Raw genomic sequence first — 119,628 nt, forward strand, 5'->3', positions numbered from 1 at the left:
GCAATATTTGCTGAAAATACAGTTTTTCTTTTTCTTTGTGATAGGGGAGTATTGGGAGCAGTTACTAAACGGACTTGAATACAATATAATATCTATATTGAGATGGTAAAATATTGCTTTACGAAGATTTCTTTATGAATTAAACTCTGTATAATATCCAGATTTTTGTGGAGCTTTAGAAAAATTACAAAATGTGGATATTTAACAGAAATGCCTAACAGATTTCATTATGTATACAAGTATACAGTCTGTCCTGCAATGTGTCTCTTTTTCCTGACTGTCTGACTATCTGGCAGGTATCCTGGAGATCAGAACTGTTTCTGAGGGCAGCATTCTGACTATCAAAGGTTTGAAGAGCCAGTATTATATCTGTATGAAGAAGGCTGGACAGTTACAATCATATGCTTTTTTCAGCCACTCAGTAATCATGCAGTATGTATACAGTTTGTAGTAAATGCTTTAACATAAAGTTGTTATGGCAGAGAGACCTGACTCTGGGTGGGGGAATTTTTTTAAGAAGTTTTAGAAAGTTGTCTTGACACGAAAGCCGGAGGAACTTGACTATGGACAGACATTACAAAATTCCCATAAGACTCTTAAAACTGATGATAGATAATTTATGTTGTGCAAAACAGAATTTCTATTTATAGTCCTAGAAGGAAAGCGTTGAATTTTAAAAGATTATCTTGTCATATATACATCCATCCATGTTCTATACCCACTTAATCCAATTTAGGGTCGCTGGAGGGCTGTAGCCTATTCCAGCTGTCATTGGGTGAGAGGCTGGACAGGTCGCCACTCCATCACAGAGCCACACAGAGACAAATGAGACATTGTCAGGTACAATGGTGCAGGAAGGGAGGACCCAGATGCAGACTTAAAAAAATAACAAGATTTACTAACAAAAGGCACAAAGGCAGGAACAAAGAACGCGGCTGAGCCGCATAATCAAACATTTTAACTATGAAAAAAAACAAGACTATGGTATGAGTAACAAAACAAGGCTATGAATAACAAGACTATGGAACTGTGCCTATGAGGCAAACCCAGACTTAGCGTTCGTGGCATGCGCGTGGAAGGTAAAGTGAGGATTTTGCAATGAGTGAGACTGAACCTGGAAAGTAAATGCTGTGGGGAAGTGATTGGTGATGATGTGCAGCTGTGGAACAGAACACAGGTGACTTGAGTGATGCTAAGTGACAGGGGAAAAAACATAACCAGAAACATAACAAAGGACCTGAAAACATGAAGATCAAACATAAAACGTGACAGAACCTGAAACATAACAATAATCAAAACATAAACCGTGACAGACACACAACAATCCATGCTCCAAGGGACAATTTAGAGTCACCAATGAACCTTACATGCATAATTTTGGGTGGTGGGAGAGAGCCCACGCATACACGGGGAGAACATGCAAACTCCACATAGAAACCCCCAGCTGGGAATCAAACCTGGAACCCTCTTGCTATGAGGGGATGGTACTAACCACAGCACAACCCATATATATAAACATACATTTTAAAATAACCTGTAATGGGATACCATAAAAAATACACTCTGAATTGATCTATGAGGTACATGCTAACAATATGTTAGTATGTTAATACTGACAAAACTGGCATATGTCAATAACGTATTGTTACCAGAGATCCAGATGGTTACCAGATCCACAAGGTATCAAGAAGCTGTGAGCCAACTGTTCATTTGATGCAGGGAAAGATCAATAAAAAAAGGAATTAGTCAGCAGCTGCCTGAATGCACCTGAAAGAGCACAAATCACATCTGATTTCCATAATTTCACTTGTCAGACAGTATTTTAGAACTGTCGAAGACAATGAATACAGAGGGAAACAATGTTATCGCTGCGAGTATTCTTTTAATTTCATCAGGACTCCACTTGCAGTCAGACTGTTTGTTTTTTCTTAAACTAAAAAGAAAACCTGGTAAAACGATTGATAATACATGTGTGCAACAGAAAGAGCTTTTTTATGTATGCAAATTGATCTGAAGCATGACATTGTTGTGTCTAGCTATGTCACAGTTTAAAATTAATAATAATATTAAACATACAAAGCAATCTTGATAAGGGTTTTATGTTCAGAGAGAGGTAAAGTAAGACTAGTTTGAGAAATATGCCTAATACCCATAAACTGTGTTTCCACAACCTTCCATTCAACCTGGCACACTGTGCATATTTGGCAGATCCCTGATTGTTTAGAATCAAATATCACGTATTTTGGAAGGTCTCACTTGAAACACATCTGTTTGTCATGGAGGTCTGCATGCAATTGTCTGTTTCATAGAAAGTGTGACAGCTCAGGTATCTTTGAAATCTGGCATAAAACAATCTGTTTCACATCACACCAAGCACATCTGTTTTTGAATAAGACAAATCCATATTAATATTTCAGACAACTTAGTCGTGAAATAGTCTTTCAGCCAAACTTGAATTTTACAAATGCAAACTGACGTTGAAGAGCACAAAGGTCTTAAAATCTGATTCAGAAACATCCCAGAAAATTGCGTTGTTGTACACTGAAAACAAATAGATGTAATTATAGTTCATCATCATTTTAACATGACATTTATATATTCTACTCTATTGGACTGACTAAAAACCTGAAAAATTAAGTGGACGGCAACTCGCTCTGTATCCGGCTTACAGCCAGAACTGTACTAACAGAAAAGGATGCTACAAAAATTATTTTCAACACAGTAATTACAACTTCAACATGTTGTGGTACCACCACATGAAGTTGTAAATATCTAGTTTCCTGATTGTTGTAGGCTGTAAAATATCTAGTGACAGTCCAGGTTAATTAACTAGCTAGTTTTAACGCTATCATTATCATTATATAGCTGCAGGTACGAAGGTTAAAAAAAACAATACTTCACCATAGTTTAGTAAGGTGTATTGAGTATCTACTCTCCACCAGACTGCGCACGCTCGGTGCTTAGCAACGGATAACTGACGAGTACGACGAAGTATTTCCGGCGTAGAAGAAGATACGCGCCTGTGATTTAATTACTGGTACGCACGCTTTATGTATTTATCTATGGGCACGTTTGGGTCAGTGCTGTGTATGTTACGTTATGTGGGTTGGCTCGTAGACTCGGCAGAGCTACCAGCATCTGTTTTTCAATAGTCTTTGCTAATGTTGCTAGGTCTGGATCTGTATCGGCTTATGTTTTCAGCCTCAGCGAAAGATGTGAAGTAAATGCTGGCTAACAGGAGCTAGCTACACCAGGATGAATGAGGTAACGGTAGCTACAATGTGTAAAGCAGGGACAGATGTACAGTAGGATGGCAAATTAGCAATGGCATCCAGTCTAAATGGCTCACACATCACAGGACCAAGCTGAAGATAATGATTAATTAAGTGTTTTGCCGTTGAGCTCTTGTGTTGATCACTGAATTGTATGTTGCCAGTTACTTGTGTTTAGCTCACTTCATATTCAGTTGCAACTGTCTTACTTTAGCTCCGTCTGCTCTCAGGTTATGTCGGGGAACAGACAGTGCTTCCACAGTCTATGTCAAACAAGTGCCTCCCCTTGTGTGCTATTTCCTGGTTTCCACGTGGTTTAAAATATCACATCAGGATATGTGTTACTCACGGACTCATATTGTGACCATATTTTCAGCCTGAAACACCGACTTTTAACCTATATACACGGAATAGTTGATATAGCGTGAGAAAGGATCATTTCTTTCTGAGAAAGAAAGACTGGGGCAAAACACACCAACAGATCCAACTACTAAGAAAAAAGCAGAACAACACGCAGACCTTCTCAAATTCAACAACTAATCACAAAACAGAAACTACATAATTTGGACTGAATTGCAAAAAACTATTTGTTTATCTGTCCACCTGCATTGTGTTGCCCAGCACAAGAAAGACAATGATTATGTCTTTTATTTATATAAAGACACACTCAATACTAATCTGATATTTACACCAGGTCAGCACAGAAAAGCCAGTAAATGCATTAAAATAAAATCTAAAACATGGAGTTATAATTCAAAACAGAAAGATCTATCCAAGCATAATTCCGTTACAAATGTTCCACTCAAAACTTTCTACATATAAACAATATACAAACAGTTTGCCAGGGTCCAAGATGGCTCATATTGAATTATTAGACTTTGTTTTTAAGAGGTTATCGAATTAAAAATACTCCGTCAAGTATCAATTTACCAGCCCAAGTCAGAGTTGAGATGCCCCAACAGAAAGCCAGTGATATAACGCTAGACCTTGTGAATAGGACACACTCAAACTAGATCACTTAAACATAGCAACAAAATCCTCATCTTGCATCTCCATCACAGTATTAATGTTGTCTTAATATTGTCAATATAAGCCAATCCATATCAGCTCATTTGTTTAAAACAAAAGAACTTGTGTATGAACATTTAATAACAACTTATAACAAGTCCTCCTTGCTAGATGAATAACTTTTCCACATTACTCTGCTCCTCAATATTTGCAGTTATGTAAATATTGGACAATTTGTGTCTTCTAACATTTGCATCATTTGTTTTGTCATTTTTGTTTGTCTATGAATGCAGAGCCAACTTATTCCAAGATAAATCTGTCAACATTTAAAGACCAAGCATGAGCAGCCTGGATGAAGACCAGCAAGTTTCTCCTTGTTGCCGTGACAAAACAACAGTCTTTGGGAACTCATCAGACACCCTTGAGCTTGCCAAGCACCCTCTCCAAGGCCTAAAATTGGCATCACATGCAGTGCTGGAGAAAGCACAGCAGAATGGCAGGTTGAAGTGCTCTAAATGTGGAGGATCAAGGATGTTCTTCTGCTACACATGCTGCTCATTAGTGGGTGTCAACAATCAGGAAATTCCCTTAATCAAGGTCAGTAAGGGGTTAGGACTCACTGTGTTCTCCCATTTTTGTGTCTTCATGTGGTGGAATGTGTGAGATCCATGAAGTGTGCACATGGTGCGGTTGAACTTTCTATTTGACCTAATCGCATATTATTTGTTTTGGTCAGCTTCCTGTGAAGATAGACGTCATTAAGCATCCCAATGAAACCGATGGCAAGAGTACTGCCATCCATGCCAAGATTCTCGCACCCAGTGATGTCACAATATATACCTACCCCTGCATTCCCGAGTTTGAAAATGACAAGGTTAGGTGGCATTTTCTTTGTTATTATCAATGTGAAGTATTACTTTTTGTGGGTCATATGAACATTTATCTTCCCGGTCCAAAGCTGAAAAGGATCAAGGTATAGTGGAAACTACTAGTTACATTTTTCTAGAGGCTACAATCAGATGTTTTTTTTTCTTCCTCCAAACTATTCAGCGTCAAAGAGTCTCGGTTTACTTTCACACTGCCCTTATTATTCATAATATCAAAATACTAGTCAATCTTTTTTTCAGACAATTCATATTTTCAGCTCTAATGTTGTATGTACTGATCAGCCAGAACATTAAACACCACTTAGAGGTGGAAAACAAAGCACCCACTCTCCCTGAAGGCAGTGGCTTCCCCCAGTTGGACAGAGCACCCTGCCACAGCACCAAACCTGCTCAGAAGCAGGTTGATAACCACGATAAAGCTTAAAGGGTCGAGCTGAAGCTCATCTAATCTGTCATATTCAAGCCTCATCGTCACCTGGAAATCCGCCTCAGCAGAATATTTTTTAAAATGTCTCAATTCCCAAATTGCTCCAGGGGGAGAGAGGAGATTTGCCTGAACCCCCAAAACACAGTGTGAGAAGTGCCTGTTTCTTTGACTCTTATTTTCTTGTGTTTGTTCTGGACTCCTCCACTTTTTTTTCTTACGATTTTCCAGATTCTGAAATCATGGGAAACTGTTTCCAGTCTATTTTCCTCTCTCTGTTTTTGAAAGGATATATAAAAAAAATAAAAATTGTTAAACAGACACCGTGGGTGCAGGACAGATATGCTTTGTGTTTCAGTTAAGCTAACAGCAATATTGGTAAAACTGGTTGTTTTACTTCTATTTTGGATAAAGTTGTTTCTGCTTTTCAATGTTAATGACAAATTTGATGTGGTGGTTTGGTGGTGATTTATTAATATAAGATGCTGCACCTTGAACTAAAGTCTTGTTGCATATATATTGCAATGAAAGAGTGATGTTTGTACTTGGATATCAAAAATGGCCCTAAAAATGAACAGAGAATTCTAAGTCTGAATCGGTACACATCTTCTGGCAAAAATGAGAGAATCACCACACTTGGAGGATGTTCATGTGGTTCCAGGTTAAATAGAGAAACAATTATGGAATCACGAGAAACAAAATTACATAAATCACCTTGTAATTTGCATTTCTACAACGAATACCTGTAATAGTCTAAATATGCAAATGAGTTGGCAGTTAAAAGCGAGTGCTAAAAGAGATTAATGATGCTGCTTATTGGCAGAAAACATTTTCCCAACAAGAGAGCTGTCAGTGGAAACTGTTTTGGGAATTATACAACCCCTTTCAGAAGGTAAATCAATTTGGAGTGTAGGAAAAAATGTTCCATGTTCCCAGTCAGGTGTTTATAAGATTTGGAGCAAGCACACAAGAAATGAAAAACCGAGAAGGTTGTAAAAGGGAAACCTACAGGTGTCAGGGCAGAAAACTAAAAGCAGAAAAATGTACAAAAGAAATGGGCACAATTGGGAGTCAATATTTGTGACCAAACTTTAAGAAATCGGTTGAAGGAAATGGGTTTTCCATCCAGAAAATCCAAAAACTAACAACCTACTGCCTCTTTAAACAGAAGAAAACATGGTTATAGTGGACTGAAGAGAAGCAGTCGTGGACTGTGGACTATTGGATGAAAGTGATATTCAGTGATAGATCACCAGTTTCCACTGGACATGGAGTGCCGTCCTGTTGTTTTCTGCATGTCCTCTGTAAGGATGACGGCTTGAAGAAAACAAGCTCATTTCCACAATCATTGATGATATGGAGTTGATGTCGGGTAAAGGACCAGGGGAGATGGCAGTCGTCTCTACACTTTTGTTATTCCATTAATCAAAAGTATGTTTGGCGACACTGAGGTCATTTTTCAGGATGATCATGCATTTTTTAACGCATCTTCAGTAAAGACCTGTGAACTCACTGACATAGCCAGCAAACAGTTAGAATCTGAATCTGATTTAAAACGTATGGCGTCCATGACATGGCTCCATCCTACAAAGCTGATCTGTCATCTGCTTTACGAGAATCTGATGAATGAACCTGAATGATGAGAAATTTGCTTTTCATTTGTGAAGTTCATGCCTCAAAGAATTCGATGCGTCATAAAAGCCAGAGGAGCTGCAACAAAGTACTAACTGATATATTTTTTTTTCCTATTTGATTCATGATTCCATAATTGTTTCCTCTACTTCATCTGAAAAAAAAAAAAAAAAAAAACTGAGCTATTACAGAACAGACTGTTCATAACAATCCAGTTGAGCATCCACAGGAGGTGCTGATACACAGAGATCCCACTTTGCAACCCGCAGGACCCCAAAGATCAGCTGTCTTGCTCTGTCCTGTGTCCACGTGTCCTAACAAATGTAGTTGATTCCTGCTGCTCATTGACTTTGGAAGGTAACTCCATGCACCATATTTGCTGTATTTATTTGAAGTGCATTTACATTCTAAATGCAAACAGCTGCGTTTGAGTTATGTCATGAGTTATTGTCATGAGTAAGTGCTTATTTTTCAGCATTATGTACTCCTATTTGTTCAGCATAACTAATTCTCAACTTTGATTTATAATGTGACTGTTTCCAATAGTTCTCCCGCCTGCATTTTAGTTAGATGAGTGATCTCATGTTTTCAATTTTTCAGGTTCATATGACTCCTGTCAAAACTGTTTCTCTTTCACGGCTTCTCAAATTTAGCTGTGTATAAATCATGCCAGTAAAGAAACAACATGTGTTTGAAATTCTTTTTTTAAACCTAGACTTTGTGTGTACGATGGACCTCCAGTCAGCCTGTCTGCTCTCTCCAGGTGGTGTTGGTGTTCCCTGGCCCGGGGGCCGTCTCAGTTCAAGACATGATGCAGTGTTTACGTGACAGGAGGAACAACAGGTCGCGTGACTCCTCTGATGAACCCTGCGCAAAGAGGCTGAAAAGTGAGGAAGTTCAAGGTGCCACACACACTGCCAAGAACCCAGAGTCAGGAACTCCAGATGCAGCAAAGAGCTTGGAGTCGAAGTGTTATCCCCTACAGAGGGTGGTCTTCATCGACAGCACATGGAACCAGACCAACAAGATCAGCACAGACGAGAGGCTGCAAGGCAAGGACTCTGATCATTGATGATTAGTCAAGGCAACTTAATTTCACATGCAACTCTGCTTTTATGTGAGCTCACTCTGTTCTTGTCTGCTTTCTTCCCAATGCTTGTTCTCATCCAGGTTTGCTCCAAGTAGAACTCAAGACGAGAAAAACCTGTTTCTGGCGCCGTCAGAAGGGCAAACCAGACACTTACCTTGCAACTATTGAGGCTATTTATTATTTCCTCAGGGACTTCCACCAGGATTGCCTTACTCAGGAGTACAATGGGGAATATGATAACCTCCTCTTCTTCTACTCCTACTTGCACTCAGTTGTCAACAAAGCTAAGGCATCTGCTGGAAAATGCTGAGGAAAGTGGTGAGAAAAAACTGAAGTCAGATGCAAGAGACTGAACTGTGGCCAAGGAGCGGATCTATATCCAAGCTCTTATGGCTAAGAGGTTTTAGTTTTAGAAAGAATATCGTGACTTCAATTTGTATAAAGGTATGCAATAAAACAAAAAGCATGGCAACTGAAAACTGGGCAACGTTTTTCTTGAACACATCTGACCAAAAATAGCTCCATCTAAATCATTATTTACGATGTGTGTGGATTCCTTGGAATTTGAAATAATCACTGACACCTTCACAATATTTTCCAACTAGGCAATACCATATCAAAAAAAGTACTTTTCATGTTTTTATTGAACACAACTAATAACTGCTATCATCACAGCAGCTTTCACACGGCCGAGAGATGCATGAAGATAAAAAAGGCCACAAAAGCTTGAGACCAATGAGTTCAACCCACGGAAAGAAACTGCCTTTAAATGGAGGAAGTTCAAGATAGTTTCAACTCCCTTTAGATGTGTGCAAAGATCAACAAAGGACATAAAGTGCTCTTCTGAAAAATGTTAATATCAAAACCTGCAGAAAGAAAAAAGCACTCAGATTTTCCACTACTGGTAAAAATGTTGTGAGGAAAGATGAGTCAGATTTATGTAAAACCTCAATGAGATGTTGAAACATGAACTGAAGAGGACTTTCCATTTAGTACATCTTAGAAATACTGATGACCTGAATCAGCATAGTCAGAACAAATGGCCCCAAGTTCCTTCTCATCATTCTAGATGTCTCAAAAGCAGCTGAAGGAGGTTCATGAGTTGCTAACTGAAGTATGTACATTTAGCCTGGACTAAAAGTAACTATCAGTGTGTTCAATATGGACATGAAAAGTATGACTATGTAAGCAGAGTCGGATTGTGTTGGTCTTGAAGTTGAGATCATTTGATGACGTTTCACACACATTCTTGTATCTGTATGGCTACATTTCAGCAGGCATTTTGTCTTTGCTCTTGGAAGTTGAGTACATTTAAACTTGGAGTTACCTCTAATTCAATTAAATTATAATGTATAAAGAAATAGACTTGAAATACATTCAAATATTTTATTTACAAATCAAACATTTGCTCTTGAGTTACGCATGTCCCCAATTTTAAAAATAATTATAATTATTTTCACCATACAAATCTTGGGCTACCTTCACACTGAAACTCGGAACACTGAAAGTTGTTGCAGATCCATTTACTTGTTTCTCTGAAAATACAGAACTTTAAAGCTGGGTGTACAGTCTGATAACATGCTTTTTGTACAGAAACACAGTGAGGGGCATCTAGTAGAAGGTCTCTCTGATCTTGGCTTGCAGGTTGTCACATGTCTTCTTGGCATCTCCCAGCAGCATTGATGTATTGGGTTTGTAGAAAATGGGGTTATCTACAGCAGCGTAGCCCACGCCCAAGGTGCGCTTCATCACTATCACCTGCAGTAAAGTTAGGGGAAAAAAAAACATTGACGTGGTCATTCTCTGTACCAAGATACAATAAATACAGAAACAACTGGTTAATCAACACGTCAGAGGTGTATATAATAACGCTAGAGGAACCTGTTTGGACTTCCACACTTCCAGGACAGGCATGCCAGCTATTATAGAGTTGGGATCTTCTTGTGCTGCAGAATTCACTGTGTCGTTGGCTCCGATGACCATTGTCAGGTCTGTCTCTGTGAGTCACAAACATTTACAAATTTAAAAACAAAAGACAGAAACAATCAAGCACAAGCACCACACCCATCTTCCTCTGTCAAACAAAACCATGTGTCCTGGACGACATGCTGGTTGCTGAGAAAACAGCTGCTGTCCGTATTATATGGCATGTCAAAATATCCACACATGCTCATACACTTTTGCTCCAAGTGTAGATGAAATGTGGACGTGTTTAATACACAAAAATTTATCTAGTAATTCTATCCGACACTGTCATGCCAAAGTGATAACCATGTCACAATAAAAATAACAGTTCTCGCTAGAATTTATTTTAAAAGAGAGTTTGCCTGGGAAGTCGTCATTGATCTCATCCATCTCCAGGACGATATCGTAGGGAACACCAGCTTCAGCCAAAAGGACGTTCAATTGACCGGGCATACGACCAGCCACTGGGTGGATACCAAACCTGTTGGAGAAGATCAAAACCTCACTGTTTCGTGCTGTTCATGTTGTGGGAGTGGTAAAAATTCACTTGTCACTTTCTAAACATATTAATAGAAGAGGACAGAGAAGCAGAAGTAATTGTGTTCAAAATAAGGTACAGCATGAGTAAAGGAACTCACCTGATAGTCTTGCCTTGTTCCTTCAGCATCTTCACCATGTCTGCAATTGGGTACTGGGCTTTGGCTGCACACAGACCCCAACCTAAACACAAAAACACACAGCTTAAAGAGAGCACTCTTATCTTAAGATGTTTTTTTTTTTTAGCATTTTGAGATTTCCCCCTCAGATGTTTGGGTGTTATGCAACAGTATCTCATACACAGTATTTGTGTTTTTGACAACCAACTGAGTTATTGTCCATTGTTCGATAGAACTGTGATCCAACAGAAAAACAAAACGTATTATTCTCCCTTTTGTCCTGATCTACCACAAGCCCCCCACCTTATTAAAATAATTGTATTTCAATGTTCAGAGATACATTTTTCAAAGGAACTTAAGCATGCATTTGGTACATTTGGGACCCCTGCGTGCAAAGAACCATTTTGCTTGGCTGTATGACCCCCTTTAAACCCTGGTGGACAAGTACCTCACGGAGTTCAGCGTTATCCCTCCTAGAATTTCGTGACGGCAGTCACTCAGAACCCATATCTTCCAATTCCCCCGACAACCGGAGCTTTCTGTTACCTCGTTGCCGTGCTTTGTTGTTGACAACACGCGGAGAAGTCTTGAGTCTGGACTCAATAGTTCCTATGACTTTTCCCTGTTTCTCTAATTAAACCAGCATGTTGGAACACAGCTGTCTTCACGTTGGTCAGGGGCCATTGGAAAACTGCAATTCTTGTATCTAACATACTCAGAGTGGTTCCTCTTGCTTGAGCTGCTAAACAACTCCTCAGCTGGAAGACAGATCTGGCTTTCTCTTTGTAATTCTTTAAGATATTATCATTAACTTAACTTTCTTAATTTATCTTTTTTTTTTACTGTGCATTGACAGATGATTGTAGGATTATTTGTGTGCACAATACCCCCCTTGTGGTCCCCATGCTTCACAGATCATTTCCAAAGGATTTCAGTTTTTCCATCACTGCTATTTTGATCCATATTCTGGTAAAGCAGTCAACAACATGTTATTATTTCTTCATAATGCTACCAGAGTGCAATGCTAAAAAATTTTTTTAAAGTCCTTCGCAAAATGCATTAAAAAAAAAGTTAAAAAATAAGTTTTGGTTGATTTCTTTAAATTTTTGGTCACTAAATGTAAGTTGACATTCATTCTAAATACCCAGAAGACCCTGTCCATGTTTGTCGTGCTTCTGGCATTGTGTGTACCTGGTGTGATGATGATGCTGTTGGCTTCTTTGATTATGTCAACAGTCTGGTCAACATTGACCTCGGTGTGAGTGCCAACAATCTCCATTGGTTTACCGCCTGCTGTGGAGGTCGTACCGTAGCCACCCAGGATCACATTGGGCAGCGAGCGGTTCATAGCCTTGGAGGGGGAGAGGACATCAACTCAAGTAACTCCCATGAGTTAATCGTCTTAATTCATGCACATAGCGGGATATATGCATCTACTCACCACACACATGATGTATGAAAGGATGGCACCAGAAGAGCCAATCAGGGCTCCTACAATTGTCATGAGATTGTTGTCTAGTAAGAAGCCTTCAGCACAAAGAGCCCATCCTGAGTAGCTGTTCAACACAGTGATGACCACAGGCATGTCGGCACCCCCGATGGCTACTGTCAGTGTTACACCCTGTTGGACCGGGGGGGGGGGGGGGGGGGGGGGGGGGGGGGAGACCATTACAGCCACACAGTCCAGTAAAACAATCACCTCTTTCCAAAACTGAGTGCAACAATACTCAGTCGTTGCCAACATGGAGTTAGAATAAAACTTTTTGGCCGTTTTTTATCATGAAATAATAAATGTTACCCACTGAGTAAAAGTCAGTGACCAAAGTTGTTCCACATAAAAATAGGATTTATCTAAGGTTAATGGTTTAGGAAATTCCAATCCAGAAATAAAAAGAAAAAAAAAGGTTTTTATAAATACATTGTTTTGCTCAGCAGAAAATAATCACATCAGTTACTCTTCATATACCTTTGCTTCATCCGCTAGCAACTAATTTAATCACGGAAACTCACCATAATGGTGGAAAGCCCAGACACTCCCAGCAGACACCCCATGCCGGTACCATAGCTGGAACTGAGCATAAAGGGCACCATGCCTCCCATGGACGCCGCCATCAAACCAGCGTTTAACACATGTCGACCAGGCAGCATTAGGGGAGCAGAGTTTAGGATGCCTACATCCAAAAGCAATTTCAAAAAGGGCAGAAGTTATTGTCACTCATTTGTAGGGATAAAGGGACATAATTGACAACATAAAAACAAGTAAGCACACTTTTCCCCTAATCAGTGTCAAATGTCTTTGAACCCCAAGACTTCTCTGTGGAGGCCTCTAATTCAATTTGACTGAGAGAGACGCTGCCCCATCCACAAATAAGCCAACAACCCCTCCACCAACCACAGCAATGCAGCCACTGCCCTGCCCGCCACATAACAAATTACCAGAGAGCTTCTCACGTGTTCCCCCTTGATGAGCCGCATTACAATGTAAATTAAAGGCTGCTGACACACGCACACAAAGTTCCAATCTGGGCCTGGATTTAACAGAGGATCTTATGCTTATCTAGACGAAAGGGACAATCAGGGCAAGAGGATGTAAAGCTTAGTGTGTCTACATAGATATTTGTGTCTGTCAAAAGAAATAGACAGTCTATATCACATGAGCAGCATCTATACGCACAAGTATTCTGCAAATGCTATGAATATATTTAATTAGTAGTTATTACCTTGAAGCTTTCCATAGGCCACCAGAGATCCACTGAAGGTGACCCCTCCAATGTAGGTACCCAGATAGGCTACAGTCTTGAGTACACCCGCAGCTGGGTGAGTGTCCAGGTGAGGGTACTCAATCATGTACTCGGCTACGCAGGTAAGAACAGCTGCCAGCCCCACGAGGCTGTGAAAGGCTGCCACCAGCTGCGGCAAGTCTGTGATTTCAATACGCTTGGCAATGGTCAGACCTACAGTCAAGACATCCAGATAAACACAGAAAGACAGATTAAAAAGGGGGGGGGGACTATTTCAGTGAGTTACTGCATATGTTAATGTCAAACACCAGAACCAAGCTTTTCATACTCATTGCCCAACTGCAGAAAACATTTGGTAAAAACAAAAAGCTAAAGAGCTAACGGTTATGAGGCACACACCTGTTTCCTGTTATGTTCCCTGATCTTCAAAGCAAATCTAATGAGCACGAAGTTAAGCATTTAATCGTGTTTTCTCTAAAACATAGTGACACCAACACCGAGTACACCCCATGCACCTCTGACTGTGTGTGCATGCATGTTGATAACATCATTCATCATTCTGCTTCTTAAATTAGGATGATTGACGTTCTGTTATGAGTTAGCAAAAGAAAAGCACTCCCCCAAATGACTGGAGCAGGCACATACAAAGTTATTAAGATATAACTCCTTCCCGATGTGGTCTTGTAATTTTCCAAATAAACTGTTGAACTTCAAAAAGAACGATGCCCAAAGTTAAATTTGTTTCTTTGTAAGAGGAAACTGAAGCCCAGAGGTTCCTTGTCAGTCACAAATCTCCATCACATGATAATTAAACATATGTCTAAAGGCTTTAGTAGTGGACAACAATATTGTTCTGAAAATAGATAAGGCAGTGCTGAAATGAACAATGATCAGTGTCAGAGATTCTGCAGCACAACAGTCCCATCTTTTAGCTGTTTGACAAGAACAGGTAAGCATGGAGACACCTACCCAGGGTTCCTCCGGTAGCCATGGCCAGAGACATCTGAGACAGCAACTCTGGTGATGGTTTGAGGGCACCGATGGTAGCAGCGAGGCCCCCTGCCACTCCCATCATGCCCAGGGCGTTCCCCAAGCGAGAAGTGCGCTGGGCTGAGAGGCCTGCCAGGGCCCCGACACAGCACAAGCCTGAGCCCAAGTATATCATCTGAGGTTTTTAAAACAACAGACAAGTCAGACCTAACAAAAATCCCAGCCAGGTCATGAAATATTCATTTTTCAGATTATGCTAAGGGAATTAAACTATTTAAAGGTTTGAATAAAAATTCAGTTATGATACTTAGACAAACTGATTTGGTTATTCAAACAATCCTGCATAAAATTTGTTGACAGCTAGTATGATATCCAATAATCAAATAAATCTTAAAATAATCTTCTTAAATCTCACTGAATAAACAACAAAGTTTTATGCTTCTGGGAACACAAAATAAGTCAGAGTTGGACTTTAGTAAGATCTTATCTTTATTGTGATCTCAGACCATTAATGTTAATAAGCATCAATAAACTTTTCACAATCTAAAAGCTGAATTGTATAAGATCCGCAGATATTTCAACAAGCCGGATACACCTGCTAACTTTAACGTTATGCTATATGCAGTTATGCTCATCGCCATTGGTCAAGGTGCAAGCGAATTGGAAGATAAGGGTTGCTTTAGAAAGGGCATTTGCTTTGACCCTCTGAGCCACTGTAGTAACACTGAAGAGCAACATGGCAGAGCAGTGACAAGTGTCACCTGCTGCTTTTTGGTTATAAACCATTTTTTATCTGCACTCTTCACTTTTTTTTTTCACAATTAATTAATGATAATTTTTTATGTTTTTTGGAATTATTTTATTTGCCCTCTTGTGATTTTATGTAGCTGTAAAGCACTTTGAATTGCCTTGTGTACAAATTGTGCTCTACAAATAAACTTGCCTTGCCTTATCTGCTTTATTTAAGGGTATGAAAACACATTCTTTACTTTTATGTAATTCCACACCAATGCTGATATACTTCTGGTTATTATAATGTTGTCACCGGAACTTTATTGTTTCTGTTGCCTCTAAGCCCTTCTAATCCTTTGTGGGAAAACAAGGTGTTTCACATAGTTCAGGAGAGCAGTGTTTTCTAGAAATAGAAAAATTGTTCCAAGTGTGAAATAAATGGTTTGAATGGGTAAACTAACTAAAAATCACTACCAACACAACCTATCATCCTGAGTAACACATGCTCACTTCATAGACAAACTGTCCAGGTACAAAGTATTACTTTTTTAACAGGAACAAATGTGAGAGAGATGGCATCATGCAAATCCTTTCACCTGCTCAATGCTGTATCCAGCTGCCAAAGAGGCGCCATATCCTCCAACAAATGCAGTGCCAGGCAGTGCATACAGGTAATTGTATTCAGGGGGGTCGGTAGAACGTTTGAACATGTCCAGCATCCTCTGGGTGATGAGGAAACCACCTGCACATGCACAGAATAAAAAGAAAATCTACCGAGTCCACTTGGTTTAGGTAGGCAATAAATTATAGTCTCTACAGTTATCTTTGTGATGAGTGTCAGACCAGCAATGTTGATGGAGGAAACAAAGGCAGCAGCTAGAGCAAGACTCTCAGGCAGAGAGGAGGGTGTGAGACCTCCACCCATCAACACCAAGCCTCCAACTGCAGTCAGACCTGAGAGAGAACAAACAGCATAGAGAAAAAAAATGAGAAAAGAACCGCTTGTACAAAGGTCATAATGTAGCCGTCATATATTGTCTTCTGACCTGAGATGGCGTTGGTGACAGACATGAGAGGTGAGTGGAGAGCAGGGGTCACGCCCCACACAGTGTGGTAACCCACAATCCCAGCCAAACCGAAGGTTGTGACCATCTGAGTGAAAGCTGCGTTGGGGGAGATGATGCCCAGAGCCAAACAGGTGGATACACCTGAAATGAAAAGACAGTTTGCCTACTGCCCTGCAGTTCTTTCCCCATTGTTGTCATTGGCAAAAGTGTACAGTTGTTTTTTTCTTGTCCAAAAGAACATAGAAAACATTAAAAGTGAGGTACTTTACTAGTTCATGAAAACTATTAGCTCATCTTGAATATGATGGCAGAAAGGTGTTAAAAGGTTGGGATGAGGGCAACAAAAGGCAGGAAAAGTAAGTGGTACAACAAAGAAACAGCTGGAGGAACATGTCAAAAGTAATTAGGTTAATTGCTAACAGGTCAGTGACATGATTGGGTTTAATAATAGCACCTTAGAGAGGAAAGTCTCTCAGAAATAAAGCTGGGCAGAGGTTCAGCAATCTACAAAAACTGGGTCTACAAATTGTGGAGCAATTTCAGAATCTGGAAACATCTGTGTGCAGGGAATGTGGCTGAAAGTCAATACTGGTTACCTGGAATCTTCGGGCCTCAGGTAGCACTGCTTTAAAAACAGACATGCTTCTGTCATGGAAATCACTGCATGGGCTCAGGAACACTTCCGGAAATCATGGTCTGTGAACACAGTTCACCGTGCCATCCACAAATGCAGGTTAAAGTTATTTCATGCAAAGAGTAAGGAACACGTGAACAGGATCCACAAACACTTATTTTCCGGCCCAAAGTAATTGTTCATTTAATAATGGAATGAGACCAAGCAGAATACTTTTTTTGGAAAGGGTCAAAGAGGAGATGGAACATCTCACTTGTGATCAGCACTCAGGAAAAAAAGCCTGTATCTCTGATGGTATGGGTGGATTAGTCCAGAAAGGCACCATTAAGGCTGAAAAGTTAATAAAAAGGTTTATGAAAAGGTTTAAGAGCTAAATTTGCTCCAATAGAGATGGTGTGTTTTTCAGTTAAAAAACACATACTGCATCTGCATGGCTTAGTAGAAGAGTCTGGGTCCTGGACTGGTCAGCCTGAAGTCTATCATCAGACAAGAATAGGATAACATTCCTCTCCCAAACATCTAGTAACTTAGTTTCTAGATGTTTACAGACTGTTGTTAAAAGAAGTGGGGGATGCTACATTGGTAAAAGTGACCCTGAGCCTACTTGTTTGAGATACGGTGCAACCATCAAATTCAAGACAACTTATATTTTTCATGAAATGGTCAAATGTCTCACTTTCATTTGACATGTTTACATGTACTGTTGTGAATAAAATACTTGTTTATGAAATCTACACATCAGTGCGTTTTTATTTACTTTTTACACAGTATCTCGGAGTTTTTTTGGATTGGGTTGATGGAACCAGTTTTCCAAACAGTTGCTGTGTTTCATTCCACAGTGTACATGAAGATTATTACCTACCTTCTTCTCCCTGTTCAGGAAAAGTCAGTTAAATCAACTTCTCTCAACAGAAGTCCTCTATGCACTTCACTGGTTACCCAATCACCTGAGATAGTTACTGCTGTTATAGTAATCTTAGCTTCAAAAGCTAATGTTAACATTTAGTTCCATCATGGACTGTATATATACACAGAGGTGATTGGTTCAATATAGCTTAAGTTCATACTGCAGAGGAGTCTTTTTCAAAGAACTGGAACAAAACACAATCCAAATGGCACTGGATGTAACATTGTGCAACGTGTCTTTGTTTGCATATTTCTGCATGCATTTTGTGTGCTCGTGTCTGACCTGCAGTGTAGACACCAGCAGAGGTCATGGTGCGGTTGAAAGGGGAAACCGCTGCGGTTTTTTCAGCCTCCAACTCTGCAACTGATTTCTGTTTTACTGGAGCAGGGGGGGCAGTTTTGGGGAGGGGAGATGGGAACATGTTCTTGCCTTCCTAGACACACCAGAAAACACACAAAACAACCAGTGTGAGAACACAGAGGATGTCCAAAAAGTTTTTGCGTGAGAAACAGACATCAAGACTTCAGAGCTTTGCATAGTGGGAAACCTCAACTGGATGGTGGGAACACTCACAATACAAATACAGAGGCTGCACACGAGATTATGCTGAACAAACAGCAATCATCAACTGGTTAGCAGGGGTTTTGAAAGATGAATTTACTTTTAAGGGGTCCGAATAATGCTTAGTTTAAATACGGGTAAACTGATATGTCCTATCGAGGTTGCATGCTTTCACTGCCATAAACAATGTGTCTAAGCCAAAATTCCTGTAAAAGTATATTTTGAAACGTTCATAACATTCTTGCTGGGATCCAACTTGAGCCATTCCCAGCCAGAACTAGGTTTTTAATACCCATTTGGCCCAGTGTTTTAGCTTGACGGAATCGAATAGTTCATGCTGAGAGGGAGGGAGGGAGGGATGCCAGTGAAAAAGCAGCCAGTAGACATTAGCAGCAAATTAAAACCAACCTGCATCACAAGAGTCCCACGGATGACATGGTCAATTGTTCCATAGTCAAATTCGTCAGTGGGCTCATAGTGGAAGTATTCTTTGTCTGGGCTAATGGCCTTCAGCAGCTTCAGGATGTTGTTTGAATACAGAGTGCTGGCCTGGGTGGCCATGCGGCTGGGGAGGTCTGTGTAACCGATGTGTGTTACTCCCTTGTTAATTGCAAAAAGAAAAGAAATAAAAGAACATCTGTAAATTTTCCACAGTGCAGAACAAATCAGGCACACTTCTCTGTGATCGCTTAGAATTTCTTTATCATTTCAAAGCAGGCAAAAACCTCACCTTGTGAACGTACAGCTCTCCAGGCTTGGTGGTCTCAATGTTGCCCCCAGCCTCTGCAGCCAGATCCACCACCACAGAGCCATCCCTCATAGACTCCACAAACTGCTTCTTAATCAAAATGGGAGCCGTCTTCCCTGCATGGGAACAAGTGAGATCCATCAAACTCATCTCAATTCAACCACAAATCAGAAAAAAAGAGATTCTTAACATTTACATTGGCTTTCATTTAATTGCACATGGTATAACATTTCAAGCTTTGTCACGCCAACTTCATTTAATTTGTCAGAAACCAATTTCAAGGCTCTAATGCATGAAAAAAAAATAAAAAAATGGGACGTTGCCAATTAGGGGTAACAATGAGGTCAAAAATGAAATGATAAACAGGTGATGTCAACACGTGATTTTGTGTTGACATCACGTGATTGATTACTTGTGGGAAACCTTTGTCAAACTCTACATACAGAGTTACATTCACAAATTCTACTTATAAATATAAATAGAGTCTCGGTCAAATTCTCTGGGCTTGAAAAAGCCTGGAATGGACCATCACACAGTGGAAACCTATCAGACCTATCAGAATTTAACATATTTTTTGGAAGAAATGGACACTGTGTGCAGTGGACCAAAGACAAAAAAAGTGCCACAAGTCCAAAAACTGTGCTCTGAAATGGCATGGGGTTGTATCAGCAGCCTTGGTAAAGGTAAATTACACCACTGTGATGGCAGCATTAATGCAGAAAAGTTCATAGACATTTCTGAGCAACACATTCTGCCTTTAGGTTGGCATCTTTTTCAAGGTCATTCATGTATTTTTCAACAAGACAAAACAAAACCACATTATGAAAAAAAGTCATGCCTGCTGAGTAAGTGGGTGGACTAGTCCTCTGTCTGTAATCCTGACATGTCCCCAAAAGAGAATGTGGGGATAATCTTTTATGGAAAAAAAAATACTTATTTTCTTTTCATTAGTATACTAAATGCCATTAAGGTCTTAATTCATGATTATTTAACAACATGCTGTAGGAAGGCTTAAACCTAGCAACTGAGACCTTAAATTTGTTGTATGAAATGGGGTCATTTTGTCATAGGCAACAGTTGAAAAAAAGGCTTCCATACAATCTAAAAATCTTCTAAAGACCAGAAGTGTTGCTCCAGTTGGCCATTAGAAAAAAATAAGGCTCAAGGCTGTTCTCTACTGGCTTTACTTTTCTGACCAGGAAGCTTCATTAACCCCCACTTCCACATGGGGGTTATGTGGTGTGAGTCTTGAACACACTTTGCCCCCTAATGTTCAACATAAGAAAATGTATTAGTGGATGGATGCAAAACCGGTGTGTTTTAGTCCAGTTTTATCAAATATAAGCATAAAAGATTGTAACATAAGACATCAGATTTTTAACATGGCCAGGAATTTTGCACACATATCAGAGATACCCATAATACCAAAACTGCCAGCTGATTTGCACAGATACACAAAACCAACGTCGTGAAAACAAGCAGCAAGACCAGCGTGGTAACAATTAATTGCCTCCTACACAACCAGAAACAAAGCAACATCAACATTCATTTGATGGTTTGCCACTGTCTGACTTCTTCCCACCTGACATTGTAAATTATTCGTTTTCAGCTTTGATATCACCACTGCCACAAACTCCTAAAAGAAACATGTCCAAGTACTCATATGGCCAACTTTCTGTTCATTAGCAAATATGAAATTGTCTGCCAGGGGCAGGTGCCTCCATGTGGTCCACCTGTCAGTGTAGATTAAGACTCATCAGGTAAGTCAACACCCGCTAAAGATAAGTGTGAACAAACGCTAAAAATGATCAGCACGGTTTGGTGGCAATTCCAGGCAGCTTTATCAGTTCAATCTTATTTATGAAGTACTCATCATAAAAAAGTTATTTCATCGTAATTTCAAGTCTGTCATTTGTTTCAGGGTTTTTATGTAAAAAAACATTTTGATGAAGCTCTAAACACTAAAAGTGTAAAAAGACAAAAGTGGCATCATTGGCATTAGTGACTGAGACTGACCTGGAATCAGGGCAGTGCTAATGACAATGTCGACCTCTTTGCACTGCCTGGCGAAAAGGGCAAACTCGGCCTCGATGAACTCCTTTGACATCTCTTTGGCGTAACCTCCGACCCCCTCGCCAGACTCTTTGATGTCTACTTCCAGAGGCTCGGCCCCGAACGACTTGAACTGCTCCAGAGCCGCTGGCCTGACAGGCGAGAGGCAGTCAGCTTATCGTCAGAACTGTAAACCATCAACACAAAGTCTGTAGTGAGAGATATAAGGTGTTTTTCCACTCTCATCTTATACCTGGTGTCAAATCCTCTGACTATGGCTCCCATTGACTTGGCTGCCCCTGCTGCTGCTAAACCAGCCACTCCACCTCCAATAACCAGGACCTGTGTGCAACAGAAACATCCATATGTACCAGGAGGAGACTCGATCCACGCTACAGATTAAATTAGTAAAAGAAAACGAAAGACGGAAATCTCTCGTACTGACTTACATTCTATTCAGCAAGTTACCTTAGCTGGAGGCACTTTTCCTGCAGCTGTGATCTGACCAGTGAAGAACCTTCCAAAGTGGTTGGCGGCCAGAACCACAGCCTTGTATCTACAAAACAAAAATCCAAACCACATTTGCTGAAACCAGACAATTAAGAACATCTGCATGCATATGAATATGTACGCTGAGCAACAGGTCTGTTTACCCTGCGATGTTAGCCATGGAGCTGAGGGCATCGTAGCCCTGCGCGATGGTAACTCTGGGCACCTGGTCCATGGCCAACACATTGCTCTGCCTCTCTGACAGCTTTGTCATCAGCTCTTGGTTCTGTGCTGGATAGATGAAGCTCACCAGCGTGGACTTGGGCTTCAGAAGATCTGCCTCACTCAAACTGGGGGCTCGAACCTGAAACCAAAAAAAGCAAACAAACAATCAAAAAAGTTACAAGTATGCTTACATAAACTATGAGACTGTTATCTACTAAGCAGACAGGTCGTGTGTACAACCTTGAGGACCAAATCTGAGCCGAGTGCTCCCTTGACATCAGTAATGGTGGCTCCTGCATCTCTGTACATCTGGTCTGAGAACTTGGATACGTCTCCAGCTCCACTCTCCACCTGCACCATGAAGCCCTGTTTGACCAGCGCCTGAACCCCGGCAGGCGACAACGCCACACGATGTTCATTCTGCACAGTCTCTTTTGGAACTCCTACTACCAGGTTCTTATAGGGCACACCTGAACACACAATCCAGCTGTTCATTGAACCTGCAGCTCATTAGATGGTTTTTATAAAAACATGAACATTATCAGATGAGTATTAAAACCTTTGGCACAAACAAAACAAATGACAAATAAGACTTTTGTGTTTTTATTCAACAACAGGGAGCATGCGTGTGCAACTAAGACAGTGTGGTTGGGAGCAGCGTCAGGTTACATATTTATCTCCGTACATGGCACGGTGACCTCGCCACTCTGGTGACATAAGTAGCAGGTGATTGGAACCAAGCCACCACACACACAGAGAGGCCTCCACTCTTACAGACACTCAAAATTCAAACTTAAAAGCTCTCAGTAACTCATAAAACTCTCACAAACACTCTGTGGCATGTCCCTTTGCGAACTGACTGCATAAACAAACTTCTTTCAACAGCATCTGCCAGACGCCAGTTAAGATTTGACATGTCACCTTTAACTGACCTCTCAAAGGCTTTTACATATTAGCAGCGCCTACAGGTCAGCGAGCGGAGCATTCGCTTCCTTCACATCAGTTTTCCCTATTTTGGGAACCACTCAGGCAACCTGCTGCTAACATTTCACGATCCGTGGAGTTTTCCACTCCACTGGGCCAAAAGGAGAGTGTCCTCGGGTGAACTCGTACGTTCTCATTCCACAACTCAGACACTCAGAGTGTCAGCCATAAATACTGGAAGGTTAAGCAGAGAAATTTTATTTGAGCTGTGATTTTCCTACCTTTGGAAGCCTTTTGGTCCCATAATACAGGGAAAGTCCTGAAATGCCTCCTTCCCAGTGTTTTCTGATGAACTCTTCTATGGGACAAAGTGAGACAGGAGCTGGAGATGCAGCGCAGGAGGGTCGACATGGCCTCGAGACTCCTTCTAGCTCTTGACTGTGAACACAAAAAGCAGAGATCGATGAGACGTTCACACTACTTCTGCATCTGCTGTCAAATAACACAGAACATTTTGATCCTCTCTAGTAGGTCCTGAATCCCCCAAGTCACACACTGTCTGCGCTACTAAGGCCTACAGACAGCAGAGTGACATATCAGCTTTGCAGGACACAACACATAAGGCCCAGGCTTGATTACAGACAACGGGCTTGTTCGCGAGATCTGGAATTATGACGGCACAGAGGGAAACTGCGCCAAGTCTGGCCCGCTTGCTGTGAAAAGTGGGCAGAGGACTCAGTGCTCAGATGACACGCTGTTGGGCAAGAAGAGACAACTCATGGCTCCGACACACAGCTTCCTGCACAGTCAAAACTGGGGAAATTGTACATGTATTGGCCTTTCATAAAAACTCACAATGTCAAGAGGAAAAACATGTGAGAGAGTTGAAGTTTTTTCCATTAATTCACCAAATCACAGACCATCAGTAGCTATCCTTCACTCTCCACCTTCCACTAATTTGTTATGCTGAGAGACTGGTTGGTGTTGTTGTCATTTTAAGATTCCCAGAAAAAGCAGATAAATGATTCAACTTCCCCCCAGCAGCAGGATCACCAGTGAGACATCCAACCCAAAAACCCCTCCGTCTGCCCACAGAGACACACTCGACCTTCCTTAATTTCGATATCACTGCTGCTCTATTTATAGCAAGCCACGTGACTTCACTCATGACCACCCAAGAAGAAGTAAACTCCTTTTTTTATGTACATCCGAATTAAAGGCTGGATTAAGATGTCAAAAACCAGAAATACTTGTGATTTTTTTCTAATAAAAGGGATGTATTAATGGATCGTCTCGTGAATGTATCTCTCGTTGCCAATGAGGCTCTGAAATACATTTTACATTAGTACAAATGTAACCGTGGCCTGTCAAAGTTTTTGTTTTTCTTATTAGAGTTTATGTAGTATGTCTTCTGAACACAAGATGTCGCCAAAGTGACAGAGATGAGGCATAGTTGTTAAATGTTGGACGACATTGACTATTTCTTGACAATTCTTCTCAAATTTGAACTTTTTTCACGTGTGTTTAAGTATATTCCAGACGCTCTTGTTTTGAGCGTATATGAGACATATATGAAATTATATTAATTCAACCAGGAAATAATCCATTGAGACAGATCATCTCCTGATATCCTGGTCAGGAGTACCAAAAGGTAAAACGTGTAAAGATCGAAAACAGAAATACAAATCTAAATACAGTTATGAATTAAATTAAACTTCGTACATATTAGACCGAAATAGATGTATGTATTAAAAGTATAGTTTAAATTGTTTTTTTTTTAAAGTGTGTGTTAAAATAGTTTTTTGTTTGTTTGTTTGTTTTTTATCTAAAAAAATTCCTGATAAAAAAAAACAAATAAACGGTTTTAAGTCATTCTTAATGAGAAGGAAAAAAATCGACGGAAGCTTCCTGTCGCCCCACGCAGGAAAAGTTTTGTTGGCCATCTTGCTCAAACAGCCGCCGCGTGGATTTTGTAAACATTAGCCGTTCACCTGCAGTCATCGCCGCTATTATTGAATAATTCAGCCTCTGATTTATGTCATCCGGTACCTCGTGTGTCAGTGTATGTTAGCTTCTTTTCAACAGGAATAGGCGCAGTTAGATTAAGTTTCTGTCGCAAACAGTGAGCTAGTAGCTTATCCTGGCTAAAGTTGAAGCTGCAGCTGAACTCGGACTCTTTGCTCCTTCTGCATCTATCTGTCAATGGACAATGCAGCCTCTGAGGCTCCTGTCAGAGGATCCCTTGGACCGGGGCTCCCAGAGATGCAGGCTTGGCCCTAATTTGATGTCGACGCTGGGTCTGAGTTTGGGCTCTCCGCTGCTGGTTTCTGTTCCCGAGGGAAGCTGCCTGTGCACCGCCTGGCCCCGGCCTGACCTGGCAGAGGGCTTCCTACAGATGGATCTTAAATGTTTTTCTCCCAGTCTTATTTCTCAACTCCCCAAACACCTGAACCTTGACCCGAGTCAACTCACAGCCATACCCTGCCCCAAACTGAAAGGCGTTAAAGTAACTGTGGTAGTCCAGAGTATTGATTTCAAGAAGCAAACGTCTCCTCGCCTTGTTCATGAGCTTGTAAAGGACATGCTGAAAGGTGTATATGTCCATAGAGGATATGTTATAAACCTGGAGGACTTTGATATAGAGATCAAATATGTCATTATTGACGGCATCAATGCAGATTCTACCAGTGCTGGATTAATCACCTCAAAAACCGGTGTGGAGATAGTTGGCATCCAGACAGTCCGGCATTACAGGAATCAGCTGCAGGACCAGCAAAGGGTGCCACTGGGAGGCCTGGATGAGGTCAGCTTAAACTCACTGTGATTACCTCGCTTACCTCACCTGTGGTGTGTATCCCAGCTGTGCAACACCTTGACCTGTTTCTTACTTTTTTGTAGGTGAGTGCATCCCTGAGAGAGGTGCTGCAGCTGCCTCTGCTCTATCCAAACACCCTGAGCTCTCTCGGGGTGTCCTCTCCCAGAGGTGTGCTCCTGGTGGGGCCTCCAGGAGTGGGCAAAACCCTGTTGGTCCACAGGGTGGCTGGGGAGGTGGGAGCCATCCTGGTGATGGTCAGAGGGCCAGAGGTAAAAATGACACTTGTTTCGTATAATATTCTTTACGTGTGTTTTGCAGAGATGTTGTACATGTTTTCAGTCTTACTTTCCCTCGTCCCATTTCCTAATTTGGAAACATTGGATTCTTCTACTCAGCTCATCTCCTGCGTCTTCATCCCTCCCACCAGAAATGCCAGCACGGGAAATGTGGTGACTGGCATATACCAAAAGAAATCCATGCTTCAGAATCATTAAATTAACCCAACAACAGATAGATATGACGGGTGATACAACAGAGTCTTTCTCTCTTCTTCACTACTGAGCATTTTACCTTCCAGTTCAGTAAAATTGCATTTCTCATGTTCATCCGTTCATTCACTGGCTAAAAATGGGAGTAGTATGCAGGCTCATATACGTGCGTAAAATTTCAGTGTTTAATTAAAAAAATAGATAAATAAATGAATATCATAGACATGCATTGCTTTATAGATCCTGTGAAAAGAATGCATTTACACTGCCTATGCATATTTCTGCCTTTTCAGAGTTGTATTCAAACTGCCCCAGGTGGTGTTTATTATTACACTGTGTCTCAATCTTTTGGAAGTAAGTTTCCATACTGGGATGATTACAAATCTTCAGGAATTACAGAACAAATCGTGATCCAAAGAAAAAAATCATTTGGAGGCCTAAGAAGGGGTAGGCATGGTGTCGTAGGCCACAAGGAGCTGTGCCAGATATATTTTAGGTGGTTCAATGAGAGTAAATAACTTAAAGCCTCAGCCAAACTTCAAGTAAATAATTTTTCTGTAATGGTCTTTTTTGTCATTGTTTCATAAAGCATATAGAGCAACATTTGGTTTATAAATGCAGTAATCAAAATGATCAACGATCATCTCAGGTGGTGGGGTCCCGGCCGGGTGAGAGTGAGGAGAAGTTGCGGGCTGTGTTTGATCGCGCTCGGTCTGCAGCGGAAGAAGGTCCCTGTGTGTTGTTCCTGGATGAGTTGGACTCTCTGTTTCCGAGAAGAACGGGCTCGTCTGCTCCAGAGAATCGGCTGGTGGCTCAGCTTCTCACGCTGATGGACGGAATGAATCAGTCCGATCGCTTCCTGATCGTTGGAGCCACCAACAGGCCGGACAGCTTGGACCCAGCACTGCGCAGGCCTGGAAGATTTGACAGAGAGGTACAGTGTTCAGTGTCGTTTTTCATCATTTTCTAACTGTAGATGGACAATATAAGTTCTCGGATCAGTGAAATGGCGCGGATACATTTGAATAAACCTTTGAGCCTCTGAGTATTTGTTTTTCCTTCAGGTCATCATCGGTGCTCCCACTTCGCAGCAGAGAAAAGCCATCTTGTCTGTTCTGTGTGAGAGGATGCCGGTGTGCCCCGGTGTGGACATGGCAGAGCTCGCACAAAGAACCACCGGTTATGTTGGAGCAGACCTCGGTGCCCTGTGCAGAGAGGCCGCCATGCATGCTTTACAGGAAAGTGCAAAGGTAAACCAGCAACATTTCACGCAAAGACAAAACTCTGACATTCACAACAGTTTCAGTGAAACATCTGCTTCAGATCGGACTGCAGTTTACAGAGTGCACCTCAAATATATCCTCATATCAAATTCGCATCTTTACATATATTAATTTTATCTGTAAACTATAGCTTCTGCTTCTGTAAATAAAGTCTTGGTGGGAAGTTTTACACCTGCAGAGTTGTTGGTTCTGCTATAAATGTAGGTTAAGTTGTGGTTTTCACAGATGATCTATTTAGGAGTTGTGTTGTGCTGTAAGAGTTTACGAGGTGCCTGTACTACAAAGCAGAATCAATATGTCCTGGGTATCCTCTGGTTGTCTGACCTAAGAAACTCTATCAATGGAGATCGCCCGCAGAGCTGTCTAGACGCTGGATATCAGCTGGTGAGTTGACCCAGGTTTTCCGACTAATGATGTGCACACTTCTAAAATAAGATAAGACCTACTCGGGTTCTGAAGATCAAAGACATTCAGGACTGATATTCCAGCCAGTTAATTGAATAACCTGCAAAATGCTCTGCCATTTTTCTTTAAAACGCAACGCCCGTTTTTGGCCGCATTGAATTTGATTAAAACGATATTCTTTTAGGAAATATTAGGGTTTGTCATCTTCACCGTGTAATACGTTGCTTAAGTCATATTTTAATTCAAACAGAAGGTTGAAATTATTTACAAACTATTGCGTTCTATGTACACAACCCAACATTTGATTGGAAACGACTCAGATTTCTGAATTGTTTGTTGTGCATTTTCTGGACGTTGTCGTCTGCAGGGTTCAGGAGAGCAGTCGGTGGATATGAAGCACTTCCAGGAGGCCCTGAAGTCGGTGCGCCCCTCCTGCCTGAGGAGCAGTCTGGGCAGGACAGAGCTCTCTCCCGTGCTTTGGGAGCACATCGGAGGCCTGGATGAAATCAAAATCAAATTAAGACAGGTAGCAAAATGAGTGGCGGAACTGAAATGGTGCAACCAACAATGCACGATTTCTCATCAGATAACTTGTTGTTTCCTGTAAATGACAGATAATACCTATTATTGGAAGTTGTTTATTTTCCTTGCATCTGTTCTCGGTTATGTTGCCACACCGAAGTGTATTGAGTGGCCAATGAGATACCCCGAGGCGTTTGTTCGTCTGGGACTGTGTCGACCGCGTGGCGTGCTGCTCTACGGACCTCCGGGATGTGCAAAGACGACGCTCGTCAAAGCTGCAGCCACTTCCTCCCACTGTGCCTTCCTGTCTGTCAGTGGTGCTGACCTCTACTCTCCCTACGTCGGGGATTCAGAGAAGGCTTTAGCACAGGTACTTTCTGTTTTACAGTTTGCAATATGTAGACACAAATGCTTGTGTCCTCCTGTCTGTCATTTCCATAACGTCCATGCGCCTGTCTGTGCACATGTAGCTTTTTCGCCAGGCCCGCGCCTGCACACCCTGCATCCTGTTCCTGGATGAGATTGACTCGCTGATCGGCTCGCGGTCAAACAGTCAGACACCAAACTGCGTGCAGACACGTCTGCTGTCTGTGCTCCTGAATGAGATGGATGGGATTGGCCTGAAGACGCTGGAGAGGAGAGGGACGGAAAAGGTCCTCCAGGCAGAGGGGGGGCAGGAGAGTCACACACAGGAGGAGGTTAGATGTTATGGAAATGTGAGGCTTGGCACAACACAACAACTGATCAAAACGGGATGTAATGAGCTGTTTTTGCTCTTTGACAGTTGGACTGCCAGGACATATGCAACAAGGATGTGATGGTTGTAGCTGCGACAAACAGACCTGACTGTTTAGACAGTGCTCTCCTCAGGCCTGGAAGGCTGGACCACATCATTTACGTCCCACCACCTGATCAACAGGTAAAGCGTTCATCTGAAGGTTTTCAGGAGTGATTTCAGAGATGACGGCACATCTTTTGTGTCACGGTAACTTTAAATAACTTACCTCGTATATACATCCTTTTGTGTTTCAAGGCTCGACTCGCCATCCTGAAGGCGTGCACCAAAAACATGCCCATTGATGCTGATGTGTGTCTGGAGGAGCTGGCTGCAAAGAGTGAATTTTATTCTGGAGCTGACCTGGAAAATCTGTGTAAAGAGGTAAGTTCATCTGAAGGCACTATTTCCTTACAAGAGAGGCAATGAATACAAAATTCACTTCTGCCGGCAGAGAAAATCATGGTAAGACATAAGGTCTGAAAAGCTTTTTGTTTTCCAGGCTGCTCTTTTGGCGCTGCTGGATGAGAACATGGAGGCCTCGGCCATCAAACACACACATTTCCTGCGTTCCCTCAGCAAAATGAGTCCTTCTCTAACAGCCCAGCAGATCCACACATATCAAACACTCCGCAGATGATTATAATCTCTTCACCGCTATTTTATTTTTGCACAAATGTAGCTTTTTAAAAAAAATCTGTAAGAAATAAATAAATAAAAAAATAAAATAAGCATTTGGTTTCTTTCGTTCTTTTTTCTTTTTCACAAGCAATTGAAATGACCTAATTTTAGCATGTGATCTACTTTTCAAAGCACACTGCAGGCCTTGCTTTCAGTTTTGAAGTGTGGTCACAGGGGGGCGCTGCACGCTGAAAAAAATTGATCAATTATCACCAAATGGATGTGTTGACCTGCAGTTGTGCATTACAGTGCAGTTACTGTCTACGTGCCAGTTACCTCGTACAACCTCTCATCCAGCCTACATCAGTCCCGCCTGTGCTGCGCTGCCCTGAGAGACTTTCAGGCAGCAGGTGGGAGCCGTCGCAAATAGCTTTGGAGACTTCTTAGGTGACTTTTTAGGTGTAGAGAGTTTATTAAAAAGATATGTTAACTTCTCTTCAGGTGTTTGAACATTTTGAAAAATGTCTGGATTTTTCCAAATGCTGAGAAAGAAGAAGGAGGTAAGCTGTCTGCATTTTTACTGTGTTACAGAGACCGGGATGTAAAGACATGCTGTAAGTTGGATATCTAAAAAGAAGGAACTTTATCTGTGTGTTCCAGCTGATTCCTCTGATAGGGTTCATGGCTTTTGCAGCAACTGGTGCCACCTCTGCTGCCATCTACTTTCTGCTAACTAAACCTGATGTAATGTGAGTATAAATGACAATTAATTCAATAAAATCATGTGAATAATGCTAGGCTATGAAATGAGAATCATTCCATCATTGTAATTCATTGTTTCTAGTTTAAACAAGACCAGAAATCCAGAACCATGGGAAAGAGTGGACCCTACAAAACCCCAAAAGGTAGTTTACTAACCAACTAACTTTACTAACACTGCTTGATTATGTACAGTAATTAATTATGTTTGGTCTTATTGCCCCTTAAATGCAAGCACAGTCTTCCACGCAGCAGCTGAAATTTGCTGAGTCACATATGACTCACATATGATTCTGTTCCTAACTTTTATGGACAGAATTTCTAGGCGCAGCCAGGGCGTTGAGGGTGTCCGATTTGGCGACCTCAGAATCGGGTCTCTGCTTTTTGCAGATGATGTGGTTCTGTTAGCGTCGTCAGGCCGTGACCTTCAGCTCTCACTGGAGCGATTTGCAGCCGAGTGTGAAGCGGCTGGGATGAGAATCAGCACCTCCAAATCCGAGACTATGGTTCTCAGCCGGAAAAGGGTGGAATGCTCTCTCCGGGTCGGGAATGAGATCCTTCCCCAAGTGGAGGAGTTCAAGTATCTCGGGGTCTTGTTCACGAGTGAGGGACGAATGGAGCGGGAGATTGACGGGCGGATCGGTGCGGCGTCTGCAGTGTTGCGGGCTCTGCACCGACCCGTCGTTGTGAAGAGGGAGCTGAGCCAGAAGGCGAAGCTCTCTACTTACTGGTCAATCTACGTTCCCATCCTCACCTATGGTCACGAGTTGTGGGTAGTGACCGAAAGAACAAGATCGCGAATACAAGCGGCCGAAATGGGTTTCCTCCGCAGGGTGTCTGGGCTCTCCCTTAGAGATAGGGTGAGAAGCTCAGTCATCCGGGAGGGGCTCGGAGTAGAACCGCTGCTCCTCCGCATTGAGAGGAGTCAGATGAGGTGGCTCGGGCATCTGGTTAGGATGCCCCCTGGGCGCCTCCCTGGGGAGGTGTTCCGGGCACGTCCCACTGGGAGGAGACCCCGGGGAAGACCCAGGACACGCTGGAGAGACTATGTCTCTCGGCTGGCCTGGGAACGCCTCGGGGTCCCCCCGGAAGAGCTGGAAGAAGTGGCCGGGGACAGAGACGTCTGGGTTTCTCTGCTCAAGCTGCTGCCCCCGCGACCCGACCCCCGGATAAGCGGCAGATGATGGATGGATGGACATATGAAGATATGTTATCATTCATGCCAGTCGTCTACTCTGTTTTTGAAAGGAATTCTGTTTACATTTCCACATGTAATGCTTCAGCATACAGATATTTCTGTTAACACTTCTAAATGGCTCAGGTGAAGCCTCATTTTTATCTCTGGCATCTCGATGCAGCTTATCACCATCAATCAGCAGTGGAAACGCGTGGAGGAGCTGGAGGCGGTGAAGTCCCTCCACAAGTAAAACAGGCAGCGTCTTCTCTAAAGATCCAGAGTCTGACTTTATGCCTGCACCCCCCCCCCCCTCATCAGTCCAACAGAATCCTTTCCGCACAAACTATGATGCTTTGACACTCAGTGTGCGGAAATGCTTCTGCTCAACTGGTGGGGTTTCGCCCTGGTCTCTTTTTACAACGCAAGGTCATCATCTTCATCAGCAGAACAATATGTGTAATACGTGGGTGTAAATGTGGGCTTCGATGACTAGACAGCTTTATTTTTACTGAATAAGTTGTGGTTCTTTTGACAGGGGGTTTGGTATCCAAAGTAACCTACATGTACCCTGTGTCTCACTATGGAAGACACACTATCAAAGAAATGTACTGTACAGTGTCAATAAAGTATTCTTGTAAACATTCAGTTATTGGTATCAGAGTGCTTTTGTTTTTCTATTTGTCTTGCATTTGACTGCTGAATTTTATTTGGCTAAAAGAGGTGCTGCATCTAGGCTTCCTGTGAATGCAGTCCACATAAAAAGGGTGGGGAAGTTCTGATTGTGAACAAGGGCAAAAAGAACTTCAGGTGCTTATCTGTTTTAGGAAATGACTGAGTCTTCTTCGAAAATACATAATTAGGAATTGTACTTCAAGGTCAGGCGACAAGATCTGCCTTCAAGTTTGTGGCGACAATGAGGTCAGTTTCACAGCTCTGGCTCTGATCCAAAGAGTACAGAATCAAGCTGTGAGCTCTGAAGTGCTTAATCAGTCTGGCTCTCAACGCCCTGTCAAACCACACTTTGTTTTACTGTTTAACAGGAACTGACTTAGAACTTTAATTTCCTAGCTTTAGAGCTGTTCTTTGTTATTGTTTAGTAACTGGGAGCAAGTTTGTGTCCTTACTTTAAGATGTCTTGCAAAGCTGGTGCTGTGTTGAATCCAGCTTCAAAGCTATGGTGCAAAGATGATAGCATCAAACTATTCGTTTGAAGAATTTGTTCAAATAAATGGGTTTGTGGGTGGATGCCACAGACGGGCCAGAGAAGTGGAGGACTAACACATTGCAAATGACCTTTTTACTGAAATTAACCTCATGAACTAACAACAAATTGATTAAAAAAATATTATTAATGAAAAAACATATCAGATGGTTCGTGCTACCCCACCTGGAAGGAGAGAGTGAGAGTAAGAATTACCTGTTACTCTTAGTACTATAAGATATTTTCCTATTTCAAACCCTGCTTGTCTTGTCTTGTCTTAATTTACAGGGAAAAAATAATCAACATTTTGCTGGTGGAACAGGAGGTCAGAGTCCAGCTGAGTCACACTTCTGTCACATGCCATGTGACAATAATTCCCATCATTTAAGCTTTATGCATAAGTGGGAAGCTGAACTGCCACATGGTGTCTGATTAGACCAAGCACGGTCACTATCTGTTGGGGAAGGTTTTAAATCGCACACTGAGGCACTCCCGCTTGGCAAAATCCCAGAGTTAATCCGAAACACAAAAGGAATAAACATAAGAGTTTAGAAAAATAGTGGAATTCTAGAAGAATCAGAAGGAAACATGTTACTGCATGCCTTGTAGCCTTCACAGGTGCAGCCAATTAAGTCATTTTGCCTCTCATTGCACCCATTATTTTTCGACACACAGTTAACAGAACCAGGAAGCAAACTTACAATACCTTTCTTGATGGAGTCAAACATTCACTAATTCCCTTACTTACCTATAATTAAAGCTGCACCATTGAGTCTCTCTTTGGCTTTCTGTGACTGGTGGTACAAACAGACAGGCAGTCTCAGTCAGTGGCCTTTTTATACCACATCCATTTTATGAGATATTTGTGTCTCCTATACATGTCAGGATTAATACAGAATGTGGTCTGTGGCATAAGTACAATTATTACAATTAGCTGTTTTTCATACCTCTAACAAAAAGTTGACTGAAATCAAGTGACATATACAGACATTTCCCCTCTATTTTCACAGACTTTGTTGTTTGTTGGTCATCTGTGAGCATTCAAAATGTAACCTGGACTTAAAGTGAAATGTTAGCTTCCATAATCAACACTGTAATATCATAATGAACATTAGGATACTATAATTGCAGTGATTATGTTTATTATTGCAAGAATATTAGATTTGAACATGTAAATGAGGTACTATTTATTGGAATATTGAATACTTTGCAGATATTTCTTTAGATAAAGCCAGTTTGGGGACAAACTAAAATCAGTCGTTTTTTAATAATAATAATTTTGGATTCGTCCTAAAAGGAAAAAAAAAACAAAATCTAATTTCATCATCTTTTCTGGAATGAATGTTCAATAAAATGAGGCTGTGAATGGCATACAATCTTTTTTCAATGTTGTGTCTCTAAGTGCCACTGAGGAACATATTTCTGCTTTAGAGTTTGAACAAAACAAAGCTCCTTTTGAGGAAAAAGACTTGCAAGGGAAGATTTTCTTACATTTTGATTAAATGCTCGTATTTACTGTTAAATGTTACAAGCAAAAGAAATCCTGATACAACTTTCCTGATTGATGAGTAGTTTATATAGTTCTAAAGTTATGAATTATGTTGCTGACATTTTGAACATTAGCCAATACCAGTGAAAATGTGCTGTTTTACATATACATTTTACATAAAACACATGTGAAACGTGGACATTTTGTGTAATTTATCAGAAAATTATTTCCAAAAGCAAAGTAGTTCATCCTTAAAATACCCAAGTTGGCAGTGGGTGCAACAAAGGCTGGAAAAGTAAGTGGTACTCATAGGAAACAGTGAGAGGAACATGCTGCAACTAAGTAGGTTAATTGGCAACAGGTCAGTCACATGATTGAGTGTAAAAAGAGCACCTTAGAAAGGCAGAGTCTCTCAGTCGTAAAGATGGGCAGAAGTTCAGCAACCTGTGAACTGTAATGTTTGTCTGCGTAAAATCGTTAAGAATATTTACACATACTTTGATTCAAAGAATCTGGAGACATCTCTGTGTGCAAGGGGCATGGCTGAAAGTCAATATTGGATATCTGTGATCTTCAGGCCCTCAGGCAGCTCTGCATTAAAAACAGATGTCATGGAAACATTAACTGCAGCCCCCCTCGTAAGACCGTCTGCCTCTCTCTGCCGGAGTGGCTGAAATCTAACATCTTATAGTAAAAAAACCAAAATAAAAACATAAAACATATTTATTCTGTGTGGAATGGGTTTGATTTGAGTTGTTGTGATGTGTGAAAGAATATATTTACAGTTTTCAATTTTCAATTTTTTTTTACGCTCCTTTGTCAGCTGGCACTGAAGGGACAACTTAGCATCACCTCTGCCCAGGGTGTGCTTGACACCGCTGTTTATAGGACGTTATAGTTCATAAATGTGGACGCTCACATCGTTATCTTTTAATGATAATTAACAATAGCCAACACAACATTGTGACATCACACATTTTGCATTCAGATGGAAAGCCCCCCTTACTGAAAATATCTTCCAGCACGCCTGCATGGAAATTACTGCACGGGCTCAGAAAGGCTTCCAGAAATCCCTGTCACTGAACACAGTTTCCAAGAATGGAACAGCACGTCCAAAGGTCCAACAGCTGGTCTCGTCAGTTTCCAGATGTGTACAGACTGTTAAAGAAAAGCTGAATGCTGAATGTGAGAAAATGCATTCATGAAATTTGCAAGTCACTGCATTCTGCTTTTCTTAACATCTCAAACAGCAGCCCAGCCTTTTACAAATTGGATTAGCAAAAAAATGTTTGTTTTGCCTGTGAAATCTCACCATGTGAGATGGTAGAAATAAGAGATAATTGTAAGCAATAACAGTAATAAGAGATTTCTATTTTGGTTTGCACCACAACTTGCTCCCACCTTGCACATCAAGGTTGGATATGAATCTCTTTCCATGAAAGAGACACACCTATGGTGCATTAAACAAAGCCTCTCTGAATGGGATAGATCCAACTGTCAACTGTTTCTTGAGATAAGGTTAAATGCTTTAGAAAGAAAATAAAACCTGAGTCACAACAGCTTCACTTTAAAATCCCTTTAGTAGCCGCTGTGAAGCTTTTGATTTTATTTAATCAGCATAGTTACCAATAAGGATGTCTGGACACTGTATATGTTTTTATTCCGTCGTATTGATGATTGTTAATTGTGTTATGTGATCAAGTGTGAACCCACCAATAATTCTTTACTTTTTCATTTTCTGAACTCCACATTTTATCAAGAAAACTAATTTATTGTTTGAATGTCATTTGCAGCCAAGAAAATGGTGTTTAGGGCAAGGACAGGTATAGAATAACAGGCATCCAAGCAACAATCAAATGCATGTATCTGCTTAATTCATGGCTGGGTGAGCGTACAGTGCTCTCGTTGTGTTTTACAGGCAATCCTCTTAATGGCCATCCCATATCTCAGATAATTAGAAAATGTCTTTCTACAAAGTCGCCCCTGGCACTATCTGGCCTACACAGGACAGCAGGCTGCGCCTTGACACCGAATGGATTTCTCATTACTAATTAAACAAAAGGAGCAAATAGAAACACAGAAGATAGAGTGTGGGTTTTGTTTCCTGCTCTGTGTTATCAGGAAGCACATTTTCACTTTGGTTTCACTTACAAGTCGGGTGATATATTTACATTTCAGCCGGGGTGTTTCACATTTTTGAAAAGATTTCCTTCCTCTTTTTACTGTCTAACAGCCTATATATTTTCATGTATTCTCCTGTTTCTTCACAAATTCCCCCCCGATAACATTTCATAGCGTTTGAGAACATAAAGAAGGTGATTGGAAAGGAACAGACTTGTTTGAGAGCACAAGTGTCCTTATACACAAAATACACCCCAAAGGCAAACGCGCCTGTGACAGTCACAGCTGCACTTCACCTATCAAGCTGTGTCCAGCTGAAAGGTCAAGAAGGGAAACAATAAGACGACAGGAAATGCGTAGTGTCTGTGTGTGTATGTGTGTTGGAATTGATGTACGTGACTATGGCACACGTATCGTAACATCACAGGTCATGTGACCAACCAGCAAAACAAGTAAAAACTCTCTTGCTGTTTAATGAAAGGAAGCGAGTTATGGAATTTCCCATCTGTTGTCAATGGTACACATTAACAATCAGAGACCTCAGAACTTTTATCGCTTGTAGTTTGTAGGTTTATGTTTTCAAGCACGTACAGGTGCTTTGTGATAAAGTCTCTTATGAACACTGAGAACAACATGATTAAATACGACATTTAATGGCCTTCTGAAGAAAGGCAGGTCACTCAGGTTAGGGCAATAAAGGGTTGTCCACTCTGTAAAACAAACAACTGGTTGCCTTTGGTGCAGTTGTTTTATGGTTATATTGCAGTTGCCTGGAAACAGATGCTCCCACTTTATTCATGTTAATTATAAACTCTTGATTATTCTCCATTTTACACATTAACCAGGTTTGGTAGAGAATCCCTTATAAAATAGGTACGATTGTATTTACATATAGTATGCTGTATTACATGATTATGAGTTAGACTTTATTATTTAAGCTAAGGAAAGACAATGGCGACATATTACAGACTTGACGTATTAATCCTCTACTTTCAGCCTTTCCATTTTAAGACTTTAAAGAACACATATATTTCTGCATGAGGAGGGGTTTCAATTTACCACAAAACCCTGCATTTAGTTTATGATTTTAAGTTGTTGTTTTAGTCACACAAGGTTACTTGTTTCTTGTTATTTTACTGCAGTCCACCACCTGGTGTTGATAAAGGATATTACACATATAGAAAGAGCCATTTTTATTCGTCAACATTTTCCAATTCTGTTCAAACTTCCCTTTATCGGAATTAACTTAATGACTGTAATTTCAGTCCAAATGTAGAGGTTTTCACAATGTATCGGAGAAATGTGGATGATGATGTGTAATGCATCTGTAACAGTGACTACTTAAGTAAAATTTTCAGTGGACCTCACTTTATCCACAGAAATAAGGCAGTGAGACAAAATGTTTGAACACTTTATTCTCAACAAAAATGGCAATTCAGTTCTTTATTTCACTTTGTGAAAAAGAGAGACAAGAAGAGGTTTTACCTATAAACTCGTCTCAGCCTCTCAACACTGTGGGGAAAAAACAAACACTATAAACACCAATGCATGGCACATTTCACTCGCTCCTCCTCCTGAGACGCACTCTGAAATGCATAACATGTCCCAAACCGGTCTGCACCTATATGTTCGTTAATGAACGAAAGCGTTAACGATATCCTTATTCTCAAACTGTCACATTTTGATTGTCAGTTGCCTGCGTGCCAGTTTATTTAGAGACGCGCTAAAATAAAACCAGTGTCAAAAACAGCAAGTGTTGGTGAGTGCAGTCACCACAGGAGACTTTCAGAATATCCAACCTCGTCTTTTCTTTTTATTTGGAGGAAAAAAATGTGCCTGGTGACAGACTTTGGTTAAGGAACGATTAAGTGCATTTGATAAGGTGTGATGTCTTCTAATGGGAAAAAAATTTCAGGTTTGTGCCTCACTCCCACCGCTCATGTGAAATCCATCTTATATGCACTTATCAATTTACACGAGGTACCTTTTTCAACTGCCAACATTTGTTGCAAAAAAATTAAGATCTTAGTTTCCAGTTCTAACACCTAAGGGAAAAAGCAAAATATACATCCGATGACAAACATCAGTCAGATAAATCAAACTGTTAAATACAAAAAAAAACACCTTTTGGAAAAGGCTTTAATGGTGAATCAAGGTCAAGTTTTTTTGTCATTCTTCTCAGCACAAGCAGTCAACTTCAATTCCAAAAGCTGTGTAAGCATGAGGGCATAAAGTCCCAGGAGGCGTCTGTGCTCCCTTAATTAGAAATGTGCATCTGTTGTTATTCCTCGACTGTCCTTTGGCACCATTCTTTTTCTGCTCGTTTCTGAATAATGTGGCTCATCCTGAGCTGCAGCACAAGTGTGATATACAGGCCCCTCTGTGTATTGTACTTTGTCATTTCCTCCACGGAATGAGTTGCTGAGATAAGTGTTGTTGTGAGTCTCTCTTCAGGCGCTGGGCTGCTGACAGTGTGCACAGCTGCGTACCATCCTCTGCCTGTGAGTCTGGACCTGCACTGTGCACCTACTGAGACCGTAGGTGTGAAGCAGAAGGTGGCGGGCCTTTGCCTGGACGTCCTCCCAGTTGTCACCACTAGATGGCGCTGTGAACATAAAAAATGCATTTGAATATGAATCAAACTCCTACCTAAAATACAGAGCCACACAGGGCAAGAGAAGACTTCTATATGTCCCCAGACATATCTAATTGCAGTATGTCAAAAATGTCATGTTGTATCCAGTCAGCATGATTTTCTGTTCACAATCTTCTGCGTCGTAAAAACATTAAGCTGCCAAGTGAACAGACAGTCCAACCGTGCAGTCATTTAATAATGTTCTCACTTCTATACACCGAAACAGATATAAGCCCTTGATGCAATGCATCAATTATTCATCCCTTTTGGCATCTTTTCTTTTTTTGTTGGATTTAAACCTGCAAATATGTTGGTTTATTTTATGTCAAAGAAAAAAAGTGTCCAAAAATAAAAAATAAAAATAAAAAATAAGAAAAGGTTCCACCGGTGCACAGCAATCTGTAAGTGAAATCCCAGGTAAAGAGTTTGGTATTAACCAGACCAAACCATGATGTTTAAAGGAAAAACACTGTGTTGATTTAGAAGTATGCTTAGGCTCACTGTCATACTGAATGTTGAACGCTCATTAAATTTTCAACTCTCTGGAGGGTTTTTCCTCATCCATTTCCCTCTATTTAACAGCATCCATCCTTACTTTTATTCTGCCTGCTTCCTCAGATCCTGCAGATGGTAAACATGACCACAGCATTACCCTGCAACTACTTACATGTGTTTGGGGAAAATTTAATGCATGTTGGATTTATTTTGTTTGCTGCTTGAAGCATTGGCCACTTTTCTGGTGTGGTTGGCTTTAAGTGGTCCGATGGACAGACAGCTTTGCAGCTCCTTCAGGGTCAACTTTGGCCTTTTCTGTTTGTTTAATGTACAGACAACGTACTGTTTGGTCAGTGACTTTTTGTGATACAACCCTTTATTGGCAGGTTTGTTGTGCCATATTTAACAGAATAATTGAACAGAAAAGCTAAATTAACATCCTACAACTGTGGGATTTTGAGTGGGTCCATCTCATAAAATCAAAACATAGAAATTACAAGCTGCAATGCACCAAAACACGTAAACGCCAAGCAGAAAATACCTTGTAAGAGCAGAAAATACCGAAAGTGAAAGAAAAAGTCTGCAGTCTGAATGCAGGAAGTACTTGCCAGTGGCTTCTTTGTGCAGCAGACATTTTTAGGTACCAGAGCAGAAGTAACAAAGGTGTAATAATCGCATTATTAACGACTATTTATTTAAGTGAAGCAGGCATACGGCTCTGCTGCTTCACTTAATGGAATTCTGGATTAAATGAACCATAGTTAACATGGCCATTTACTCCTGCCCTCTCCTTACGGGACAAGTTAAAACGTGTATACAATTCTAACACTATGAACACTATGAATCTACTTACCCCGTTATCACAACTGTGATGTGACATAACATGAGAGCAGATACATGTCAGTCATACTGCTGTATTGGAATATCACAGCCAATTAATCAAACATATTCACAACATATCAAAAAGTTCTGGTTGGTTGAACTCTTTACAAAGTTTCTTTTCTCAAACAGCTCCACTGTTTAGCTGCTGCATTACACTGACTAAAGTCCAAATCAAACATCTTAAGGACATCATGGGTTTTACTGTACAACTCTGTTTAGACTGACATGTTTATAGTTTGTAGTTAAACGCTTTTCTTTTCATCGAATGCCTTTCAGCTCTACAGATGTCAAACTGCTCCAACAAGGAATGAACAGCTCCCTCTTGTGGAGAATCTGTAGGATTGTTAAACTTAGTAAACTTTCCATTCGGTGCGTCACATTTCAATATAGCCAGATGTGCAAAAGCAAACAGCATGGAGTAAAATGTGCTGCACTCTACACTGTGTAGAACTGGCACTCTACTTTCTTGAGAGTGGAAATGAAAAAAAATATTCTCTTTTTGTTTAAACCTACATCTCTCAGGTACTCTTTAATGTGCTGCATTTAGCAGAAACAAGCTGTGAAGCCTGAATGCAGCAGCACTAACAACACAGAGATCAAAGATAAATGCAAACAAATTCCAGAGGAGACACTGATAAACACTCATAACGACTTTACATGAACATTTTGTTCTGACATCTCACTGACGTTTGACACACTGCCAACAATCTAGGTCAAAAAGCAGCTGAACAAGAAGCTGACACGTCTTCTCTGAGAATATGAGGGACGCTCATGGACTCTTAGCAAAACAAGATATGTCAGACATTAAATTTTCACCAAATACAAAATCTGTCTCTGGAATTATAATATTTTGTGAAGATTCAGGGTAAAACTGTAGCTGTAGTTGAGTCCAAATTGGTGGCAGAGCACCAGTGATGTGTGTGACTTTGCTGTGACGAATTTTTCATGAATATTAAAGTTGAAGACTTTCATCTAATGTGTAGAAAAGACATTTATTAACTTTTGGACAGAACAAAAGTTCTGAGATTGAAATCTCTACACTGAATAAACAAATAGCTACTCACTGAGCTGAAGATGCACTAGTGCCGCAGTCTTATCAGCGGTCAGCGCCCAGACGTTCAGCTCATCGACTGATTGGACATCCTCCAGCTTCAGGAGGTCCTCTTTAATTCGCTGAGTATCCAGGTGTCTGGGAGCACCTGACAGAGAAGAATACAAACAACATCATTTCAGTGCTGGCGCAATACCAAATGCTAACAGTAAATAATAAAACAGGCAAAGCATCTGGGAACAGGACTTACCCTCCAGCACGATAACTATCGTGTCTCGTATGATGCGGAATGTGGTGAAAAGGACCAGGACTGAGAAGATGTAGGTGCAAATGGGATCTGCCAACTTTAACTCTGGCTGTGAAGACAAAGGGGTTACGTCAAGAAGATGGTTACAACAAGATACTGTTAGCAGGGTTCACACATGCTGAATATTTGTAGAAGTTTTAGTTCAAATGTTTCAATAATAGAAAATAATGTTTGCCAGTTATTTAAAGGCAGGTAAATCTGGTATAAAAAAATAAAAACATTTTTACTGAGGACAACAGAAAAGTCTGTCTCTCTTCTCATGTTCACAGTAACAAATTTAGTTTCCCTTCAATCTCATCAAATCTGTGATGACTGAGTGATACGCGAACAGTTCAACTGAGAAAGGGAAACTTGAGGCTGAGATGACAAGGAGTCAAAAGCCTCTCTCACATGCCTTTTCAAGCTGGGACAGATACATTTTTGTTGCGCATTCTGTCAGGTGTGAAAGTGCTGAAGCGCAACGAGGGATTGAAGTTGATCCACCACTGAGGCGCCTCTGAGCTGGCAAGGGAGGTACTAACAGAGGTGAAATGATCCCGCTTCATGTGTGCTTACACGCATTAAGCAGGAATCACAGAACTCTACCCTCTAACCAATCTTGCTGTCACTCAGCTGGTTCCAGAATGTGCAAAAGGACACAGCGATGGGGGGCTGAGCCGCCTCTGTTTTGCAAACGTGAATTACAAGCAGATACAAGAGCTGCGGGTTATGGCAACTCATGAGCGACATATAAGGTTTAGAGCGAAAAATCAAAATAGCGAAAGAGGCTGAAGATAATTCAGATTGATTCAGCATGCCTTCATTGTTTAATAACAGATTACAGCATTGCGCTGGAAACAGGTGAAAATCTGTGCGTCACATCGGGTGAGACATTTCAAAAGATAAAAACCTGTCAGCTACAAAGAAATTTACACCTACATATTTAATAAGTTGAATTATTTAAATGATTATCAGTTCAAGTAAAATAGTTACTGTATTGTTAATATAACATGTTCGAAACAATGGCTTCAGAATGATTAAAAAAGGTCTTTTCACACTATTTCTTTTCTTTGTTTGTTGAACTACTAATGTCTGGAAAGTGTTTCATCTGCATTCAGCCCCATGTCAAATGACCCTGCAGTAGCTGCAGTGTTTTTCTGCTTCCGCTCCAGTTGACACCGACATAAACACAACACCCCGTACTGCAGTCGGTGCAACAAGAATGGGCACAGATCACTTTTCTTTACAGAAACTCACATCTATCAACCTTAAAGTCTCATGAGGAGGATCTGAAACTGACAGCAACAAAGTTGTCAAGAGACAAGATGCTTGGTTTCAGCCTCGCTGTTTTAACACTGATGTTCGCCGTCCGTTGAAAAGTAAGCTACTCAAGAAACTGTGAAGCGACAGCCTGTTGTTGCTGACCTCGTATTTTCAGCTGTTTCCTGGACAGTGTAAGTAACTGGACTGGTTCTGAATGCATTGTAGACTTGGACAGCACTGAAGGAAAATGTGCTACAACTGGCAATGCAAAAATAATTTGATCAGCTTGTTGTACCCAAATCTAAAAAAAGAAAGTATAAACATCTCATTTTTGGTGTAGAAACAGCATTAGAAAACAAATCAATAATCATGGTAAACAATTCAAAAACAGGGTACCTTGAACCGGACAATATAAGCAGCTATGAGCACCCCGATGCTCTGCAGGAGATCTCCCAAAGCATGAATGAAGGCTGCTCTTACAGCGAGGCTGCCGTGCGGCCTCTGCTGACCCGACCCAGCTGACTGCGTACTGGACGCCGCTGAAGGGCCATGAGAGTGACCGTGGCCATGGCCATGTGAGTGGACGTGACCACCTTGGTTTAACAAGAAACCCATTCTAAAATCACAAGAAAAACAAGGAGGATAATGACTCGTTTCAGACATCAACACTGGAGATAGTCTGTCTGAATGTCGTCGTAGTTTTACTAACTTAAGAAGTGAACTCAGTCAGCATACAGACTGTAGTCAAACATTACACACAGAGGAGCAGCGACTGGAAACTGCAGCTTCGACAGTACTTTGGACTAAAATTTTTGCTTTACTGTCATGTCGCTCCACTGTGCCTCCTGCGTCACTCACATGAGATTTACAGCCACCCCAACAGCTGCTGTGATGAGCATAACATCTCCATTTATGTTGAAGTCTTGGTGAACAGTCCGCTGGACCGCCTCAAAGAGCAATATACCCGTCAGGATGTAGATAAGCACCACACTCAGGACTGCCGATACCACCTCTGGAACGAGAAGTTGTGAATACACAGCATTTTCAGAGAGTATCAACCGTTACAAAGGCAAACTTTTCAAGGAGAGATGTGAAGGTAGTGAAAGTTTTCCTGAATGAATCTGTGATCAGCCTTTGTCACAAACTGCAGCCTGTTAATGGAAATCCTCACCAGGACTCCATCCAGACTGTACCGTGTCAAGAAGTCTGAGATGCACTTAGCGACATATTTACATAAGGTTTAGAGGGTCAATCAAAATAAAAATCACTGTGAAATCTCAGCGGGAGTTAGTGAAGGGAAGCAAGTAAACGGGTGATGTGGCCACGCCCCTTCTTTAAATCAAAGCTCAATCAAACAATCCTATCTATTTATTCACTTTTTAATTAACATAAAGATGCAACTCAAGCTGTACTCCGTCTAAGTGCTGAATGCTGTCTCTGATCAAATACATTTTGTATTTATGACTCCGGTGAGAATGCAGTTTGAAATCTGCCTTGTCCATTTACACAAATGATGTTTAATTTGTGACTGTAAAATTCAATTGAAGTCGATAAAACCGTTTTGAAATATGATAATCCATCGAGAAATACCCTTTTTTTTTTTACTTTTAATCTTTTTATTTAATCTGTTTTTGGTTTGTTTTATTTAATCTTTTCTTCTGGGAGACTTGATGGAGAACTGCTGAAGTAATGTAAATTACTTGACAAAAAAAAGATTGAGATGATAAGACTAAATAAAGAAACTGCACCTGCCTAAGAGAGCTCTGATGAAATGGAGGACTTTTCCCTGCAAGAATTTCCTGCGTTGGTCATTAACGTGGTGGAGAACAATTATGGTCCCGACATTTATCTGTTTGAGCAACTGGCTCCAGGCTCAGAAATACCCAAAGATGGAGCACACAGTGCTAAATCAACCAGAGGCAGCCTCTGAGCAGTAATGTACTTTTGTTGGAGGGGGAAGAATGCAGTCAGGAGGTGACTCTGCTGCTGTTAAAAGTCTTAATCATCATGTATAAATCCGACAAAAACTTTCACAAACTCTTATAAACGGTTTGAGCTCTTGTTGAAGGTGTTGAGGTATAGAAATAAATAAAGTGTATGATGCAGATAATTTTTCACTGGTTACTTTATGTCAGCGCTGAGGTTGCAAGGTTCAGGGCTACAGGGAATATGAAATGGCTTATTTTGCAATTTTCAACACAGGAAATGTTTTTTGTTTTGTAAAAATGTCAATGTTCACACAGGTGCTGGTATGTTTAACCAGAGCAGTGTAATATTATTCAGTTTACAGCTCAAAAAGGCATTTAAGTGTGCTGTGACTGTTTAAGCTGATGTAACTGGTGTCTGCAGCCATTTTACAACATATATGTGCTTAGCAATGATCAGGACAAGTAGAGTTCTTTGTACACCTCTACATATTTCATTAACTCCACTGATGGAAACTGGAAACAGTGATTGGTAATGAAATGATTAACATTCATACTGCAGACAGCTTCAGGCATATTCAACAGTTTCTGGAGGAAAAACTCCAAGAATCTGCATTTTTTAAGCTGGATTCTGCTGTTGAAGACACACTTTCACTTCTCAGAGTGACTAGCCTGCATTAAAAACCCAAACATTTATTTGCTGCACACAAAACGGAGGATGCGGGCACAAAGGGGAAGTGAAAAGTGAGTGTCTAACACTCTGACACTCACCGAGGCGATGCAGCCCAAAGGTGAACCTCTTGGTGGGTGGCTTAGTAGAAAGCCAGAGGGCCAACAGAGAAAACAAGATACCCACCACGTCTGCCAACATGTGCACAGCATCCGTCATAATGGCTAAACTGTTTGACACATAACCACCTGAAAGAACAACATGAACAATTAAAATCACATCAGTGTACAGGATCTATTAAGGTCATTTGTAAATACAAACTCAGACGGATTTAGCTCCATGCAGATGTACATCAACAGCAAAGTGTGTGGCTAGATTTCTAGGCTTTATTTTGGAGCAACAAATGTATTTAAAGTTTTTGACTTTTTGTGTTTTATTCACTTGATAAATATCGAGGGATAATCAACAACAGTGAAAATGGAACAAAATCTGTGGTGCCTCAAGGAGAATCAAATGCATAACAGTGAACAAATAAGAAGGTTAAATACCTCAGACTATTAAATTAGAAGCCTTGTTTCAGCAGAAAACACAGCGAACAAAATGAAAAAATGTCTGTCACATGCAAACCTAATTTAAAAAATGTCAGTCCACAATCCTGTCATTTTTAGGGTTGTGCAGAGAGCTGATCTCTTGGATAATAGCTTTTCTTTTTGTCTAAAGAGGCCGTAGATTAGATAATTGCAACAACATGTTGATCAATAATCCAAGACATTGTTTGGTGTGTGAAACTAATCAGCACAGCAGGTTTTTACATTCCCACAGCATTTCTAAAATGATGGTTGGAGATGTGCAATAAATCACAGGAGCCTTAGGCTGCTTGACTGACGAAATACAATCTTTGTGTGAAGCAGGGTGATGCAAGAACGGCCTTGACTGCATTTAGTCAAACAGCAGAGCCTTAAAACATAAACTACAACTTTTTTCCCCTTTATTTTGTTGGATGATGATTCAACTGATCACTTCTGATGACACAGCGTGTTAATGTACCGTATTAGACTATTTCAATAGCCTCCTTTCCTGATGGTTAATATTTGATGGTGTTAGATAAGGCAGTCTTTGTTTTAGGCATGGTGACCCAATCGGTTTTTCCCTTAATCGGACTGCTGACAGTAACTAAAAAAAAATTAGAAAAAGGGAAATGACTGCATTTCTCTGTTTGATCAGAGAAGGGTATATCTGCTTATGACAGTATGGCTAAAACAAACATGTAAGAAGCCTTTCAATGATTTGTTGGGTGAGTTTCTTGTGATAATAAATTAATGTTCAAACTGCTGTAATAAAATAGCACACTGTAGCCTGATGGAGGCCTGTCACAATTTGTATCTAATTATTTGATAAGATTTATTTTAAGGTTCAATCATTTTGCACAAATGCTTTCATTTGTCTAAATAAAACATACTGGGTAAAATTAATAGATATAATCACATTTCTGTTGATATTTCTGCTATTTTCTACCGTTTGAGCTCATTTTTTCTGCTGTAGTATAATGGCACTAGCTGTTAATCTTTGGGCATTTAACTTCAAATATTCAACTGGCTGTATTTTGATGAGCATTTATTAAGCAAAATGGCATGAATTCAGCAGCAAAGCCAAAACCAAGGCACTGCTAAATTGGAGGAGACAATTTGTTGGATTGGGCGGTTGGGGGTTGGTCAAAGACACGAATTTCACTGAAAAAGGGAAGGAATTACAAGTTAAACACCATTTATTTGCATAACAACCATTAAGTATGATTTCCAGCCTTCACCTACTTACCTATAATTTCACCTGTCATGAACAGAAAATACAGCACAGCTGCAACGACCAGCCTCTTCATCACCTTCCTGTGTTTTATCCTCTCCCTCTTCATGGTGCAGTTGTCACATGGGTCCATGTTCAAGCCCGGGCTGCCCATACTGGAAGAGGAGTCCAGCAGGGAGTCATCGTCATCATCCGCCACCACCAGCGTGTTCACCGCCACTCCGTTCGACGGGGCTCCAGCAGAGTAGTCGGACATCTCTCCGGAGACCACGACCTTCAGCTTGTTGAATTTAGGTGCCTCATCCTCCACCAGCTCGTCGGAGAAATCAAATGGAGCCGTGTCGCTGAGGTCCCAGTCGGTCCGCTCTCTCCTAAGGGCGGACCGCACCTTGCTGAAGAGGTTCCCACCTGACATTTTTAATAATTAGCCGGACACGGTATATCCAGCTGAGCTCCTTTTGTAAGTTACTATCCTCTAAGGTAATCATTCATGTCTTTATGGGCACGGCTGTAGGACTGCATTTCTACTCCTTTCTGTCAAAAGGAAAGTGATAAAAAAAAAAGAGGGCATCGTTTCACGTCAGTACAGTACAGCACTTTCAACCACAAGGTCTCAGTAGAGTTATTTCCATCACTTGTAAGCTGGATAAACATACTTCTTTGAGTTTGGCAGAGCTGAGAAACTTTGAGTTCAATAGTCCTCATAAAAACATACTTGGCTAAACAGGCTAGCTAAAGGTTAGCGTTACTGTGTCAGTTTACAACACAGGGTCCTTGTCTTGCGGTAGTTCGTTTAGAAATATAAGAACAACTTACCAATAGATGTATCTAGGCTTGTATTAACTTAGTCTGTTGTCAAATTAAGAAATGTCATTGTAATACTTGTGAAAACATAAGAGTCTGGACGCCACCTAAGTATTGTCGCGGGTGTGACAGGAACGAGTAGTTTGGTCCGTCCGTAGTCACGTGATGACGCAGAATCACATGACGTTGTCTCAGCCACTGCAACAAAACGAAAATCTCTGTTTACTCTTCCGTGTTCATAACTCCTCTTATCGCGATTACGGTTACTGTTCGGCAAATTTTCCAACGGGTAAGATGGCGGCTGAAAGCCAATATTTACGAACTGTTAGGGTGGCTCGCTGAACTATCACAAATGTGTCATGCTGTTCTCATTATGAGGCAATTCAGTAAGCTAGCTAGACCCCCTCACCGTGTAGATGGATACCTGACATTGGCTCGAGCTATTTCCTTTTAGTGCTCAGTTGTACGTGCTTAACTGGTTATTTCCATCAGATAAAATCCTGAGATCCAACCGATTGCTTGGTGCCTTTTTGTAGACAACCAGACTGGGTCCACTGAGACGTTGCACATGGAGGTAGAGGGGATGGAAGATGAAGGACCTTCATCCCAGAGTGAACTTCTACACAGTGAAGGTGTGATTGCTCAATCCTTTACTTGCTCTCCTCTACACATACCTGAATTTCACTGCACAGTGGCATGCAAAAGTTGGGTTAAAATCTTTGTTACCCTGAATAGTTAGCAGAGTAAGTTCATGATGGGGAAAATACGAAAGAAGAATTATGCAAAATATTGTGGTTAGCTTTCAGACATGCATTACTTTGTTAGCGCTGAGGCTGTTCCCTGGCCTCGATAAGAGAAGCCAGGGCGTGCACATTAAAATATTTTATAAATACTCACCTCTCAGACCTTGGCCCTGCAATCCATACCCATGGGCTTCTCTAAGTAGCTTCTCTGGGTTCAGAAAATTGAATTTGGTGTGGAAAATAAAACAATATTCAGAGGAGATAGAATGAAGAAAGATTATTTCTTTCACATTTGAGACCATATCTTACAAGGCAACATTTCCAACACTATCAAAGCTTGAAAATGATGAAAGAGCTAGAGAAATGATAAGGGACATAGTGTTGTGTTTATACTGTACTGAGACACAGCCTTGGTTATCATGGTTTCAGACACAAGGAAGACCAGCTGGAGCCAAAGCTTCTGAAAGAGAGACTATTAGAGGAGGATATTGCAGTGAGCCAACAGTCATCTTGACGTAACACACATAGATTGTTCCTCAGTGCTTATTTTCCTAAAAAATAATGTAGGGCAAGGTTAAGTTTGTATTCCCTTTTAAGAGATTTCACTTAGGGGGAACAGTGGATATTCCAGTTTGGCATCCAGAATATTCCAAGTGCTTATAAGATTGGAAGGTTGTTTTTTTTTTTTTAAAAACTCCTAATGTGCATGTTCTACTTTGCATTGACACCTACATAAATATAACCTGAGCGGGGGGAAAAAAGCCTTTTTTGCATCTTATCCATCAAAATTCAGCGTCAGAAATTTGATGATGTACTTGACTTTGATGCAGTTTTGAAAGTCTTGTGGAGTCTAGTGCACTAATTAATTTGAAACTATTTTGTTTTTGCCTACAATAAGCACGTCTGTGTTTGGAATTTTAATAAAAAGCTGCAGAATTTCAGGAAAGATAAACTTGTCCACCTGTAAATGAAAAGAGATCAGCCTTTACAACAGGATTATGGTCTTAAACTGGAGTGACCAATTCACTCATATACTTATATCATCCACCAGTGCTTGCAATCACAGATGGGGTGTTTGTTGGTATTGGTGTAAACATTTTAGGGCACTTTGTGTCACATTACAGAATAATTCTTTAAGTTCAGTTGTTATCAAGTAGTTTTTACTAGCAGAGGGTCTTTTTTTCCACACTTGTTGCAGAATACATCTCACAGTAAAGCAAACAGTCACATAAGTTGCTAGCAAAAGATAATAAACATCAGTTTATGATGTAAAACATTCTGTATGTTTACACAAAGAACATTAGTTGATATACATATTGATATGGGAATGTTCACTCTCTGAAAGTCCTTTATTGGCCTCTTTCATACCTTGAACACATCCCAAAACCAGCCAAAGGTTTTTCCATATTTATCCATCCATCCATTTTCTATACCCGCTCAGTCCAACTGTGGGGGGGCTGGAGCCTATCCCAACGGTCATCGGGAGGCGGTTTACACCCTGGACAGGTCGCCAGTCCATCCCAGGGCCACTCAGAGACAAACAACCACACACACGCTCAGGGACAATTTAGAGACACCAATTAACCTAACTTGCACTTTTTTGGATGGTGGGAGGAAGCCGGAGTACCCGGAGAGAACCCACACATACACGGGGAGAACATGCAAACTCCACACAGAAAGGGCCCAGCCAGGGATCAAACCTGGAACCCTCTTGCTGCTAACCACCACACCACCGTGCATTTTCCATATTTAAAAGGATTGAATTCATAACATGTTGAATAAAGCTCTCACCCTTTGTAATTTAAAAAACAAGATCTAATTGATATCACTTAAGACAAAACTATCATGCATCTTAAGTGTAAGCAGTCATAATAAAAGAGGTGAAAGGTCAGATTTCAGGGGTGTCAGTGGTGCAGCTTATTTATACTCCCAAAAGTACAATAATTGATTAATTCATTGAAGGAACCTTTCATGGCACCATTTGAACTATTTGACAGATCTCCATTCAACACCGCAGCAGCCGACGGATGTGGAGAGCTCAGTCCCTGTAGAAAATGTGTACGTGGATAAGAAAGCTGTGGATAAACTCACAGAGGGATTACTGTCTCACTACCTGCCAGATCTACAGAACTCTAAACGAGCCCTGCAAGAGCTCACGTGAGTATTTGCGTTTATAGTGTTTCTTGGCGTGTTTAACACTGGATTTTCTGTGATAGTTTTTCACCGATTTTACATCACCGTGAAATGTTGAACGCTGTCTCATGCAGTCTACTTTGAGGAGAAATTATTCCAGTTAAAGATAATCCTCAATAGATGGCAGTTGTACTACGAAGTTCAGTCGGATTAAAGGTTTTTGTTGTCACCAAACAAGGTAAATGTCAAGATCCTTAAAACCTTAGGGAGATGCATCCAAAGTGCTAAATATGTGACTTAACTTGAATGGATTTGTAACAATGCAGTATTGTTTGCAAGTTGACCTTAAATATTCAAGATAGCCCAATGCATCACAGGGGTAAGATGTGAGTGCAAGTGTTACTGGAAAGTAGATAAGAGGTGTGTTAAACACAGAGGACACTATTTTGCGGTAAACAAATAGGCATCACAGATGAATGCACAGAACTGGGTTGACAAGTTCCTCTAATGCTGGTTGTGCCGAATGGCACCAAAACTTCTTCTTTTCACAAACAGACAAAATCAGTTGATTCTCTTAGACACGCTGGATCAAGAAGTCACCAAGTTCAGAGAGTGCAACACCTTACTGGACCTAAATTCTCTGGTATTTTTGGACTATTTTTGGAAAAATGATCTCATTTGTACTCATTGTGCTGTTGTTTGTACTCACTAATATAATCACTAATCCAGTTTGTTGTCTTTAGTTTACGGAAGCAAAAGTTTACCACAATAAACTAGTGAACATAAGGAAAGAGATGATCATGCTCCATGAAAAGACAACAAAACTAAAGGTATTTTTCATATCAGTCAATGTCATGGCCTTTTGTACGGGCAAATATTGGATGGATGCAAATAAAATGTTGTGGTTTTCTCTCAGAAAAGAGCTTTGAAGCTACAGCAACAAAAGCAGAGGGAGGCACTGGAGAAGGAGCAGCAACGTGAGAAGGAGCTTGAGAGAGAGAGGCAGCTTGTAGCCAAACCTGCTAAAAGAACATAGAGTCCCCAAAATGTGTGCTGTATTAAAACCACACAGGTGGCTTTGCATGTATCAAGCCGTTTTCACATGTATACACAGGAGATGTTCGGGGGAATGTGCGGACAATCTGCTCCGATCTTTTTGAGCAGTTGCTGTTCACACAAGCACATCCCAGGGATGCCGGAGATTAACTCTCCCAAATGGAAATGCGGAAAATCACTGCGTTTTCTTTACAATAAGTTGAGGTAAGACATCTTATTGTGTTCAGTGGGCAGCAGGCAGCATACAGGTCAGCAGCAAGAACAAACTGCAACTCGCTCTGAAATAATTGCTGACATGTTTGCATGTGGTCTTGCCCGCTGTGACGTTCTGGAGACTTTGCTTTTTTTTGGGAGGGCTGGATGGGAAAATCTCAACTAGAAGTCTGGAAGGAATGCGCGGACATTTGCATTCGTTAGCCGTCGCTCTGGAACGCCTCTCGAACATTTTAGGACTTCGGTGCATGTGTGAAAACGGCTTAAGTCCATTTACTACATATCTGCTATGTGTTACACTGCTGACCTTTTCCAAAGTGCAAAGTTTGAAGGTTATTAGTTTTTTTTGTCTTCGTTTGACCGAACAGATTAGATAATCAGACAGACAACAGGAGTGCAACAGAAATTTTTATTATTGTTTTGTTATTGTATTAATATCATGGATACATGTAGTCCATCACCTTAGGTATTATCATCTACTTTCAAATGTTCTCTTGCAGTGTTGCACTTAATGGTACTCGCTGCAAAGACAAATTCGCGTTGAAACTTTGCAACGCAACACAAACTGAGCGATAAAAGTAGACATGATTTTTCCTCTTTTCTTTTTCTGCCTCAGGCAGGTTTGTGTAATACAGACAATTTTAACTGGAATTGTGACAGAAACTCTAGGTTTCTGTCCTGGTCTTCTGCCACATGTTAGCAGCTGAGCTGAACTTGTTTGAAACGTTGACTGCAGATTAAGTTCCGATACCTGCTCACACCACTAGGAACATGTGCAAGTTTAACAATTTACTCAAGAATGATAATATCAATAGACCTCAACCTCAACCCCCCCCCCCAAACCCGAAATAACTTCCTGTGGACATTTAGCAAAATTGTCCACCATTTTATTTATTTTTTCTTCTTCTTACCATTCCTCCTTTTATTTATTATTAGCCCATTGAAAAGGTTAAGTTCTGGTTTAGCTTTAACTTTCAGAAAGATGCCCTCATGGCGTCTTCAGTGTTCACATTATTTTTCTTTCAGTGGAATCATCTTTTCATTGGAGCCACTGGCTTCCGCAGCCTAAATTCAAGAGCCTTACGGAGTTCTGTGGATGTTGGTGTGATCACGCCGCTCACTTCAGTGTCAAAGAACACCAGAACCCGGATAGAAGAGGTTTATGATAAAACTCTTTGAAAGAAAAAAAAAAACCTTATCTCAGCTCTAAATAAAAAGATTTATAAATACAGGCCTGTGATTCTGAAAATGACAACAAAATGTTAATTTGATGTAATTTATTTGAATTAATAAGTGTTATTTAAAGGCACTGTTACAAAGAGGATCTAATTTTTGCTTGTTCAAATCTAATCAAAGTATAGTTTCCATCTGTCCGGGTTACTTTTTCAGCCGAGGGGGGGGTGGCACTATGGAAATTCACTGTTTGTTTAGTTGTTGGGTAATTTGAGTTTTAGTAAATGGGCTAAAACTTCCAACACCTCTTGTTTGGTTGATCCAATCTGACTTGCCAAGATCACCCACAAACCAAAGACTAGGACTACATCATTAAATGCTGGTATTTCCCACTATCAACCTCTGGTGATGCACACAGTTGTGCACCTCCCTGAGAACAGAACAAATAACTCCTTGACACTTTTGTAGCCATCAGACAATGGTCCAGGAGAATCCCTGCGTCTGCTGTCTTTTATCACAGTATTATTATATGTGGATTCTAGGCTTCGGCCCTGTTGGTGTTGAATGTTGTTAAATAAGAATAGGCTATTGTTTAAAATCAAATTGTTCTGCACTAAATATGACTGACTGTATTTCTGGTGTTTGAAAAATATAAGAAAATGAATGATAAAATGTACCAAACTATACACAGCATCTGTAAATCTCTTGGTAGACCTTTAAAGAGACTTCTATGCACAAGTTATGCCTGGAACTACACTGTTTGTACAATTAATAATAAAAGCAAAATGACAGCTGGTTTGTAGTAAACTGATTTACTTTTGGAGTGATTGGATAGTGTAGTGGTAAGATTGCTACCCTTCATGTGAGTGACTGATGTTCAAATCCTGACCTCCCCCTGCATGAAAGGTATTACCTCCAGGAGGGGTCCTTGGGCAAGACCCCCTAACCCTTCCTGAGATGTGAGTGTAAGTTGCTTTGGATAAAAGCCTCTGCCAAATGCATGAGCATAAACATGAATTCTTTTTGGTTGTTGTGCAAGATCTATGCGGTGCTCTTTCTAAGTCATGCCATGTTTAAATGCATTTCAACTCAAACTGGTGTGTGGAACATATCTTGTTTCGCATTTTCACATATCCTTTGATACCCTCTGACATGCACTGTCACATGTGAGCTGTATTTCTAATCTCAAACCACCAGGTGTCAGCACAGAACAGACCATTTCATTAGTTTTCACATGATTGCTAAATGTGCTCCACTGAATTTTGCTTCCTGCAAGTCGCTGTACCAGGAAGTCTACACCCACATATTACAGCTCATCATAATCTTTGGTTTTAATGACATCCTCTGCAGTCTGACTCCACTCATCGACTAAACATTTAGGATGTAAACAAGTCCTTCAAAGGCCTCTTTCCCCGCTGTTTTTTATTCAAACCTACCAGATCACATTAAAGTTTAAGTAACTAGGTGGTAGTAGAGAGACTTGTTGTTTACTGACTCTTGTTCAAGTGTGTTCCCAAGTCAGCCTCCGCAGCACCAACTTAAACCGTAATTGTCACTGAATTCTTAAACACTATACTCATGCTTTCAACAAGCATCGCCTCTATTCGCTCTTTTTTTTACTCTATTGTCACCGACCGTACAAACAGAAGTTTGTTGACAGAAAAGTAGGTTACATTCCTTTCGATTCCAACACCACCATGTGTGTGCCCCACCTACTTCCATTTCACATAAAACTCTAATTTTACACTCACTACTACAGCAGGAAATTCTGTCAAAACCAAAACTGTGTCCACCCCCACCCAGTCGTTCTTTGACTGTGCCACAGTGTGACCGTGGCCACTCTCAGGCTGAGGGACGACCTGCTTCCACACTGATGAAGAAGACGGCATGCAGTGGAAACCACATTTTTAGTATAGCTCCAAGAACCCGTACTTAGGGTTTTGTTTGACCCTTGCTATATGAATGTGTTTTGCCAAACTAACTGCTGTTATTTTAACAATTTTTTCTGAAAGTGGGTCACTCCAATGTGAAGACCTCAAAAAGTAAATGAAAAGAGGGTTTCATTAGAAGCAACATGTATTTAGTTTAAATTGTTTTATTGGTTTTGAATGGTCAGCATTCCTTTGTTAGTGGGATTATTTCATGTATTTTATTTAGGTCATTGGTTGATTAAAATGTATCAATCATAGGTGAGAGCCATTTCAGAATCTGTTATCTGTCTCAGTCTGAGATCCATACATTTACACTGACTATAAATTGTCATCCTTGCTTACTAACTTTGTTCTAGACTTTCAGTTTTATTTTGATTATTCTGTATTAATCTGTGCATCCTCATTTGAAACTTTTAAGTCACTTTTCTTTCAACAGACTGAGTGCTGTGCATTCGTTTTCATACTTTGTCAATGTAATACAACACTCTTTAAAAAAAAAACTGCTTGAACTGTGTAAAATGTAAATAAAAACTGCCTGCATTCATTGAAAAATCATTTACATCATACAGAGTTTGCATGTTCTCCATGTTTCTCTCTGCCTACTCCAGCTTCCTCCCACAGTCCAATAGCATACATGTTAGATTAATTGGTGATCCTAAATTGACTACTGGAATTATTATGAGCATGAATGGTTGCTTGTCTTGTTTGTCCCTGTGTGGCCCTGTGATGAGCGGTCCAGGTGATCGATCCAGGGTGTAGTCTGCCTCTTATCTGACGGCCGCTGGGTTAATTAGGGGCATGTTTACCACTATGGGTCTTTGGCTCTTCTTTTTGGAAAACTGTATACGTTCAGAAACAGAGAGGATCAGCTGCTGTAGACTGAAAGAGAAATGTTGGGGTTTTTTTCCCAGTCTTGATCCTCCGGGGACTTCAGCAGCTCCGCAGTTCTTGGCCTCATTGTTTGTATTTTTGTTTTATTATATTACAAATATTTTCAGTGGGTGACAGTGATGAACTGCAGGCAGGTTAGCACCTGGACTCTGTTACTTAACAAAGCCATATAGTAACACATGCAGAATGAGGTTTGGCCTTCCTTTAAAAATAAATCAAATATTTATTTGTGCATTGATGGAGCCTTCAGAGATGTTTAAATGACCCATTCCGTGTAGACTAATGCACCCTATGCCATTAGAGCTAATGAACTGTGTGCTGATAACAAGTTGGCTGGCTCCTCTCCTATTTAACTAATAAAACATACCTTTTATGATATCTAAATAACAATTTCAAATGGTCATTTAAAAGAAAGAAAGCTCCTCCACTTTATCTTGAGATCAGGCCCAGAGGTGGCTAGAGAGTCTGTGGACCTTAAATATGTTTTTTTCTTTTCATGACTGAGTCTTAATCATAATTTTTTTGGATAAAGTGATGAACTGTGTTCACTGACATTGGTTTTTAGAAGTGTCCCTGAGTCAGTACTGAATCATGTCTCAATTTGATGCAGTCAGTGCTGTCTGGAGCCTAAAGATCACAACCAATCAATTCTGGGTTTCAACCTGTTCCACTTTCAGTTGTATTATAGATGATGAAAAATCCCTGAATCTCTAACATTATCTGCTCTTTAGTTATTATCGTGACTGAATAGGGCTCTGTTCTTCCCGAAGGTGGGGGCGTTAAAGCCTTCAGAGGTAGACAGCTCAGACACGTAGTGGTTTCCGAGGCCGGGCTCTTGTTGTCTGCAAGCATTTGGCTTTAACTTGTCTCTGCTTTTAGAAAGTTGGCCGTCAGGGAAAACTCAGCACCCCCCCCCCCCCCCCCCCCCCAAAAAAAAAAGCCACAAGCGAGTCAGACTTGGAGCAGCAGCAGCAGATGATGCTGTAGCAGACGGCCTTCCTGTCTAAGTAAACAGTGATTCAGATTGGTGAGGAGTGGGAGGCTGTGGTCTGCTTCAGAGACTGGCAGCTCCAAGCCTCTCCCAGACCCACCACAACAGGATATGGTCCTTGAGCCCACACTGAGCATGGCTGAATGATATTATTATTTCCACTTTTTACCATTTGGTTGGTGTGGTAATGTTCATGCACGCTGAGGACCATGTGAAAAGTTCGACCGGCAGCTCTGGAAAACATATCTCAAGTGTTTTTGTCTAGTATGACAGTGAATGAGGTTACTTTCCCTTCTCAACTGAGTCTTATATAACTCTCCATACGCAGGTCTGGATAAGTGGGCATGGAGAACGTTTGTAATTAGGTCTTTGGGACTCAACAGATGGTAGGGAGTCTCTATTTTAGCATAACAGTTTATCATGTAACCACCAAAGCTTTCCAAAACAACAATTTAACATTTAATGTTTATTTCAGCTTAGAACATGGATGGGAACCAGCTAAAAACAATTTTTTTCAACTTTTTTTATTATTATGGGACATACTTTCACAACATTTAAGAGCAAGATACTCTCTCTCTTACTGCAAAACATTGTACCTATGCGACAGTTGCTTAGCAAATTCCAGATATGAAATATGATCAGCTTCTAACATATCATACAATATATTGCCGTAAAGTAGTTTAAATTAGTTTGTGTACCTGCACTATTGTTTCCCTTCTGAGATATTATTTACTGTCAGGTGTGCTGTATGACTATTTGATACGCAGGGATGTGAAAGCAGAAACATTGAATTTCAAAAGTCATAGAAGTAGATTTTGATCAAGGGAATTCCTAAAAGTCTGTCACAGTCCATGGTGCTTTTGTTGTGATATCTATGTTTTCTGTATCAGGCTAGGTTAAGTCCTGCATTCTTGTTTTTTTCCATTAGCCTGTTCCTTGGATCGTCTCAGATAGTCTTGCTTTCTGCTTTCCTTGTACACCTGGATTCCGTTAGCTAATTACCACAATTGCCCTTACTTTGTCATTAACTCCCTCTGTATAAATAGTCCCTTGTTTCTCTTGTTTAGTGCCAGATCCTCTTAGCTGTTTCAGTTGTGTTTCCTGATTTATGCCTCACGAGGCGTTCCTGTAAAGTTTGTTTTTGGATAATCTGGCGGCTGCAATCAGCACTTTCTGTTTTTACTTGAAGAAAGATTTTCTTTACTCTGCCTGCATTTGGGTCATCTTCACCACTGTCTCATACTAGTGCATTTAAGATAGCAAGATTACAGTTGTGTTTAGGTTTTTTTAGTTAATTTTTTCACTACAAAAAAAGGCATTTAAATGTAAGGTTTATTATAAAATAGCATCATGTTTAGGAGATACATATTTCCCAATGATCCCCAGCTTAATCAGAAGGCACCAGTTGAAATAAAACTCCCTTTAATATATAAATTGTTGAAGTAGTTCAAAAACCAAAAACCGCATGTTAATGCATTTTGGACAATACTTTGCTCGTCTAACTTTATTTCAATAAAAGCTTAAAAGTCTATGCACATAATGGCTATTTCTACATAATGTTATTGTTACTTTTACTGATATATATATTCTTAAAACTTTCCCACAGCATATTTTCACTGTAGCAACTGTGCTGCAGTGTTTCCAGTTTAATATGAAAGCGTTATTCAGTGTCTTGTTGTGTCTGCACTGGGGTATAATCTCCCAGGCTAGTTCCACTCAGTGTAAACACAGACAGAGTGGTTTAACCGCAGTACATGTTTTCAGTTCAGCCCCACACAGGTGAAGTGTCAGCCCTGCACAGCTTTCACACTTTCAAAACAAGTCCTCAAGTCCTTGCAGCAATTCCACTTGTCTATAGAGCTATGGAGACAATGGCTCCTCTAGGACTGCTGTAAAAGGAGTAAATATAGAAACAACCCGTAAACCATAAATGAGGCTCAGTTGAGCAGAGTAGCTGTGGTGAAAGCAAAGAATAAATTGATCCAATGAATGAGCCCTGTCCTTGTTGTTTTCTTTGGTTAGAAATGTGTTAAAGGGTACATTGCAATTCTGATAGTGACATAAAGATATTGTTTTCAGATGGGAAGCCACAGAGTTGCAGTCACCTCTCCTGCCAGGATGGTTAGTGGTTGTACGGCTGTGTCCTGTCTGACCGGCACGAGGTGGAGATATGATAATTCAAAGCATAAATGTATGGAGTTAGAGGTCTGAGGGGAGGATTTATTGGGTTGTTTATATGCTTTATTTGAGTCAACCGCAGCAGACTGTTCCTTCCTCTGCTTTCTGGTTACACTGAAGAGGTGTGTAAGGAGACAGAGCAAGAGCTGGGTGCAGCACAGATGCTCAGACACACAGACAGACGGAAAAGCAGGCATACACAAACTAACACAAACAAAATCCAGTAAGAGCCAGTCCTGCGGCCCCCTCATAACCCTTAGAGTGGTGGTTGGTGTGGTTTAGAAAACTGCAGGGTTTGTTGTCAAGCAGAGACAGCATGGATGTCAGAGGCTTACGTATTCTATCAACACAAAGCTTTTCCATTAAGGTCTACCTCTGAGGACAATGAGTTCACAGTCATTTTGGATTATGCAAGCTATGATCCACTTTACAGAAAAAATAGATAAATAAGAATGAAAATTGTATAGCCTATCATCTCTAGCATTTTGAGCTGTCACTGGGAGCTGGTCATATTGTTGTGTAAGGTCACAAAAGCCATACAAAGGTACAGTACTGCAGAGGTGGCCAGCCATGCCTCAGAGCAGATCTGAAACACTACACTTTATTTTTACCCTTGCCAACTGCAGCCAGTATTATGTAACTACTTATCTCCCTTATTCAAGTCTAGACTGGTAATCTTGCACACTTTAAGTAAAACCTATTTTTCAAACGACTTAGCTGCCTTTTGGGGAAATTACCACCACTTCAAACTTAATTTTGGCATCAAAGTTAAGAATATAAAAAGCATATTAAAAGCATATTGAACCATCTGTGGAAGCTGGCACACAGATTACTTACCACAGAGCATGAATCTCCCATACAAACACTGATCTTCTTGCAACTTTGCAACACAAAGTTCCTGCCTCTGGGTCCAAGCTTCTAAATTGTTTTTAAATGGATGGCGTGAGATATGCCGGTGTTTGTCCTGCTTGAAACTAACGTTGAATGTGGGAAATTCCCAAGCAAGATAAGATTGTAATAAGATCTCCCACTCACTTACTCTCCTTCCCACTGTTCACATTTAAAGGTGTTGGCCTGGGTTATTCAAAATAAACACCTACAACAACCTACGAGATTAAGTTATCTAATTCAAGCTTGAATGTACATGAGCAAAAAATATTCAAGACTGTAAGTGAAAAAATTGTTCAGCTTGCATTTGTTTTTCATTCATAGCATTTGAATATCATTTGAACACTCACAGTCCACACCAGAGAAAACAGAAGTTGAGGCTGAGTGTGAATATGTTGTAATGTTCTCGAAAGAAAAGTGGAGTGATTGCTTAAATTTGTGCAGTTTGATGGCCTGAAAACAATATGAACCAGAACTGAAAACAGAACACAGGTGCATTAAAACATGCAACAGACAGGTGGTCAGAGACAGATGTTCATTGTTTTACTTTGCTGTGCCTGCAGAGAATGTCACAGTAACAGTCACACAGTGTGTTTGGAAGCAGCGATCTGCTTTGCACTCTGTGAATACTACAACACGTGTGCCAGTTGTCAAGCTTCCACACATGCATGAAGTGTAATATTAACATCTGAAGGTTGCAAAAGGGTACATTAAGTGGAAAAAGCTTCTAAAAATATCCCTTTGTTGCAAAAGGCAGGGCAGTGGAATGGTTTGGTGAATCTAACTCATAATATTTTCTACACAAAAATAAATGCAGAACTTATTTAAAAAAGAAGCCTCTGTCAGTGAGCTATAATGAATAAAACAGGAATGACTATGCATAACTACAGGAGGAAAAGCCCTCTAAAATGTAGGCCAGGAGATCTGTTGAACATAATGTACAACAGACTTTTGACCTACTTCCATACGCGTCTGGATGCATTACATAATATGTTATTTTACAGCAGTGAAGAAAGAACATAGTGAAACCAATTTCACTGCCTCAGTGGGGCCCAACACACCCATTACTAAGATAGTTCCAGACCTCTGTGAAAGCTTAGTTTAGATTTCTGCTTAGATTGCTACTGCTGCAGCGACACATTTGTACACAAATAGTAATGCATTGCCTTATATAAATAATAATATTGCACTAGCTGGAAACAGCTTTTTTAGTTTAAAACATTTTTTCTCTGTGGTTTTACAAACGATGGAAAATTATACACCAATTCATTTTTAATGTAGCTCATTTCTCAAATGGATTTCCTTCACATAGCTGCGTGTCACAACATATGTCGTCTGAAGGCATGAGAGAATAAATTATTATCCAATTCAGCCCAAATCAGCCAGTTAATTGTAGCTGAGGCTCACGCAGCTACATGAACACCATCTACCTTCACCGGTTGGGGCCTGAGACACAAACTGAAACAAAAACACCAGGTCATTCATACATGCTGCTGGAAAGAGGAAAAAAAGAACCATAAAGTTAATTACTACATACACGGACACTAAAAAGTGGAGAGTAGGGTGAGGAAAGGTTGTTCATGGGTGGTTTCCCTGAGGTCCAGGCCAGTAGCAGTTTACCAAAGGGATTGGGTCTGGGTCTTCAAAGCTAGAACCAACTGTAATGTTTTAAGTTTGATCTTAAAGGGTGAGAGTGTGTCTGTCTCCCAATCTAGGAGCTGTTTCCACGAACGAAACCCAGATAACTGAAGGATCTGCCTCCTGCTTTACTTTTAGAAACTCTAGGAACCGCATGTAAACCTGCAGTCTGAGAGCTAGGTGCTCTGCTGGGAAAATAAGCAGTGATAAGGTCTATAATATACAATGAGGCTTGGTTATTAGGAGCTTTATAAGTGAAGAATTTTTTATTAAATCCTGGATTTCACAGGGAGCCAATTAAAGAGAAGCTAAAAATAGAGAAATATCTTGTTAATGATCATTTTAACATTTTTGATAGGCCTACTCCCATTTAGTTATCCTTTAAATCTTTAACTTTAATAAAAGAACACATTGAAGTACTGGTATAAGATTTTTGGGTTCTGTTTTTAGCAGCAAGTCGTGAGTATAAGTGGCAAAATGCTATTTACAGACTATTTGAATGTTTTTTGTAAGTCTAAACATTTGGAAAGTTTTGCAGAAGCAAAGAAGCCGGTCACCCGTGGAGTATATTACAACCTTTAGCGTCTTTATATACTGAAGTGTTGTTTTGTAAAGCACATTTCTTAATGTTGTAAGTGCTTTGTGGGGGGGCTTGTGTGTTATGCCGCAGTTTGATGTTTGTAACTGTTGCAATGGATCCATGGCACAAAAGACATTTTGAACTAGGAATAAAGTCCCTTTGTCATAAACTCAAAAAAAGTAGTGCATCCAGTGATGCTGCAGCACAGAAACTTTGGCTTTGCCAACAGGAACTGAATTCTCATAAGATGCTTTTTGCTGCAATATCCAATAAAATACACAAATTTCCCCTACCTGCAGAGAATTAATCCAGATCAAGTTGTGTGAACTATACATTTTCCAGTCAATATGACATGCAATAAACACTCTTGCATCAAAGCTAAGAAGCATCTTAAGTTATGCAACTAAGTTTTTGTTGCTGTTGGAAGCGTTTCCAGAGAAGCAGGCCTGACCTGGTCTGAAATTAGATAAGTGTACCCAAAATGTGTGGTCGTGAGGACAAACCGTGCGATTCTGCTTATCGCTTACACCAGCTGTTGCCTGGGAGCAAGATAGCGAGGGCCATCTGCTCACTGTAGCCTCTCCGACCCAAACTGAGCAGCTTCACAGGGCTCCAGGTGTCAGACTACACTAATCGAGTAACATTTTGTAGCGCTCACTCTGTGCTACCTTTTATTGTAACGGGTGGCGAGACGCATTATCTGGATAAAGTGATCACAAGAGCAAGAAGGTTGGCAGGAGGATCATTTATTGACATATAAAACGGAGTGCAATCATTCCGTGAACATTTCCAAACTCTCTTTGGAGTGTAGGCTGTAACAAAGCAATAAATATGAGATAAAAATCATGCCAGCATTTCATGCTGTCAAACATTTACAAAAACAAAAAACGTAGCAGTCCACTAAATGAGCTGCCAGGTAAAAAACTTAAAGCAAGGCGGTGTTCTGCTTGCAGATGGAGTATATGCTTGCTTAAGCCGATCGGATGACCTGCAACACAGAAGAAAAAAAAAAAAAAACAATCAGTTACTCGTGTGGATAAGAGCATTTTGTACCAAATGCAAGCAGATGATTTTATTACCTTTGTTAAAGAGAGTTCTGGATGTTATTCAGGATGTTGCCGTAGACACAGTTGAACAGTTGCTCCTTTGACCACGTTCCGTTCAGCTGCACTGTAACAATATACAGACATTTAAATCAGTGATGCGCCTTCATTTCTACTAATGTCAGAGACATTAAAAAGGAAGAAATACTGAAGCGATGTATTAACATCTCAACTTACAAATGTCAACAGCTGAGTCCTCCATGATTTTCTTGTGTTTCAAATACATGGGCCAGACGTGGCCATCAAACAGGCCAGGGGGGTCAGGCACCACGTAGTTCCTTGAGCTGCAGACACGAATTTTACATTTAAATAAAAATCCAATAATTTTATTTATTTTTAAAAAGGCACAAAGATTAAGGACCGTGTCTGAGCACTTACCACCTCCTCTTTTTGCATTCTTCATAGGGGATGGAAATAAAGTAGCGTTGGTTAAGCACGTCGATCAAAGGTCTGGAAGAGTAAATTAGTCTCCATTTTATTTTTTTTCCAATGCAAGATTAATTTTTTACTGAAATGTAGTTGAGAGCTTACTTGTAGGTGTAAAGCAGGAAGCCCTCCACAATGAGGATGTGAGTCTCCTCCTCTTTGTGGTCAGACTTTGGCACAATCTCAGTATCCAAGGTGTTATTAACGCCATGAGACTTCTCAAACTTCACCGGGTTCTCCAGCCATGCGTAGATCGTACTCATCATGGCGTCCATGTCCAGAGCAGTAATGACTACAGAAAAAAATAAATAGGAAGTATGGAGGAGGGAAAAAAAAAAAAAAAAGAAAAAAAAAAAGAAAAGAGGTGTGCAGAAAATTGCAAAGAGCAAGTAAGAAACATGTTTAGAGTTCAAATTAGTCTTTAATGCATGCAGATTGCAAATGAAGTAACATTAGAGCAGGAGAAAATGCACACACATCCACACACACTTTCATGAAAAACCCAGGCTTACCATCGTACTGCTTAAAGCCATCTTCACCAACTTCAATCTGATCTTGGGGCTGAAACATACATTGATAAGATGTACCCAAGTACATTCCACTAGAGCTACACTCTGCTATATGGAAGGCTGAGATAGCGTAATTACACGACTGTATGTATTAACACAAGTGGCCAAGTGTTAACAAACATCAGCTTGTGTTACTCAAAGAGAGCCCTTTGTTAAATTAAATCCAAAATTCAAAGATGTTGGTGTGTGCTGCTCACCTTGAAGAAGTCATCCTGATGTACCACGCAGCAGTTGGGTAGGTTCTTGATCAGTCTGTTGGTGAGGGTGGTTTTCCCTCCGTTGGTCACTCTGCATGAAACAAAAGCAACAACATTTTTTTTTTTTTTAAACGTTTAGTGATCTGTGGATGGTGTAGCAAACACAAAAAAACCAAAACAGACCAACTAAACCATCACAGATCATTTACAAAGGGTGAGTACTGTCTAAGTACAAGTTGCTCCATTAGGTTAAAGAGCTTTTAAACAAAATCACTTATTCCAAAAGAAAATAACCTATTTGAAACCACGGATAGTAACGCAGACTATGTATTCAGGAATTAATAAACCTTAAGACCAAGATTCGCACTAAATGGAGGAAAGGAAAAAAATAAAAAAAAGGGTGGGTCTACTGGCGGGTTTCCTGGTTTATCACTTTCAAATAACAGTTAGCTTAGCTTACAAATCAACAGCAGTGATGAGCGGTCAAGTGTTTGTGTCAACAATAACATTTTAGATAGTGAGAAAAACTCAAACTTGAAACGTCACAAAAGAAGCAACACTTTAACGGATGTCCTGACCGCCTTCTCCACGTGTGCCTGGCTTTCAGGCCCTCAATGAGGTTGGTTAGCCTGCTAGCTTAGCTTAGCTATCAGAGCCATTCAAAAGATGGAACTCACCCGCCGATGCCGATGATGTACTTCATGATGTTGGATGGTCAAAGCTTGTAAAAGTCGTTCAAAACGTTAATAAACCGGGTCGAGAACACGATGATCAGACGGGAAGAAAGCTTAAAAAAGAGAAGGTTGCAGCAGGAAACGTCAACTAGTCGAGTCCTCCATGGTACTTGAGTTGAGTGAGTAAGGTTAGAGCAGAGACGTGCTGTCACTCGGACACGGTCTTCCACCGAGAGAGAACCTCGTTGAGCTGTAGCTTCTACACATACTACAGAGAGCGCCGTGATTGGCTATTTAAACACCTCGAGCTGCATGGAACAACCAGGACAGCCAATCACAAGGGAGTGTTACCACAGCTCCGCCTCCTCCTTCTCTGCCCTCCACTGAACCTCAAACCATGATGACATCTTGAATTTTTCGCCCAAGAAATGTAAAATTATAATAAAGAAAACAAAACAAACAAACAATAACATTATGAGTAAAGCTTCACTTTTCTTTTATAACTCATATCCAGAATTCTCTCCAGCATATTTTCCAGAATATGTTTCTAACTTTTACAAAACGAGAGATCTGTGTTTGGATAAAAGTGTGTTTGATACACTCCAGCAAAATGCACTTATGGTGCATCACATGAGCTAACCAAAGATGAAGGGATCAGGCTGCTACAAACGTCTCTTCATCCTCCACCGGACACTGTGACAACAGGCTACTATCAGCTACAAGTCATATGAACTCTTTCCTCTAAATTCATGACCTCTCATTAAACCACCATGATATAATGAAAATCATCACCTTTACAATGTGACTGAGGGTTTCTCAGCAATGAAAGGTTAAAAAGTGGGCCAATTATGGTTTTCATGCAAATACTAAATACGATGATGGGCTTTTTTCCTGTGAATTCCCATTTCGGTTTACGTCTTTGATGCAAAGATTTGTTGGTTTTCTCCTAATTGCAAGTCCTCGGAAAGTCAAAGGAAATAACATACCATGCTCTGACCTGAGTTTGACATGTTACTATCCTATATCCTGGAAACCTCACATGTTTTAGATTAGGTGCGTCCTATAAGCTTAAACAAAGCTGTTTTTCAGTCAAAATATTTTAAGTGTAACTTCTCATGAAGGTGCTCATAGTTGTAATCATACAACTGGGGAGTATGATTAATATATTGAAAATTTACTACAGCCCTGTCATTGAAATGTACTGAATTATCCTAATGTGACAGGTTCAAGGCAGTTTTACCTTACCAAATTTGAAATTTACTTAAAAACCTTTACATTAGAGAATTTCATATGCAATTATCTGACTTATGCAATTTATTCAGTGTGTACACTGCGGCTCTGAATGCTTCCTCTGCCTATGTCCTTTGGTGTTTGTGTCAGAATTGTTTTAAGACTGTCATCAATCTCAGCTAATAGAAAATTATCAAAACAATAAACTACTTTCTTGAAACACCAGCTGTTCTAATTTTGCAAAACTGCTTCTGTTACATCTTATATCTGAGAGAAATTTCTTCTTTTGTTTGCAAGACATAGCAAAGGTTTATAAGGATTCCTGTGAGTTTTTTAAACCACTTTCACTAGAGTTTACTCATCAGTCAGCCTCTGACAAATAATCCCACAGAGAGCCCTATAAAACATGACACAGAATATTGTCGTAGTGTTCTTAAATACAAATTGGACATGAATGTAGAAAACAAAGAGAAACGTGTCAGAAACAGCATAAAAGACTGTACGTATTCAGACGTCACTGCTTACGCAGACCTTATCTAATCAGAGAAGACAGGATTACTTACAGAGGCAGACCAGATTAACTGTGAGGTAGTTTTACACTGTTTTCTTCCACATATTGATTTTCTGCCTTCTTTTTGCAGTCAGTACCAATAACAGCTGCACTCTTCAAACCATAACGCACAACAATATGTTCCTAATATATGGAATACCATACCCATGCTGCCAGCGTTCCGAATCAGAAACACCTAAGACACGAATGATAACATCTCTTGACACATTCGCATTTCTGCTGTGTTTATTTCGCCAGCCTGCAGCTGAACTCCCTCTTTTTTGAGAAACTTCCAAACCAATTCCATGACACAGTTTCCTGAGGTTGCACCAAAATATTGCCTATGTTGGCGTTTACACCCTCGACAACCTCAACTATGAAGAGAACGTCGCCAAGTGTTCAGTTCAGCTTGTAAGATTTCTATTCATAGTCTGACTCCGCGTCATTCTGCCACTTTAAAGCGGGAGACTTTTTTTAATGTTTTTTTATTTTTTATGAATTGTGCAACAATCTACTGCACGTGGCTTTGAATCCATTAATTAAATTTGGTGTAATTTTCCATCAGAGTCAGATAGTCAAACTCTCCACACTGACTGGCTATCCCAACAATATCTACACACAAAGTTATATAAAATATTCTTTGTGAATCTAGATGGGCGTAGAAGCTTGAGTTGACAAATTTGTAGCAATGACCAAATTTCAAGGTTGTGGTACTCAGTAGCTGTATTGTTCCTGTCAGATACAATCCACTCTAATCAAATACAACTGTGACACATTTTGATATATGACATGCTGTAACCAGAATCCAATATGACACAAAAGTCGAGTATAGACAAATACATGGAAAACAGTAAATATATGGAGCTATTATACAGAGTTAAAAACAAAAGTAGACAATTTGCAGATAAATAGTTTCTTTCAGTCTAATGTTATCATACATTCAAGATATTAAGTTGTTATCACTGACACATTGCTTTGCAGCATACTGGATATTGTCATCTATCACAATATTCATAACCTCATTATGACTCATTTCTATAATGTTGATCTGCCAGGGAAGTTGTATATGTGCGAAATAAATGTGTTGGAGTACATAACACGTTTCCCCTGTGGCATAGAATTTAATATTTTTAATATAAATCAGAAATTAGGCACTAAAAAGAAAATATTAGATTTAACAAAAAATATGACAGTCAGTGAGATAGGAGATGCTTTTAACCATTCAAAATATATTCAAGGGGATACAAAGGGGACAGAGTACCCGATAATTTCTTAATTTGTATTCATATTAAATAGTCCATTCACACAAATACAGATTCCTCTTGACTGATCACCCTTTTAGTCATTAGTGAGAGCATGAATCTACTTCTATTCTTAGAATTTCTGCCACTGAGATGGCCCTGAGACATTCCTTGTGAGAAGTATCCTTGCATAATGTTGTGTTAACCTTTCACATGACACCTACATACTGTGAATTCTGCCGTTTTGTCTGCTTATATAACACAATGCAACTGTTACATATGTAGTTAGAAGTGACTCTCACAAAGCTGAAACTCAGTGGACGGTCAGCCCTGATTGGTTCTGCAGGTGCAGATTTTATCACCTGGTATAAGACCATACCTAATATAAATGTCTCATACACCTGAGAAATACTACAGGGTCTGTGGACTTACATCAGGGACTGCACATTGTGTTCTTATCACTCCCCTAAAGTGTCCCTCTTTGTGATTCTGCCTCTGAATTAATTCCATAATTAAATGTTAGATTTGTACTTTTTTCTATCTTTTTCATGATTGGTATACTGTCCATTTGGATAATCCTTATAATTTATTGTCTTGTCTGTATTTTGGATGCAAATATTGGATCTTGTTAAATCAAGGCATGGATCTCTGGCCTAAGTCTTGAAAGTTTTTCTTTTTTAAATATCACATTTTTAAAAGGTTTTTCAGGATAAGACAAGTGAGAGTAATTGCAGTTTTTTAAAAGACTGCACATTTTGTTCTGCCCCTGCTGTTTACTGAAAGTACCCAAACTTTGGACTGCCATCTGCTGGCTGTGAATAAACTTCCTCCTTCTTCTTTTTCCCCCTTTATTTACAGGTGTATCTAAACGAAATATCATCATTACTATCTAACTGTGATCTTTGAATACAGCTTCTAAATACAAGTAATTTTATAAAATCAATAGCTCCATTCATCTCCAAAAAAATATGCTGGATTGTTGCAACATTTATAGAACAAATAGAAGACATTGCTGAATATTTGCTCAACCTTAAACTTGGTTTTACATGACTGAATGTTTCCCATAAATATTTGTTTGGATGTTAAACAGAGTAGTATTTTTATTTGAATTTATTCTACCTGCATATCCTAGAATTAAAGTGGCTGATGAATTTTCACAGTATCAAAATATTTCCATTCACTCTCTCAAGTTTTCTTGGATTGAGTTTGCTCACTTGCGGGTGTGGAACAGAGGGGCTGCACTGCCATTGAAATCACAAATATTTGGTCTTAGGCGCTCGCTACCTGAGTTGAAGTCAGAACATCAGTTAAATGTCCTCAGTTTCACTGAAAACATTGGAATATAAATTCAGAGACTATAGTAGAAAAAGAAAGAAATGGAAACGTGTGACTTTTGTCCAGATATTTAGAAGTAAGATAATATTTTCTGAAGGAAACAGGAAACAGTGAAACAGAAAGCACCTACAGAATATTTTAGCTCAGGCCTTTACTGGCTCTCCTACCACTGATTTCAAAACTCTATGAGGCATACTGCAAAGGAACTATCACAAATATTACAAAGAACTGGGAGAAAGTATTCAATAAGACAATAACTAATCCACAATTCTACTTCTAACCTTGTTTATTTCTCTGTCACCTCTAAAATGAAATCATACCTAACACTCTTTTGACATAAACAGAAATTGTGGCGGATGCAAACCGATTTGCCACAGCTTTTGGTGTTGCCTAAAAACTATTTTGGAAACACATTTGGACTGTCCAACAGCTTGTTTTGGGACAGCAGATTCCACTAAAATGTCTTTATCTGGCTGATCTGACAGAAGAGATAACAGGAACCAACATCTTGGGAAGATACTGACTGCAGCAAAAAAAAGCAAACACACATAAATGGTTACATCCTTAACCATCTACAGGAGATAACTGGATAGAAATCATCAAAGAGACTCATGACATGGAAAAAGACTGACTCTTCTGCTGAGACAGAGAAATTAGACACATAAAATGTCAGATGGACAAAACAGAACAGGGTTTTTGCTTAAATAAGCACAGCATTTTCTGTTGTTATTATTTAACTAAGCTGTGCTTAAAGTTGCAGAAATCAGTCTGTCGTTGTTGTTTATTAATGTTAATTTTTCAGAATAATGTTTGCATGTATGGATGTATGTGTTAATGTGAGTATGTGTGTCAGTGTGTGCAATTATGTGAACTTTTTCTTTCCTCTATGTTATGGCTTTAGTGTTTTCTGTAGATTTCCCAATTTTTCCGATTAGACTGTCCATCGCAAACATGTTGCGGACTATAATGTGGTTTGCAAGCAAAGCTGTTGTGCTGTGATATGAAATTTGATTCTGTTTTGAAAACATGAAAATGTAATAATTTATTCTATGTATTTCAAAACATATTGGGACATCAATGAAGAGAAGAACTGGAAAGTGGAAATCCCATATTGACCTTGAGAAGACGGACACACGGGATTCAGTCAAACACCAAGTAAACATATCTCTAGCCAATTAGAATCCTTCAAAAACTACAAGGACTCATTTTTGCTTGAAAGAAAGAGGTTATTCTTACCAAGTTAATCATAGTTTCTATCCAAACCTCTCGTTTTTTCTGTTAAATCTTTCTTTGGCCAAAATGGGAACAGTTGTCTGATTACAGAAAAACTAAAGCAGTCTGGCTGTTGTAAAATGAGCGATGTGTATTTGATTATTAAGTGCAGAATTATAACAGCAAACCTAGATCAGGGTTTTAAAGTTACAGTTGGTCAGACAACTGGGGTGGCTCATAAACACGGGTTCAGCAAGTATGTCAGACTGAGTGTGTCAAGCTTTTTCCAGTTGTGTTAGAGCTAGAGTGGGTGGAGGAAGTGAGAATAAGTGATTCAGTTGTGATTCGGTGTCAGCATTTTAAAAATAAAAAAAGTATAGCCATAAATCCCTAATGACTAGATTATGAAATATTGTCAGTCAGTGGAAAAATGGGGTTCATGTAAGTGACAACAAAATCAGGAATCACTGGAAATTAAAGCTTAAAAATAATAATGGAAGCTTTTAAATTAGAATTGATCAAGTTTATCTTTCAACAATAAAGGGGGAAAGAATCGTTTTAATTGAACTGGTGGCAACAGCACAGTGTGACAACAACAGACACATCAAATAGAAACAGAACGTATACAACAGAAAGAGGCCATTTTCAGGTCTGCTGCAGCAAGCGGCTACTAGTTCGGTGCAATTCTAGGTAATTGACACTGGTCGCAAAGACAGAGAACATGACGTTCACAATTTGTCCTCTGGGGGGCAGTAGTACTCTTGAATTATCCTGCGCTGCCAGAAATCGAAGAGGAAGAAAAAGAGCAAGATGGACTGTGGTCAGGTAACTAATGTATGAAAACAATTGCACGATTTTTTTTAGCTATTTTAATTACACCAACATGCATGTGTGACTTTCATTTAATACACATCGATTTATTAAATAAAACCTTTAGAAAAAACATCTTTTTTTATAGTGATTCAACGGCAGTTACCGGCCCTACTACCTCTTCAGGTAGCTGTAAATAATACGAAATACAGTAACCGACATTGTTTGTTAGTATGATCATTCAAATTTACGTGAAAGCACCGAATTGTTATACAGGACTTGCAAGCAACAGATATCAAATTCAACATTACTGTCGGTAGAAATTTAACAACAGATGTAAGCTGTGCTGAACTCTGTTGTTTTCTCTTGTTTAGCTGGCGCCTTTACCTCACAAGTCACATTTTATGTGACATCCCATTCATAAAAAGTAGAAGTAGACGGCGAGACTAGTTAATGCACGCCGCAGCTGATACTTTCTGAGTTCTGCTTTTTTTAATCGATTTGTTGGTGTTTTTGGTCCCACCACAGCAGCTTTAGCTAGCCTCCCAGAGCCACGCGGATGTCATAAATATAGTCATTTTAGTGTTATTGTCGTGTTTAAAGTATAATGCGAGGCAAAGTCTTCAGCGATCAGGTGTTTCTTCTGTGGGCTTTGGGTTCGGGACGTGGACACTGTCTCTACTCTTAAGATTAGACTAAAAACTTTTATTTTTGATAAGGCTTACAGCAAGGCCTAGCTCAGCTAATTCAGGTCCTGCATTCATAAGAAACTCTTGTGACTATTCTTGACTCCTTTTATCCAGCTGGTGCAGGATGCCACTGTAAGACTTCTCACAGGTACCAGAAGAACAGACAGCAGTGCTTCGATGCCATTATCCTTTAATTTACGTCTCATAAAGCACAGCCCTCCGTTTTTAATTAAATATTCCTTCTCTTTTAAATCATTCAGAACCTCGTGTTCTGCCGTGTGTTTTACTCTTGTTTTGCCATCGTTTTGCCCCAGGTGTTGTGTGCAGCACTTTAGTTGTTTTAATTGTGCTTTACAGATACATTTTTACGTCTATTTTATAATTCTTTTCCCAGTTTCATACATCCATCCGGAAAGGACTATCCTTCCCTCCTCTGGAGAGATGCACGACTTGCTGCTCCCTGTATCATTGTCCGATATGTTCACCTGCAAATTTCAAACCAACAAAACGCTCCAGAGTTATGATTCATTTTGACAATCACCTAAGGAGAGCCTGTTATGTTGGGGGTAATTATTTTTCTGTTTTCTGTGCTGTTTAAGCTAGACGATCTATGGCCCTTTTTTTTTATCATTCCTAACTACATATGTTGTGCACATTTTAGAGTACACGATCCACAAATGTGGACTGGAGTGCAGGAAACAGCCACATTTCCACTGTTTGCACTGCAATGGCACGTTAGTAAAGAAACGAGATTTCCTCAGTCATCTTTCATTCTGCCAAGAAAATCATGAGAGGAACGAAATACTGCAGCTGGCAGAAGATCCACAGAGAATCCAAACCACCGGATTTCCCAGCGAGAGTGTCATTTCTTCATTTTGCATCGTAAGGCTATGATCATGATGCATGGGCTGTGTGTGTGTTTTTAAATGATTTATGTTTCTTTTTTTTTTTTTTTTTTACATGGAAAAATACAACCAAGAACAGACACTTGAACACTGCTCAGTCCCCCAACGTCAGACACTTTACACACTTGCATCAACATTAGACTGAATATAAATACAAGACATTCCCCTTTATCATAGTTGTTTTTGTTCGGATGACCCCTATAATATTCACATTTCCACAAACCTTTGTATTCTTCTCAAAGCTGTTTAAAGCCAGTCTCTTCAGAGCAATGTATTCCAAGTTTTGTCCACATTTTTAATGAAAGGAGAGTCCGTATTCTTCCAGCAGAATGTAATGGCTGGCCCAGAGACGTCCAAAAGCTTGTTCTGCTTCGATGTTCGTGTGAATTCCTACGGATATATTCCAAGAACACAAAGCCCGAAGGACCTTGATATCAAACATTCCAGATATTTTGACCATTCTGGCATAGCCAATAAACGGTGATATCAAGCGACTTCTGCATGCTGTTACCTAAATTTAAAACATATTTCTGGATTAATAGCAGACTTACGGCGAAGCTTTACAGGAGTTATAGAAATTGGAGTAACTTAGATATTGTATTTATTAGGGCTAGGCAAATATTAAATTCTTTAATCGCATGGTTTCCTGTGATTAATCACGATTAATCGCATTGTTATACGCAAAATCCAATATTGAATTAAAAAGTGGCATATCACGCACTTTTATTGGAACTGTACAGTCATATGATAGAAGTACTCCGGTGATAAGATAATTCAACGATGCAGTGCTTACAGATAACTTTGGCTCTGTCGACTGCGCCGTCTGGAAGAACTTTGAAATGAAAATGAAAAGTTCTGTAACCTTCTCCATGTTTGTTTAGCCCCCTCATCTGCCATTCTTTTCTTTTCTGACCGTTTCCTGTGAGCCGCAGCAGTAAGCAACATACTAGGCTCGCTCGCGATAGACTTTTTCAAAATAAAAGCCGGTGAGCAACAGACTTTTACAATAAAAATAATAAAAACTGCGTTGATGGGAGACAAATAATTGTCGGCGATAATGAATTCATTAGTTAACACAAAAATAACGTGTTAATGTGCCCAGCCCTAGTATTTATCTGCTTTTGTGCTTTTAAACCTCATTCCAGTCCACCTCTTCTTGTATTCTTCTTGCTCGTGATACATAAACACTGACACCTATGGGCAACTATTTTCCCTGTAAATGTTGTATGCAAAGACATTACGTGGGCATTAACTGTGGGGAAGGGTTAGGATGTTGTGTAAAAACCGTTGATCCTGAATGTTTACGCAGTAGGACGTGTGGCTTAACTGCAAATATTTTGATTTGTTGTATGAAAATGTCTCTTCGGTCCTCTGTCCTTACAGGAGAGCAATGACGACAGTGATGACGAAACAATAATCCCTGATTCTGAGGATGACACCAGCCAAGAGGGGTGCAGCAGGCAGTCTCTCTTATTCTCCAGGTCCAGCGAACGTGACACAGTGGGGAGGATGATGAGTGCACAGCCAGACTCTTTCCAGTGTGACAAAATGGTGCAGACCTACACTGAGAAACCTCAAGACTGTGATGAGTACTACTTCATGAACCTGGTGAAAATGTTTAAGAGGTTGACTCCTAAGAAAAAGGCAGACGTCAGGATGAAAATCGAGAGGATCCTCTTTGAAGCTGAGTTTCAGTAGGTGTTTACTGTTTACATGCTTCATATGAGGAAACGGGATCTAAGTACCTTATTATTACTCAGGGTCGACTTTAATTTGTGTTTTTTGGTGAACAAACCCGTAAATATGTTTTGGGTTACTGTCATTGTACCAGCTACCTCATTTTAACTGGAGATGTCATCAGCCTGTTAAACCGACACGTTTACGACGCGTTATCAATCAGTTTGTGGCGAACAACCGTTTGGGATCCTCGTTGCTTATCAATCAGTTTTCTCACCAGCTGAGATTTACCTTGAAGGAACCATCACCGCCTGAAATGTGCCACCTGTTTCTTTATCAGGATGCGTTTCAGACTGATTTTTGAATGTATAGAACTGTCATACAGAGGTTTAAGAAACAGCAGGGTGGTAAACAATGCTGGATCTTATGAATGTTCCTGTGTGTTCTGCTAACAGCTGCTTTGTTTCTATATTCAACGTTCCTAAACCACCGAGTGACAAAAATACTATTTCTTTTATTATGTGCCTAGAAATGTCCACTATGTTTATTTTGAACTGTTACAAATAACTTTTTATTTTATTTTATATCAGTCAGAGTTGTATTACAAGGAATACCCAAAGATTTGTGCAATGGAGAACTCTGATTCTACCTCAGACAGATGCACAGCTGCGTGCTTCCAGTAGTCGGGTGACTTGTTGTCAAGCTGCTGTTTGTCAAAGCTGAATATGTTTTTCTTTCAATTGAAGTTCCAAGACTGAATGGCCTCCAGTTGTGTGTGTGTGTTTTTTTTAAAGCTGAGCATGTATTTGTTATCTTTTTCTGTGTGAAAGTTAAAGTTGTGCTTTTGTGGGCTCATGATATAAGAGAAACCGAGACATGGATCTTCTGTGGAAAGATTTTAATGGTAAGGAAAGGCACCGTCTATCATTTTAACAACATAAAAATCAGCCAACACCGTTAGATGTTTCTGAGCTTTAGGGTTGCATTTCATAGCCTTTATCAATGGATAGAATTGCAAGCACAAGTAGAGGTGTCAAGTTTGCAAACACTAGTTAACACCATAAAAGTTGATATGGCATAACAGTAAAATGAATGTTTTACTTTCATGTACAGAAGTTATAGAGAACAAACATACAATAAGATGACGACATAACGGTTTGCAGTCCTATAACATAAGCATGTTCTCAGTAATGTTCTGAGTTTACACATAAAGCCTCTGAAGGAAAAATCTGGTTAAAAAAAAAAGTAATGTGTTCCTTCTGTTGTATGAACACTTCTTATGAGGAAAAAGGGATTTCCTCCTAAAATGTCAATTCTAAGTTACCTCTAACAAAAAAGAAAGCACGCTCTTAATGCTGCTTTATTTGCTTTCACCTTCTGTTAAACATCGTGTGAAGTCGCAGATTTCTTTTTTTTTTTTTTAGATTTAAGTGGTGGTCATGTACCTGCAAGCTGAGTATCAGTTTACACACTGTTCAAAGCAGCGTGCCTGAAGCGCTCATTCATCGCCCAGCTTGTAGCAGTAGACGCCGTGCTTGTGCTGGGGAGGGGGAAAGCCAAAGCTGCGTACCCCCGGCTCAGCAGGACCGCAGTTTCTGCGTGGCCTGGTGATGGGATACCGAACGCTTCCATCAGCCAGCCAGCCGGCGTCACAGCGGTCCAACCCAGCGAACTTCCAGGCGGCGTACAGCTGCCCAACTTTGGCGATCTGTGCTCCATCCCCCTGACAGGCCTCCTGAGCCTCAGTCAGGTTCATCTTGTGAGAGGGCTGAAGATAGAAGACTTTGCCTTTGAAGAATAAAAAAAAAAAAAGTTTATATAGTGAGAGAGATCGGTTTATGTGTCTGGACAAGTTCAAAAGGTGTTTTTCTTACTATTTGTATTCAAATAAAGCTGGTTTGGATTTTAAGGAAGTAAGATTTTTACAACAGAGAAAACTGTTTAGCAGCATTAAAGGAATGGGGTGTCATTTTTCAAATTGATGGGTGTGAAGAAAAAGTGGTGAACATAATGAGATGCTGAATTTAGCTGTTTTGGTTTTAAAGTGAGCATCTGTTGGAACATCTGGACAGACGGTTGTTGATGTTATTATGAAAACCTGTGATTTTCATGCTTTAGCAAGTTGAACTGCATAAAGAATTATTTTGAACCTGTGACCTTTATTTTGTTGCTGTCACACCAACTTACGTCTTGAAAAAAAGCACCTCACCTCGGAGTGAAGATGAGAAGCAGAACACATCGTAGTGATGAAAGTCCTGGTGACGTCTGCCGTAGGTTCGGACCCCCGGTGGGAGGCCGTGTCCTCCGCAGGGCACTCGGGGGCGTGTGATTGGGTACTGGACTGTCCCGTCGGCCAGCCAGCCTGCGTTGCACCAGTTCAAGCCCTCTTTCCAAGACTGGAAAAGCTGTGTGAAGGTGGCCAGCATGGAGTCCTGCTCCTCACAGGCTTGCTGGGCTCCCAGGAAGCTCAGTTGGTATCGACCATGAGGGTGCTGGAAGGGAAACACCACACCTGGGTGGAGGAGTTGGATTAGAATGTCAAAATGTGCCACCACACCTGGTGTGTGGGCTATAAAAGACAGTGACACATTGCTGCCATAACCTGCTATAATGGCTAAATGCCTTCAGAATGAACAGCAACCACAACTAAAGCATTCTGAAGCAGTAACAGTGCTATAAATAACACTGTCCATGACAGTCAAAAATCATTACAGTTTTTGTTACAGAGAGCTGTACATGCTATCCACTCAGAATAAAAAGCTATAAAAGAAGTATTTCTTCTTCTCTGTACTGTACCTTGTAACTCCAGATTAACTCTTGTGCTCTTGTCCTCCAATCCATCCACCACCTCACATCTGTAACGGGCGATGTCATTCAGCTGGAGTTCAGAGATCACAAGAGCAGCATCTCCTTGGAAATCCTGTCTGAGCTCCACACGACCTCTGACCAACAGACAAACAAGGTCATACGATCACTATGTAAAACTCTGATATTTTGTCTGTGTTTTTGTTATTTCAACAACCTATAGACTCCATAACTTTGACTCTGCGAGCCAGTCGCCACCAGCACATCTGTCTCATGTCCCCCAGCAGCGGACAGCCTGGACCACCTGACCATGGCCTCCCTTGGTGAGCTGAGCTCCGGCTCATACCAAAACCTGCATGGAAGGGTGGCGTTGCCTCCTCTGACTGCAAACACTGATGACTGAGCAGAGTCCACATGAAGCTTCACACCACTGAAATAAACTGCAGAATAAATAGACGTTGTATGCAGCATTAACAAAGATAATGTTAAAATGATGACATCTATTACACTGATAATGAGCTCACTTTCTTTGTTGCCGTTTGCACTGAGGAACTGATTGTAGAAGAAGTTGTTTTGGCTTGAGGGAGCAGCCGAGATGCAGCATGAGAGGAGCAGCTGAACCACCAACAGCAGCACCGGTTGGAGGCAGCAAATCATCATTCTGGGTTTTAAATCCTGATCGTTTATGTTATTTATGCAGTCTTCAAGCCTGTAAAGATAAATCAGATATCTGATTAATGCTTTATCTGAGTACAGCAAAAGTAGTTTTAATGCTTCTTTCTCTGGCGTTTTCAGTGCACATGCAAGCTGCAGCCTTTCGAGCATGTTGTGACATGATGGTGCCAGCAGAGGGCAGCATAACACCATGTTCACACGTTCTGCTTATTACTGAGAGAATATTGTGTTGCCACGTTTGATACTAGTGCTCTTTAAGTGGAGGTTCTCTCTGTATTACCACAATAGAATTACTTCAATATACTGATTTGAACATATAAATGTTAATGATTTTCGGTTTAATTGGAAGGATTTATTCTGCATTGATTTGCATGTGGGAAAGCATTTCAGAAAACTATTCTTTTTGCTCTTTGTGTCCTCTCAAAGTGTAGACATTGGCTTAATTCAGCAAAACTGACAGATGCAACATACAACAAAACTTAATGCTGACATCAAAACACTCATTCAATCAAATATAATGGCACAGCAGAAAACATGATAATTCACAAAATAGGCAGGTAAAACAAAGATTAAACACAATATGACTTCATAAAATAAGCTTCACAAAACACAATATCTCACACAACAAAACAATGACTTCATAAACACAACAATAAACATAACATTACAACAACAATCCTATACTGTGAAAATATGAAAATACTATAGATTATGTGTTTTGGTTTTTTTTGTGAAATTTTGAAATATTTTTTTTCTGTCTTTGGAGTGTCTTCTGAAATGTACTTTTCCTGCAATTGAATGTTATTATTTGTTGTTTGTGTTCTGTACTTTGTTTGTGTACTGTACTGAAAGTACAGTAATTGGGACGTAAGACGACAATAAACAAAAACAAGAAAAAGAGGATGCTCTTAGACAAATTCGACTTTAAACAGGTTTCAGAAACAACAAACTGATGTACCGAATTACTTAAAATAGAGTTTTTGACACACGGTTGCTTTTATTCACTTCTTCACTCACCCCTCTGCGGCTCAAATCCCCTCAAAAATGAAAACTTAAAAAACTTAAATGTTGACAAGCTTCAGAAAAGATCAGAAAATTCTGCAGGGAAAAATCCGTCTTCAGGATGCACAACTTCTGATGCGCAAAGCATTTATCCAGATTTCAGCCTCCTCCCAGGCTTTGTTGAAGATAAAAACAGGTGCAGGTATGACAGCTATGTTAATAATAATGCTGATGAAGAGTTCTCTAGCCTTTCACTGAAGAGCAGCAGGGTCAAGCTGACGCTCTCCTGCTAAAACTGGAACAGCAGTCCAGGCTGCTGGACTGAAAACATGCCTGCGTGTCTTTCTGCAACCTGTCAATGTTCAAGTACATCTAATAACTAGAGTCTTAAATGGAAAACTATGCCATAAAAAACTCTTCTTCTCTTGACACACTGGAAAGACTGTTAGTGCGAAATCTTACTACAGTTTGCACTGTTCTACAGCACAGATAGCTGTTTTGGTCCCATTTCCACAAATATGAGTTAAAGAATCCCCCACACATTTATTCCAGTGGGACCAGCCTACATGAATACAGTTGTTGAGGAGAGAAATTTCTTGAGATCTCAGAAAGCAGATGTTTGCTGTGAAGGGTCCTAACCTCCTTCCAGGTAACAGCTGTATTTTCCTAAAAGCACTATATCTTTTATAAGCACCTCATGCAGCGGACAACATTCGCATACAGTAGACTGTTAGGACAGATGTGTAAGAGATGCCTTCGTCCTGCACTGCGTTCATTCCACAGAGATGAAAGCTGTTGCCAGGGGGCAAACATACCAGGGCTGTGAGTTTAGGGTGATGAGGGGGTCTAACAAGGCGTAATTACTCGCATAAACAGCAGGCCAAATTCTTGTTGTCCAGAGCTCTGTATTTCAAGCTGTCAGACTGTGTTGTGTTTTGGATTAGAAGTTCTTTGGGGTTTTTTTGGATTTATGTCTTGCTCTGTTAACATGTTTAATCAGATATGCTGTTCTCATGTTTATGTTCTCAACTTCCTGGTGTCAGTGGTCACTTACTTTTTATCTCACATTTTTAATCGAAACGTTTTATATTGTTGCCTCTTGTGCTTCCTTTGTTCACTGCAGTTAAGTTTTCTTTCCCGCCTTTGACATCTGATTTGAGTAGCTAAATGCCTCACCTGTTCTGTATTAGCTTTTACTTTCCCCAGTAGAAAAGCTCCTTAAGTTTTTCACTGTTCTTTCCCTGTTACTCATTGTTCTGCGTTTTGTTTGAAGCTTTGGTTGTTGGGTTTCCCTTTGTTGCCCCCCCCTTCACCAATAATTTTAATACAAAATAGAAGCTGAAGGTATGAACTCTAAAATGTTTTTTTTCTTCACATCTGTAGTTTCATCGGAGACTGGGAAATTATATTTTTGTCCTCACTGAAGAATCTTTTGATGCCACTAACCTGTGACTCCGAGACCAGCAGCAGAAACCGACTGAGTTCAGTGAAACAGCTGATACTTCAGCACAATGAGGATCCATCTTTAACCCTAACCCTCTTAATCAAACAGGCATAAACAGCAAAGATTTGGTTTATCATTTAATAATGATATCAGTTCATGGCCAACAATGGGTTAAAAAAAAAAAGAAAAACTGCTTTAAAAAAAAAAAAAAAGAAAAACGTTTTTTTCTACACATTTCAAATTTGTAGTAAAAATTATTAAAAAGGAATTAAATCATAAGTAAGAAGAAGCAGAAACGTGTCAAATAACAGAAAGAGGAAAATAAATCACACCAACAACTTGTAAATGTTTGCCTGACTTCATCAATGTGCCTCTGTTGTCTACTCATGGACAAACTCTCTGCTAGAACACGTGGAAATTTCAGAATGTAGTCTGTCATACACAGGCTCAGCATCATTTACAATAGCATGAACCTGAGTAACAAAACAGCTATTGCATGATAGGCAATCATCCTGGGGTTGATGCCTACCATCCATCCTGTAGAGATTTCACTACAAGAGTTTGAATTCTAACAGGAAGTAAATTGTAAGGACTAAAACTCAATTTTATATATGTATCTTAAGCTATTAAACTGTGGATAGTCAACAGAAAGCTCTGTCAGCAACAAAAGGATGCAATGTCAAACATTTTCATCCATGTAAACATAAATAAGTCACTAGTCAGAAAGTGCTACAAGTGTTAAAGTTCAAGCTATTCAGCAAACATGATCATAGAGTGCAAAACGGGTGATTCTTCTCCAAATCCATTTACCACAGTGGTCTGAGGAACTTGAGCGATCGGATGGAGATGGAGGACAGGGTAAATGGTGAAGGGTTTCTAGTCCTCGCAGCCCAGCAGCTCCATGCGTAGAGTGATTCGTTCGTGCCATTCCCAGGGGATGACCTTGATGTATCGAGCGTAGAACGGAGGCTCAAACAGGTTCTTCTTATGGGTGTTGTTGTCAATGTTTCCTTGGAAAAGCTGAAAATAAAAGTTGAGTCAAAGTTTTACTTACAGGGTAAATTTGCTGTGCATAAAGCATGTTATGTGCAATCTTCTTTGAAGAGTCTCAGCCCTGCTGTCACAGTTGAAGGAGTGAGGAAGGCGACCAACTACTTCAATTTGAACCAAGCAGAAGCGACAGTTGTGTGATGTCCATTAAACTGAGCTGTGCTTCCTTTTCACAAACACCCAGCAACACCCAGACAGCCAGTATGTCATCGGTCTTCAAGCTCTGTGCTCAGTTAAAACATCAAAGCTTGTTTTGCAGTTTTAATGGATCATTTGTGTTCAACTGCTGTGGCTAAAATTCTCATTAAAAGGGAGTTTATAATGAGGACAAAAGCTCTTCCACTCCTTCAGCGAGGACCAGCTTACACTAATCTTTAACTTTTTGTACTTTTTTGGACTACGGTTTTTACAAAAACAATTCTTCAAAGCAAAAATAAACCCCACTGACTTAGACATACAGTGCTGTGCTACAAGTCTTGAGCCAACCCATATTTCTTTATATGTTGCCAGGAATTCAAACACGTGCAAACATAAATGTAAACACTACATAAAAGGCAAAAAGTGCTTGTACAATTCTAATTATCTTGAAATTCAGTATTTGGTATGAGCTTGTTTATTCCTCAACACAGCCTGAACCCTTTCTGTCATTTCTTAAAGGAGTCTTCAGGAATAGTTCTCCAGGCTTCTTGAAGGACATCCCAAAGCTCTTCTTTGGATGTCGGCTGCTTTTTGTTCCGTTCTCTGTCAGGATGATCCCACACTGATTCAATAATGTTGTTCATCCCTCCATAAGACCTGTTGCCACTGATTTTCAGTCCACTTCTTGTGTCATTTGACATACTTTTCTCCCTGTTTCCCTTCAGTAAGATTGGCTACTTGACAGCCATCCATGGAGACCATTTCTGATGAGGCTTCAGTGAACAGTAGATGGGCAGCTGAAGATCCAGATGCATCTCTCAAGTCCTGTATCAGGTCTTTGCTGGATTTTTTTTTCTATTTTTTAAAGACTTCACTTTTAAACTGTTCATCTGCTGTGGATAATTTTTTTAGGCCAGACAGTTTTTCTGTCCTCAAAGTCTTTGTACAGTTTTCACAGATTTTCTTTCCGCCACACTTCTCACCCTGCTGGGAAATGCCAAGTTCTCAGCTCATAACTCTGGGAATCACCTTGTTGGTAAAAAATATTATTCTAAGTCTGTCAGACTGTTATCTTTCGCAATTTTCATAGATGTAACTTAAGTTATATATATATTATATATATTTGCGACAGGCCAGGCTAAAGATACAAATAAAAATATTTTTTTTGCTCAGTTGCCTGTTATGTGTAGACACAACACCTTGAGTTGGGTGTCTTTTTATGCCTCAATGATTCATAGGTCAGTGTTTAGTGGCTGGACTGAAAATGAAGCAAAAAGCAGCTGATGTTTAATGAAAAGCTTCAAAAGACCTTCAGAAAACCTGGGGAACTATTGCTCAGGATCACTTTAAAAGATTACAAACAATTCTGACTTCTTGGAAGCAAAATGATAGACATTTGGGGTGGCTCAAGACTTCTGTATAATATTTTATGTACACAGAATACTGTATGGATGGAAGACATTTCAGGTATAACCACGCTCGTCTGACCTTATCGTTGCCGGTGCTCTCATCTTTCACTATACGCCATGATTCTCCATCATTGCTGTATGCAACTTTAAACTCTGACACAAACTGCACCACCCCAAAGTCCTTTGCACCCTGAGTGATGATTCCTGTGAGGCGTTTTGTCTTCTGAAGATCAACCTGTGGAGGGACCAGAGAAAACTTTGAAATTCTCCAGAACCTGCAGGCTTCAAGGAAATATTATCAGTAAAGACGTCACTAAAGTTTCCAGCACCTGGATCCACTCTGAACGGTTGTTGTTGGCGGGAGACCAAGCGTTTGTCTTTCCTGCCTTATCCAGTCGGGCAAACTGAGGGTGCCAAGTGAAAGTATCGATGCCCCATGTGCAGAAAGTGCTGGAGGCTGAAAGTTGGTCGTCGGAGACGAGGCGAGACTTCATTCCAAGAGGTTCAGAGCAACCTGCCGCGTTTGAATAAACTGTGAATCCAAGGCAAATGGCAAGATGGAAGGAGAGGAAGGCAAAGAGACAGAAAGAGAAAAAACAGACAAGAAATGGAACAATTAAATTCACCCGATAAAGAGAGGAATCAGCTTCACCCACCATTTGAAGAAAATTAAGAAAATCCACAAAGCATGCGACTGATTAAATCAATTTAACACCCACCGACAGCCAAATGAAAGGAATAGAAAGAGGTGTACAGAGAATAAAAGTAAAGATAATAAAGTTCACAAAGCTACGAACTCATCTGTTTACATAAACCCTGTTTCCCTGTAAAGGTTATAATTATTACAATCAGAGAGGACAAAGGATGAAGGCGGACAAGTTGTTGTGTTGTGAGTTCTGTGACTGGCTGCTATTATTGTTGCATGGCAAATGCTTTCCACAGACTATTGTTTATACAATACTCTTTCTATGTGGTCTTAAAACTAGATGCTTTGCAGTTTAAAATAAACATTTAACTACCCTTTTGCCCGTCAGTGTGATCACAGAAAGAAGACATCAACACAGTAAAACAATGGAGAGTGGGTAAATTAAACAAAGCCTCGGTGTGCCGCTGCTCTTAAATAAGGTTTACAGATGAAATGCCTTGACTTGACTTGATTTGACATCATATTAGATTTTTACCTGCCCTCAACATCTGCAAAGTTTCAGAACTTTCTGTGAGAGTTAAAACTGTAAGGGGTGTTTACCATTGAGCTCACAGCCCACCAGCTCCAAGCGCAGCGTGCAAGCTCTGCGGCAAACCACAGGAATGATGCGGATGTACTGCGCCACGATAGGAGGCTCAAAAAGGTTGGTCTTTGTGCTGTCATTATCGATGTTCCCCACAAAAACCTGCAGCACACAAACAAGAGGTGAGTATACTGAAGAAAATACAGCTGTCTCTGAGAAATAACACATTATTTATAACAGTGTAACGTCTAACCTTATCCCTGCGTATGGAATCTGCTTTGTAAGTGATGTAACTGATTCCATCCAAGCTGCTCGCCACTTTGAAGGCCTTGATGTACTCAGCCGCACCCATGCGACTTGCTCCCTGAGTGATGATGCCCGTCAGACGCATCTTCTTCTGCATATTAATCTTTATGGAAACATTCATGCGTCAGCCAGTGTCATTGCTCTTATTTGTCGTTGTTATGACTTTAAAATGCTTGCTTCTCTCACCTCAATCCATGGGTTCCTGTCATGTGTGGCTGACGTCCAGGCGTTGACGATGCCTTGGTTGTTGAGTCGAGCCAACTCTGGGCCCCAGCGCTGAAGACCTAGAACGCCATAGTGCACCGAGGACGCAGAAATCTGGGACTCCACAATTGCTCCTCCTTCCATCCCCAGCAGAGAAATACAACCTGGCAAGCAATATTTCTGAGTTCTTTACCTCTAAAGTGTTTCAATATTTTACCTATCTCAAGGTCATTTTACAATGTATCTTTTAATGATTTGGAAAGAAATCACTCTGTGTATATCTGGGAGACGATAGATGGTGAACATACGTTGCTGGCACTGCTTTCCAACATACGGTGAAGGGCACTGGCAAGTGTAGTCTCCATCAAGATCTCGACAGGTCCCACCATTCTTACAAGGCTGCTTGGCACAGTCATTCACATCTGACAAACACAACAATCAGTTCATTTTAAATGTCCTAAAACTAAATCTTAGATTAAAGAAATATTCTGTGTCAAACAACAAGCACAAAAAAGGATTACTGTTGGAGCTGTGGAGCCCACCTGCCCAACAATGACTCAGAGAGAACAGGCGGCTGTGACGGGTGAACCACCACAATAGCCTCACTGTGTCTCCAACATACAATTGTGACAAGTAATTTCTCTTGAATCTAACACGACGACAGAAATGCCCCAGAGGGCAACACTGAGCTGGAGAAGCAGGTTTTGGGATGAAAGGTTAGTCGATGAATGCGATATTTAGAGGTTTTATTAATATTCTGTCCATCTCAGAATATCCACTCAGGGACCAGAATGAGCACAAACAGGATTATTAGGAGAAAATTTTCCAATAAAAGTAATTAGTTAGGTGTGATAGCTTTTTCTTCTTTTACAAAAGACTCATTTTAGGAACAATCTCTGCAAATCAGCCACAACTACAAGTCCTATAGAATTGGCAATGGTTGCATTTTTCTTAAAGTAACATTGTCTCTAATATTTTGTCACTGTCACATAAATTAAAAAATAAATAAATGCATAATTACAGTAACCATGGCAACGAAGCATGTCTGCCCTTACATCCTTGATACCTCTTGAACATGCAATGCACACTAATTTCCACAAGGTGGAACACTTCCACAGCAACAACAGATGTTTATTGAAGAGCTTTGGGGTGGATGTGCAGTTTCAGCTGATCAGCAGCAGATTTGATTCTTTCCATTTGTCTGATTGACCTACATATTCTAAAAGAGGGCTGATAAAGCAGGCAACCAGAGTGATCAATCAAAATATTAAATTCACTGTTGACAGAATTTTTTGGATGTGCTTGATACCAGTTGATGTTTGTGATGTTCCCCTGATCCAAATGCATACATTTAGAGAGTACTCACCAAACCCAGATCAGGTCTGAGTACAGACAGTTTTTGTTTCTTCCAAACAGAACCCCTCAAAACCAACAGCTAGACACAGTCAAAACAATCTGTTAAATGACTCATGTATGAATATGTATGTGCATATACCCACTGTCTGCATCTGTTTGAGTGTGTAAATGTACTGGCTCTACATTTCCTGTATGTGTATCAATACATTTAGCTGCCAGACCAGATAACAGAATATCATTTTAACCAGTCACCTGAGAAAAACTAATACACAAAATTTCTTGAAAAAAAGAGCAAGCCTAAACCGAGCACAAGCCATCCACTGTGCCTGTGTGCTACATTTTCTGTGTCTCCTTAACACCTAGAAACTTCTGAACTGAAGCAGATGACAAACTGACGTAATGCCACTTGGGTCTGTTTGGGTCCTGTTCCCGTTAATGCTAAGAGGATTGGTCTCAACTCAAAAACAAATGCCACAACACTGGCTCAGCACAGCTAATACCATTGAGAAACAAGCGATTTTACTTAGAGGTAGACTGGAAATTACTTTTATCCGACCAGCAAGATACTGCCAGTACTGAATATTTCATCGTCTGAAGGGAGATTTTCTTTTTTTCAAACTGAAACTCTAAATCCTTGTAATTTTTCAATTGTCTCTAGAATTGCAATGGAAATTTCCCTTCTTACACAACAACCTCTCCTTATTCACCTCAGATTGTTCATATAATTATTCTCAGCTGTGAATGTGTGTGAACAGTTAATACTGGACAGGTTCCAACTCATTCACTTTGATTGTAGTCCAACCAGTGAAAATTTAGCTGATTAAAGATTAGCAGATTTTTGTTAGTAGACTTCGCCAACGAACATACAGTTGGTAGTCAGACTCTGGGCTTTGGGAGGATTCGTTCAACATTTTTTTCAGCGAGTTCTCCTTTCAGCATCAGCCTCTTTTAAAAAATGTTTCCTGTAATAAACCCAAAGCTGTCCAATAATTAAACAAGCTTCAGTATCTTCTGAAGAGGACACAATGGAATCAATTATCATCAAAACTTAATCTGATTGGATCAAACTTCAGCACAAAAAGATGCAGTGTTGACCGTGTGTGGAGGGAATCTGCATGCTAAGAGACTTGGAGGGGTCTTTTACTAATTAGCCAAACAGAATAACCACAGAACCCGCTGAAAGAGTTCCTTTCATGAAACTGCTGAGCAGACACATCACTTTCACTGCTGACATTGTGGCAGGGTGGAAAAACCTCTCGAGTGCTCACACTTGTAGAGAAATCTGCTAAAAGTGGAGTTTTCACTTTGGACTCTGGTCTGCTGCAAAAAATATATAAATGATCTGCTGGGATTGCAATGATTATGTAAACATGTGACTTTGAAGCAGCACAAGGCAAAAAGCTGGCAGCTCAGAGACCTGAGATCCAGGCAGAAGAAAACTTACTGATCTGGCAGTGCACTCCCTCAAAGCCAGGCTGACATCTGCAGATGTATTCATTGAAAACATCTCCTCGTCTGGTCGGAGCGATGACTTCACAAGTCCCATCGTTCTTACAGGGGTTAGGACTGCAGGGTCCTGAAGGAGGGAAGAAAAGACTTTGTTAGTCCAAATATACCAACAACCACGACTTTCCTCCGGAAAACTGTGTTTCCAATCTACCTGTCTCTGTCAGGTTACAGGTGTCGCCAGCAAAGCCATCCGCACAGATGCAGATGAAGGGATCTTCTCCTACGCCCGTCACACATGTTGCTCCATTATGGCAAACATTAACTTCACAGTAGTCACCTGGGACAATAACACACAGCGAAACAGGGAGTGTAAGGATTATCAAAACTACCATAACGACATATTTTAACAACAGAGTGTGTGTATCTTTCCCTCTTATCGTATCTTCTCATATCCTGGTACATGAAAATGCATTGTGGCGTCTGTATTCTTGTTTTGCAGGAGCTATCTCCTCACTTGTGTGGGAAAAAAACAGACAAAACTAAATGACCTTGTTCAAGAAACACAGTAAAAATTCTTGTTTTTCTCCTCTCTCCGGGCTTCTTCTCTTTTGGCCTTGCTAAAGGTTTTTGCTCAAATAAACATAGACATTTGTTTTACTGCCTCACTTTAATTATCTTCATTTGGTACATTTTCAATAACTTATTACTATTTTTCCATATCATGAACAAGTTTTAAGTCCTCACACTCAAGTCCATATTCATGGTTGATAAATCCAGGGTACTATGTAATGTAATTTCCCTGTTACAGTACAGCTACAATACATTAAATCGAAAAATATTATCAATGCTTTAGAAAGTAAGTACTTATTTTCTGCATGGTTATTGTTGGATGCTGTCTTGCATTTGGGAAATGAATTGATAGGTGGAAGGGAATTTCAAAATAACACACTGTTGAATCACTGGATAGATCTCAGGTATTTTTAGACCAAAAGGCTCAAGTTCAAGTGAAAACATCAAATCACAAGCGTTAAAGTCAAAGTCAGAGGTTATCTTAATTTTAGTATAAAGTATAAAGTCACCACATAAGTGAGCTCAAAATAAATATATTTAAGCTATAGAGCACACTCTGAATTATTTTTAGCTTTCTTGAGCGAGAAAACCTTAGATGTGGTATCATTGTTCCAAATTCTGTTCGTTAAATAGAAGAAAATGATAAAGAATCAGGTTTGTGGTGTAAAATGTGCTTTTCCTCACTCTCGTTATATACAAACTTTTCAACTTTTTTGATAATTTTACTCCATTATATTTCAAAGCGAAGTGATTGGTAACCAGTTACTTTATAAGATTAAGATTTTAATCAAACAAATGCTATTGTGTGATTGTTTTTCTTAGATTATACTGTAGAAGTAGAGCTGAAACACTTGGCTGATTGGGCTAAAATGAATTAAAAACTATTTCTGAAAAGCTTTCAGGTAACTTTCAAGTAAACACAACAACGTTTCAAGCTTTTTAAATGTGCAACTTTGCTGGTATTCTTTCAGCAATTTTGATACTTTAGATGTTTGTGCTAATAATGAGTGGACAACGTTCATATTTTGATGATGCTGCTTTGAGAACAAACACCAATAAAGTAACAGAAAAAACGATCAGAAGATTTATTTACAATAAAACAAATCATTATCTGCAGTCTGATATGACAACAGTAAAATGTAGTTTCATAATAATGCTTGAATAATAATCACGTAATATTGTAACAGTCAATGGCAGCATTTTCCTGCCATGGGTATTTATTGTGATTACCGTTTCCTCATCATTCTCACATACTTTCACATAAGTAACACTATCACTGCAGTCCTTTAACTTCAAAGTAAGTTTTCCCAAAGTTTTACATACTTTGACCTAACTTCTTCTTACTTCTTCTTGCACTGTTCAAGTGAAACAAACTATAAAAACAACAGTTCCTTTCCTGGAAACATTGAACTACATATTTCTTCACTAGAACCTAGAAGATATTGATTTAAAGAGTCACCAAAACGGAGGCAGGATAGCCTGAGTTATCAAAACTTTTCATCTCTTTACAGGAGCCCATCACTCCAAAGACAGTATGGATCTATGTTTCTATATTTTCCTGGTTGGGGGGCTAGGATACATGCGTGGCATTGTTGGGTCTCCTCCCAGTGAGCCATTGGTACAATGAAACTTCAGTTATGACAGGCACTGGATGCATTGTGTTTGCTCTTTGTCGATGGAGTTTCAGGCCTGAGCATTTGGAACAACAAAGTGGAGATGCAGCTGTGACACCCAACTTGCTGACTCACAGATCCTGGTTGGACCAAGTAAAATAAAGGGAAAAACCTCCAGCAGGATACGCAGAGCATAGATTTACGAGTCCCACTTGAGCTGTCAAAATGGCAACACCTTTTACTCATGTTGCTCTTTTCTTCCCCAGCCCGCTGACTCATCAGACGCCACGTCAGAGTCAAATTTCAAGCTTTGAGCAGCCCAAGCAGAATCCACAGAAGTTTATTTTCATTTTGTTTGCCAGTGAGGTCAAAATATGAAATTAATTTATTCATATGGTACCTAATTCATAATGGAATTAAAAGGGTAAGTAGCAGCCAGGTACTGTTAATCAGATGCACTTGATTAATTAATCATTAACAAGTGTGACCACCTCTATAAAAGCAGAAGTTTTGGCAGTTTGCTGGTCTGAAGCTTTTAGGTGTGTGTTGGCGCAATGCCAAGGAGGAAAGACATCAACAATGATCTAAGAGAAGCAGTTGTTGTTGCCCATCAAACTTTGAAGGGTTGAGTCATATCCAAACTATATTGAGTCCATCGTTCTACAGTAAGAAAGATTATTCACAAATGGAAAACAGTCAAGAAATTTGCCAATCTTCCAAGGAGTGGACGTCCCAACATCATCAGTCAAAGGCTAAGAGAAACTGCAAAAAACCCCAAGACCTCCATCTCAGACTTTATTGGCTTCAGTTAGCATGTTAAATGATAAATTTCATGAGAGCACAATTAGAAAAAGACTGAACAAGTATGACTTGTTTAGAAGGGATGCAGGAGAAAGCCTTCTCTGTCCAAAAAGAACATGGCAGCACAGCTTCAGTTTGCAAAGATGCATCTTAAAAAGAAACATGACTTCTGGATTTAATGTTCTGTGGACAGACCACACCAAAGTGGAGATGTTTGGTCATAATGCACAGCAGCATGTTTAGAGAAAACCAAACACAGCATATCAGCACAAACACCTCACACCAGCTGTCAAGCACGGTGGTGGAGGGCTGATGATGTGGGCTTGTTCTGCAGCCACAGGACCTGGACACCTTGCAGTCATTGAGTCCACCATGAACTTCTCTGGATACCAAAGTATTCTAGAGTCAAATGTGAGGCCATCTATCCGACAGCTAAAGCTTTGGCTGAAACTGGATCATCATCAACAGGACGATGATCCCAAACACAGCAGCAAATCTACAACAGAATGTCTGAAAAAGAAAAGAATCAAGGTGTTGCAATGGTCCAGACCTCAACCTGACTGAAATGCTGTGGTGGGACCTTAGAGAGCTGCGCATAAACCAATGTTTACAAATCTTTATGAACTGAACCCACGCTGCAAAGACGAGGGGGACAAAATTTCTCCAGAATATGAGTCTGATAAATGTCATACAGAAAAACAAGTTGTTGCTGCTAAAGGTTCTACAAGTTGATGAATCACGGGATGTCATTAGTTTTTTCCCACACTGCTTCCTTCCATTTTGACTTAGTTTTTGCTAAATAATGACATTGTGTAATATGTCATGTGTTGTTGTTCATTAGAGCTTGTATTTACTTCTTTCTAAGACCTGGCAAGAACCAGGTTATTTTTCATTTTGTCCTGTTGCATAAAGATTTAGAATAGAGAGATAATTTAAAACAACTGTTAAAATAAGCAGGAAAACTTTCGTGCAACTGGTTTCTTGTTGTGCCAACAGTTAAAATCCTATTTGAGAACAAATTCACCAGAACAAAACAGAAAGGCGTAAACATTTCCAGCATGCTAATACCAAGCCACTGCAGACAGTTGAACATCTTTATGTTCTGGATTAAGAGCTTGCAGGATTAGCCATGTTGCTCTTTCAAGACTGAGCCGTTACACAAGAGTGTAGGAGCTCAGAGGAACTCTGGGCATGCCGCACACCTGACCAACAGGTGGATAATATTCAGCCCCCGAATGTATACAAACATCACGGCAGCACAGAGAAAGAGAGCCAAAGCACCTGATGGCAACAGGTGTTTGACTGACACATTTCAAGTCCTGCAGGTCGATGGCACGTTTGAGTGAACAGCTGGTTCATGCAGGCTCCAGACATGAGCACATATGGTGTTGCTTCTTGCTCCATCTGCATCGCCTCTTTGTGTGACCAGAAAGGTGTCCACAGGTGTCCACTTCAATACAATATAAGACGAGCAGACAATTTTAGTAGAATACAGGCTTTGAGGTGCATTACTGTTTCCACATATGTCTGGAAATACATTCAAGAAATGACTGCAAATGGTGCATGAGGGACACAAATAGAAGAACTGCCTCTTTCAATGACCACTATGCAAAACAGGACTAAGCAATAACAGTCTCACATGTAATAACAGAGTCATGCACCCCACCAGGAAAATAATAAGCTGGTATGGCTATGTAATCAGTATGTACCGATTACATCGCGACTGCCCTGAGGGATAAACTGCATCCTGAATGTTTCAGTCCCCTGACAGATCAAATGAAAACATTTTCAGAACAACTCTGTCAAGTTGACAATCACAGATGATGCGTTTAAGAGCGGAGTAGAAAGAATATTTCGGAGAAATGACTGCATTTTAATCGGTTACCAACCTGTTGCACATCTCCTCTTTAGCCATTCTTTAACACCCTCCCACGGCACTTTTTACAACACAATGACACTTTGATTTACAGTCTAAAAAACAAGAAGCAGAAGAAGCCAAACAGGTTCACGACCTAGTTACGTTTCTCCAGGAAAAAAATCACATCTGGAAAAAGGAAAAAAATGCTATGGAAAATACGACTGGGTGGAAGTTTCCAAGTCCACTTGTAAACAACACGGAAAAAGGGTGAATGGACTCTTTTTATTTAAAAAAGAAGTTGCCAACACCTAAGAGCAACAACCAAGAGCCTTTGAGGAGTTTTGCATACGATTAATGAGTTTCGAAACGCTTCGTCAGTTTGAAAGGACACTTACCTCTGACCGAATACAGGCAAAGAAGAAGACTAAATGCTCCTACATACGCTGTTACTACAAGCCCAGTCCGTTTCATATTTGTTTACCCTAAATTATGTTTGTTCGTCGGTATTGTTTCTTCGGAGCGACGTCGTACCGCTAAACTCAAGTAGTGTTTCCTTAAAGTGCTGTGGGAAATATCGGAATTCAGACTGTGTAGTCAAGTAAAGGCGATGGGATTTTTTTTTTTTTGATAATTCCCGATTGAGGTGACAACATGTGACGTCTTCCAATGGGCGGAGACGTCCACTGAAGCTTGATTCATGGCTGCCGATTATGCACATCTAGTGTTTTCTTTGCTCCTTGTTTAATACTCGCAAATACTTATTTTTTAAAATAAAAAAAATAAAAAGCCAAGAATGAAATCTAGCCAAAAAAGAGCTGTTTGTAAATTTTGCGTTTAGTATTTTACTTGATTTATATATTTATGGGGAATATCTTAACCTACTTGCACAATATCCGCAGGCATCATGCACTTAATTATTCCTCTTCATCATGAAATAATCTAAAACTAAGGTGACTGAAATGTATCATATAGTCTAACGTGGTTCAGTCTAAGAGTCACTGTCATTCCAAATAAGACATGATATGACTTGTTATGACTAGCCTATTTTATGATGATAAGTGAAGGCACCACTATGCCCATTGAGCGACACGGTAGGTTATTGAAGGGATATTTTCCACCAGTAATGAAAGAGTTGTGAAAAAAAGTCTCATTGGTTTGACGACAAAGTGGCCACAGCAGCAACATCCTGTCTAATGAAGAAACATGAATACAAGGAGTGATTTAACATAGGGGCTCTTTCGAATAATCCCTGTGGGAAAACTCTGCTTTTGACTGTTGCCAACTATTTGGAAACAGAGCAGCACTCTTTACTTTGGCCATGAGCATTGATTAGATTAATGACAAATATCTTCACTGCATGCATTAGCTTTGGAGTCAATGCATTAGATTAGACAGAGGGCATTAGATAAAAAACTAAATGTCATCATCAATAAAACATAACTGCCCCACTAGAAATAAAAATAAATAAATAAATAGTGACAGAGGTTCCTGTTGTTTCAAGATATTTGACTATAATCAGGCTTTTAAAAAAACAAAACAATGTAGTTTACAATTATGTAAATAAACCTATTTGAATCACCGAGCCACTGAAACATTAATTAATTTGGCCCTTTTAAAATTTGTAAGTTGTGCATGACAACTGGTTGACAACTAAATACAATCATTTCTTAAACTCTGTCCCCATCTGGTGGGTACTGTGTTGTAATTGCAAGAATGTATCTCTCAACTTTGGTCCACCGTGGACTAAATAAACACATTGTAAACTTTTTAATCACTTTCTAAAACTTAGAAAGCATACTGATTAAAAAAAACACTCGACTGAACTGCTTACGGCTATAACTGGATTAGAAGCTCTAGCAACTGTGCCGTTGCCATGTTTTTATTGTGTGTGTGCCATAAATTTGAATAAAACTGAAATATCTCATCTGAACTGAGCAGATGGTACAACAAATAGTTTGATTTTTGGTAGGTTTTGTATCATAACAATAACTATTAGCCGATGTTATTCTGTCTAGATCAAGAGGCTGGAGAGTTATGCAACAGTTTTAACTCACGTTCCTAGCACGTGCAACGAGGGCGTCGTTGGCTGTTTGTGACGCTCATTAAAATTCAGCTTAATCCACAAAGAACTTGTTGTTTATTCTGGATGTTTTGGTGTACAATTGTGTCCACACACGCACGATACATTCAGTCGAAGTAAAATACAGCGCATAAAAGAAAAATGACTTATATCGAAACAGGCGTGGAAACGAGCTGTCTCGGTACGTCACATGCAGTTTAAACCAATGAGAACATAGGGGACGGTGATTAGCAGATTGTTCTAGGAAGTGCGCTGTCAGAGCCGTAAATGCTACTTCAGTTCGAACGGCTAGCTACGTTTTTTTGTTTTTCTTTTTCTTTTTTCATCTTACAACAGAGGAACTGCTTTACACCGGCTGACCATGCGAATGCGACACATTAAATAAACAAATGAAAGGCCAAAGACGCATTTAAGCCTGTCGCTTTGAGGCAGCAAATACACATTTCTTTGAGGTAAGTAACCCTGGGATGCTGCTGCTGTTGAGGCTGGGTCGATGTCGCTTAACTGATGCTACTACATTGTATCTTTGAATAACAGCAGAAATTTGGACCGATAACTGTTCCCTTTAAACTGTTGTTAAGGGGAAATGTTGGCCAACGTGGGTTGTGTTTATCGATAATATGAGGCTGATGCGAAAAAAAATACGTGTGGGTGGACAGGATATTCTTCCAAAGAGCAACACTGTTACAAATTAGTGGATCACAACGGACGGAGATGCAATGGAGACTATTGGCCTGCACACTTAAAAGCCAGCCATTCTTATTTTCTCCGTCTGAAAAGGTGTTTTAATAGGTAACGGTAACTAACGGAAGTGTATTATGACTTTAAAACGCTTTCACGGTTTGTTGTGAGTCGTGAGAAAGAGGAAGAACCAAGGGAGAGGTGCTGATCTGAAGCTAAACCGACTCCGTGTGTTCACCCACACAGTGCGACATAATGTAAACACCTTTCGTTGATATTATTTTTACTGTCAGACGTACTCCTTGGACTTGTTTGTCATGGACAAGAACGTGTTATGAAACAATGGATTCCTCTGTTCAAAGCCCCCCTACCTTTCTACAAGCACACCCAGACTTAAAAGGATATCAAAAATGCACAAAACATACTCACACTGTTTGCTATCGTTGTTGAAAAAGGAAAACAAAAGATTTGTTATCTTTAATTTTTTCATTTCACATATTATTGTGGTATGTGAGTGTTTTTACTGGTCATTTTTTAAAATGTCTTTCATCTACATTTAATTTGGATTTGTGTCATTACTTGTTTTCATGCCTTTGTAACTATCCTGGGTCTCTTTGGGTTAATTTTTTGTCATATTTGATCATTTTGTGTTCCATTTTGTCGATTCGATTGGACGAATCTTTGTGGCCATTCAGTGTTTCTTTGTGGTCATTTTATTAGTTCTTGACGGTCATTTTGTATCAAACTTTTCCAGTTTTGCATTTCTTTGCCGCCATGTCGGCTCTTTTAATAAGTCATTTTAACCAGTAATCAGTCATTTTACACCCCCCCCCCCCCCCTCAATTCACGTAGATCTTTCTTGGTTGCATACTTTCAGTATCTGACTGTAACCCTTTAGCCCATTGACCTGAGAGATCCGTTCTGTAATCTGTCCATTGAAGAGACAAGCTTTAGTGAGCTTATTTGATGACACTGATTTTATGTTGCTAGAGATAATTCTGGCAACGTGTCTGTATTCGGGCTTAGTTTTTGTTTACATGTCATGCTTGTGTAAACCCATCATTTTGGCAAGACTTAGGTCAAGGCTATTTCTGCAGGGTGATGTCCTTAAATTTGGATTGTCTGAGAGCAGTCTTATGACTTCCTCTGTCTAGTCATCACTCTCATATGCATAGAGCAAACTGTGTTGAGCATCAGTAAAGCATTTATTAACAGAGGTGGCTATTGCCTAACGTGAACATGTTGTCCGGATATCTCTTGAGGTGGTTTCAAGTCAAAGATGCAAGTGTGAGGCAATAGGGATGTAATCACCAATAAATAACAGAATGCTTCAGTCATTTATGCTAGAAGTTAAAGAAATTAGTTTGTCATGAATTGATAAAAGCACAATTGTTGTTTTTTCATGGACCTCTGTTTTAGAGTTAGCTTTTGACTGGATTAATGAGAACAAATGAGCATCGTAAGAAAAGTGTCACATAAATGGGGAAATTAATTGTTGTGGCTCTGTCATTAAGGTCCCATTGCATTCTGGGTGGTTTTTTTTTTGTGGTTCTTAGGTTTGACCAAATCACTGTGACTTCACCTCCTCACACTTTTGGACTTTTTGAACAAGTTGCTATTGAAGGCAAACTTGAGCATAAAATGTAAGTAAAGTTTTTCTTTTGCTTTGTTTAATTATCGGCTATGGCATTATTATCCCCACCAGTGTCAGCAGCACACAGTTACAGCACATTTTCCTCACTTTTTATGGAAGCAACACTTACTGATTTACATGAAATTATATGTCACAACTTCCTTGTTTTCGTGGTGTACTGTGGCCTTTCTGTATTGTGTATATTTCCTGTTTCTTTTTCTGCCTTGCTAATTATTTTAAATTGTGTTTAAGTATAACTGTACTGGTGCATAATGATGAAAGTGATACTCAAGAATCACTGTTGTTCTACATGTAATGATTTACTTAAAGTAAATCTCAGCAACTCTATCTTCAGAGCTTCCTATTGGTGATGTCAAAAGTAATTAAGATAAGTATGTTAAATAACCTGCTGTGCCTTGTATGACAGAGATACTCTCACTCTGTATTTCCACAGATCTGTTACTGTCAGGCACCAACAGGAATATTCAGGTAAGTCGGTGATCATCAGCTCTTTCTTTTATTCATTTCCATGCTTGATCTAATCTCTCACCATCTCAGTGTAACATACACTCAATGAAATAATTTATCTGTATTCTTGTGGAAGCTATCAGTGCTTTCCCGTAATGGACATTTAGACTTTTTCAGACTTGCTAAAAAAGCAAGTCTGAAAGAGTCTAAAGAGCAGTCTTGTTTTCATCTGAAGATTAAATCTGTTTGTTACTCAACTTTGTGTTCCGCAGAAGAAAACTCTGAGCTCCACTGTTTCACTTTTCAGCATAATCATGAGTGTCCACGAGTCAGACGTGAGCACCATCTCTCCAGAGATGCCGTTGATGTTTGACGGCATGAAGCTGGCGGCGGTAGCCACGGTGCTCTACATCATCGTTCGCTGTTTGAATCTCAAGAGCCCCACCGCGCCCCCAGACCTCATCTACCAGGACACGCCCCTGAACCGGTTCCTTCTCAAGTCCTGCCCTCAGTTGACCAAAGAGTAAGCCGTGAGCTGCGTTCTTAGCTCTTTTTCAGTAATTTAAGGCGTTGCCATGGAGACGGTGTTGCTGCTCAGCCATCTGGGGCTGCAGCGAAGGTAGCAGTTTGTCTGGCGGTGGTCCCATCTGTCACCAGTGTTCCTGAGTCTGCCGCATATCTCTGCTGGAAATGTTTGGCTTTTACTGTCAGTTCTTTCATGAATTAAACACCAGGCTGTATTTTTGGGGGTTAGCCCAACGGTAGGCTGGGTTTATCACGCTTGCATTATGAATACAGAGTCATTCAGGGGGATTTGCATTTATGACGAAGCCGGTTTTCCTCTCAGGGCAACTCATGCAAACAGGTGTTTTTTTTCTGAACTCGGCAAGTCATCTCTGTGTGGACAAGGTTTTCAGCAAAGCTCAAACTGGAAATTTACAAGAAAAGCTCTTCCTCTTTTTAACCAGAGCAAATGTAGTCATTGTTTGTTATTGACATCGTAATATTTGATAGGAACTTAATGCTCAGCAAGGAGAATCTATCGAAGCACACAAGAATATCTGCTTATATAACCGATTACTGAGCCCTGTGCATTACGGCTGCAGGGTCAGTGAATCATAAGGTTTTGTATACACTTGGGTCTAGTTTGTTATCATTACCTCCTGAAGCGCCATATTATGCTCAGCATACAGACATGTATTCCCCCTATTTGAACTGAATTTATTGAAGTCCTGGAACCTGACTTTGTTGCTGATGTTACAAAGTCACGTTTCTGTCTATGTTGTTGCATAACGGATCAATTACTCAGTGGAAAGGATAGACGGGGGTTTTGTAAGGTTAACAGAGGCCACAGCGTTTTTGTCTGGCTGTGTTTGGGAACATGCACCCTGGGGTCTTGGCTAACACACAGGACAGTGGAGAAGATTTTTCTTTGTCTTGAACTTCAGTACTTTTCTTTTAACCAAGGAATTTAATTTGTCACGTGTTTGTTTAATTTGACCAATAAGTCACAGTTGAATTATGCCTCAGCTGGCTGTCGAGCATGATATTAAGATTGAATCATAAAGCAGCAACGGTGTTGTAACAAGGTAGCAGCCAAGAACACGTGTAGTTAAATGGAGTCTAGAAATCATTTAAAAAATGTGTTGTATACATGTGACATTGCTAGATTGATTTGAATCCATGTCAGTGTGGTTACAATGGCTGGCACGAGTCCACTGGGTTGTTCTCTACCCTTGTTTTCAGCAGTGTTTCTCCTTAACAAAGTGTCAGAACAAGCCATTCAGTATTATTTATTGTTTTCACCAGATATCGGAGGGACAGGGGAATGTTTAAACCACACAGACGTATGTGTTTCCTGCTCTGTTACTTAATGACTATGAAGGACAATAATGCACACATATTATCTGACGGTGACATTCACAGCTCATGAAGGTACAGACATCAAATACAGATTAGACTTTTCTGTTCTTCCAAAGGTATTTTAATGCAAACAACTATCACAAATCACTTTTGATCACAAGTTTTAAGTTTATCTTAAAATATCAGTATGTAAATGGAAATATATGTTTTTTTTATTATCAGCTGTGGGACACAAGATGTATATTTAAATAAAACAAAAAAAAAACAACTGCTGAGTTGTCTGATGCCTGCCATCGATGTACTTAGCAAATCTGGCAGGGTTCATATCTTCCTGTCCTCATGATAAGGATAAGGTTATCTTCTTCCTGTAGTCTAGCTTAGTACCTTCTAGAAAGCTTCATGTACTGTTACAGTGCGTGCTGGGACTAATTACATTATCTCCAAATAGGAGTGGTCTGCTTTTTCACAGCTCTGTTATGTAACAGTGTATTTTCTAGGTGCAGTAATTGTTGGAGCCACAGTAATAGATGAGGAATCACAAGGTCAAAGTGCTTGTGTAACTGTTGATGTCACCAAAACCTTGACTCACTGCAGCTACTTAATGTCCCTGTGTTACGGTCCGTATACTGTACACAGTTGCATTGGCACCGCTGAATGGTTTTAGTGGGGCTGTGACCTTAATACCCCCAAATTCCTCCTTGAATAGCTTTAAAAACTCTGTGCTGAAGAAGGATGTCATATAAGCTCATCATGCTTTACATCACATTCGTAACATTGTCTCTTGTCATCATCCATCGTTGTATACTTAATATGATAGAGTTGGAAGCTAAAAGGAAATCATCTTAAAGGGTTCTCCTGCCAGGTTGTTCACCTTATTTTTTTTTCATGTGGAAATGCAGTATAATGTGCATCATTTCAAAGGAGTAAGCCAAAGGTCTGACTCCTACAGTTAACCCCCACAGAGGTGTCACTGGAATTCAAATATACGTACCAAGCATATCTTAGCAAAACATAGCAACAGACTGACATGAAATATTGATCCTGGGTGCAGCGAGTGATCTTTAAAAAGCTGTAGCAGAAATGTCACTTTGTATGGAAGCTATGTGCCATATGGTTCATGTCTGGGCCATAAACCGTCACTGCAAAAGTATATGCTCTGGCCGACAGTGCGTTGACTTAGCTTTAACAAGCACATTAGTTGTGTTTTGATATCAAATTTGATATTCCACCATTGTATTTTCCAGGTACATTCCTCCGTTACTGTGGGGTAAGAGCGGTCACCTCCAAACAGCACTGTACGGTAAACTCGGTCGGGTGAGCTCGCCACACCCCAAAGGAATCAGGAAGTATTTACCCATGCAGGATGGGGCCACTGCAACTTTTGACCTGTTTGAGCCGCTGGGGGACCATCGAACAGGAGGTGATGCATTTAATCAGGATATGCTTTTATTAACCAACATTTTTACACTTTTTCATGGCAGTGGCAAGAAAAAGTAAATTAATTACCTGGTTTCTGTGCATTAACTGGACATGAAATATGATTTTTGTCCTCCTCTACTTCACTATAACAATCACAATGTGCTAAATCTGTAAAACACAACAAGAAATAGTCTTGGAAACTCGTGGTTTGTTGCACCCGTTCAACAGTTACAGACCGAGTGGAAACGGCAAGTAAACCCTTAGATGGAATAAACTGTCTAGCTGCCCTTAGCAACAAAAAGCCCCAACAACCACTTCATGTATCTGCAGAACAGACATGATGCTCAAGAGGTTTTTTGTGCTCGGCTCTATTCATAAGATAGAAGGTGTGAATGGCTCTCATGAGGTCATTCTGCTACATCTCTAATGTGGTCCAATTTTGCTAATTGTCTGGGGACAGGTTTATATGTCTTCAATTTACTCTTCAATTCAAACTTCAATTTACCGATGCTCTGTGATTTTTTTTTTAACCTGGACTGTGGCTGTTTGAATGAATTATTCAGCACCAATACACTCGTGAGTGTTAAGGATTCACATTTTTCTTGCCTTTGAACTTATCAAACTAGATGGATTTTTAATGTCATGTCAAAAATTGAAATCTCAAATATTTTGTAATTCTTAGTTATATTCTGTAATTCTGCTCACTTAAACTGTACTGCTGCTACTTCTGTCTAGTTTTTTCATGCAACAAATATTGCATGTTTTTCCACCCTGGACGAGGGACCCGTCCTGTGCTGATCTTCCTGAGGTTTCTTCCATTTTGTTGTTCCTGATAGTTTTTCCTTATTCGATTTGAGGGTGAGGAGTAGAGGGTATCATAGAATGGAAAACCTCTCTGAGACTAACTTTTTCTCAGAGAGGTTTTGTAGGGAATATTTGGACTCTATCTTTAAAAAAAGCAACCAACTAGTATTTGAGAAAAACAAGATGGAGTATTATTATCATGCCATGCTCCTTTGTTATGGTGATCAGCTTATTAGGAGAGTGCCATACTCTCCTCCTTGTCTTTACTTGTGTAATTCTTACTGGCAAATGCCTTTCTAATTAATCTGTCTGTTTCATAAGATGACATCACCATGGTGATATGTCCTGGTATTGGAAACCATAGCGAGAAGCATTACATCCGGACCTTCGTGGACTATGCGCAGAAAGAGGGTTACCGCTGTGCTGTGCTGAACCACCTGGGTGCTCTTCCCAACATCGAGCTCACTTCTCCACGCATGTTCACTTATGGTGAGACCTAGGAGCCAACTAAAGTTTCACTTTCTGCTTTTTCATACTGTTGGGGTCATGCTGGTGGGGAAACATTGGTTCAGCCTTTAAGATCACAAAGGGGATGTGGTTTGGTCTGATGACCACTAAATCTGCATCCAGCTTTCAGCTATGGTTTGAAGCTTAAGAAATGTCAGTGAGCACAATTAATGCATTAGTTTAAAAAATAATACCCCTTGGTGGTGCCATAGCTTAGTTATCATCTAATATGTTTTAGTGATTTCCATATTGGAGTATGTCTTATTTTAGAAAAATCTTTGTATGTAATTTTAGGATAAAAGCTATAACTATGTTGAAGAATATAAGGATTGAAAAAATGGAAGTAATGACACCTGAGATCCTTTAAACAGAGCTCATAGGAACATGAATCTGATACTCTGAAGCAAAGGCACTTTCAGCCCAAAGTGCTGAGCAGAATAAAACAGTCCGCCCTCTTCAAGCGTGGCTTCATGTATTGATTATCATGTAATGTAACTCTGTGCTTTCTCTTATACAGGCTGCACTTGGGAGTTTTCGGCTATGGTCGGCTACATTAAGCGGGCGTATCCTCAAACCCAGCTGATCGTCGTGGGGTTCAGTCTGGGTGGGAACATTGTATGCAAGTTCCTGGGTGAGAACAGGACGAACCAGGAGCGAGTGCTGTGTTGTGTGAGCGTCTGTCAGGGGTACAGCGCTCTCAGGTGGGTTCTTCTTCTCTCATCTCTTAATTAAATGCGTTGTCTCATCAAAGCACTGGCACTTCATGTGCACACACCTCCAAGCTCAGAACAATGCAACAAAATGATCAGTGCTTGCATAATACAGTCACATGTTTAGGCACAAGACTACCGATCATCTCTATTCAGCTGTTTAATCTGTCAGCTGTTCTGTTTACTATACTCATGGTCATGTTTTTCTTTTCATCTTTTAAGACATTTTTCAAAAGTAAGTGACAAAGCAGATGCATAAACATTTGTATTGAGAGCCTGTTAGTCCTCTTGTGTGGATGTTTTCTGTATTAGTTCAGGCTGTAAAAATAGTCACTTTTGAGAAACATGCTGGGCGAACATAAATCATTTTGGTATGTTTGAAGCATTAGTGCATTTGGATGTTAGTACCTTGTATTTGTGTGTTTTAAATACAGCCTGCACCTCTTGGCAGAGTTGACAGGCTGGGATTCCTCAAGATTTGGATTTGAGACAGCGTAGGAAGGTTGTGTGGCAGAGAAAAATGATTTTCCTGGGTTTTGAAGCAAGTCGGTGTCCAGACATTTGCAGGCCTCTTTGTATTTGAAGTTGTTCCTTTTCTTTATTTGGCATCAAATTGAATCAAAATTCCACAACAAATATGAGTTTATATGAATATCAGAGTATTACTGGCTGTCATTTTGCCTCAGCCTGTCTCTGTTGCTGAGCTGCTGCATATTTATGCCGGACACCATCTCCCCTCTCCACCCATGAATCTCTTTGTCCCGTGGATTAAACAGGACATTCAGTGTGTTATGTGGAATGTGGTCGGGCTGCACAAAGCTTACTTCCTGTGTTTTTCTCTTTTTCTCTCAGGGCTCAGGAAACATTCCTGCAGTGGGATCAGTTCAGACGCTTCTATAATTTTCTCATGGCTGACAACATGAAGAAAATCATCCTCTCACACAGGTACAGCTGTTGCACTGCTGTCTCTAGAATTTGTCCTTATGGAAACGTTTAATGTTGTCAACTACGGCTAAAGTACTTTCCTTACAACACTGGCAAACACACTGCAGACATTTACCTTTACTGTCAGTTAAAGGGGATATATTATGCCATTAAGAGCATATATGTGGGGATTTGAGGTCACTACAAACTCAAAAACACTCTCCCATTTTATTGTGGGGATGATCATCATTTTGATGTCTTCTTTCAAGTGAGACGTTGCAACTCTTTATTCTGGCTTTTTACTTTGCTATTAACATCACTTCTCATCATTAATTATATAGTCCACTTAATTGAAGAAATAAATTGGCTAATAATGCACTACAAAAATTTAGTTTAATATCCCGACGAGCAGATCCGACTACTTATGGGCGTATCAGCTTGGGTCGTCTAACATATGACTCGTGATTAGATTGGATCAGTTGCCTCTCCGCTGTCCATGCTCAAACTGCAGATGAGGAAAATTGAAGTATTTGAGAATAAAACTGTAAGTCAAGGATTTTTCAGTTTAGTGTGTGATCTGACCTCTCAGGATAATTATTTTTCTTACCATATAACATGCTCCAAGTGTTACTCAGGACTAGAGATGTCAAAAGAGGCAGATTAGAGTGGAGTGGGTCACTCCGTGCTCCTGAAATGATCCGCTTGAATAAAGGTGTAAATTAACAAATGAAAAAGAAGCAGCTGTAGAGTCTCCCTATGTCACAGACATTTAATTGATTACTCTGTAAATTCTGTCAACTTGTGAAAAAAGTGCATGGTGTGTTCCCTTTATAGCTAAGGCTTAGCCTCTAAATATGGCAGACTTTGTCTGTTCACTTTGATTGTGCTAATTCTTTATAGACCCTAAAACAAACGCATCACAGATCTGTGTTTGTTTAGTAGTCCAAAGTAGTTTATTCTTTTGTTCTACTCTAAGTTAGATGGAATCAAAAAGTACGTTTTTGAAATCTGTCTTAAAAGTAATCATCATGCACAACAACATTAAATCGAACATATCATTAGGCATCATCCATTTTTAGTCACTGTAGCCATGTGCTACTTTTTTATTGTGCACTAAAATGAAATGTATGTTTGTGTATACAACAGGCACAGTCTGTTTGGAGGAAGCTCGATTAAAATGATAGATGCTGATCTCAGTCGACTGTACACAACAACGTCTCTCATGCAGATCGATGACAACATCATGAGGTTTGTGGAGAATCCGTCTAAGACTTCTTTTAGTCAGTGTTGAGAAACTGAAATAGCTGAGATGTTAGTTGAACTCTCCTGATCTTTGCTCTTGTTAAGGTTTGATTTTTGACACTGCTTATTTGTGTGTGTGTGTTTGTTTCAACAGAAAGTTCCATGGTCACAACTCCCTCAAAGAGTACTATGAGAAGGAGAGTTGTGTAAATTACATTCACAATGTAAGAACTGCTTTTACTCACATCTCACATAAGCTCATGTTTCCCTTTTTGGTTTATTTGTGTTTTTGTTTGATGGATGGAATCTTACTCTTAAATTTCCAGGTAAATGTTCCACTGCTGCTAGTAAACGCTGCAGATGATCCCCTGGTTCATGACTCACTTCTCACCATCCCTCGCACACTAGCAGGTAATTATCAGCATCGGTGATGGCCGCGGCAGCTGAGCTAAAACTCATTTTTGACCCAATGCACCTCAGCAGCCAGAGGGGTTCTTAAAAGAATTAACTTAACTCTCATTTGGCAGCATGATCCCTTAATATTGTGAATATGATATGATTCTGCTCACATTTCAAACTAAGTCAAACTAATGACTGTAAAGTAAACTTGTTTAACTGAGTAAAGCCTTTTTTAAAAAAAAAAAAAAAAAAAAAAAAAGAAGATGACTCTGAAATTGCTGTCAATAGTAACAAGTGAGAAAAAATGGAATAAGGTGCTGTGAAGCTCTGTACTTGTGTAATATTGCTGCAGTCTCAAAAGAGAGCTTCTCATGAGTTGGCTTTGCACTCTGACCAGGACAGGGTGAGGCTCAGACTTAAAAGTCTATGAGTAATGTTTTCTGGCGTGTTGCAGCAGCCAGAAATATAACCGTGTTTCCCCTTTGGTTTAAAGTGACTTTAACACCTTCACAAGTTCCCAAAAATACAATGCATCCTTTTGAATGTATTGTATGAGGACTTTGAATCTAATTATTTGAATTATAATTACATATAAATCTAAATGATGAATTCTCCTCTGCCTGTGCTATGTTTAAAGTTACTGAGAACAGAATTATTTTGGAAAAGGATGATTCCTCGTGTAAGACTGTGTGGGTGGATGAGTCCTGACTGGAGTTACATGAACCTTTTCCCTACACAGAGGATAGAGTTTTGCTCTACAGAGAGCAACACTTATAGAAAAGTGGATTAGCTTCGTGTTGGGCAACAAATGGGATTCACTGACTCAGTGACTCAGTCACGCAACAAGACAAGAATTTAGACCAGAGTCGCTATTAAGTAGATTATGTTGAACTAAAACATTGACATTAGGTTTTAGAAAGCTTGAACTTTTATGTGAATACTACCTTTTATGCTTTAATGTGCTGAAGAGGGTTTGATAAACTAGATAAAGTTTAACTTTCGCTGCTGTGACAGAAGGAAAGATCTTGACACAGTCGTGTCACACTTAATGATGTGCCCATGTGTTCAGGTCTTCTTTTTTTAAACTCTGTGCTGTTCTCCAGACCATTTGCTTCCAACCTGTCATTCAGCGCCTGCTGAGGCGGGGACTGCAGGGTCTGGCCAAGCACTTAGTTGTCTGAGGGCAGCTCAGCAAATGTCATGAATAGTGCACAACGTTAAAGCCTTGTGGGATCTTAATCAGTGTTCATCCGCATCAGGCTTCCCCACTAACCCAGATAAGAACAGAGAATAAAGAGATCCAGGCCAATGCTTTTCATGAGCCCATTTTGCCTGGTTGTCCACAGCTTTTTACAACAATCGGAGAGAGATTATTTTTAGTTTGCAGTTTAAAGGTGATCTACTTTGAATTTCAAGGTTATTCTATTGAGTATTACAAAAAAAGTAATGAATAGGTTAATGACCTCTTTCTGTGTTAATTGAATAGAAAAAAGAAACAGATATAGCATTAGCAATCTACTCATCTCATAAAGAGACATGAGGCATGTTTATGTGGAGCAGTCAGTCTTTAACAGCTGCGTTATTTGGCAAAGGTATGTGGGCAGAGGAACATTGCGCCTATAGTAGAATCTCAGCCTTGGCACGTGTATGGGCTGAAGGTTATAGAGAAGAGAGATCTCTGCAGTCTCATACAAGACATTTGCTTTTCTGACAATTCAGCTCATGTCTGAATCTGAGATGTAACTCTTGACAATCCTATTGGAATAGTGCAAAGAACAAAAACCCATTTAATTCCAGCCTTCATCATGATTTTAGATAGCTGCACCTAAATGCTAAAAGTATAAAGGCCTTGTTTGAAACTGTAGCGAACACAGTTCTCTTTCCTTTCCTTCAGCCTATTCAAGCAACTGAGCTTTCATAATGAATTTATTAGTACAATAATATGTACAGGAGCATGGACACAACCCAAGTTATGTTTTCCAAATCAGTTTGTAAAGGTTTAGGTTTTATTAGTTTACTGTTAGAGTATTAGAATTCTGCAAACCCCTTTATTTATATGCACTTATCTTTATTGAATTATTTCATTTGCTGACAGGTTAAGACACATAATACCTTGATTTTGTTTGATATCTCACTGTGCTCCTCTTGGGGGCTTTTACATAATATCTCTGAAAATCTAGTCAGAGATCGGCCACCACTCTGATACAAGAGCATTTGTGAATGGTAAAAAGGCATTTGACGCAGTCCGTTTGAACGCTTCCACGGGCAACATGGAAAAACACACGTCTCTGTTCTGTCAAACAGAGACAGACACAGGTGTGTCCACATACTTTCTGCCGTACTGTGGCACCCAAACATTTGAAGAGGTGTCTGTGCAAGATCTGTTTGTCAAGACATACCTGTCTTAACAAGGCTTTATACCTGTGAAAAGAATTTTGAATTCTCAAAATCACCTCCACGTTGCAAGAGAGAGGTTGTTATGGTGACCATTAAAAACACAAAATCTGTATCAAGCTGCCAGAAATTTATTCAGGTTATTATCTGCTTGACCTTGCAAACACACCCTCACTATCTTTAACAGATATAGAATGATCCCTGTTGAGCCTGGGATCATTTTCAGATGCTCTTAAATAATCACTAAGTGGTGTGCGGAGGAGTAATTTCCACGTACTTTGTCGTCCTTCAGCAAAGAAGCAAAATGTGATCTTTTCCTTGACGCTTCACGGAGGCCACCTGGGCTTCTTCGAGGGTGACGTGCTCTTCCCCCAGCCCCTCACCTGGATGGACAAAGTGATTGTGGGATACGCCAATGCCATGTGCCAGTGGGAGAAACAGAAGCCACCGTGCCAAAGTGTCCACCTGAGTGAGATCTCCTGCGTACAGGAAAAAGCTTAAAACTCTGTATCTTCTTCATTTGTTCTCTTTCCTCACACACACCCCCCACCCCCCTCTTTCCAGCACCACTGACCCTAAACTGCACAGAGGAGACACTTTAAAACTGCTCTCTCTTCTCTGCCTTCTCCTCTGGTGCTACTCACCATTATCGAACCACACCACCCGATCACACGCCTTTACTCCCCCTCCCCCCGTTATTGTCACCATCACCTTACAGTGTGTGAACAGACAAAAATAACTGCCTTCCTGCTTGTTTCCAGTGCGAGGACTCGGAGCCGGAGCATTCTGTCTCTCTACTTCTGCACCGCCGTGGCTCTTGGCTAATAGAGGCATTGACTAAATATGAGTGGAGGATTAAAAGAAAAGTGGGAGTATGACTCTAGAGTAGTCAAGTGATAAAAGAGCACACAAGAAGCCTCCGAAAACAGTTAGCAAAGACTGTGCGACAGTGGGTGCTTTTTTAATGCACCTAGAGAAACTCACTGCTTATCACCGCCAAGGCCATATAGCCTAGTCTGCTGTCTTAACCAACGCAGCATCTTTGTAGTATGTCTGTTTGCGTGTATGTATGTAACTCACAGATGTGGTGAGTACACCTCTGTGCGCCTGTGTAGACAAAGAGTTAAAGCTCACGATGGGGCATGTGGGCTTTGTTTTGGGTTGGTATTATCCAAACCATGTTCATGGTCTGTTGACCCCTTTAATGTCTGTTGTTTTGGGTGACCTGTTTGTTTGTAGTAAATGTACAGTAGAAAAAAGTAAGTATTACAGTGGGATTTCATGCATTATTTCCTGCTCATAACATCCTCCTGGCGTTAATGTTTGGCACTTGAAATTAAAAAATGTTCAGTGTTTGCCAAACGTTACCAGGGATCAATCCCAGAAGGGATCCATGCACATTCCCACAAGCGCATTCTTTCACTTTGATTCAGTGCACTTTACACCCCGTATGCCACAATCTCTTTTTTTCCCTCATTACTGGAAGTGCAGGTGTGGAGATTATTAATTAGACTCTCCTTATGACAGAGAGGAAGAATTGAAGGGAGCGAGGATGATAACTAAACGTTAAATGACTCAGATGTTCCCCGTGTTGTCTGTCGTCAAGTGTCTTTGAGCCCTTCTACTTTCCCCTGCCTTTGATCAGCTGCAGGTTCAGCTAAGACTCTGATATCCTCCTCTTCCTGCACAGAAACAGACCCACCGCTCCATCCACTTTGTTTGGTGCAAACATCAAAACAACCAGCAGATAATCGTGGTTTTAGAATACTGGGAACACAGTGCACGGATTTACCCATGTGGTGCTATTCAAGGGAAAGTTCAGCAGTTGGAAGCTGTTTTTGAGGTTTTAATAATTTGAGCTGTGAGGTTTGATGAGTAGGAGGGCTAAAGATACCAAAGATTATCCAAATTTTTATTTTAGTGGATTGTTCGTGAAAGTACCGGTGATTGTCATATTGTGTAATTAGACAACAAATGCTGCGTGCAAGAAAGAAGATCATTTTTATTCTAGGAGGTTGGTTTTTTTTTGTTGTTGTTTTTCAGCGACATCTTTTCCTGTTTTCCTCACCAGACTGAGCTTTTGAGGTGTTTCAGCACTGCAGCTTTAAAAAAAATGCAGTGAAAGATGATCACAAACCTGTCCTGATGAAATCATACTGCGATGCTGGGACCTGTGGACTTGTTAAAAACACAAACCTGATTAAGAAGCTCTCAAAAACTGTTTTGCAAGAGCTTAGGAATCTTCTGTCGAGGCAAAAGTCCAGCCAAGAAATCTGTGGTCTAAAATCTGCTACTAAACACTGTGATGGGACACATGAGGTGGTTTGAGATGATGAATGAAGTGACTGACAACAGTGCCTTTTGTGAGGCTTTTCACGCCATAGTTTGTGTTTTAATACCTGGATGATAGTATTTGTGAACATGCTTGAGGTGGGAGAATTTATTTGAGTTGCAGGAAGTTTGGCGTATCTGCTGATGATTCCACCGCCAGTACACATATGCAGAATATCAAAAACTGTCCATTTGTTTTTTTGTCAAAATTATAGTACTGTAATGATCACTATTCGTTGTTTTAGGCACAAAGATAATTTCATGACCATAAAGTTTATAAGATTCACATGTTTTGATAAAGATTATTCTGGGCAAATGTTGTGAATTCCAGGTATTAATCTCACAAATGCTGGCATGGTTGATTTTAACAAAAAAAGAAACAAAAAAAAAAAAGGTTTCACTAATTCAGTTGAATCTCCTCCAACTCAGGGCTTCTGCTAAAACCGAGCACCAGTCCAACACCTGTGCCCGCTTCACCTCTCATTTGAAATATGTTCACTTTAATGTGTGGACCTCCTCAAAACCATTTTTATGTACTGTAAGGTTCAACCAGACGAGGACTTAGTGTGGCTGGAAATCATCAGTCTGCTGTGACTGAACTAATGAAGATCAGTGTCGGGGTGACTGATAGCCGAGCCTCTTCCTAAAGCCTTTCTCTGCCTCTAATAGCACTGTTGCCATCTGTTGTCAGGGAGACCAAACTACAGCTGCCTGACATTCATGGCAAGTATATTCTCATCCGCCTGCAGTCATGTGGCTTATAGTTCAACCTGTCCACAGCTCTCATTTCTTAAAAAATCAGGTGTGGTTTGGGATTCTTCTGCCTCATTGAAGAATCAGATGAATATCGCTGACACCAGCACTAACCCGGTTTCTGCAGTAAGAGCCCTTTGTGTTCTTGTAAAGGTTTTTGCCTCTCCCCAACTTTGCACAAAGATGCAGGTTTGGATGTATTATTTAGATGTATTTTTTCTAGTGAAATATTTTTGAGTATTTTTTTTTCCTTTTTGTACTTTGTATTGTTGATATGACTTCTCGTATTATTTGCTTGTGCAAATGCAGCAGAGCGTGAGTGTTGAGTAAACATACAGCAGACACTGTGTCACATCACCACCTCTGATCAACAGTAACCAAAACCCGTCAATTCTAACTAATAAAAGGCAAAATAGGTGTATAAAGATAATGTATATTCAAATATTTGAGGGACCATGGATGAATACTCAAGGCAATAACCAGCCAGGAGGGATTCTTATTATCTTCATGCTAATATGAAAGAAAATGGTGGCAAAGGTATGTTTTGACCAAAACATGTCATAAACATTTAGATCATTTTTTTTCATGGATTGTTGGATCTAACCAGTTGTTTTACTGTACTGATGTAAGAATGTGCTCCTTTGTATTTATCCTAACTCCAGCACTTCAGACATCAAGGCTGTGGGCTCGCGTTACGTTGCTTGGAACTGAAGAATTCAGTGACTTTAAATGTAACCAAAAAACAAGCTTTGGATTTGAAGTATTGTTCAGTGTTGTTCTTCGAAAAATCATTTTTTTGTTTTGAAATCTTGAATTCTCAGCCCCAAGCAGGTGGCTGGCAGCCCGCAGCGTGTTAACCTACACTGATCATTATACAGCTTTAATTTTGTGTTTACAAACTTGCTGAAGGATGGTTAAGGGGAGCGTGGTGATAACTTGAAAAAGACAAACAGTCACACAGCATGATGTACTCTGATACTGAACACTGGGTATTTTTGTCGAAGAAAACCGGTGGTGTGTGGGATCTGATTATGTGAGGAAAATATGGTTATTGTGTTCCAAAATAAATTATTTTCTCAAAAGAAAAACATGTCCTCTTTATTTAACTTGCTTGAAGTTCTTTTGAGTAGCTACATATTTAACTCTGCCCAAGTAACCTATATTAGCATAACATGTACAATAAATTTTTTTTTTTTTTTTGCTTTATTTTTGCTTCTTGAGTCGCAAAAGTGACAAGATATTTCAGGCTACCAAAGCACCATTAAGTGCCTTAATGTTACCTATTTCAGGATGATGCGATGGTACAATGGGTAGCATTCATACAAAATGGACTTGAAACCCCTGAGTCCTCTTATTGACCTACAGCAGGCGGAACCTTAGTGACATGTTGTCCACATTTCCAAATTATTTGCTGAGGATCCAAATGTATGATCTCTTGTTCTTGTTCTTGAATAAGATAGAAATACTGTAAACTTAGAACAGATGTTGGGGATGCTGCTTACTTATGAGAACAGTCACTGGCCTATTGTTTTCCTCGGCTTTAGTTTGAATGCAGCGCATTTAGGATAAAAAAATAAATCACTACCAGTTTAATTAGCAGTGTTCAACCAGAGCCTGTACAACCCCACTGATGTTCGGTGGCTGGGTATTGATTATGTTCTGGGTCGTTTTAATTAACCTCTGTGAAGCCTTGCTGTCTTAGCCATGCCAGTTTGTGATATCCAGTTAGGATGCTCTCTATGGCACCTCTGTAGAAGAATGACGACCATCTTAAAGTGTAGTCATGTCTGAGGTTTATTAACCACAGGGGAGCTGTGAGATCATCCCGACGACACGTTCTCTGCAATGATTCACAAAAACCACACCTATACCATGACTCCACTAATGTGAACCATGTGCAAACCCTGATCATATTTTAAGTATGAAATGCACGTTGCTCATGTCAACACGTATCATATTTAATGTTCCGAATTCAGTCTGAGGTGTTTCTAGAATAAGAGATTTCTTTGGCAATAGGTCAACCTGATTTAGGACCAAAATAAGCTGATAATGCTTTATGTGTGAGCCTGGTTTAACTGCTACTTTCAAGTTAACTCAAATAGAGGGCAACAAAAAAGGCAATTCATAAAAAACCTACAGACACCAAAAAAAAAAGTTTATTGAACATTTTCCAATCCAATGCAACAGGCAGAAAAGATATCCATGAAACAATGCATTTCAAGTACCACACCTCACATGATATTTGCAGATTTTGAAACAAGACTTTCAAGAGCTAAAACTGTTTCCGAGGAACTATATCAAGAGGCCCCTCATTCTGAAACAGTAATGTAATTCAGACTTATCTCCTTATCGGTTTCCCCTCTGAATACTATACGTAAAGTCATCATTGAGACTGTAAAGCACAGACCGTAACACAGCAAAGTCTGTCCTCATACTAATCTGATAGTGTTCTCAGCACGTTGTTCTTGTAAAATGTACTTTTAAGGCAAATGACATCAAACCAAAGTGATTGTGGTTGTGATCTAGATCATCATATCCACTCTCATTTCCTTCTTCATCTTTCATGACAAGGAGTGCTAGTTCTGTGAAGTTAAAAATGTAAACTATTGAATATTCTCATCTAAACATCCTTTTTCTTTTCATTTTTATCTCATTACTCATTTGCGAACCATTTCCTGCTTCTAACTCTAGATGCTTGTTTTTTTTTTTTTTTTAGAGTCCACGGATCTGATCACAAACAACATCTTGGGTGAAGGCCTCTACTCTTGGGTTTAAAAAGGAACTAATATTTTTTTCAGAGAGCAGTGTCTTCGGAGCCAAAAATCTTCGTAGCAATGCCTTGGAAGTCAGCCACTGGGGCTTTTCCATCAAAATCTGAAGGCAGGATATCTGCATCAAATTCTTTAAAGTAGTTGTCCAGCTCATCACCATGAACAAAGACCTGTAGAGAGTTAGGAGCAGTGTTAAGAGAGGATGACTGATATAAAAGAGAAATCTATCAAAAGACAAACTCATTCAGGAATTTCGCTCATAGCAGCTGTTTGCTTCCCCATCCATACCCTCTCTAGTAGCTTGGCTTTCATGAAGGGTTTAACCACGTTGTATGTGGTGGTGAAATACCAGGGCTGGTGAGTAACGTGGACCGCCTTGAAACGGGCGGGAAACGAGTCCTGCGGAAAAACACAACACACACAAAGATTTGAAATACAGTTTAAACATGGAGAAATTCTCCAACTTTATTTTCCAAGTCCACTCTGACCTGCAGCATGTCCACCATCTTCTTGAGCTCAGCCGTCTTAATCCCTGACGCATGCTGCATGGTGAAGCCTTTGAAATTCTCAATCAGGACAAAGCCATTTATCTGAGTCTCCTCATTTTCGAGCAGCTTCTCCAGGATCACACAGTATGCTCTCAAGACCTGTTAAACATGCAAAGACGTGTCTTCTTTCTAAATACGTAGTAAAAAATTAGCTCTTTTGGGTTTAATGTGTGTTTGCATCACAGGGTTTGCTTTCCAGCTACCTCATCAAAAGTGATCTCCTCCAGGTCCCAGTTGTCGATGTTAAAGAGCAGGACCACACGGCCATGCTTGTCTCTGCGGGGCAGAACCACTGGGTATCCCGCCTCAATGGTGCTGTGGACCGCCTCGGGGGTCAGATTCTCAAACAGCTCAGGATACTCCTTCCTGAAGCGCACGTAACCTAGAAGAACCCCACGACACACACTTACCTATCAGCTGCATTCTCATATGGGGCATCATGTGTTTGGAGTATAACCGGTCACTTCAGGCCACTGATGTGCCAGACACAAGGACTCTTACTGTCTTACTCCTGAGATACAGAGGCACCAGTTAACACACATGAACGTGTATGTGCTTGATCAGCGAGTTTGTCTATATCTGCAATTAACCCTACAGAACAAGTTCACATCACACTCCCCTCCCATACCAACTATCGTGTATGTTTTGCTTCCATTGATGCTGTCTAGTTGGGTCGTTGGTTAGCCACAAATTTGCTAGAATGTTATTTAGAGCTATGATTATGCTTTTGCACATCAGGTATTGAGTGTAAAAGTAACTTCAAAGTTTATATGAGGATTGCATGCCATAGGGCAAAAGGCAGGGTACACCTTGGACAGGGCGACACAGTACCAAACAGCCACGAAATGCATGCAAAAGTACATTTGAATTCCATAATTAGATGGGTTACATATATTTTGTTTCATATCTGTGGATTCTGCTGGATCTCAGGAATAATAGCTGCAGCTTTTAGTTGCAGCCAATAAGGGATCTTAATAAAATAATAATAGACTAATTAATTACTGGTTTATTTTTGTATTAATTTGGCTGCTGCAGGTGACATTGATAATGGTAGTTGGTAGTTTCTGGCTTTGCAGTAACTAAAAAGTATTTAACTCCACAAAGAAGACTGAAAAAACAGTGAAAAAAAAAATGTATTGCTGCAAAAATAGAACCGGCTGCTGGTCTGAGTACATAAGACACCCTCTCTATTTTAGTAAAGTGTAAAACGTACCTCTTTGGAAAAGCCTTTATGTAACTTCCCTAATCTGTTTTACACAATTTGTCTCAATATGCTTTGTCTTTTATATATTCTATCAACTTATTATTTATTAACTTATTCTATTAACTTTAAATCCTTCTTCTTTTATCATTTTTGTTTTTTTTATTTGTTTCTGTTTGCTTTTGCTCTGTAAAGGAGTTTGAGATCAATTTGTGTTTTAAAAGTGCCATACACACGTGGTTGAGTTTAGTGAAGCACACTTGTAAATAACAAGCAAGTCACATGACATCTTTGTATAGTTGTGTCAAATTGTTTTTTTTTTGTTGTTTTTTTTTTAATATCCTCTCCTCCCCCAGACCAACACGGTCATCACAGGCACGGGACGTTCCCAGCATAACACTGAGTCTTCACAAGTAAAAAAATAATTTGCTGTCCAATTTGAACACAAAGGAGCCCTTTGTCAGGGGAAACTCAGAGGCATCTCAGAGCCCTCAATTAATTAACACATGCCTCGCTGTCTCAGAGATGGACAGAGTTCATCCAAACAGGGAAACAAAGGAGAACTCATCCTTAATTACTGAAGCTACTGAAAAATGTGTGCAGAAGCCGAATCAAAGGATATGGATGTCGGATTGATGTGGGCGATAACTTGAGTTTTTCTCTCAACAACAAAATGAAAATAAAAGCCCTTCACATGAAGTTCTGTGGGCTATTAGATGGTCGCCTCTGTCACTCACCTTTCATGAGCTCGTGCGCTCTGGCAACGTCAAACTTGCGGGCTCTGAGGAAGCGCAGCAGCAGAGAGTCCGGTTTGTCCCCAAAGCGCTGCTGCACCAGTTTGTACATGTCATCTGCATCTGCTGCCTTCTCCTTCATCATGGCCCGCAGGTCCTTCAGCGACGACGTCCGTCTTTCATCTGTCTCATTCAGCTCATCCTTCGCCTACAGAATCCACACAAAACATTTTTTTAGAAACCCCGCCATGTTTCCAGAGACAAAATGAGAATCACGCCTCCTCTGTACCTGTTGCCATTCAGAGATGACATCGTTTTACCTTTTGCACGGTGTGGCCAGGCAGCTTGGGGCATGGCCCAAACACCGGCCCATGATCCTTCACTGTCAGGTGCTCCAGCTTTGCCCTCATGGCCTGCTCCTCCTCCGACACCATACGAAAAGTTCCAGTCTGTAAAATAAGCTTATGCAGGTTATTATCAATCATCTTTTCCTGACACTTCTTGAGTAATTTGCTAAACATTAACACACCAGTTTGATGCAATATTCATTTATTCTCTTTATCACCAAACCACACATACCCCCAGAAACACCCCTGAGCTGTAGCTCCAACTGGTCTGCAACAGCGAACATCTGGTTAATCTGCTTCACATGATTACTGAAAGGACTTCTAAAGCCTTTTCTTAAACACAGCTTAAGAGTCCATCCCAGAGCCAGCATCTACTGGTACAATAACAGTATTAAGCAGCATCATGCGCTGACAGTCAAACTTCCAAGAACTAAGGCTTTTCACTCCGAGCTGTTATTCAGCGACTGAACAGGGGCCAGAAATGGACCAACCCAGCATAAACAAAGAAAAATGGGCACTCAAGTGTCCTCTATGAATTGTTGTGAGGTGATTAAACTTACAGCAGCCATGGTTGCAGCGTCTCACAGCAGCTACGCTAACACTGTAAAGAAAGAAGAATTGGCACAATCAGAACATCTTCAGCCTGTCTTTCAAAACTGGCAACACTTGAGTTTGGTGTTGTCAGGGTTTGTTGAGTAAAATGCATGTCGAATCAAGACTCAGTCCAGTCATCTATCGATCACAGAAAAAAATAAGACAGTGTTTTCTTTTGATTTAGTGAAGTCTTAATGTTGAGTATGCAGAGTGTTTGTTTCATCTATTAGAGGAAAAGGCATCCTCTCACATAAGGGGCTGACATTATAGATCCAATTTTTCCACTTGAAAATACTCTGAATGCTCGTTGTTGCCCAGTTTAAAAAAGCTGTTAACAATGAAATGGCACAAAACTCCTATTAAAAGACACTTATACATATGACATACATACACGTAGGAACATCAGTGGATGCTGATAAGTGATACATTGTATTTGCTAACTTGACTCCTGTTGGAAAAAATGTAACTAGAAGCTGCAGTCAATCATCCTTTCATGTCAGCCATCATTTCTGTTTGGGTTTGGAAACAGAGGATGGATTAAAATGTCTTTTTATGTCAAATGGTGGGATATTTTTTCCATCAGGATGGTTTGTAGAGGCCCTGGAGGTACCCTCAGTAACAGTAACTACTCTGCTGTGGAAACTTACCTTCGTAATCTAAACATAATTGTAGAATATGCAAAGAAAACATTTGGCTGATATCCACACCCACACCTCTGTTTAGTTGAGACGTTTGTATTGCTTATCAAGGAAACTTTTAGAAACTATACATCAAGAATAATTCAAATATATAAAAATGATACCGTATATTTGCTCAAGTAATATTCAAATTGTTAAAGAAATTCAACCTAGGCTCGTGATACAGATGTGTTAGTAGGATGTAAAATTAGTTAAAGATAAAATACAGAACAATAAATTTTAGAATAACATGCAAAAGCAAACATTTTTTCTCTAAATTCTGTTATTCACACAAAAAACAAATATTGTTCTAATTAGTTGATAACTTTAATGATAGTACTATCCAACATACCAATCATCTTTATTTGTTCATTTGGATATGGGTTGATTTAATCAAAGAGATGAGTAGGCTTACCTTCAGCAGTCAGGATGAGAGATCTACAGAGTGGAAGAGGAGACAACAGTGGCACAGAGGACCAGGAGGGGAGGAGCTGCTGAGAACGTCACTCCAAGCAGGATTAAGCACGACACAGTGGATTACAACAAGTGGCTAATCTGCATAATGCAAACTGTGAGTGGAGCTGGGGTGAAGGAGAGGAGATGTGTGGAGTTGATCTGATTTACCTGTGGAGGTGTTAAGATGCAAAACACATGACAACATTGGACAAAACAGTTTTTTGGCCTTGTCCTGGTTTATTTTGAAATACCTTATTGGTTTTTTGTCTCAGGTAGTTTTACTTCCTGCCTTTAGTTTTCCAGCCTGTTCTCCACCTGTGTTGCCCAGATTTATGTTCTTTTTTTGCTTGTTTCACTTTGTCCATTTTTATCAGGAACACTTACCACCCATTCTCTAATTAACTATTCTAAACTATAATCTGTTCTTGTGTCCTTAAAACACAAAATGTTACCCAAATCATTTGTTCTTTGTCATTTGTCAGTTTGCAATGGAAAGCTCTTGTTTGCAGCAAGCTTGTTAATTAAAGTGATGTGCAGAATGGGAAAGCTTTTCATGAACAAATGTCATGTAGAATAAACCCAGATAGAAGTGGTAATGTGAAATCAGTTTGTCCATCCTGCTATGGTTTAGCGTGCAATGCTCCTTTTTTATTTACCTCTTAGTCAAGTATACCTACTT

At 40.0% G+C, this 119,628-nt stretch overlaps 12 protein-coding genes and 1 long non-coding RNA gene across 18 annotated transcripts; 6 read left to right on the forward strand and 7 right to left on the reverse strand.

The window, feature by feature from the left end:
• The first annotated feature begins 2,993 nt into the window (after positions 1 to 2,993).
• dtwd1 (DTW domain containing 1) lies at positions 2,994 to 8,776 on the forward strand. 2 transcript variants are annotated; one of them, XM_072380922.1, is made up of 5 exons: positions 2,994 to 3,037; positions 4,574 to 4,877; positions 5,017 to 5,154; positions 7,987 to 8,275; positions 8,394 to 8,776. In XM_072380922.1, exons 2-5 carry the CDS (start codon positions 4,620 to 4,622, stop codon positions 8,621 to 8,623), a joined length of 915 nt encoding a protein of 304 aa, XP_072237023.1. In that variant the 5' UTR covers positions 2,994 to 3,037; positions 4,574 to 4,619; the 3' UTR covers positions 8,624 to 8,776. The 2 variants fall into 2 exon arrangements, with proteins under 2 accessions (XP_072237023.1, XP_072237022.1); XM_072380921.1 differs by lacking the exon at positions 2,994 to 3,037 and adding an exon at positions 3,064 to 3,264.
• Positions 8,777 to 9,685: 909 nt separating this feature from the next.
• Positions 9,686 to 23,663, reverse strand: LOC140302141 (NAD(P) transhydrogenase, mitochondrial-like). The gene is made up of 21 exons (XM_072380924.1): positions 23,286 to 23,663; positions 22,321 to 22,550; positions 22,020 to 22,219; positions 21,835 to 21,922; positions 21,620 to 21,708; positions 21,331 to 21,518; positions 19,297 to 19,430; positions 18,975 to 19,166; positions 18,288 to 18,438; positions 16,444 to 16,605; positions 16,241 to 16,351; positions 15,994 to 16,139; positions 14,645 to 14,840; positions 13,655 to 13,888; positions 12,945 to 13,105; positions 12,376 to 12,555; positions 12,126 to 12,285; positions 10,917 to 10,998; positions 10,641 to 10,759; positions 10,195 to 10,310; positions 9,686 to 10,071 (listed from the first exon to the last, which is right to left on the reverse strand). The coding sequence occupies exons 1-21, from the start codon at positions 23,413 to 23,415 to the stop codon at positions 9,925 to 9,927; spliced, it is 3,216 nt and encodes a 1,071-aa protein (XP_072237025.1). The 5' UTR covers positions 23,416 to 23,663; the 3' UTR covers positions 9,686 to 9,924.
• Positions 23,664 to 24,934: 1,271 nt separating this feature from the next.
• Positions 24,935 to 29,989, forward strand: afg2b (AFG2 AAA ATPase homolog B). The gene is made up of 10 exons (XM_072380925.1): positions 24,935 to 25,807; positions 25,903 to 26,088; positions 26,957 to 27,241; positions 27,372 to 27,557; positions 28,363 to 28,521; positions 28,678 to 28,887; positions 28,988 to 29,215; positions 29,302 to 29,436; positions 29,551 to 29,676; positions 29,795 to 29,989. The coding sequence occupies exons 1-10, from the start codon at positions 25,214 to 25,216 to the stop codon at positions 29,930 to 29,932; spliced, it is 2,247 nt and encodes a 748-aa protein (XP_072237026.1). The 5' UTR covers positions 24,935 to 25,213; the 3' UTR covers positions 29,933 to 29,989.
• Positions 29,990 to 30,247: 258 nt separating this feature from the next.
• cunh15orf48 (chromosome unknown C15orf48 homolog) lies at positions 30,248 to 32,494 on the forward strand. The gene is made up of 5 exons (XM_072381283.1): positions 30,248 to 30,323; positions 30,415 to 30,473; positions 30,574 to 30,662; positions 30,758 to 30,818; positions 32,031 to 32,494. The coding sequence occupies exons 2-5, from the start codon at positions 30,435 to 30,437 to the stop codon at positions 32,097 to 32,099; spliced, it is 258 nt and encodes an 85-aa protein (XP_072237384.1). The 5' UTR covers positions 30,248 to 30,323; positions 30,415 to 30,434; the 3' UTR covers positions 32,100 to 32,494.
• A 5,563-nt stretch (positions 32,495 to 38,057) lies between these two features.
• On the reverse strand, positions 38,058 to 48,665 carry slc30a4 (solute carrier family 30 member 4). The gene is made up of 8 exons (XM_072380926.1): positions 48,484 to 48,665; positions 47,683 to 48,201; positions 45,969 to 46,115; positions 44,131 to 44,284; positions 43,669 to 43,888; positions 41,974 to 42,079; positions 41,737 to 41,871; positions 38,058 to 39,265 (listed from the first exon to the last, which is right to left on the reverse strand). The coding sequence occupies exons 2-8, from the start codon at positions 48,080 to 48,082 to the stop codon at positions 39,111 to 39,113; spliced, it is 1,317 nt and encodes a 438-aa protein (XP_072237027.1). The 5' UTR covers positions 48,083 to 48,201; positions 48,484 to 48,665; the 3' UTR covers positions 38,058 to 39,110.
• Positions 48,622 to 54,580, forward strand: bloc1s6 (biogenesis of lysosomal organelles complex-1, subunit 6, pallidin). 2 transcript variants are annotated; one of them, XM_072380927.1, is made up of 6 exons: positions 48,622 to 48,760; positions 49,008 to 49,103; positions 51,212 to 51,371; positions 51,903 to 51,990; positions 52,091 to 52,177; positions 52,264 to 54,580. In XM_072380927.1, the coding sequence occupies exons 1-6, from the start codon at positions 48,637 to 48,639 to the stop codon at positions 52,381 to 52,383; spliced, it is 675 nt and encodes a 224-aa protein (XP_072237028.1). In that variant the 5' UTR covers positions 48,622 to 48,636; the 3' UTR covers positions 52,384 to 54,580. The 2 variants fall into 2 exon arrangements, with proteins under 2 accessions (XP_072237028.1, XP_072237029.1); XM_072380928.1 differs by having other exon boundaries at positions 48,678 to 48,760; positions 48,964 to 49,103.
• A 9,036-nt stretch (positions 54,581 to 63,616) lies between these two features.
• mibp2 (muscle-specific beta 1 integrin binding protein 2) lies at positions 63,617 to 66,125 on the reverse strand. 2 transcript variants are annotated; one of them, XM_072380947.1, is made up of 8 exons: positions 65,859 to 66,125; positions 65,182 to 65,272; positions 64,928 to 64,976; positions 64,521 to 64,707; positions 64,368 to 64,439; positions 64,167 to 64,273; positions 63,966 to 64,056; positions 63,617 to 63,874 (listed from the first exon to the last, which is right to left on the reverse strand). In XM_072380947.1, the coding sequence occupies exons 1-7, from the start codon at positions 65,882 to 65,884 to the stop codon at positions 63,971 to 63,973; spliced, it is 618 nt and encodes a 205-aa protein (XP_072237048.1). In that variant the 5' UTR covers positions 65,885 to 66,125; the 3' UTR covers positions 63,617 to 63,874; positions 63,966 to 63,970. The 2 variants fall into 2 exon arrangements, with proteins under 2 accessions (XP_072237048.1, XP_072237049.1); XM_072380948.1 differs by lacking the exons at positions 64,928 to 64,976; positions 65,859 to 66,125.
• A 6,088-nt stretch (positions 66,126 to 72,213) lies between these two features.
• LOC140302146 (uncharacterized) lies at positions 72,214 to 76,276 on the forward strand. Of its 2 annotated transcripts, none has more exons than XM_072380929.1 (4): positions 72,214 to 72,257; positions 73,317 to 73,488; positions 73,584 to 73,804; positions 75,211 to 76,276. In XM_072380929.1, exons 1-4 carry the CDS (start codon positions 72,234 to 72,236, stop codon positions 75,523 to 75,525), a joined length of 732 nt encoding a protein of 243 aa, XP_072237030.1. In that variant the 5' UTR covers positions 72,214 to 72,233; the 3' UTR covers positions 75,526 to 76,276. The 2 variants fall into 2 exon arrangements, with proteins under 2 accessions (XP_072237030.1, XP_072237031.1); XM_072380930.1 differs by having other exon boundaries at positions 72,223 to 72,248.
• On the reverse strand, positions 73,297 to 74,717 carry LOC140302148 (uncharacterized). Its single transcript, XR_011914948.1, has 2 exons — positions 74,621 to 74,717; positions 73,297 to 74,217 (listed from the first exon to the last, which is right to left on the reverse strand). It is a non-coding gene; the product is annotated as an uncharacterized lncRNA (long non-coding RNA).
• Positions 76,277 to 76,397: 121 nt separating the features above from the next.
• Positions 76,398 to 79,077, reverse strand: LOC140302147 (hyaluronan and proteoglycan link protein 3-like). The gene is made up of 5 exons (XM_072380931.1): positions 78,834 to 79,077; positions 78,527 to 78,749; positions 78,301 to 78,446; positions 77,714 to 78,016; positions 76,398 to 77,292 (listed from the first exon to the last, which is right to left on the reverse strand). Exons 1-5 carry the CDS (start codon positions 78,967 to 78,969, stop codon positions 77,003 to 77,005), a joined length of 1,098 nt encoding a protein of 365 aa, XP_072237032.1. The 5' UTR covers positions 78,970 to 79,077; the 3' UTR covers positions 76,398 to 77,002.
• Positions 79,078 to 81,586: 2,509 nt separating this feature from the next.
• LOC140302152 (lactadherin-like) lies at positions 81,587 to 94,038 on the reverse strand. 2 transcript variants are annotated; one of them, XM_072380936.1, is made up of 10 exons: positions 93,809 to 94,038; positions 88,783 to 88,908; positions 88,567 to 88,698; positions 86,075 to 86,188; positions 85,749 to 85,930; positions 85,510 to 85,665; positions 85,274 to 85,418; positions 84,357 to 84,541; positions 84,107 to 84,262; positions 81,587 to 82,450 (listed from the first exon to the last, which is right to left on the reverse strand). In XM_072380936.1, the coding sequence occupies exons 1-10, from the start codon at positions 93,882 to 93,884 to the stop codon at positions 82,307 to 82,309; spliced, it is 1,416 nt and encodes a 471-aa protein (XP_072237037.1). In that variant the 5' UTR covers positions 93,885 to 94,038; the 3' UTR covers positions 81,587 to 82,306. The 2 variants fall into 2 exon arrangements, with proteins under 2 accessions (XP_072237037.1, XP_072237036.1); XM_072380935.1 differs by having other exon boundaries at positions 84,357 to 84,559.
• A 1,687-nt stretch (positions 94,039 to 95,725) lies between these two features.
• On the forward strand, positions 95,726 to 112,709 carry LOC140302149 (monoacylglycerol lipase ABHD2). Its single transcript, XM_072380932.1, has 12 exons — positions 95,726 to 95,945; positions 97,731 to 97,817; positions 98,262 to 98,296; positions 98,583 to 98,798; positions 101,383 to 101,558; positions 102,683 to 102,850; positions 103,386 to 103,569; positions 104,431 to 104,523; positions 105,649 to 105,750; positions 105,899 to 105,968; positions 106,071 to 106,155; positions 108,830 to 112,709. Exons 4-12 carry the CDS (start codon positions 98,590 to 98,592, stop codon positions 109,036 to 109,038), a joined length of 1,296 nt encoding a protein of 431 aa, XP_072237033.1. The 5' UTR covers positions 95,726 to 95,945; positions 97,731 to 97,817; positions 98,262 to 98,296; positions 98,583 to 98,589; the 3' UTR covers positions 109,039 to 112,709.
• Positions 112,710 to 113,829: 1,120 nt separating this feature from the next.
• On the reverse strand, positions 113,830 to 117,859 carry LOC140302463 (retinaldehyde-binding protein 1-like). Its single transcript, XM_072381284.1, has 7 exons — positions 117,783 to 117,859; positions 117,196 to 117,324; positions 116,879 to 117,083; positions 115,144 to 115,322; positions 114,881 to 115,039; positions 114,681 to 114,791; positions 113,830 to 114,562 (listed from the first exon to the last, which is right to left on the reverse strand). The coding sequence occupies exons 1-7, from the start codon at positions 117,789 to 117,791 to the stop codon at positions 114,416 to 114,418; spliced, it is 939 nt and encodes a 312-aa protein (XP_072237385.1). The 5' UTR covers positions 117,792 to 117,859; the 3' UTR covers positions 113,830 to 114,415.
• Positions 117,860 to 119,628: the final 1,769 nt, after the last annotated feature.

The sequence above is a fragment of the Leuresthes tenuis genome, unplaced genomic scaffold, assembly GCF_036924035.1.
Source record: "Leuresthes tenuis unplaced genomic scaffold, fLeuTen1.0.hap1 SCAF_2, whole genome shotgun sequence".
NCBI classification, from domain to species: Eukaryota; Metazoa; Chordata; class Actinopteri; order Atheriniformes; family Atherinopsidae; genus Leuresthes; species Leuresthes tenuis.

Coding starts and splice junctions, on each gene's coding strand:
- dtwd1 (XM_072380922.1), top strand. CDS start 4,620: ATGAGCAGCCTGGATGAAGACCAGCAAGTTTCTCCTTGTTGCCGTGAC. Junction 4,878..5,016: donor AGGAAATTCCCTTAATCAAG/GTCAGTAAGGGG, acceptor TGTTTTGGTCAG/CTTCCTGTGAAGATAGACGT. Junction 5,155..7,986: donor CCGAGTTTGAAAATGACAAG/GTTAGGTGGCAT, acceptor TGCTCTCTCCAG/GTGGTGTTGGTGTTCCCTGG.
- LOC140302141 (XM_072380924.1), bottom strand. CDS start 23,415: ATGTCGACCCTCCTGCGCTGCATCTCCAGCTCCTGTCTCACTTTGTCC. Junction 22,220..22,320: donor GCTCAGATTTGGTCCTCAAG/GTTGTACACACG, acceptor TTTTGGTTTCAG/GTTCGAGCCCCCAGTTTGAG. Junction 13,889..14,644: donor GGCTACCGGAGGAACCCTGG/GTAGGTGTCTCC, acceptor TCTTGACTGTAG/GTCTGACCATTGCCAAGCGT.
- afg2b (XM_072380925.1), top strand. CDS start 25,214: ATGCAGCCTCTGAGGCTCCTGTCAGAGGATCCCTTGGACCGGGGCTCC. Junction 28,888..28,987: donor CAGAGAAGGCTTTAGCACAG/GTACTTTCTGTT, acceptor GTGCACATGTAG/CTTTTTCGCCAGGCCCGCGC. Junction 29,216..29,301: donor AGAGTCACACACAGGAGGAG/GTTAGATGTTAT, acceptor GCTCTTTGACAG/TTGGACTGCCAGGACATATG.
- cunh15orf48 (XM_072381283.1), top strand. CDS start 30,435: ATGTCTGGATTTTTCCAAATGCTGAGAAAGAAGAAGGAG. Junction 30,474..30,573: donor TGCTGAGAAAGAAGAAGGAG/GTAAGCTGTCTG, acceptor TGTGTGTTCCAG/CTGATTCCTCTGATAGGGTT. Junction 30,663..30,757: donor CTAACTAAACCTGATGTAAT/GTGAGTATAAAT, acceptor CATTGTTTCTAG/TTTAAACAAGACCAGAAATC.
- slc30a4 (XM_072380926.1), bottom strand. CDS start 48,082: ATGTCAGGTGGGAACCTCTTCAGCAAGGTGCGGTCCGCCCTTAGGAGA. Junction 46,116..47,682: donor CATGACAGGTGAAATTATAG/GTAAGTAGGTGA, acceptor TTGTTCTTTCAG/GTGGTTATGTGTCAAACAGT. Junction 44,285..45,968: donor CTTTGGGCTGCATCGCCTCG/GTGAGTGTCAGA, acceptor TTCTCGTTCCAG/AGGTGGTATCGGCAGTCCTG.
- bloc1s6 (XM_072380927.1), top strand. CDS start 48,637: ATGACGCAGAATCACATGACGTTGTCTCAGCCACTGCAACAAAACGAA. Junction 49,104..51,211: donor TGAACTTCTACACAGTGAAG/GTGTGATTGCTC, acceptor ACTATTTGACAG/ATCTCCATTCAACACCGCAG. Junction 52,178..52,263: donor AAAAGACAACAAAACTAAAG/GTATTTTTCATA, acceptor GTTTTCTCTCAG/AAAAGAGCTTTGAAGCTACA.
- mibp2 (XM_072380947.1), bottom strand. CDS start 65,884: ATGAAGTACATCATCGGCATCGGCGG. Junction 64,977..65,181: donor ATCAGGATGACTTCTTCAAG/GTGAGCAGCACA, acceptor TGTATGTTTCAG/CCCCAAGATCAGATTGAAGT. Junction 64,440..64,520: donor TTCCTGCTTTACACCTACAA/GTAAGCTCTCAA, acceptor TTACTCTTCCAG/ACCTTTGATCGACGTGCTTA.
- LOC140302146 (XM_072380929.1), top strand. CDS start 72,234: ATGGACTGTGGTCAGGTAACTAAT. Junction 73,489..73,583: donor GAGAGCCTGTTATGTTGGGG/GTAATTATTTTT, acceptor TGCACATTTTAG/AGTACACGATCCACAAATGT. Junction 73,805..75,210: donor TCATTTCTTCATTTTGCATC/GTAAGGCTATGA, acceptor CTGTCCTTACAG/GAGAGCAATGACGACAGTGA.
- LOC140302147 (XM_072380931.1), bottom strand. CDS start 78,969: ATGATGATTTGCTGCCTCCAACCGGTGCTGCTGTTGGTGGTTCAGCTG. Junction 78,447..78,526: donor CAAAGTTATGGAGTCTATAG/GTTGTTGAAATA, acceptor TCTGTTGGTCAG/AGGTCGTGTGGAGCTCAGAC. Junction 77,293..77,713: donor CTTCTCATCTTCACTCCGAG/GTGAGGTGCTTT, acceptor TATTCTTCAAAG/GCAAAGTCTTCTATCTTCAG.
- LOC140302152 (XM_072380935.1), bottom strand. CDS start 93,884: ATGAAACGGACTGGGCTTGTAGTAACAGCGTATGTAGGAGCATTTAGT. Junction 85,666..85,748: donor ACAGGAACCCATGGATTGAG/GTGAGAGAAGCA, acceptor GTTTCCATAAAG/ATTAATATGCAGAAGAAGAT. Junction 82,451..84,106: donor AGAGCACCGGCAACGATAAG/GTCAGACGAGCG, acceptor TTTTATTTTCAG/CTTTTCCAAGGAAACATTGA.
- LOC140302149 (XM_072380932.1), top strand. CDS start 98,590: ATGAGTGTCCACGAGTCAGACGTGAGCACCATCTCTCCAGAGATGCCG. Junction 98,799..101,382: donor TGCCCTCAGTTGACCAAAGA/GTAAGCCGTGAG, acceptor TGTATTTTCCAG/GTACATTCCTCCGTTACTGT. Junction 105,751..105,898: donor ATCGATGACAACATCATGAG/GTTTGTGGAGAA, acceptor TTGTTTCAACAG/AAAGTTCCATGGTCACAACT.
- LOC140302463 (XM_072381284.1), bottom strand. Junction 115,040..115,143: donor AGGAGATCACTTTTGATGAG/GTAGCTGGAAAG, acceptor CATGTTTAACAG/GTCTTGAGAGCATACTGTGT. Junction 114,563..114,680: donor AAGCCAAGCTACTAGAGAGG/GTATGGATGGGG, acceptor AACTCTCTACAG/GTCTTTGTTCATGGTGATGA.